Source organism: Mustela nigripes, chromosome 13 (assembly GCF_022355385.1).
Source record: "Mustela nigripes isolate SB6536 chromosome 13, MUSNIG.SB6536, whole genome shotgun sequence".
NCBI classification, from domain to species: Eukaryota; Metazoa; Chordata; class Mammalia; order Carnivora; family Mustelidae; genus Mustela; species Mustela nigripes.
Genome location: NC_081569.1, coordinates 29,860,172 through 29,985,613, shown reverse-complemented (window position 1 = coordinate 29,985,613; position 125,442 = coordinate 29,860,172). Strand labels below are relative to the sequence as shown.

The 125,442-nt window shown below is 54.5% G+C and overlaps 2 protein-coding genes across 3 annotated transcripts; one reads left to right on the top strand and one right to left on the bottom strand.

Annotated features, from left to right (window-relative positions):
• The first annotated feature begins 7,819 nt into the window (after positions 1 to 7,819).
• Positions 7,820 to 109,605, top strand: CCDC33 (coiled-coil domain containing 33). The gene is made up of 20 exons (XM_059372066.1): positions 7,820 to 8,129; positions 9,261 to 9,625; positions 29,448 to 29,611; positions 40,983 to 41,116; positions 45,318 to 45,427; positions 47,596 to 47,712; positions 50,837 to 50,928; positions 52,103 to 52,223; positions 58,131 to 58,260; positions 58,879 to 59,012; positions 60,067 to 60,138; positions 71,696 to 71,890; positions 104,948 to 105,119; positions 105,375 to 105,463; positions 105,640 to 105,771; positions 105,863 to 105,953; positions 106,889 to 107,055; positions 107,983 to 108,069; positions 108,385 to 108,486; positions 109,374 to 109,605. The coding sequence occupies exons 1-20, from the start codon at positions 7,820 to 7,822 to the stop codon at positions 109,479 to 109,481; spliced, it is 2,892 nt and encodes a 963-aa protein (XP_059228049.1). The 3' UTR covers positions 109,482 to 109,605.
• A 1,393-nt stretch (positions 109,606 to 110,998) lies between these two features.
• LOC132029130 (cholesterol side-chain cleavage enzyme, mitochondrial) lies at positions 110,999 to 123,015 on the bottom strand. 2 transcript variants are annotated; one of them, XM_059418500.1, is made up of 9 exons: positions 122,662 to 123,015; positions 119,384 to 119,539; positions 117,627 to 117,826; positions 116,604 to 116,807; positions 115,784 to 115,941; positions 112,887 to 113,053; positions 112,534 to 112,642; positions 111,845 to 112,042; positions 110,999 to 111,377 (listed from the first exon to the last, which is right to left on the bottom strand). In XM_059418500.1, exons 1-9 carry the CDS (start codon positions 122,928 to 122,930, stop codon positions 111,246 to 111,248), a joined length of 1,593 nt encoding a protein of 530 aa, XP_059274483.1. In that variant the 5' UTR covers positions 122,931 to 123,015; the 3' UTR covers positions 110,999 to 111,245. The 2 variants fall into 2 exon arrangements, with proteins under 2 accessions (XP_059274483.1, XP_059274484.1); XM_059418501.1 differs by having other exon boundaries at positions 112,534 to 112,612; positions 122,662 to 123,014.
• Between the last annotated feature and the right edge of the window lie 2,427 nt (positions 123,016 to 125,442).

Below are 125,442 nucleotides of genomic sequence, written 5' to 3'. Positions count from 1 at the left end.
CAGGGTCCCCAGCACCTGCTTTGGAAGGTGTTTGAGCTCCTCTTCCCAGAAAGCTCCCTCCTTCCCACTGGCTCTGGCCCTGCCCCTCCTCCCACCCCTCAGGCCTCCTTCCCCCACCCCAGGCCTCTACCGGTGCAGAATCAGAGAAGCCCACCCCACCCCCATCTCTCCAGCTCCGGCCCACAGCCAGGCTGGGCCCCACACAGCACACAGGATGGCTTGTCTCCAGAGGAGTCTCTCCACCTCCAGAAACCATTTGCCCGAAACTTGATCTCCCTGGCCCTCAGAGTCACCTCTAGTGAAGAAGCCTGCATAGGGCTTTGATGGCTGAGTTTCCCCAGCTGTGGCCCTGGATGGGCTCAGGAACCCCCTACCTCCTCTCATTTGTCACCATCCATCACCCCCGGAAGGCCATGGCCTGATGAATTGCTCCAAGCCAGAGGGGAACCACCGGCTAAGCTTTTAATAACCCGATCAGCCTCCCGCTGCTGCCCAGCTGGGCTGAGGGCCCTGACCACCAGAAGGGGGAACTTTGCCACACTTTCATGGGGCTTTGGGGCTTGAGTTTCAGGAACAATCCATTAAGGGGGGAGAGCCTTCTCCTCAATTCCTCATGGCCCAGTCTCTCTCCGGAAGAAGGCTGGGGTTCTGGGGGCCTGCTGTTCATCCCAAGCCCATGCCTTCGACCCCCTGAGGATGCAGGGACAGTGGGCCGATCTCCATCCATCCATCTGTCCATCCGGTGGAGGCGATCTCCATCCCTCCGTCAGCTGGAAGCAGGCTCAGGCTCACCATGCTCTCCCCTCCTCCTCCTTCTAGAGGAGGTTCCCCAGAGGAGTAAACAGCACTAGGGAAGGGAAGGAAGCACTAGGGAAGAAGATGGGAAGCCATAAAGATGGCAGAGCCCTAAATCCCCAGGCCATCAATGCCTGGGGAGGCCCCTTCCTCCACCTCCAAAAAGGAAGGTACAGTTAACAAAAGGGTGGGCAGCCTAAGGAACGCAAGTTTCAGGCTGTGAGATTGGTTCCCCGTGATGGTGAAGACCCCAGACAGAGGGCCCAGTGTGAGAAGAGATTTTTACACAGAAAGGGGTAAACTCACAACTCAAAGAGAGAATTCACCTTCGGCCCATTTTCAAGAACTCTACCGTCAAAGAACACCTGCATATATACGAAGGGAAGTGGGCATCTCCCAAGGCCATTGGTAATGCAAAACTTGGCAATGAGCCCAATATCCATGGCTCAGCTTTGCTAAGTCTCTATGATAAGGTACTTGCTCATGGCCTGGCATGGTAAAACCACCAAGACAGTGCCAGGTACAATAACCACAAATGCTAATTGCTAAGCAGTTCCTAAATCACAGTCCCATTCCATGTCACTTTAAACTAGGTGTGCACACGCACGTGTGCTCATACACACATGCGTGCATGTGTGTGTGTGTGTGTGTAAATAAGGTTAAAAATGAGTCGAGAAGACACATAGCAGATTGTTCATAGTGGTCACATTTGGGGGAGAAATGACTTTGTGCAAATGAAGGGGGACTTTCATTTGTTTGAAATGTATATTTAAAACCTATCTATCTGTCTGTCTGTTTATTTATTCAACTAGTAAATCAAAGGTAAACATGTTAAGGTTGTATTGAAAGCCTGTTGTGTACAGGCATCACTGAGCTGTGTGAAACAGATTCAGTCCCCAGCCTAGTACTGCACCATCCCCCTGGCCTCTCCTGAAGCTTACATACAGCCCTGAGACTAGGTATTGGCCAATGAGGTGGAAAAAGAAGTGTTGACTATAGCTTTTGAAAATAGATGTTCTTTAAAAGAGCGATGTTTTCTTTACTCCTTCCGCCTTCCAGATGTCTGAAATGAAGTTGCGATGGCAGGATATCAGGCAGCCATCTTGGATTATGAGGTAGAGATCACGAGTTAAATAGGACAGAGCAGTAAATTAGCTGCAAAGAGAAAGCCTGAGCTGAGGTCAGATCTTAGGCCAGAAGGAGATCTCAGAGACCCCTGCTCTACCCATATTCACCAACACATCTAGAGGAAACTGAGGCTCAGAGAAACGACATGATATGCCAGGGCAGTGACTGAGCTAGAAGTCTTGCCAGAGATCCTCCCTCTTCCTACCCTCTTTGTACACTCAGAGCTCACAGGTCCTTGCCCAGAAATCACCCTTTCCAGGGTTTGGACTCTGCTCCCTTCTGTGGTTAGGGACCCTGTCTCGGACCCAGTCCCCGGAGTTCGGCAAAGACCCCCAGAGTTGGTTAAGATGCACGCCTGAGACATACCTCTCAGCATTCTGTCTGATAAGAATACAGCAGAAGCTCTGCCCACTGGTGCCTACCGGTGGGTGTGTCTGCCACTATCTCCCATCTGGCTCCTTTTTCTCTTTCTTTGTCCTGTCCTTCTGCTGCCAGTCTGTCCCAGTCCATCAGTCTCTCTTGCCATCCCCGTTACTGTCTCTCTCTCTATCCCACCCTCACCCTGTCTGGCTCAGTCTGCCTGTCTCCCACCTTTCTGTCCCTCCTTCTACCTCTCTGTCTCTGCCTCACTCTCAGTCCATCCCTATGTCTCTCCCTCTCTCTACTCTGTCTTTCTGTTCCTCTCTCCTGCTCTTGGTTTTGTTTTTCTCTCTGTCTCTCTGAGCCTGACGGTGAAGCTGGTCTCTCCGCCTAAATGGCACATTTTCTCGGGCTTTCTTGGGTGCTTAAGTAGTGCTTCCCCTGCCCGCTCCTGTCTCTCCCTCCCCGCTTACCTGCCCCGTCTGGCTCCAGTGCAGAGAAGGACTGGTGCTGGTCTCTGCACCCCCCCAGAGTCTGCAGGGCCCCCAAGCAGGCCGGACGCCGGCTTGGGAGTTTGAGCCCTTGGAGCTGGTAGCACAGCTGAGCGACCATAGGAAGCAAAGGTCGGTGCTGCTGATGCTGTCAGAGACACTAGTGCCCTTTGCTTTCTGCTACCTCAGGAAATGTATCCCTTCTGAACCAGGCAGAGGGGCTGTCAGGCAAGCCCAGGGTTCATGGGTGCAGCCCCAGCTCCTGCCAGCTAGAGGACTGCAGCATGACCTGAGACTTGCAGGACAGTGCTCTGTGCCAAAGCCTGGAGCAGGAGGCCAGGAAGTGGAGGCTAAGCAGCCCAACGGTGCCAGAGACATGGAGATGGGATCCAAGTTACCACTCAGAAGGGAGAGTCTCAAGGTAGCCAGACCCCGGCCCTAACCCCCACTATCAGTGGGGGGAAAGAAACCGGACTTCTCATTTTGCCTTTACCGTTACTGAGTGACCACAAAGAGGCTCTTTCCTGCTCTCGGCCTGTCTTCCTATCTGTGCAATGGAGAGGGGCTGTCATGGCTCGCTTTACCAGTGCTAAGTCCAAGATTCTATCACCCCATAGGCTTCTGGTGCTGTGACTCGAAGGGAGTGGGCCTGGGACTGTTCCATTGTTGGGGGGGGGCAGGGGCAGGAGGAGAGAGGCTGCTGGAGGGAGGAGGCTGGCTACTGAAATCACAACACTGGCCTGCGAATCAGGAGGCCTGAGGTCCAGGTCCATCCCTTCTGTAGAAGGGGATAAATGTGCCAGCACTATTGGGAGGATCCAGGAACTCACAGATATCCCTGCTGGGAGGATTCAGCTCTGAGCAGAGACCAGGAATTCAAGCTGGGAGCTGGAGATGGCTCCCTGGGGATGGGGATGGGCCCACAGGTGTGAACAGAAGAGGCCAAGAGGAGCCACTGTGGGAAGCAGGAAGGGACCCTCTGGGATGGGCTAATTACAGGCCAGGCTCTTCTAGACAAAGCCAGCAGCCTCTGAGTCACCATTCTCCCCGGGAAGAAAGGAGACTGGAGGGCTTCACTAAGGTTTTTCATGCTGGGGCCCAGGAGGGAGCCCTGGAAGTCAGCGCTGCTGACTCCCACTCTCACCCACACCCTGGCCTTTCCTGACTCCTGCAGGAGCCAGGCCTCTGTCTGCAGTTTCACTCTTGAAAACCACAGAAGGTGGACTAGGGAGGCAACTAGGAGTAGAGGGAACGGGTCCTGGTCTGCTACCCCAGGCTCAGTGTTCCCATCTGTAAAATGGGAGCACTATCCAGCCCTGACCTGATAAAATTCACTGAGGTTTCCAGACTTTCTTTGTGGAACTAAGGCCAGGCCCAGAGGAGACTAAACATTAGGAACCACTACCTCCTGGGGCACCTGGGTGGCTAGGTTAAGTGTCCAACTCTTGATTTCAACTCAGGTCATGATCTCAGGGTTCATGGGATTGAGCCCCATGTCGGGCTCTGTGCTCAGTAGGAGTCTGCTTCTCTCCCTCTCCCTCTCTGCCCCTTTGCTCTCTCTCTCCCCTCTCTAAAATATATAAATGAATAAATCTTTTTTAAAAATCTTGATGAACAGGGCGCCTGGGTGGCTCAGTGGGTTAAGACGCTGCCTTCAGCTCAGGTCATGATCTCAGGGTTCTGGGATCGAGTCCCGCATCGGGCTCTCTGCTCAGCAGGGAGCCTGCTTCCTCCTCTCTCTCTGCCTGCCTCTCTGCCTGCTTGTGATCTCTCTCGGTCAGACAAATAAATAAAAAATCTTTAAAAAAAAAATCTTGATGAACAAATAACAAAAAAAGAACCCCTACCTCCTGCCGTGCCACTTACCCCTGTTTTCCCGGCAGGGCACCAGCCTGCCCCGTGAGGCACCAGGATGCATCCCTGAGTCCAAGCATGAGTCAGGAGCCCAAAATCCTCTTCTGTTCTCTCACATGGAATCTAGTTGAAGTAGTGAAAGCACCATTTCTTATTCTTTTCCATATAAGCAAAAGCTGGGTCGGGTTTGAACATCCACTCATTTAACCTTTCTTTCATTCATTCATTCCTTCAAGCACTCATTTATTTACTCAATAATGCTTTAGGTCCCCCAGGTACCTATCCCTTGCTTGGCTCTGGCCTGGACACACAGACATAATCCCTGAAGGAATACTCTGCCCAGCCTGGCAAGTCTTTATCTGAGACAGAAGGAGGAAGGTGCAGAGTGGGGCAGAGGAGGGAGTCCCAGACCTGGTTCCAGCAGGATGCATGGGGTCACAGCAGGTGTGGCTGGATGGTTGGGGCAGAGGGACAAGCACCTGCAAAGGCAGGGGAGGGGAGACAAGGCGGGCCTGGCCTGGGACAAAAGTAAGCCTCCCTGGGCATTAGACTAAGTGAAATAAGCCAGTCACCAAAGGTCAAATACTGTGTGACTCCACTTAGATGGGGAGCAATCAAATTCATAGAAACAGAAAGCAGAAGGCGGTTGCCAGGGGCTTGGGGCAGGGAGGAATGGGGAGCCGTTGTTTAATGGGTGTAGAGTTTCAGTTTCATAGGATGAGAAGAGTTCTGGAGACGGGCTGTGCAATAATGTGAATGTACTTCACATTTGCTGAATGGCACACCTAGAGATGATTAGGATGGTAAACTTTACATTATACCTCTTTTGCCATAATTGCAAAAGGTAGTTATACACACACATACCCCAAAAATGAGCCTTTCCCAGAGACTGAGTTGGGAAGGGGAGGCCAGACGTGGGAGGGATAGGAGACCCTTAAAACCATCCTGAGACCACCATGGTCACCCCAGACCTTTTATAGAAAGTGGGAGGGAGGGGAAGAAGAGAGGAAAGCAGGAAGAGGGAAGTGTGGCATGGCTCGGGGTAAATCAACTAGGAAGAGAACAGTTGTGTTCGTGGGATCTGCTCCAAGGGACTTGGGGCTGGGTACAATGCAGAGGTTGACCCCAGGGCAGAAGGGAGTGACTTCCGTCTTGTGACATCTCTGGGGGGGTCACTTCAAACATGAAAGGGAAGAGAGCTGCTTCAGTTGAATCACTGAAACTCCTTCGACCTTGTAGGGGAAAACCATAGCTTCTAGACCTAGATTGGTTGGTCAGGCCAATCATTGAGGCTAAGGTTTCCAGGTGGCCTCTCTTCCCCCAAATGACCAGACTCTGGGCTTTCTCCCTATGACTTACAGAGTTGCAGACTTCCAGAGCTGTAGGAAGACTTAGCACCCAACTCACACTTATGGTATAAAGGGGGCCACTGACACCCAGAGAGGGAAAGGGATCCACCCAAGTTCACGTGCAAGTCAGGAGACTAGAACTCTGGTCTTCTAAACCCTCGTTGCCTCAATTTCTCCTTGGGCAAATCTGAAGGAACTGGATTCTAATCATTGCAGAGAAGCCTACCACATGCATTGGGACTCTTGGTAGGGCTGGCCAATGTCATCTTTAGACTGGTTATCTTTTATTTGATGGAAATGATACATCCCGCAAAGGTGACTTCAAATGAAGTCTAGAGTGAAATCTATGCTAACGATACCTGTGGTTCTTGGACTCAGAACTGTACTTGTGCAGTTTCAGGATACAGAAGACCATGAGAGTATGAATTTCCATCTTTGATCCAGTCCCAGGACAAGTTTAGTACAGGAAAATGTAGTGATAGGTACAGATCTCAGCTCAGCTTACTTGCTAGTTGTGTGATATGAGATTCTCTCAGCCTCAGAGTCTTCATCTGTAAAATGGGAATGATTATATCTACATCACAGAGCCACATAGAGTGCCTGGTGTGCCATAGCTGCTCAATGAAGAGTATCGTAAATGATGATGATGATGATGATATTGGAGGTGAAGATGGTGGTGATGGTAGTGACGGTGTTGATGGTGATGACGATAGTGATGGTGATGGTGGTGGTGATAGTGATGGTCGTAATGATGGTGATAACAGTGGTAATGGTAGTGATGGTGATGATGGTGATGGAAATAGTAATGGTGGTGACAATGGTGATGGTGGTGATGGTGATGATGATAGCGATAGTGATGATGTTGATGGTGATGGTGATGATGGTGGTGATAGAGATGGTGGTGATGGTGATAATAGTGGTGGTGATGATGGTGATGTTGGTGGTGATGGTGTTGATGGTAATAGAGATAGTGATGGTGGTGATGGTAGTGCTGGTGGTAGTGGATGATATTGGTAGAAATAGTGGTGATGGTGATGGTGATGGTAGAGATGAAGAGTGAAGAGTGTTCAGAATTTCCCCTCTCCTGTTGGGTATCAGCAGGACCCAGGCTCAGGAAGGATGAATTCCAGTTTGACAACTCTTTAGTGTAAGAAGCTTTGGGCTCTCTATAAAGTGAAGCTGTGCCCGATATTGTGAGTTTTGATTACAAGGTCAGACTGGTTCCAGAGGCAGGTGCTAAGGCCATGCTCCCAGAGAACAAACACTGTCCCTCTTCCCTTGAGACTCCTCCCAATTCACCAATTCTTGGGAATGAATAGGCATATAGAGAAAGGCTCTCCCAGAAATGGAAAGTCCTGAGAACCTCATATCCTATGCTCTCCACACCAGTATTCCTCATCCCTGACCCTGCACGAGTTCTCTCGCAGAATCATCATCTTCTAATATATATTATAATTTACTTATTTCCTCTATTTTGTGTCTGTTTCTATCTGTCCCAATCTCCCTTCCCCAATAGAAGAGAAACTTCAGGAGGGCAGGAACCTTCATTTGTTTCACTGCTATATTAGAAATGCCTAAGATGGTGCCTGGCACACATTAGATGCTCAATAAATATTTGTTGAATGAACAAAGGCTAAAAGGGAGGGATCAATGTCAGCCTTTGTTCCCCCACGACCGATCCAGCTTCCTGGCTTGTTACCTGGTTTCTCCTCAAACAAACAGAAAGGGCTGGGGCATAACCCTGAGGAGCACCCAGTGTACAGGTTTTCAGACTGGGCTCAGGCTGGGGCTGTGGGAGGAAGGGGGCAGTGCTCAGCCTGGGGGTCAGTCCCCAGCAAGTTCATGGCCTTCAGGGGGCCTGAACCCTGGGTCCCTGCATCCCTGCAAAGCCAGAGGCTGAAGGCTGAGGAGAAGATACTGGATCTGGAATTTGAAGTCTTAAGTGTGGGGTTTAACGAGGAGGGCAGATATGCTCTGCGGCTGACAGCTGAGAACCCCCTGCAGGCTGGCTCTGGGGCTGGGGTACAGTTGCAGGTAAATGATGGGGATCCCCTCCCTACCTGCTCTGTTGTCACTGACATCATCGAGCAGCAGGATCCTGGCCAGAGCCTCACCCTCACCAGGAACAAGTTTGTCTTTACTTTGCCCAAAGGTACGAAGTACGGTGGTGGTTTCGGGGAGAGAAGGGTCCTATTAACTCTTGCCCCCACCAGTCAGGGACCCCAGGGAGGCTCAGGGAACCTGGGAGGGTCAGGGTCAGAACTTCAGATTGGATCCCAAAGTTCTGTCTGTGTGATCTTGGACAAATGCCGACACTCCATGAGCCCCTGCCTCCTTCAGTGTGGCAGGGGGACACTGATGCTGGTCACACAGGTTGGGTGAGGAGGAAATAAAAGGACAGATGAGGAGGAGCCTGGGTGGCTCAGTCATTAGGCATCTGCCTTCGGCTCAGGTCATGATCCCAGAGTCCTGGGATCGAGTTCCGCATCGGGTTCCCTGCTCAGCGAGAAACCGGCTTCTTCCTCTCCCACTCCTTCTGCTTGTGTTCTAGTTTTAGTATATGTGCTGCTGATGCGAACACTCCTGCTTATGTTCTCTATCTTGCTATGCCTCTGTCAAATAAAATCTTTTAAAAAAATAAAATAAAAGGACAGATGAGGAATGGCTTTGTAAATTTACAAGAGCTGAGTACCCAGCAGGTTTGGGGGAAGTCCTGCTGGATGTCACACTGAGTAACACTGGAGCCAGGGTCCTGAGTGCTCAGCCTCGAACACCACTAGACTGCAGGTATGGGGGTGGGCAGAGAGGTGGAGACCCGCATCCCGCCTTCAGTAGTTTCCAGATTAGGTACAGAGGTGGGCATCTCAAACAGAGAGCAGTTAAGTGGTCTGGAAGGAGTAGAAGATCCACACCTAGACTGCGAAGCCATGTAGGTGGGCTTCCTGGAGGAGGAAGGATGTGAGGGAACGGGGAAACCAAGTCCCAGGCCTTCAGGTGGCCAGTGATCAGGGACAGGTTGAACTCTTCCCTCCACGTAGGGGTACTCGGGACCATGTCGGTGGCTAAGAGCCCCGCCATCCCCGCATTGGCAGAAAGAAGGGTGAGAGGTAGGGCCCCGTGTCAAGGCATCATCTGGGATGAGAATGATGGGAAAGCTTAGCCAAGCCCACTCCCACTCAAAGGGCAGGTTTCCCCGAGGGCCCTGCCAGTCATTCCTACCCCCACCCGGGGCAGGCAGGGAGTCCCCAGACCCTGCCGCTGACCCCACACCTCCCCTCTCCAGGGTTCTGCAAGAACGACTGGCAGCACGACGCGCATCTTCGGGTAGAGGCGCTGCGGCTGGGCGGGGTCTCAGGACGCCCCGCCCAGAAGGTGGGCGAGGCCATCTTCCCGGTCTTCCCGCGCCCGGACCAACCCCGCATGAACCTGTGGGCGCGGGAGCACGAGGACCTGTACTGCTACCGCGGCAGCCTGGCCCTGCTGCGTGCCAGTGCTGACACCACAGCCCGCCACTGCGGGGGCCTGGCCTACAGCGTGGCTTTCCGAGAGCACCAGGGCCCTCAGCCTCCAGCCCCCAACTGCCCCCTGGGGACCGTCTCGCCAGAACCCATGTCACCCCTCCCAGAGCCCCAGCTGCCTGGGCTGCAGGTGGGTGTTCGTTGGGACCCACCTCAGGTTCTGGCCTCCCCTCCCCCAACCCCCTATTAGAAAACCCAGAGTCTCTGATAAGCCTGACTGTCCCCCAATCTTACTGAGCAGAGCCGCAGAACTTCTTAGGATGGCCTCATTCAGTTCTGGGGAAACTGCATCAGCCTTTGAGTGAGGGTGGAGGCAGGAAGTCTTAGTGTGAAGGGGATGACAGAAAAATGGGGCAAAGCCCACACAGAGAAGGGACACCACTGTGAGGGGTTCCTTTTGACCAGTGGATGAGTGTCCCCTGAGAGCCTTTAGTACCCAAGCTCAGTCTCATGTGTTGTTACTATGTTTTGAAGGAGGCCCGAAGTGACCACAAGACAGAAGTCTGTGTGCGTCCACGTCCACCTTCAAACCCCTCCAGCTCCCACCATGGCCAGGAGGGACTCAGCCCTGAACCGGGATCCTGGCAGCCTCAGACCCAAGTAAGAGAGTCCTGTCCTTGTCCAAGCCAAAGGAGGCTTTCCCAATGTGGTTGTCATCCTGCAGCCAGGCGGTGTGTCTGGTGAGCCTCTAAGCCAGCAGAGGTGAAACCTAGTAGAGCAAGCAGCAGCCCATTTCATGGGCAGTGAAACTGAGGATATGCCCCACGATGCTTGATTCCAATTAATACCAACGACATTTCCTGGGGGACTCTACACGGGTGCATGGGATCCAAAGCTAGGTCAGTCCCAGAGCTCACGGTGCCACCTAGCTGGAAGACAGTGGACACAGTGTGGCCACTGTATAGTCCTGTGAGGCCTGTGCTGGAAGGGGTGCTCTGGTGAGGGAGTGCATAGGCTACACTCCTCAGAAAAGCTGTCATTTGGGAGATGAGTCTTTCATTCATTCATTCACCCATTCAAGTGCTGACTCTGTCAGACCCTCTACTAGTTCCGGGCTCTGGGGAAGGTATTCCAGGAGGAGGGACCAGAATAAGCTGGCCGAGAAGAGGGAAAGGGTCTAGCTGGCAGCAGGAGTTGGAGCTGAGGTTGGAGCCGAAGGTGCCTGGCTTTTCCTGCAGCACCTCTCTCGGGTGGTGGGCAGTGCTGTGGTCTGGGGCTGCCATGGAGCCCAGGGTAGTGGGCTGATCGAGTTCAGGGAGGGCTGATGGGCTGGGGAAAGAGGAGGTGATCACGGTAAGATGGCAAAAGAGCAAGTTGGATATTCGATTCAGGAGGCAAGGGGGGAGAAAGTTCGGGAGAAAGAGACACCATGAGCTGTGGTTTGGACAGAGATCCGGCAGCACGTGCCTGGAGAACTGGAAGGAACCCAGCGGCCAGTTTCTCTTGCCGGGTCTCAGCCTGTTACAGGGACCACTTTGACCTCTGTTCATTCATTCATTCAATTCATTGGTTAGTCCATTAATAAATACTGGTAAAAAAAAAATGAACAAGTACTTCTGACACCTACTGTAGGCTGAGGGCTGAGAACACTGCTTGTGAGGGAGTTGGAGCATCCCTGGGTCCTTACGTGACATTCTCCTCTCTCAGACTCCAAGCTCCTTGACTTCGGGCCCCTGGCCCCTCTGTCCTAGTTTTTCATGGGGCTAGATACATACACCAGAGGCACAGAGCTCAGGGAGGAGTGGTCCCCTGCTCTCTGTGACCAGCCTGAGCCAGCCCCCCACCCCCACCCCACAGCCCGTTTGCTGGGGGTGGTGCGGCGGCGGCTGCAGAGAAGGGGGGCCTTGGGGTGGCAGAGCCATCCTCAGCAGCTCTAATTTCTGTTATTTAATGCCATCATCTCCCTGCCATTCTCCCTCTTAAAGTGTCAGATGTCTGCTTCCACCAAGACAAGAAAATGGCTTTCAAGGGAGAGGAAAATAGCTTCCCTCCTGGGGGGTCAGCAATCACAACCCTGAGGACAGGGCCAGGAAATTGGTGGGGGACAGACAATGCCGCGGGGTCCTTCAGAGGAAAGGGGCTGCCTTCTTTCAGCTCAGGTGAAGGAGGAAAGCAGGCACATTTCTGGAGCTGGGACTTGGAGGCTCAAAGACACAGTTAGAAGGATAGCAGCAAGACTGGGGTTGGAGCCACAGGCGGTCCTGCCTTCCTGTGGCCCGCTCCCTGGGGAAGTGGTTGTGGCCTAGAACCACGGGGATCCTTGAAACCCCCCTCCCTCCCTTCTTTGCAGATGGGGAAAATGGAACCCAGAAGGGAAGGTCTTCACCCAGTTCTCTTGGGCTCTCAACTGAAGAGGCGAGAAAGACAGTTGAAGGTGGGGGTAGGGTGGGTGATGAGAAGAGGCAGTGAGCCGGAAGGATGGAGAGAGGAGACTGCATTCACTGCATTCAGTTCAGGGCCAGGAATGGATTTCTGGGCTCAAGGTCACTTCCTCCAGGAAGCCTTCTCTGCATTGATTTTGTTCCTTCCAGAATATCTTCAGTCTTGTCTGCATCAGGCATTTCAACCATTGAATCTATTCAATTTACAACTTTATTTCAAACTCTCAAGTTGTTCTCCAACTTGTGTGTCAGTTTTTAAACCAGAACTGATCATGGTCATGGGATGAATGTGGAGTAAGGGGCAGAAGGCAGGGAATTAGGAATGAAATGATCAAGAGGGAGCCGGTAGCAGGGGGCGGGTCTCCAAGGGAGCGTTAGTGACTGACTTTGACTCTGAACCACCATGCTCCTCAGCCATGGCCCACAGGGTTCAGAGCCAAAAATGACACACGAAAGCTGGCCACAGCATTTCCACAATCCCGAGACTCTGCCGGGACCATCATTCCCCCCACACTCACATTATGTGGACAGTGAACACCTTCCCTTCTCCAGTCCTCAACTTTCCCCCTGTGTGCTGTGGGGCAAGGGCATAGCCCCTGCAAATATTTCCAGCGGGTACAGCCCAACTCCAGGTTAGAGATCACTCCCCAGTCCCCTGACCCAGGGATGGGAGACTGGGGCGCACAGGCAGGGGCTACAGTGGAGGAGTCTCCTCATGCATGGATCTCGGGGTCCTTAGTGACTCTCTTTGTGGGCAGAGTTCCACCAGACTCATCCTGTCCTCTGACACTCCCTCCTTATCTTCTTGCCAGGTTTAAGACCACATGGCTGTGCCACCCTAGTACCCCCAAGGCCTTCTTCCCCCAGAGTAAAAGGGAGTTTATCTGACCAGAATGAGGGTGGCCTGACCCGTGCTGGGCAGAGAGGGTCCTGGAAGGTGAGGGAGGCAGCAAAGGGGCAGGCCACAGTGTCAGGTCATGACTCCGGCTCAATTTTTTTTAATGGGGGCACAAGGCCTCCTGGGGGGTTGGAGGGCAGGGGAGACCACCACAGCCTTGGGCCTGAAGCCGCAGAGCCCTCAGGGGCCGCATCGCTCACTGGACCTCTCTAAGAGATCCTGAAGGTTTAAGGACAAATTCCCACAAACAGAGCTGTTCCAGAGAGAAATCTTGGGCTGGAAATTCCGAGTGATGAAATTTCTGGAAACATGAACTTAAAAATGCCTTGCTTATAGCTCTGGGAGCAGTCTTGGGGGCTCCTTCACTCTGCAAGCCAGCGAGCATCCTCCCACTGGAGCGGGAGCTGGGGAGGGGAAGGTGTGGGGGACTCCCTCCCCCCACTCCTGCCCTGCATTTACCTCTTCCAAACAATCACAGTTTTGTTTCATGGAAACGATTCTGTTCCCCAGGAGCCTTTTAAATGACGCTTTCAAGGGTCTTTTTTCGTATTCTTTCCATTTAAAACACCTTTTTTTTTTTTTTCCCTTTTTGCCCCGGAGGGGGAAAAAAGAGAAGAAAAAGCTAATAAAGCAATCACCAAATGCTGAGCACCTGGCTCCAAGCCTGTGGCTTCTGACTGTGGCTTTGGCATCAGCAGGCTGGGGCTTTCATTAAGGAGAAGTAGAGGGGAACGGAGCTGGCAGTGGCTGGCCCTGCCGGGTCCCCTCTGCCCTCTGTCCCCACACCTCTGGCTCTGGCTCTCTCCCTTTGTTCCCTCCCTCCCAGTCTCTTTCCACCTCTCCTTTCAGTTCTCCCCTCCCACACCCTCTCCGATCCCCAGGATCCCCACTGGGGCAGCACTCCCGGCCGGCACCCTCCCCGTCCTCAGCACCGGCTTTCTGCCTCCGGCCAGCGCACTTCACGTCTTCACTCTCCTCCCCTCTTTACTCTTTTAAATTCATCGTGCCTTTTATGGCTCACCATTGCAGACGCAGTTTCTATTGCCCTGGAGACTGGAATGGTTCAAGCCTAGAAAGGCTCACAATGTGGATTTAATTAACTTTACTGCCCCGTTCATCTCACGGCGGGGGTGGGGATCTGGCCTGCTGGGGGGACCTGGGCACCTCTTTGCTCCCAGTGTCCCTTCCTTTGCTCAAGCCTCTTCGTCTCAGTGTCAGACCTTTGGTGCCTCCCCCAGTCGGCTTCCCGAACCTCGAGAAAACTCCCCTTCTGCTACTCCCTCCCACTTCTCTGTTGGAGGAGGATGCTCAGGGCCCATTTCACAGGTGGGGAAACAGAGGTTCCAGAAAGCAGTGCTCCGGCAGCTACTAAGAGGTGGGAGGTGGGAAAGGTGAGAACAGGTTAGACCTGCTGGACCCCTCCCAGGCTATTGTCCCTAGTCCCTCCGTGCGGGGATCACCCTGTCGGGGATCGCCCTGTCGCCCCTCCTCCCTCCCTCCCTTCCGGAGCTCCATCAAATACTGGGGATTGGAGCAGGTCAGCTCCTCCTTGCAAATGAGGCAGTTTTATAGGCTTTAGAAAAACACTCCAATTGTTCCCTCAATTACCCTGAGCGGATTGAATATATTAATCTCTCTCTTAACTCGAGTGAGACTTGGCTGCTGCCCCTCCCCCAGCCACCAGCGCCCCTCTAGCGGCTCTTGGCTGGAGCGCTGGAGCGACTCCCAGCCCCTGGCCTTCCTGGCCCCGGGCAGGTCAGCCTGGGTCCAGGCAGCATGGTCTTGCTGCACACACGCATGCACACAAACACACACACACACCCAGGCGGACAGCTGCTTTATGTTTCTCTATCAATTTTCATTGATTTCCTCCTCTGTGGCTATTTGGAAGAGCCTTTTCCTTGAGTAAACTTGATGGGGGGCGGGAGGCGGGGGAGGGGGATTGCAGGCAGCTCCCCCTTCTGCTCCTGTGACAACTGCCTCCAGCTTAAACACACTGTGCCTCAGGCAGCTGAGCCCCCGTTAAAAGCTACCTGAGGTTTCCCTTTGTAGCTCGATTTTCTTTTATTTCAGGGGAACAAAGGCTCTGTCAAGGCGTTCCCAGAGAGCGCTGTCACCCACACGGGGAGGGGTGCAAACCTCGCCCGCCAGTGATGGAGAGCTGAGGCTGGCAGGAGAGGCAGGGTTGGCTGGAGCTGGCCCAGGGGCAAGGAAAGGACCAGCCCCCTCAGGAAGAGAAAGGCCATCAGCTAAATGTACCACAATCACCCTCCAGGCCGCCTGATGGCCCCTCTCCTTCTTCCGTGGCACTGAAAGACTGTGTCCGTATCCGCAGGGACCTTTGAAGGAGAGCTCAGAGCTCCCTGGACACGGGGGATAAGACCTGAAAATGCAGGGGTCCCATATTTATGTCTTTGTCAAGCCTGTCCCTCGGGCCCACCCAGTCTGATTTCCAAGTCCCCTCTGTATGCCTATGGAGTCCTACCCAGGTTCCGGAGCTCAGCAGAGTGGGGTGGAAGAAGTCTGGGGTTCAGGTAGCTGACAGTGAGAGGCAGGTGGGCTGGGGTCAGACAGACCTGGGTTCGGATCAGTCTCCGCCATCTGTTTGGCAGCTGTGTGGCCTTGTGTGGATTACATAACTTCCCTCGGCCTCCGTTTCCACATCTGTAAAATGGAGGAGAGCGCTCCCCATGTCCTCTGTGACTGGGAAGAGAAATGAGCTAGCTTACCGTTGGCCCTGCCTTGCAGGAAGTGTAAAATAAGTGATGTCTAGATCGGGCAAAACCGCTGGTTCGGGCCTCAGGCTCTGCATCTCGAAAATAGGGCTGCTCCTTCTTGCCTGGCTGGGCCTCCCATGGGAGGGGTGATGAGAACTTGTGAGCCCTCCACCCTGGGACCTGGAGAAGGCCAGCCCAGCCCCGGTGCTAGCCTTCCATTAACAGGCTGCCCTCCCCCGTCTCTGTCTTCCCTCACACTAGCCAGGGGCTACTGCTGACTCACACATCTTGGAGGCTGTGTGTGTGTGTGTGTGTGTGTGTGTGAGAGAGAGAGATGTGTCTGGTGAGGGGGAGATGAAACGGAAGGGGGTGCCTGCCTCTGATCTGTCCTTCCAGCTAGCCCAGGGGAGGGAATGGTGGTGGGCTTCTCATTTCCAGAAATTACCTTCCCAGTGAAGTAAGAAGGGAGGAGGGGCGGGAGGGTCTAGTTATCTGGCCTTTGATGGTCATCTTTTGCTTTTCTCCTTCACTCATACCCCTGGAAGGTGGATGTGTCCCCAGCAGACACTCCCGAACACAGACACCCTCACGGATATGTGAATGTACACAGACACGCCCCCCCCCCTCACATCCTGGACGCACAGAGACCCTCCCCATCACAAAGAGAGAGCCACAGCAACTCAGCGACGTTCACGCACTTTCACACCCAGAGCTGCACCTCCTTGGACTTTCCTGGCTTCATCTCTGTACAGAGCCCCCCAAGTGCAGCCTCTACCAGAGAAGAAAGAGTCTTGGGGACATGGCATATGCGATGTATGAGGTGAAATTAGAACTGTGTGTGAAACCAATCTTACAGGACTGATCTTTAATAAAACAGTGGATGGGAGAGGGCTGCGGGGAAGAACACTGACAGGACCCAGCCAGCCTGACCTGGGCCAGATCAGGGGTTGGCCTGTCAGGCCTGGTCCTCGTTCTGCAGGGGTCCTGGGCTCAGGAGCAGCTGAGGCCAGCAGGGATCAGCCCCTTCCACAGACAGATGGAGAGTGAGTGGGGCCTTCCCTCTTCCATGCGGATCTGACAGCCTGCCCTAGAGTTCCATAGTCCAGCCTCTCTGGGCCGGTGGTTCTCATCCATCCATCCGTCTGTCCATCCATCCGTCTGCCTGTTCATCCATTCCCCCAGCAGCAAACAAGGTAGCTGTATCCCCTCAGGCCTTGGGGGGCCACCAGGCTGGGTAAGGAGAGGCAATAGGAGGACAGTGGCTCTCCAAGATGACCGTGAGGGCTGCTGGGACCTGACGAGGAAATGGTGGCATGACTGCGTGCTACAAGGACTCGGTCTGCCATAGGAAAACCACTTCTGGCCAGGACTCAGAAGACCTTGGTCTAGGACCCTATATTTTAGTTGCAGTTTCTTAGTTTCTTAGTTGTAACTTGGAGTGAATCACTTGACCTCAAAGGGCCTCAAGTTCCTCACCTGTACCATGGGCAGAGCAGTGCCTACTGACGGTGAGGTGGTGAAGTCAGGTGAGGAAGAGGTTGGAAATTGTCTGCTTTATGAAGGCCCACTTCACAAATGTCAGGGGGACTCTGATCCCTGCCTCAAAGCATGGGTGGGATTCCGAGAGAGATTGGGCAGAATGGTTTTCGAGTGGAGAGGAAAAGGTGAGCAAAGGTGTGGCAGCAGGAACGTGGAGGACTGTGAGGGAACAGCAAACAGAGAGAACGGAAGAAATGGGGAGGGCATGTTTGTGGGATGGGGAGTTGCAGGGATACCAAGGGAACGGAGGGCCGGTGTGCCGGCTCCGTGGACCCCGAGCCCTCTGCCGTCACCTATTTGCCTGGGCTGCTCTGAGCCAGGCTGGTGAAGGGGGGACTCGTGACGTCCTCTGAAGTATCATAACGGTCTTGGGAGGGGACGGGTAGCTTTCATAATGTCCATTTTCTGGAGCAGGAAACTGAGCCCTTAAAGGAGATGAATGGCCTACCTAAGGCTTCCCATTGCATCAGTAGCAAAGCCAGGCTAGAATTCAGCCCCCCACCCCCATATTTGGGTTTCTCAGGCTCAGTAAGCAGCACAGTGGCAGGAATGACTTGCCGTGCATTCTTTGCCAGGGAGACTCCTACTTCAATGGGCTTTCTAGATGACATGTCAGGATCGAGGGGAAGCAGTTTGGGGGAACAGGTGTTTTCTGGTGGCCCCCATATGGCACCAAGTCCAGCCAAGACGGATTCCTGAGTCTTAAATTGACCCCAACCAGTCATTGTACACATGGTGCTGGGTGGTTTGGGAGCAGGACTGAGGATGGAGTTGGGGCTCTCAGTGGCTCAGAGTCCCCAGGCAACCCTTCCGGACCCACTGGAATTGATAGATGACACTAAGAAAAAAAGTGTTGCATAAACAGTCCCAGGACAGAATCCAGCCCTTTCCCAATCCCAGGGGGGAAAGAAAATTATAGACAACCGAGAAGGTGCAGGAGATAAACATGGGACTTTGGCCTCAGAGCCCAGTCTCTGCCCCATACTGGGTGTTCCTGATCAAGTCACTTTTCTGACCCTTTGCTTTCTCCTCTGTGAGGGGGTAATAATGCTGACTTTGCAGCGTGATTGTGAGGCTTAAATCGTCTGCTAGCCTGACTGTAATTTGGGAGCCTTTCCTGGAGGAGAGGAGATTCCAAAGACTTCCAGAATGGAGACAGAGGGGAAAGTGGATCCAACCTCGGAGGCAGGGGCATGCGGGATTCACACTCGCAGCCCTTTTGCCACTGCGAGGAGGTACATGCTTCCTCTACACAAGAACTGTGTGTGAAGCTCTGACTCTGTGCCAGGCCTGGCCTCTCAGAGCTCTCCAGGAGACAGGAGAGCATAGCGAGGCCACTATGGCCATTAGATGTTCGAGGGGAAGCCACTGGGCCCACCCTGGGGGAAAGACTGAAGACTTGTCCTTAAACCCCTGCTCTGCCGCCTTCCAGCACCAGGACTTAACCCCTCTGTGCCTTCTTTCTTCCTCTGTCATTTGGGAGATGGTAGGGCTCCCCTGACGGGATTGTTGACTTGAATATGCAGTAAATTGAAAGAGTATACTAAATGCCCACAGAACATTAGCTATGATCCTTGAGCCTGGTGAGTGGCGGCTTGCCAGATAAGGGCGGGAGGGCTGCATTCCAAGGGGGAAGGAACAGCTTAGGCGAAGGCCCAGAGGCTTGAGAGAGTCGTGCTTTCCTTTGGGAACTTGGGGGAGATAAAGGGTGGGAACAGGGCCCGTTGAGGGGCCAGCCATGGGGCACACCCAGGAGAGAGAGGGCTGAGTCTGCTCCCACCCCTCCCCCAGCAGGAAGCCTGCCCTTGAATCTGCTGGGAGGCGGTGGGGGCCTCGCAGAGAGGAGCAGAGGCCCTCTGGTGGGCATGGGGGTGGGGGGTGGAGAGATATTATTTTAATCTTCCTCTTAAAACATAATTGCTTTTTGTCGGCGGGTGTTCCGGGCGCCGCCTCCCCGAGAGATTGCTTTGCAGGCTCCTGTCCTCCAGGAGACAGGCAGGGCTGGGCCCGCCTGTGCCGCATTAATACGCTGCAAATGCGATTTCATGGCCTCAAATGAGATTAGGGCCAGAGGCTGTGCTCTCTGGTAGAGACGGTGGGCGGTGTGGGGGTGTGGGCGAGGGACCGGGCACTGAGCAGGGAATCAGAGAAGGGGGGGAATCAGGGATCCCAGGCCCACTAGGTCTGCATAAGCAGTTTCCTGTAACCAGAGCTCCTCATGCCAGCTGGCTCATCCCAGCAGCAGGGCAGGCCCCCCAGACTCCCTACAAGCTCATCCATAAGGGCCAGGGCTGTGGTTACAAACACACTGTGCAAACAGATGGCCTGGCTTTGAAGTTCGGCCTTTCTGCTCAATGCCCTGCCTCTGTGTTCTCATCTGTGAAATGGGAACTAGAGTAGTACCTACCTCATGAGTAGTTGTGACAACTGAGCGAATGTATGCCAAATGTGTGGAGGAGGGCCGGCCTCGTAACAAGTGCTTGTTAATTATTAGCTTTGAATATGAGGCTCACACACCAACCATTTGTGCCCTAGTAAGGGGAGAAAACCACTGAGAGCTTGGACCCTGGAGGAAGGGGGTTATCTAGGGGGCAGGCACCATTATCCTAGGCTAAAGTGGGGGCTTCTGAGGACCACAGGGAGGAGGAAGGCATCTGATGTTAATGTCATCCCTCATTCATCCAGTGAGCACACACCTGGCACCAGCTTCATGTCAGGAAACAGCCTGGGCCCGGAGGAGGGACCACCAGGCATAATCTCTGTCCTCAGAGGAGAGAGACCCTCTCCCAGAAAAGAATAGCAGGTATGAGCCTGGGCACAGAGAGGCCTATGGGCTATGGATCCAATGCCCCTGAGTGGGGATGGCAGCAGAAGCAGGTTTCAGGGAAGATTCGCTGGATGTTGTTCCATTTGTGTCTTGAAGAAGCTTCATGAATTATTCAGGCTGGCAGAGGGAGGAGGACAGTCCAGGCAGATGGAACCGCATATGTGAGGACCAGGAAGCTGGAGAGCTCAGAGCCCATTCAGGAGACCATAGGCTTACGATATGGTTGGAGCATGGGTGTGAGGCAGGGATCGGCTGCCACAAGACTGGAGAGGCCTGGACGAGCAGACCTGGAGGCCTTCAGGGGTCTTGTGGGAGAATCTGAATCTCTCCTGGGAGCAGTGGGGCCCTCCTGAAGTGTTTACGGAGGCAGAGGTGGGACTCAGTCAGATTTGTGGGTTGGAAGAGCTGGGCTGAGGGGTGAGCCTCCTGCTTCCCAAGCCTGAGTGAACCCTGAGTGGACCCCCCACCCCGTCTTGGCAGATCTGGCTTCTGCGCTCTCTGAAGGAAGGGAACGGCTGGTGGCCTTCATTGCTTACCCCTTTATTTAGTTCTTTGTTAACGAGTTATTGATTTTTTTCCAAAGAAAAATGCCCCAAAGCCACGTTGCATCTTTAGCAAAGTGATTCATGATGGGAGGATGGGCCCTGGACGGCCCCCCACGAGAACTCTGGTTACCGACGCTGAGAGGCTTCCTTCAACAAGGCAGTCAATAAACATGCCTGCTGAGCCGGGAAGGAGGACAGCACACCCCTGACAAGCACCCCAAGCCCCCTGTTGTGAAGCTGGGGCCACAGAGGCTCAGGTCAGCACACTCTGGAGTGCTTGTGGAGGAGGCCAGGTTCAGCACCACCTGCCCTGTGCTGGACACCTGCCCCGACAAGGTGGGTTAGCCTCTGCTTGGCAGGTGGGGAGTTGCAGCCCTGATGGGCCCAGGGACTTGCCCAGACGCCCTCTGCAAGGCAGAGCTGAGCCCAGGGCAAGGGGAGGCAGCCTGTGTGTTTACTGTAAGAAAAGGAGGGGCCGTCCTGAAGTCAGCCCTCCTTCAGCCAACCAGCGAGCCCCTGTTGTATACACCACTCTGGCTGAGGGGACAGGCCGGGCGCTTGGGGAATAGAGACTCTGGAAGAGAGCTGCCTTGCTTCCTCTCTTCCTCAGGCTTATGACCTGTGAAGGGCGAACTCTGCAAAGAGGACCGTTCAGAGCAGGGGATGAAGGGAGTCAGGAAGGCTTCCTGGAGGAAGTGTCTGTTTTTTTCTTTTTTTTTTTTCAAGATTTTATTTGACAGATGGAGATCACAAATAGGCAGAGAAGCAGGCAGAGAAAAAAGGAAACAGGCTCCCCACTGAGCAGAGAGCCCGATGTGGGGCTCAATCCCAGGACCCTGGGATCATGACCTGAGCTAAAGGCAGAGGCTTTAACCCACTGAGCCACCCAGGTGTCCCTGGAGGAAGTGTCTTGAGCCGGACCCTAAGGACAAATTGAAACGAGGGAGGAGAGCAGGAGCCGTTTCTGGTGTGGGGGCTGCCTGGAGAAAGGCGTGGCTGTGGGAACAGGCCTGGCAGCGGGGCACAGAGTGAGTCTGCAGAAGTGGGAAGACTGGGCCTGGAATACTGGAGGAGCGGGGGAGGTGGGATGGAAAGGCTAGAGCACTGGCAGAGGTGTGCACACAGACAGTGTTTGCTTCTCTGGCCCGGGTGTGCTGGGGAGAAGCTGCCAGGTCCCAGTTTGCTCAGCAAGGAAAAGGAGGAGCATTTTTGGAGCACCCCGCTGAGACTCAGTGCCAGTGCAGTACCCTCATTGCCTCTTTCAGTCCTCATAGCAGCGCCAATTTCCCCACTGTATAAGGAGGGATGCCAGAGCTCAGAGAGGGTTAGTATGTTGAACCAAGGTCACACAGCTATAAGCTGCTGTTTGCTACAAAATCATGCTCCGTTTCCCATCATCCTTTGCCTTTGCCCAAAGCCCAATACATTGGCCTGAACAAAATACAGAGAGAGTGGTGCGGGGTGGGGAGGAGTGGAGGAGGGGAAGAGTAGCAGGATGGAGGTGTCAGGGGTGTGTAGAGCCATTGAGGGGAGCAGGACCCCTCCTTCCCCAAGAGCCAGCCTCAGATCCAGCCCAGCCCTCCACAGCTGTGCGCTCCCTAAATGGCTGTATTTAACCACCCCGGCCTGGCCACGAGGCTGCTCCAAGTGTTCTCTCCCGGGGAGGCAGGGATGGTTACCTATTAGCTATGAGATCACCCATTACTCCTCACACTGGAAACTTTCTGAGTCTTCAAAGCATGGCACTGGCCCCTAGGCATTGGGGGAGCAGGCTCATTGCCCTTGGCTCGGGGAGGCAGGGCTCCCCTTACCAGGGAAGGGCGATGAGGCAAGAGGAGGAGTTGGGCAGGCAGGGAGAGAGGTTGGGGGGGCGGTCACAGTGTGGTCAAGTAGCAAAGCCGCACGCAGTCCCGGGCTGATGGCTGTCTCACTGGCCAGGAGGAAGCAGTTCTGGGGGGAAGGTTCCTGTGGCACGGGAGTGAGTGTCCCAGGGGTCCCTGGCCCAGGGAACTGGGCAGCCCTCGAGTGAGGTGGTAGGAAGCCCTTCTGGTGGCTGCTGAGTGCACGGGGCTCATAGCACTCGGGAGCCAGACCTCCTGGAACCAGTATCCAGTTGCATTATTTCCTTCCTAGGCAGGAAGGCCAATAGGCTGGGGCTCCAGGGGCATAAAGCTCAGATGCCTTCTAGGGCAGCTGGAGGGGAACCCAGAGCTGAGTCCAGGCCAGGCAGCCTCAGGGGCCACGGTGAGGCAGGGAAGGGGCAGAATTTGAGGAGCCCTCTTGAAGCTCTGAGAGTCACAGAACCTCCTTAAACTTGGCTCCGGAATTTCCCCACTGGCCTCTGAACTGGAGCACGAATGGTTCACATAGGCCCTGGGGCAGCACTGGTCCCCTCCCCAATCTGCTGCTGCAGCCTTGGAAACTAACAGGAAGGAGGAGGCACCCCAGGGTGGCTGGGGAACCATCACCAAGACATTCCCCATACGTGGTGCGCCTGACTACTGGTGACATTACCGGCCTAGGAGACAGAGCACCACCCTCGGCAGGCCTGGGAGGGAGAAAACTGGGAGCGGGACTCCCCGCTTTCATCCCCAGCCATCTGGATGACCTTAGCTGATCTTTACAATTCCAATCATAGGTGAGGCCTCAGTTTTTCTGTCTCTAAATTGGGGAGAGCCACATGCTCCCTGCCTTTCTCTAGACTAGAGGTGGATGGGGAAGGAGCAGGCCTCCGCAAAGCCATAAGCTCCTGCCTCTTGCTGCCATGGTAGGCCAGTGCTTGGTCCCCACACCCAGGAAAATGGGAAGAACCTTCAATATGGGGTCCAAAACAGCTGGCAGAAGAATGAGGCAGGCCACAGGAGTCTGACACCTCTCAAGCCCACCCAGTACCCCAAATCTCATATTTGCTAGCCCAGGCTTCCTGACCACCCTTCCAGGCCCAGTTCATACCTAGCCTCTCTTTGGAGCAGACCTCACCCCAGGCCAAGGGCCAATCATTCCTTATTCTGCCCTCTGACTACGCAGAAAAGCACTTAGAACCATGTCTGGCACATAGTAAGTGCTCATTAAAAAGAACTGCTATCTTTGTAATGATTTCTTATGGAGCCCAGAATTGGATTAGTCATAATATTGGGTCCATACCCCAGAACCATTGGTGGTCCTCTTTAGTCATTTGTAATTTATTTTTGATAATATAATGAACACCCGTTAACCAAGAGACATTATAATAGCCTATCTACTTATTCCCCATTCTCTCTGCCCTCTTTCCACCCAGTCTCCAAGGGGAAACCATTGTCTCAAACTTAGCGTTTATTAATAAACAAATGTGAGACTGCAGGCACCCAGAGAGGCAGGATGGCTGCAGATTCTTCAAGAGAAATAGTTGTTATTAACCAAATTGTAACTTCCTGTGAGTCGGGTCTAGGTCGCCGCAGCGGGGCTGGGCTTACAGAGCCGCTGGGGAATCTTGGTTGATGAGCTGTTCGGGGTACCTAGAGCAGGGACGGAGAGGACTGAGTATGCCAGAGAGCAGGCAGGACCCAGCTCCAGAGACAGGGAGTAGGGCTTCTGAGCCTTCACCCTATGACTCCTGGACTCTACCTGTGTGACTTCTGCCCTCCCTATGATGTCACACAGTGTTCCCCAGGTGACCCCGCTGGGCTTTTCCAGGTCTGGACAGAGAGACTCACCCCTGTCTTTACCTTCTTGGGGGTACCAAGGGCCAGTTGTTCAAGCTGTTGACCCCTATGCAGCTGGTCATGGCTCCGAGCCCTGAGGACAAGTCCACGAGAAGAATGTCTTGCTACTGAGAAAACTCCAGGCTGCCTCTACCTGCCCATCCCCCTCCCCACCCATTTCCCCTGTCAAGATCCCAGCGCTGGTGTGTGGCACCCCAGACACAACACTGACGCTCCACACTGTTTGCCAAGCCCCAAAGGCTCCAACGTGCTCAGGCCGGCTTTCTGGGCAGACCCGATGCCTAAGCGCCCACCAATATCAGGTACTGGTCCCCAAGATTGTTAAACAAGGCCAAACACTCCTGCCCCCCGAGAGGATGGGACGGAAAAAGAAAAAGGTGAGGCCTAGGGGCATGGGTCATGCACCTGCATGAGCTCATCTCTCCTTCAAAGTCCCTTGTTTTATTTGTTTCTATGTCATGACAAAAGCTCCCCTTCTCTGGGTCCCAGTTTTCCCAGCTGCTAAAAGGAGAGCGAAGTGGTCTCTGGGGTGCTTGAAGGTTCCAGACACGCTATACTCTTAGGCCATGTGGGAGCAGAAATTTGGCATGCTTGCTACCCTATCTGGTTCTTTCTGCCTGGGTTAGCCACGACCCAGAGAAAAATGTAGCTTGAACTGCATATTGTACCTCCCCCCACCTCCCCAGAGCCTGGAAAGGAGTTTTTGCTGTTTTCATAAAGGCTCAGAGACCCCACTGAGATGGCTCACCATCCCCCTCCCAGATCTTCTAGGAGACTCCCAGGCCACTGCCCTTGGGACTGCCAAAGCTCCACTGGCCTACGCCCCTCCAGCCCTGGCCTGACCCTTGTCCGTGGTGATCGCTGCTGTATCCCCAGCACTCAGCACAGCCCCGACACATTATAGGTGCTTAATAAATAGCTAGGACCCTGCCAGGAGGGGATTACAATCTCAGAGCAGTGAAATGCAAACAGTTCCAAAAATTAAATAAATTAATCTTTGAGAAAATTGCAGACCGTTCACTATGAGGCTTCCCTTACCCTCTGCTAACTGGCAAGCCTGAACCTCTGCTGTCGACTGTGCCAAGTACCAACAGGGACGGTAGAACAACCTAAGACCCAAGCAACCAGGCACTTGCTAACGTGGGAACAGTTTCTTTGCAGTTAGACTCCCACCAAGTAGCTACCGGCGCCTCCGTCTGTGGTTTCTACTTTTATCATACTTGACTTTGGTGTCTTTGGTTCCTGGTGTTCTCTGCCCACAGCGGGCTCTTCCCCCTTTCAGCTGCTTTATGGAATGTCACACACTCAGGACCAGGCCCCCCCTAGCCTGGCCTAGAGGCCCTAAGCCGCCAGCTGGTCCGGAAGCTCATTCCTACCTTCCCACTCAAGATGGATTTGGGGATCCACGGGGCATGCATGGAAGCCCTGAGAAGGAGACACATTTATTTTGTTTCATTCATAACTTTGCAGAACAGTTTTAATGACCGAGTAGAATCCCCTAGAATCATAGTTCATAGTGTATTTATATACGGGAGTATGTATCCATATTTCTCCTTTGGTGAATCTTCTGTGCCTCTGTGGTGACACTTGGAGGTTTCAGCGTTCTCTGTGTGTTAATAATATTCATTCTTCTATATATATGGTGAATGTTTTCTCTTGTTTATCTTTTCTTTGTATTGTGGTATATTGGGGATTATTATAGAAGTTGGTATGGATATTTAAATGCAATCAAAGTGACCAATTCTTTCCTTTATGAGTTGGGACTTGTGTGTAATCCTTGGAAAAGCCTCTTCTCCTCCAACTACCTCAACTCCTATGGCTAGTCCTGACACATATTGGCTACCCAGCTCGTGAGCCCAAGGGCATGCACCTTGTGGCCTGTAGAAAGCTTGGCACACCCAGTGAACACTATTGATGCAGAGCAGAGACTGCACAAAGTGGAGAGACGGATTGCAGCCCCCTTCCAGCTCTGCCTGCTAGCTAAGCCCAGTGCCCAGATACAAAGGCTTTGGTCTCCCCAAGCCTGTTTCCCCATCTAGGAAAGGGACCCGCCATAGCCATCGTGACTCCCATGCAAGTTTAAATGCTGACACTAGAAGGAACATGAAGGACCATTTTTTAACTCAAAACCTTTATGATACAGCTGGGAAACTGAAGAGGCGGTTGGGGGCATTAGTTCTGAAGCAGGCACATCTCTGAGGGAAGCCTACAGATTCCCATCCAGACGTAGGAAGGCAGAAAGGAGAGGCAGACAGCTTGGCCCACGGCCCCCGCTCCAGGCCTCCCCCTGGCCCTGGGCCCAGTCTGCCCAGCGGGCACAAGCCTGCAGGCCTCACCAGGAGGCTCCAGGCTGGCAGCTGGCCTCATGCCCAGAACTGAAGCCTGAGCTTTCTTTGTCAACCCCCCAGGAAGCTTTATTTCCCAGAAGGCTGTCCCACAAGGTGAGGCATGGGGGGTGGGTAGGGGATAGAGAGGGGGCCCAATTCACCAGCCTGGTCTGCAGAATCACTCGGTGGGCTCTGGGGCCAGGGAGTCTGTGAGAGCCTGGGAACAGCTGCCGAAGCTGGGGACAAGCCCTGAACCCCCAAAGCAAAAAGGGGCACAGGGCTACCATCTTAGGCTGCTCCTGGGAATTGGGTGATTGGGAAGACATGAGTCACCTCTCCTGACCTCCCCCCAGGAACCTGAGGCCTGAGACAGGCGGGACTAGATTACAACCATCCCAGGTAGCTCCACTGACCAGGCGGGAAAATGAAAACCCACAGGGAGTTAGGGCAGAGCTCGCCTCATAGCTCAACACCCCAGGCCGCTGGTCTTGCGCCTATACCACTAAACCAGGAGAATAAACCTGCAGGAGAGTGGAGTGGGCTATGGGGGCGAGAAGTGAGCGACTCTGACCTGTGAGGGGAGGAGTGGCTCTGTGCCTGCTTCCCCCTCCTCCCCTCTCCCCCTCCATCCCATGCAGTAGGGGTTCCTTCTGAGCACTGTTCTCCCTCCCCTGCTCCCACCCTGGCCTGGCAGGGGAACAGGGGAGAGGGGGAGGGGTAACTTGCTGCACCTCTGCAGATGGTGACAGGTCCCACTAAGTCCTGGGGAGGGGGCACTCCTCAGTTGGGGTGGGGGGTCTCTCTGTAGGGCTGGCACTTCTGGGGCTGGGAGGTGGGGTTCTCACCTCCTAATTAGTCATCTTGTTAGGCAAGGACCACAGCATGTACTGAGAAGGCCTTTCTGAGAATGTCAGATCTGTGGGAAGTGAGGGAGCAGGCCACGGGGATGGACACGCAGGGGAATAAGGAATGGCCCAGGCAAAGGCTTGGTGCCAGAGCCAGCCTGGGGCGTGCAAGAAACCGAAGACGGCCGCATGGCTGGAGCCTGTGGGCAAGGGGCCCAGGCCGTTGTGAAGCTCTGAATGCAATAGGAAGCTACTGTTCTGAGCAGAGGAGAGACCTGGTATGACTGAAATCTGGGAAGGCTCACTCTGGCTGCTGTGTGAGAGGGACAGGGCGGAAGCAAGGCCAGAAAGGAAGCGAGAAAGCCAGCAGGAGTGCAGAAATCCGGTGTCGTGCACCTGAGTGCTTCAAGTGGGAATGGGGAGAAGGGGTCAGATTCCAGACTCAGTTTGAAGGGGGGCCTGTCAGGACATGCTGCCAGATTGGAGGGGCACAGGGCTCATATAATGTTCATCCCGCCGCCAACATGAGACCTGAGAGAGTGACAGCTGGCAAAGTCTTCAGGTCCTTCCCTCCCCCTCTGCCCAGAGGCTTCTTGGAGCCAGGAGCCACTGTGCCCAGATCTCCCAGGTTCAAGGTGGGAGCAGACTGTGTGGGGATTCTGAGCCAGCCCTCAGGGAGCAGGCAGGATCCTGACCAGCTGCTCCAAGTCCACAGCATCCCATTGGAGAACTGACTCTCTGGCTTCAAGTCTCATGGTGGTGAGGGGCAGAGCTGGTTTAAACCCAGCTCTCCTGACCCTCGGTTCACATCAGACCTGAGCCAGGGCATCTAGCCTGCTGGGGTTGCCGCCAGCACCAAAACTTGCCCCCAGAACCAGGACCTTACTTGTCTCCTGGTCTCTGCCTCCTCTCGGTGTCACAGGACATTGTTCTCGGCCTCCATGGACACTTCCTACTTTGAGGACCTGCCCTGGAATTCAGCTTCTGAGAGGATGAACTTTCTAGATAAAAGGGCTCTCAGTCACCCTTCAGGGCCCCTTCTCCAAGCTGAGGATGTCCATTGCTTCCCTCATCGGGCCAGGAGGGCCCCTCTGTGGCCCGTCACATGAGCAGGAGGGACAAAGACGTGGGGAGCCTCCTGCCAGCGGAGACCTAGCAAGGGTAAATCTGGGTCATCTGTGTCAAGTCCAGGCCCTCGGAGTGAGAGTCAGCCGGTCAGTGCAGAAGAAGACCAGCCCCAGACCCAGTAGGCACATACCCACACCCTCCCCAACCACGGCGTTCACTCGCAAACTGTGGGTTCTGCCACTCTCCCTGACTCCTCCTGCCTCCAGAATCAAAATGAGCCTGCTCTGAGCTGTGGGAAGCCCCCTTCCCGCTTTGTAGCCTTCCTCCAGGTTCCAGCCTGTCTTTCCAGCCATGCACGCCTTCCCAACACTTTAAAGGCCTCCCCTTCCCAGCTGGTTCCCTGACTTCCCCAGAGCGGCTGCTTCTGTCTCCTCTTGGCAGCTCTCAATAGCATGGTCTTTTGGGCCCTAAATCCCCAAGCTGTTGAGCTGTTGAGCTCCTGCCCGTGTGTCTGCTTGGGGCCAGCAGCCTAGAGGTCCCATGTGCAGGCAGGTGCCTCTCCACCTTCCTGGTCTGCAGGGTTCTCTGGGTGGAAGACAGAGGGGGCATTTGGGACAGCCACCTTCATCTCTTTTCATTAAGGCATTGGGTGACTTCATGGATATGGATAAGCTGTGTAAAGGGCTGTGCATGGGAAGGACCTGAGGGGACAGGTAGACTGGGCTGAGGTTTACAGAGATGGGACAGGTGGACTGGGCTGAGGTTTACAGAGACGGAAGAAAGCAAGCAGGACTTAGGAATGAGAGGCAAAAACCTGCAAAAACCTGCAGAAAGCAAAGACTCTGGGGTGAGACTGAACTTGAGAGGTGAGGGCCTGTCTTCCTCTGTAGGAAGTGACACAGGGCTGGGGTGGACATGGGGATGGGACAGAGGCAGGGAGGAAATGGGACCAGAGACGAGTGCCCTGTAATTTTAAACTGGATGGGGGGAGGACAGAGGGAAAGGCACTTGGAGGGAAGCTGTGAGGGACTGAAGTTCATAGGGAGGCAGCAAGGACAGGTGACCTCCCCAGAGGAGGCCACTCAGCCCTGGTTCTCTCCACAGGTCGCCGAGAGCCCAGAGGAGCCCCAGAACACAGGGCAGAGTGTGGAATCTGTCACCAGCCACCTGTCTCCCTCTAATAAGGAGACCATTGTGGTCACTCTCCATGGGGCCACCAACTTGCCCACCTGCAAGGATGGCTCTGAGCCGTGGCCTTATGTCATGGTGTAAGTAGAGCTGGGCACAGGGGCTGGGGCTGCCGTTGGGCTGGGAGCAGATAGCCGTTGGGGTGTGAGCAGCCAATGGCTGTGAGCTGGACTGTGGTACCCAGAGGGGAAAGTCAAGTGTGAATCACACAGGGGCTGTAGGCCATGTACACGGTAGGCCTGACCTCTTCCCTGCTGCGAGGGAAGCCGCTCACCAGAGCTGGGGAAGGAAGGAAGAGCCACTCCTTGATCCCACAGCCATCGGGGCAGGGCTTGGCCTCAGTTTGACCTTAGGGAGGTAGGGCCTCCGGATATAGAGGCCAGGGCTGGACTCTGAGCGGGGTGATGGTGTCCTGGGGTAGGTCACTCATGATAATCCTCGTCCTCGGCCCCTACCATTTCCTGGGTCATTTCTATCCCGAGGGAATCCCCAGTTCTGGTCCTTTAATGCACCCCATACCCGCCGCCAGCCAGCTGCAGGCACACACTTCTCAAGGCCTGGTGCTTGAGTGAGGCTGGCTCTGCCGTGTCTCGTGTCTGCTGCCCACCTTATGGACGTCACTCCTCCCAGAAGGGTATCAAGTAGCAACACAGTGTCCAGCCAGCCAGCCTTCGGTAGGGATGCTGGATGTGCCTTCTATCTTGACGACAAAGCACTGTGCGGTAAACCCTCCCACAAGCTCACCATCCCTGAGCCCTTCTGTAAACTGGGAGCCACCAGCACCACCCCCCAAGCTACTCTACACCTCCCCTCCTCTATGAATTCCAGCAGTCACTCGCCCACATTTCCTCTGGGGAGAGTGCCTGCCCCTCCCCCAACACCTGCTGAAAATCCCACCTTCAAATTCTTGAAGGCTCTTCCTCCTCCAGGCAGACACCAGAGTTGAGCTCTGGTGACTTAAGTGGCATAAGGTGCGGGGCTGAGACACGGAGACAAACAGCCGGTCACTAGCCGACAGCCCCGGCACCCCCACATGGTTGAAAGGTTAGGTGGTGGGAGGTTAGGTGGTGTGCTGAAACCAACAGGTGGACCACTTGCTTGTCTCAAAATCCCCATTTCCACCCAGCCAGCTCCTCAGCCCTCCCCTCCCCCAGCTCCATTTCCGTGGTGAGGAGGGACAGGTGGCAGAGAGTGGGCTTGGCAGGGAGCTCGCCTTCTCCCCTCAGCTATTTCCATAAACCAATTATCGCCGATCATCTCGGGAGATTGAGGCCCTGCCTATCACCAAGCCAGCCGGGGCGGCAGGGCGGGGAGCGGGGCGCCGTGGGGCTCGGCGGGCAGGCTCCGCGACCTGCGCCGGCACCCGGTTGCCATGGGAACACGCGGCGGGAGCCGAGCCGGCCCGAGCCTAGGCGAGGGGTGTGGGGGCGGCGGGGGAGAGCGCATGGCTGCACCCATCTCTCCCCTGGGGGAGGGGGCAGTTTGCAGAGCCCAACCCAGCCCACAGCCCTAGCATGAGCGCGTTCCTGGGCTCCAGGAGGCTGAGCTGCCACCAGCCCCGGGGGTGCTAATGAGATGCAAATGACAGCAGAAGGGAGGGCTTCTGAGAATGCAGGCCCAGCTGTCAGGGACCTTGAAAGGGGCTTTCACGGGGAGCCCAGGCCCCAGGCAGGAACCCCAGAGGGAGGACCCAGACCCCGAGAAGCCGGGGGAGAATCTGACTGTCCCCTGGATGTCTGATTCCACAAGCCCCATAACAAAGCAGACCACTGGCTCCATAAACCGGTCCCACCCATGCTTTTTATCATGATGAATATTGCAGTGCATGAGGTGTATCTAATATAGATTAATATTATTAATCTTTCATCTTCTTTCAAAACCCTTTTTCTCATCTTTCTCTTGTGTGTATTTCTGGTTCCCTCACTTGGTGTCCCGCCTGAGCTTCCCCTTCTCTGCCCTCCCCGGGGGTCTCACCTGCAGGGGTTCCTGTCCCAACCTCGGTCCCTTCCCCCTGGGCCTGCTGCACCCCAGCAGGCAGACCTCCAGGGGCAGTGGGTGGGGTAGGAGTGAAAGCCTCGGCCTGAGAGGACCCCAGAGCCATTTACTCATTCAGCCCATGAGTGGGGGATCTGAAGAGAGTTCGGGTCTAACAATGGGGACTCCCCAGCTGGGGACCAAGTCACTTCCCTCCTGCGCAGGCTCCAGCCTCAAGCCCAGCTAGTAATAGGGTGCACCTCTAGTTGTGACTGTCCCAGACCAAGAAGTCCTTGTGGCTCATCTTGTGGTTCTATCTCTTTCAAGCAGGGCCTTTGCCCTGCTTCCGCTCTGACCCCACTATTCCACTAAAACCTTTTTCTCTAAGGCGACGACCATGTCTCACCCTATGTCCACTGGGCGTCTCATCTTTAGTGATGCTGGCCTCTCCCTGGTTTCAACCCTAGGTCACTCCTCTTCCTCTGTATGCTCTGTGGGATCTCATCCTCCTCCTGGTGTGGGTGATCACATTCTCCCCCCCACCCCCACCCAGCCCCCTCCACTCCATCCCTGTCTAGTCAGTGTATTTCCTATCTCTGAAATCTGGCGGCTCCTCTCTGCCAGTTCCCTGACTTTAGGCTACTGCACTGTTTTCTTCTTAGCACATCCAATCTTGCCCCCCTCTTCAAACTCCAAGTGTTCTCACTGCTCCCAGGGTAAAGAGGATTCCAGGCCCAGCATGGTTGGGTCCTTGCCCGCCCCTCCCTTTCTGGGCTTCAGCCATAACGGGTGTGTCTCTGTTCTCTGAGCAAACCCTGTTCCTTCCCACCCTAGGCCTTTCACTCCCTCCCCCAGAACATTCTCCTTTCCCCTCCCCTCTTTGGATCCCAGCTCAGTCACTTCCTCCAGGAAGCCCTCCCTGTTCTCCCAGACCAAGCCAGAGTTTCCCCGCATTCCGTGTTTCCCTGGGACTGCCTGCTTCTTCAGGCCGCAGAGGCAGATCCACATGTTCGATGTGCTTTTATGGGATCTCTGGCATATTCTTTCTTAGTGTCCACCCCCATGGTGCCCATCTAGTTCCACAAGTGACCACCAGGTCTGTTTTGCCCCCCATGATACCCCCACTATTTAATAAATTACCTGGGGCACAGGAAGCCGTCAGCAAAAAATTGTTGAATGAATCTGGCCCCGTTTCTAGCTTGCTCTGTTACTTTGGGAAAGTTACTTCTCCCCTCAGTGTTCCAGTACCTCACCTGGGAACCCGCCTGGAAGGGCCATGGAGATGGCAGAGTGGGGGGTCGGGGCGACGCTGACAGGTGTAAACCATGACGCGGAGTGAGCATTATCTTCAACACCACAGTGGGCGTGTGAGATCAATCAGAAGAAAACCATGGGGTGCTGGAGAGAAGCCAGGATGGGGTCAGGATAACCCAGAATCCGGCCCACCCCTGATTGCCTGTGTGACCTTGGGCCAGTCCCTGCCTTTCTCTGAGTCTCTGTCTTCCCATGGCCAGCATGTTGGTTCTGGTCTCCGTGCTGCCTCCGGCTTGCCAGGCTGGTTTGTGCTCTGGCCTGGGAATCAGTTTCAGTGCCTTAGAGACAACAAGAGCCCCAGCTGTACATGCAAGACAGACTCCACACCCAGGTCTCCTGGGCCAGCGCCCAGGTCCAGGTCACCCCTGGCCAATCTGGGCCTGAGCAGTGCCCAGCACCTGCCTCCCAGCCTGGCACAGAGAGGCCTGCCAATCAGAGCACAGCAGGGACCAGGAAGGCAGTGGCCCTGACAGACAGGGGGTGCCCCAGCAGGCTGGGTGTGGGGACAGGGCCAGCCAGGAGACAGTCTGTGGGGTTCTGACCCTTGGCCAAAGGATTGGTGACTGGACTGCTCATTGGCAGCCGCTTCTCTGACTGCCTGCTGCTCAGAGCTAAGGAACAGGGCCTGAGCCAGGACCAGGAGGGGAAGTACTGCTTCCTCATGTGCCTGGGGGAGGCTTGGCCCACCGCAGTAGGCAGGGCAGAGCACAGATCAGCCACACTCAAGAGGATCTTTGGTTTTCTTGCATCAGCCTCTCCCTGGCCCCTGATTGAGACTGACCTCGATCACACAGTGAGCCCTGACTCTGGTCTGACTGAGCCCTAATCACGCACTGAGCCCCTACCCTGGTCCCACACTGAGCTCTGCCCCTGACAACTAATTGAATGAAGAAAAGTATTGAAAAGTAGGACCATTGCATAAGGTCTTGGTCCGAGAAGGTTAAAGAAGGACACGTTTACTGAGTGCCTATCATGTACCTGGCAAGTATGCTAGGAGTGCCTGCGTGTGTATATGTGTGTGTGTTTCATAATTTCATCTTAGCCCTTTGAGCTAGGTAAAATATGGTCTCCATTTTACAAGGGAGGTGACTAAGGGCTCAGTGAGTTTCTGTGACCTATCCAACATCACAGAGCTAGAGAGTCCCCAAGCCAGGATCCAGGATTCCAAAATCTAAAAGCTTTTTCAACCTCACTCCCTGACTTGATCTTCATGCTGTTGGTCGCCCCTTTTAGAAGGGGACCGTTGGCATTGGGGTCTGAACCCAGACTTCCGAGAAGATCCAGGGGTCCGTCTGAAGACACCACCCCACCCCCTCGCCCTAGGATCTGGATTGCCCACATCTCCCCTGGTCTGGCTGTGGGCCTTGACCAAAGGCTCCAGAGGGCAGGGATTTGGGCCGAGTGAGCAGAGGCCTGGCATGACTCACAAATGCCCTGGGAGCTTGTCTCAGCAGCCAGAGGGTGGAGCTCAGCAAACACAGCACTAATACACAGTGCCAGGGATCACGGGACAGTCCCAGGAATAATGCAGCCCTCATTTGCTGACGGCAGCCCAAGCCGAGCTCTCACAGAGCTCAGTTCTCCTTACTCTGCCTCCATACAGTCACCCTAGCAGGCAGGTTGCTCAAGCCCATGTGATGGCCAAAGAGGCCAAGACCCAGGGGTGTACAGGGACTTGTCTGAGGTCATGAGGCTGGCCAGTGAGAGTGGAGCAGCTGAAGGAAATTGCCTCCATTGGGCCACCGAGAGCTCACGCGGTTGGAAACCAATGTTATTCCCTCCCAGCAGGATGCTTGGGGGAAAAAAACACAGCCTGGGGAGAAGGCCCAGGAGAGGCCTGAGAATCTGATCTCCCCTCCAGGAACCCCGGCCTATGGTGTGGTCTGTCCTGTCCACACCTGCTCTAAATTATGTCAACTCCTGGAGGCTCAGGGTCTCAGAATTTTTGTTCGGTGAGAATGTATCCCAGAGCTGTAAACACAGCTAGTGTTCGTGGTTAAAATGGGGGTTTCCTGAGAAACCCCCAGCCAGACTTCAGCCACAAGGATCCTTCCAGATGTTCCCTTCTCACCACCGTGCAGGGCCCCTGCACACTTGAATCACTTCTACCGACCCCCAAACCCTGAGCTCTTCCCCGGAGGCCCTGGGATCCTGGAGAGCAGCCAAAGGGGGCAGGGCTTACCAAGAGAAGTGAGTTTTAATGGGAAGATTTCAAGCACTGAGGCAGACCGGTGGGGACCCTCCTGGTTTCCTCACCGCTTTATGCACAAGCTGTCTCATCTGCTTATTTCTGAGCATGGACACAGCTGCTGACGGGACCCCTCCTTCTGCCCCAGACATCACAAGTGGCCAGGAGGTTGGGTCCTCCCTCTGGGCTCAGTCTGGCTTCTGTCCCCCTCGCCTCCCACACAGGCTCCCAGGTCAGGTGTTACAGGGTCCAGCATCCATCCAAGAGGGTGGCAGGCCACAGGGCGGGGGGGGGGGGCTGGGGCTCGGGTTCTGATTCGGCTCCTCCTGCCCTTATGCTATTCCCCTTTCTGTCACCTCCCCTCCCTGACACACGCTGATCTTCTGTCAGAGGGAGGGGTGCCAGAGGTGACAAAGTTGGTTCCTTCAGGCCCGAGGAGCCAGCTCCACAGATGCTGAAAGCAGCTGGGTGTGGGAGACACACGGGGGCATAGGGCTCCTTTAGGAAAGCGCCCCACCCCCACCCCAGGCTCACTGTCCCTCCAGAATCTGTGAGGTGAGGAACACCATTACAGGGAGGAGCTGAGCTCAGAGATGTTTAAAGGATGAGCCCACAGAGTCAGTAGGCAGTATGGCTGGGATTTGAACTCAGGCATGTGAGCCTGAGCACTAAACCATTCTCTCTGGCCTTCATTGTGATGCTCAGGAGGCAATGGGGTTTTATCCCTGGGGAGGGCAGGTGGGGACAGATCTGCTGCTGGCCCCTGTTGTCCCACATCTCCCTTTCGCATCACTCTGGGGCCTGTGGGAAGGACCGGGAACAGGCTAGAGTACTCCGGGGGTGTTGGAGAAACAGGGCCTGCGGCCAGCCTGCGACTGCGATTGGGGGCCCTTATGATGGTCAGTGTCAGCAGGGCAACCAGTCCCTGGATCTGGCCCCGGACCCCTAGGGCCTTGGGGGAGCCCAGTCTCTGCAGCTGGGCTGTGCTTCCTTCCCTTTGAGGACATACTCTTGGGCTAGAACTTGAGATCTGAACCCTCCTCCCAGCCCAGAGCTGCTCGTGGGGCCATGCTGAAGAGCTACCTGGGTATAGAACAGGGTTTCAACAGTTTGGGCAGGGGGCTGGCCTCGCAGAGCCGGAGAGGAGGAGCTGCCTCCGCCTCTGTGTGAGTCTCCAGTTTTCTGCCACCCCTTCCTTCATTCAACAAACATTAGCTGGGTCCCACTGTTCCCGGAGGGGAACCGGAAACAGCTCCACAGTAACAAGCCCCTGCTCCTAAGCACTCATCATCACAGTCCAGTGTGTGTGCGTCAGGGGTCGCTAAACAGATAATACTCACTCATCCTTTGCCCACATCTCCTGGGCAGAAGACAGCTAAGCAGGCTCCAGACCCCAGCACTTGGGCATCAGGACCCCTTGGGGAAGGCTGGTCTTAGGAAGAGGGCAGGAGGCAGGGGTCTACATCAGAAAGAAACAAGAATCAGGGTGAGTCGGGTCATTTTCCTGAGGCGGGGAAATTCGCCTGTATGTCTGCCCACATTTCTCCTGCTTGAAGACTGCATCCATGAGAATGGTGACACTGGGAAGATGATGGTGTTCCGAGAGACCCATCACGAAGGATCTCAAGTCATGGAGAGAAGGGCCTCCCAGGCAGGGCTGTTTCCCCCAGGCCTGTACTCAACCAAGGGACTACCTGTCATTCCAACTCTTAGGGTGAGGGTAGGGCCTGACAGCTGGACCCTTTCCCCTTTGCCTAAGAAGATGGTTCTCGGAGCCTTTCAGCAAGCTAAGCCACAGCATGGACCACAGCGGGACGCTCCGAAGACTGGCAGATCGAATTTGACCATGCACCACCTCCCTTCTCCGCTGAGAAAAAAAGGCTTCTCTGGAAAACAAGGAAATCCTTTCTAGGAGAAGACCGAGGGTATGACAATACCCAGCAGAACGGGGCTTGAGTCTGGCTTCTCACTCATCACAAAATTCTGTGGGCTGAGATCATCCCCTGGGTCGTGTGGAAGGAGTCTACCTGCGCTGCTGCCTCCCTGAGCGGGGGTAGGGGTACATGTTCACCTCAAGGGGCTCCCCTGAGAGCAGGGGGATTATTTCACATGAACTATGGGTAGGGAGGTGGGGGGCAGCGTCCCGGCTTTGTAGGAAAAAGTTTCCCTCTGCCGGAGTGCTCATCTCAGAGTTCCTAGGAATGCCTTGTTTCTGAGTTTCAGATTGGGGTGGGGGCAGTCCCCCCTCCCTGCAGGAGGTGCAGTTGGGGCAGCCATGCCCACGTGGATGGGGAGTTGGCTGGCCTCCAGCGCTCCAGGTTCGGTTACTCCTTCCATCAAGGCCCACCTGTAGTGGTGTGGCACCATCAGCAATTAGTGATGGTTCATTAGAGTCCAATTAATAAATGAAACGCAGGATGAGAGCCATGGCTTTGCTAAGAAAAACAGCCTTTCTCATGCCTGAAGTGGCAGCCTCCCAAGAGCTCAGAACCCACAGGAATCAGCTGCCCTAGGGGTGGGGGGAGGGGCGCCCTCAGAGTGGGGGCCCCGGATGTTGTTGGGCTGTGGTCCTGTGGTCCGGTAAAGGGGGAGGACGAGAGAGGGCAGCTTCAGACCCAGCCTCCCTGCCTAGGATCTTAGCTCCTCTTTTGTGGATCCCTGGCTATAACTTCTGGCCCAGCAATCCCCAGGAAGCTTGGCCAAGGCCAGAGGTATGAGGGCAGGGTTTTGCCCTCCTTCCTGTCTGGCCTCAGAGGACAATGCACATAGGTGTGGAGAGAAACGCGCTAGAGAAGGAACGAGGTCAGAGAGGACCACAGACCTCCCCAGGGAAGGCTGGGTGTCTCTACACATGTGTGCATACGTGAGCACACATGCTTGTGCTGGGGGAGGGGAAGCAGAGGAGAGGCAGGGACCGTGGCAACATGGATCCCACTCCTAGATGTGTGTGCTCTAGAGGGCATTTCAGAGGCTGGGTGGTGGCTGGGAGAGCGGCTCAGGAGCTTGCCCTCACCCTCCCTGGCCCTGCCCCTCGCTTCACCACCTGCTCACCTTCCCGACAGCTGAGGCCCCAGGAGCCCATGCCCTTCCCTGTGTTACAGCCACAGAGAAGGAGAGCAAAATCCATCTTCTTCCTTCCCACTCACAGATGTGCCTAGGCCTCACCCCCAGCCCCTGCTTGAGTGGGAGCCCCGGAGCCTCCTGGTTGCTTTGCCAAACATCCACCATACCCCTCTGGTGTGCTGCGGGGTGGGCCTGGCAGAGAGGGGTTTCCTTTTCCTGGCAGCTTGGGACCCAGGATGGCTACACGGTGCCTCTGAACCCAACCCCAGCTCCATCCTGGTATGACTGCTCCCCCCATGGCTGGATTAAGTCTGAACCTCAGGAAAGCAGGCAGCACCCTGCAGCTCCTCTGGGGCAGGGTGGGGGGCGGGGGTAGGAGAGAGGACCCTGCTGTTACAGCTGAGCTTTGTGGGGGCAGGTCCCTAAGATGCCCCATGGACTCCGAAACTGCCCTGGGAGACCTCACCCCATCGGGGGCTGGAGGTCCTAGAACCCAGCCACCCACGTGCCCAGCTGGGAGGGCAGAGTGGGGACTAGGAGCAAGGAGTGAGCTGGCCCCCTTCACCCATCTAGATTTCCAGTTTCTAGAATAGCATCAAGGCCTGAAGGAGCCAGCTGTGCCAGGAAAAGCCATTACCCTGACAGCCTCCCTCCACCTGCTAAAAGCCTCCCTCCTTCCCCAGGGGTCTCACCCCTCCTGAGTTATTTCGCTTCCACTCACCTAGCACTGACAGACCTCTCTGGTGCACGCAGAGGGAAGGGAGGAAAGGGAGGACAGAGATATTTGATGCTTGCTTAACCCCTTCTAGGCCTGAACAGAGTCAGCACCAGCAGGCTCCCTTGGCCTTGTCCATCGCCTGTCCCCATCTCATTCCACCTGGAGTCCCTCCTACCAGGAGCTTGTGAGAAGGGGAGGGGACAAGGGGCTGAAGACCTCTCAGGAGGGTGGAGGACAGGCTGGCAAGTACAGGTCCTGGGTGCCAACCTGTGGTCTTGACACTGCACTGCGTGTGACTCAGGTCCCCTGCTCACCCCTGTGTCTGTCCTTTCTGGGTGTTGGCAAGTCCCCAGGGACACACAGGCTCACATGCCCCCGCAGGATCAGGTTGGGTGTTTGCGGCATAGAGGACTGACTTCGTCCTGATGCAGAGTGCGAGACCAAGGGTGGCAGGAGGAAGGGGCTCCCATTGCAGCCCTGAATGAGCAGAGGTCACCACGTCGGAAGGGAGGGAGCTCCAATTACCTTCCAGCCTCAATGGCTTCTTCTCTCCAGCCTGGCAGCCTCCCATATACCCCTCAGCCAGAGGGGGCCCCTTTTGCAGGGGTGGGGAGGCAATGTGTCTGGGAGGCCCGCCCCTCTGCATCTCAGCCCTCCTTCAGCGCTCACCGGGCCCTGCCAGGCTGCCCTGGGTCAGCAAACTTTGAGAAACACCCAGCTTATTTTCCCCAGAAGGGCATAACATGGACTGAGGCCTCCTGTGTGCTGGCAGCTTAACACGGTTTATTCCCAGTCCTTAACAACAGCCCTGAGAGGGAGGCCTACCTACAGAGCATGACACTGAGGCTCAGAGAGGGTAGGTGGCCTGGTCACCAGGTAGCTGCGGCCTCAGACAGTTGTGTGTGACTCTGAAGCCGGTACTCTCTCCAGGACTCCACACCCTTGTCACAACGGCCAGAGACCACACCCCCTCACCAAGGTGTCTCCAGTTGTGAGACCGGAGTCTCACAAGAATGCTTGTTCAGGGGAGTCCTATAGACAAGTGGGGAGCAAAGATCCAGGCTGGTATGTCACTTAGGTCCAGAGGACAGAGGGAGCCATGAGGAAGGACCTGGGGAGTGGGGGGAGCCAGAAGCCTTCCTGGAGGAGAGTAGGATGGACTGGGAAAACCACGGGCTGGTTTAGCTACCACGTGGGGCACATCGGCTCAGAGCTGCTGGGCCAACTCGCCTGCCCCACACTCCCTTTGGGGGCCTCCGGGGGCGGTTCTGAGGCTGGTGAGGACACCATCTGTGCTTCTGCCTGGAGAACCAGTGGCAGCACCTCCCCCTCCCTAGTACGTGCTGTGGCTCCCCTGCTCCGGGCTCTGGGATGATTTCTCAGCCATGATTGCTGCAGTTAATGTAGCTGCACCATTTACAGCCCCAACATAATAACATCCTCAACAGAAGAAAGATTAACTCTCTCGCTGAACTGGTTGATAGCTTGGGAACTGAGGGACATGGAACTCAGACACCTGTGGGATGCACTGGGTGACAGAGGGCCCAAGCTCCCACCTCACCATGGACAACTGGGCCCTGAACCACCCTTCACCGCCCCCTGCCCTGTCCCATGCCCAGCTCCTCGCGTCCAGCCCAGGGCCCTGTGCACAGTGGGTGCTGCTGAAGGCGGTAGCTGGCATGTGCTCTATTGAAAAGGTTCAGAGCCCGGGAAGCTGCGCTGAGCCTCAGGAATCTGGGCCAGCAGCTTAGGGAAATGAAGGTCAAAGGAGAAGCCAGCCAGGCAGGCACCACACAGCTGCCCAGCCCAGAAACTTCCTCCCACCGGACAGAGCCTAGAGAAGAGTCAGGATGGGGAGTCTGCACACAGGCGCCTGCTGGGGAGCCCTGGCCAGGCAGGGGACAGGAAGTCAGACAGGCAAGGCGTCTCTCCTTGCTCCCATCCCCACTCCTGGCCTCTGGTGCCTGAGTCCACAGGAAGGCCTCAGCGGTGGTAAGCAAGACAGTGTGGTCACCCAGGCCATCCGCGCATCTGAGGAGAGAGGCCCGGTGTCCCCTGGGCCTGGGATGACCAGAGTGTGTCTGCCTAGGAGGGAGCTCTTTACTCTTTGTCCTCCCTTTGCTCAGATTTATGGACAGTTGTTCAGCAGGCAGGACACCCTTCCTCTGACTCAGCCTGCTTCTCCCCTCCCCAGGAAAACCACATCAGAGGACATGAAGAACCAGAATGCTAAGGCAGTCACATCTGTGACCTCCAAGCCCACCACAGCCCCCATCTGGGGGGACACAGTCAAAGTGGAGCTCCAAGCTGAGGATGCAGGGCGAGAAGGTGAGGCGGGTGGGGGGGGGGGGGGGGGGGGGGGGGGGGGGGGGGGGGGGGGGGGCGGGCTGGTGTGAGGCAGAGGCTGGCCTCTCAGTTCAGCTGGAAGCCACCCAAACACCACCTTGGGCTCAGTTAAAAGCACTTTAAAGAAAAAAAATTATAATACTGTCATGCCTCAGCTCCTCAGTCTGCTCGAAAAATGAGTTGTTCCACATAAATGAATTTTCCAGACAATGAAAGCTTATCTTTTTATGGCCACTGTTATCATTTTCATGGTTGTTATTATTGCCGTCTCCCACTGAAACAGCACATTACAGCTTCCTGGCACATCCCCATGCATTGCTCATTGGAATTACACCTCTTGGGAGAAGCGATGCTGCTCCCATTGCTTAGATGGGAACACTGAGGTTCAAGGAACTGAAATAACCAGCTCAAGCTCATGTGGTCCATAAGTGGAGGACCTAGGATCAGCATACATGTCCCCACTGCAGCTTCAGGGCTCTAACTGCTTCCCTAGACTGGCTCCTTATCCTGCCATCTCCCCCAGCACTGCCCACTGTCAGATAGCAGCATTCCTGTGCTTCCTGAGAACCATGGTGCGCTCTTGTAGAAACTGCCAACTAGTTCTTGCTCCTCTGGCCCTGGAAGCCTTTCCAGTCCCTGACTTTTAGCAAATTCTAACACTGTAGGTAATTTAAGTTTTTCAAGGCAGGGCTCATACCAGAATCTCCAGGTACAGGCGTTCAAATGTATGGGTGTGCACTCGTGGTTTCTGCTCTTGGGCGAGAGCTCAGGCTGGGCACACAGGAGTACTGACAGGCAGGTGCCAGGACAGCACTGGGGATCGGCATTGGGCTTAGTCTGCACAGACCCACACATGCCCACAATATCTCTGCTCAGGCTCTCCTCTAGCTGGTGGTCCTTCCCTCAGAGGACTGGCTTTACTTCTCCCCTAGAAATCTCACTGGGGCCTTAGAACTCTTGTCTGCCTCAGGAAGAACAGAAAGCCAGCTGCTAAAGATGGGAGAAGAGGAGAGAAGCAAAGTGGGAGGAGGCACATCAATAAAAGGGGAAGAGGCTACTTCTGGGTCAAGCCAGAGAATATTTTTCTGCCTATAAAGGGATAGGTGGGGCTGCTGGGTGAACTAAGAATATGTAGGAGAGGAGGAAAAATTGACCTAGGATTTCATGCACATGTATGTGTGTGCCTGTGTGTGCATGTGTTTGTGAATGCCTGCCTGCTGGCCCGTGTGTATGTGTGAATGTGCTTTGTGTGACTATGTGCTTGTCACTGTGCCATAGGCTTGCATGTCTGTGTGTCGTGTGTGTTGTGTGTGTGTGTGTGTATGCATGTGTGTGTGTTGCAACAGTGTGTTGTGTCTGTGCCTAGATTTATCTGGGAGGTGGTGTTTGCTTAGAAGTATGTGTGTGTATAGTCGGTGTATATATGTGTGTTAGAGGTTGTGGTGAGTGGATCTGGGATCCCGTCCCACCTTGAGCTCTGCACATTTGGGGTGACTGTAGGAAAGGACATGATGAGTCAATGGCCTTAGCACCCATCTGTGCAGCAGAGAGGGGACAGGACTCGTTGCAGAAAGAACAAGAGGGTAGGGAAGGCCTACTGGATAGACAGGGAACGTTGGCAGACACCTCTTTGCAGATTGAAGTCGCTGGATGCTCCTTGAAACCTGGTTGGAACCGGTTGCTGTGGTGATGTCTGTGATGGGGGTGGGGAAGATGGGGGCCAAGCCAAGAGGTGGTGGGGAGGGAACGAGGTAGCTCAAGGAGGTGTTAATGAAAAGCAAAGGAGAGTTGCAGACCCATGTCAGGGCCAAAGCAAGCGGGTGGCAGAAATGGCTTGTTGGCCACACAAAGGGAGCCGTGGGAGGCTGGAGGGGCACAGTGCCCAGAGAAGAAGCTGATGAAGCGTGTTTGTAGCATAGAGACAGGAACAGAGAGGGATGGCTGTCCATTCCCCCCAATTATAGCTCATCTGCTGGCTGCCCACACAGAGCTCCGAAGATTGGGGTAGGGGGAAAAAATGCAAGACATTCACCTCTTCTTTCAGCCTCAGCAAATTCCAACCAGATTTGGGGACTCAGGACCTATAGGTAGTGGCCATGAGGGGTTACAGCTTCCGTAGCTACTGTTGAAGCTCTGGGTGGGAGCACTGGAATCCTCCAGCTGAGTTTTTTCAGTTCTGCTCAGGGCTGGGTGAGTACATGGAGCACTACAGATGGTTAATGAGGAGGAAAATAGTGACAGCTACAAGGAGCACTTGCTTAGAATTTCATAGCTTGAAAAACACATTTCCCTCCCTACAACAATAGTAGGAGGGACAAGGTTTTTCCTTTTTAAAATATTGACATTTTGCAGAGCAGGTAAATGAAGCTCAGAGAGGTTAAGTGACTGACTAAAGGTCACTGAGCAAGTTGGTGTGTTAGTACTAGGTTTGCTCACTTCAAATCCTTTGTCTTACTTGACTTCTTTCAAGGCAACCTCAAGTCTTTTGGGTACCCATTTTGCTTTCTTTCCTTTTAACACAGATCCCATATGGCCAGCACTTGAGGGACTTTGGCAAGTGTCTTTCTGTATCCAGGGTAGCTGTGTGGAAGAGGAAGAAAGGAAGAGTAATTAGCAAATGCTCTTCCTCCTCCTTCTCTTCCACACATTAATCCATATGACCCACCAAGGGGCACCTGGGTGGCTCAGTTGGTTAAGCGAATGCCTTCAGCTAGGGTCATGATCTCAGGGTCCTGGGATCAAGCCCCACATCAGGCTCCCTGCTCAGTGGGGTGCCTGCTATTCCCTCTTCTTCTGCTTGTGCTTTCTCTGTCTCCCAAATGAATAAAATATTTTTTTTTTAAAGGAAATGATCCATCCAGCCCCAAGTGCTGAGCTGTCCTTGGTGCTGATATGTCCTTTTCTCAGGAAAGAGGCAAAGGGCAAGGGTCTGCTCTGGTCTCCATCAGCTACACCTGTCCTTTCCATCCTGCCTTGCCCGTTTTTCTCTAAATATTTTAGATCCTTCCTTCCTCCATCTCTCTCATTCTCTCTCCCCTGCCTCTTCCTCAAACCACAGACTTCCAGAGTGGAAAGATGTTTCCAGGATCAAAAACCCAGTCTCCCATCAAACATTTACTATCTCTGTGATGGTGATCAAGTTATTTACCACTCTCCACTCCACTAATCACACTATAAAAACAGAGATGGTGATTCCTTCTTGAGGGGTTGTGGTGGGGATTTGTTGGAATAGTGACTCAAGAACACCCATCCCTGTATCTGGTATACAGCAGGTGCTCATTAAGCGGCATTGCATGTTTATTTCCAGGTCATTGGCATTCCCCTCAGAGGTCATCCTGAAGTTCATGCATTTTATAACAAAATGTAGTCTCTTTGGAGGGAGTTTTCTAAGTGGTGCATTGTTCTTAGTGTTAGACTAGTTTTCATTTCCTTGGAGTAGACTTTTGTTGGTATTTTTACTGAGAGATTTCTTGAGCAGATCTTGTTTCCTTAATGAGACTCAGTTTCCCCATTTACAACATGTGGGAGGTAAGTCCTCCCCTTCCTGCCTCAGGAGCTGGTGAAAGCGTCTGTGACTAAGGGAACCAGCTCCTAGGAAAGGGTATGATTCCTGCTTCTGTGCATGTCTCTGCCATCATATGTGTGTCTTTTTTTAATATTTTATTTATTTATTTGACAGAGAGACAGTGAGAGAGGGAATACAAGCAGGGGGAGTGGGAGAGAGAGAAGCAGGTTTCCCACCAAGCAGGGAGCCCAATGTAGGGCTTGATCCCAGGACCCTGGGACCATTACCCAAGCCGAAGGCAGATGCTTAATGACTGAGCCACCCAGATGCCCTCATATGTGTGTCTCTTGATATGGGGGTTCCATGCCAGGTGTGTCCATCTCTGAGTTGGGAGTTTCTGGACCACAGGACAGAATTGCATCTTCGGTTTCTAACAGCACCTAGGATGGAGACTTGCCCTGGGCCAGGGCTCAAATGGTACTTGTGAATGTGTGTGTGTTTTGTGTGTGTGTGTTTTGTGTGTGGGGGGGGGGTGACTCACATGTGTACATGTGCATGTTGGTTCCTCAGCAGGGCCCCTGCTCCCTGCTCTGGGCAACATCTCACCTCCTCCACACTGGGAGGGATGCTGGTCAGCTAAGCCTTGTTTTGAGCTTGTGCTCCTTTTTCTCTATTAAGATGTGATCCTCAAGGTGATGGACAATAAAAATAAAGAGGAGCTGTTGTCCTACCAAATCCCCATCAAGTACCTGCGTGCCTTCCACCCCTACCATTTTGAGCTGGTGAAGGTAAGTCAGGGCCCTGAGTCCCTGTGGGCCTGGGATAGGTAAGGGGACCCACCTTGATCCCCCTTGCTGTACCCTCAGAGCCTCCCACGCTCACCCTGCAATATGACAAGTCTTGGAACATATGGAGCTCAGGAAACCCAGCTTCTGGCAGGTAGATAAGAATGGTTTCAATGAGAATTTGGAATTCTCTGAATACATCTCTGTAAAACAGCCCAACAGCTTAGAACATCTACTTCATTAAATGAATATACCAATTAAAGATACATTCTGGTTTCATGTATGTTTAAAGTGGGACTAGATCTGGGACGCTTGGGTGGCTCAGTCATTAAGTGTCTATCTTCGGCTCAGGTCATGATTCTGGGGTCCTGGGATAGAGCCCCGCATGGGGCTCCCTCCTCGGCAGGAAGCCTGCTTCTCCCTCTCCCCCCCCCCCCCCCGCTTGTGTTCCCTCTCTTGCTGTATCTCTCTCTGTCAAATGAATAATTAAAATGTTTTTTTTTTTTTAAAAGTGGGACTGGGGCACCTGGGTGGCTCAGTGGGTTAAAGCCTCTGCCTTCGGCTCAGGTCATGATCCCAGGGTCCTGGGATCGAGCCCCATATTGGGCTCTCTGCTCAGCGGGGAGCCTGCTTCTTCCTCTCTCTCTGCCTGCATCTCTGCCTACCTGTGATCTCTGTCTGTCAAATAAATAAACAAAATCTTTAAAAAAAAAAGGGGGGGGGGACTAGGGGCCCCTGTGTGGCTCAGTGGGCTAAGCCTCTGCCTTCAGCTCAGGTCCTGGGATCGAGCCCCGCATCGAGCTCTCTGCTCAGCAAGGAGCCTGCTTTCCCCTCTCTCTCTGCCTTCCTCTCTGCCTACTTGTGATCTCTTTCTGTCAAATAAATAAATAAAATCTTTTAAAAAAAAAAGTGAGACTAGATCTAAAAATCAAAGAAATACAGTATTTACAGAATTCCTACTATGTCCCCAGTCCTGGGCCAGACACCATCTCTAATCCTCAAGGCGAATTACATTTTGCATACATAGGACTGGGACCCAGAAAGAGGAATCCTGTCAACCTGGGTGACAGAGCAGATGAGTAGCACATTGGAGGGTGAGCCCTGGTCACCTCTCTCCCAGGTCATTTCTTTCTGCGCTGCCACATAGTGTGTTGGCTGGTATAAGGTCCAGAAGATTTGGGGCAGGTGGAAGAGAAAGTGCCCCCTGGAGGGCACCCCTTTAGTAGGCAAGTGGGCAGGAGCCTGGAGTGGGGAGCCTCAGGTATCCCAGTCCATGGCTTGAACTTCCCAGGACGGCTCCCCCACCCGTTCCCTCTCCGCAGTGCTGACTGGTGGAAGGGAGAACTCACTCACTCATGGCTCAATACTTAGTACCTACTATGTGCCTGGCACTGGACCAAGATGAACAGAGCATTACTTTCCCTCAGTGTGCACTCCAGGCCCCTCTTGTGGTTTGGAGTAAAGAACAATGTGATGCAAGATTGCCTAGGTTCCTATCCCTGGTCTGCCTCTTGCTAACTGTATATCCATAGGAAGCTGCTTAACCCCCTAGGCCTCCCCATTCCTCACCGGCAAAATAGACACTGAGCATGCACTTGAACAATCAGTAGCAACTATGGGCCTAAGGACCCTGACAAAGCACCTGCCAGTGTTGGGGGCTGAGTTTGGGTTAGTTCCCCTCCTTTCTTCCCATCAAGCCCTGCACTGCTCTTCTTTCCAAACACCTTCTCGACCATGACCTAAGGATCTTTACCTTCTTAAGCCCCTTCCCTAAGCCTGGAGGAGGTACCTGGGGCAAGCAGGGACAGGAAGGGCCAGAGAGAGGAGTGACTCGCCTGGAAGGCTTCACACTTCAGCTATGACTCTGCGATCATCACCCAGGCCTTCTGGCTCTCTGGCCACTTACAACCCAGGCCCTGTTATCACATCTCCACAAAGAGAGCAGGCAGGCCGTGGTCCTTATGAGGGCGATGAAATATTCAAATAGAAAAGGGAAGATTTATTATATTGATCTTGGAAAGGCTCGCAGGGACCATGAGCTTTAATTATCAGCTCGGAGCCCCGGTGGAGCAATACCAAGTGATTGTCTGCAAAGGGCTGGATTTATGGCTGGGGGCTGCCCCTTAGTCACTCTCCTCCTGCTGTGTCTTCTTCCCTCACCCTGACCCCAGCCGGCCCAGTCTGGAAAAGCTGAGGGAGCCGCTGACAAAACCCACCTGTACACCACCATTGTTCGGAAGGGGAGCTTCTTCCCCCGCTACATCGGCAACAACCACACAGCTCTGGAGGTATGGGGACTGGGGTCCCGGTTTGGGAGGGCAAGTTTTGAGCAGTCCCCAGGCCCTGCCCTTCACCACCTCTGACCGACTTGACTTTGTGAGTCAGGGAGGGGAGTCTGGGGAAGAAAGCAACAGGGCCTTTCCAGGATAGCCCACGTACTTTGCTAAGAACAAGCTCTGGGATCTCAGGGATGATGGGGAGAGGGATGGAGATGAAAATGATGTCTAATGTTTCCCAACATTTCCAGGTCCCCAGTCCTGCCCTAACCTGGCCACCACTTGCTCTGCTTCACACACTGCAGGCAGGATGGAGAACAGGAGGCTTCCAAAGCTTGATGTCTGCCTGAATCTCACTGGATGGGGGGGGGGGGGGGAGGAAAAGTTGTTCCTCTCCTAGTCTGTTCCTCTTGAAGTAGTGACCCCTGAGCTAGGGCTTACAATCCCCCAAATTTTAGGGCCTCTCCCCGCTTCTTGGAGTCCTATCTCTGAAGAGGTTTGGCCGGCCTTCTAATTAGGCATTCATTCACCCATTCAACAGCTATTTACATAGCCTCCTCCAGGCCTGGCCCAGCTTGGACCTAACTTCCACACACACCATCCCCAAACTTCTACCCCAACCTCAGCCTTCTAGCCGTTTCAGAAGGATGGGCCGTGCTCCAGAAATATGCCCAGGAACCTGCCCCCTCTCCCTTTCCCCCATGGCCTTCAAACTGCCAGGAATGACAGATTCAAATGCAGCATTGGCCTGAATGGGATGGGGAGGGCATGGGTCACCAAGAAGGCCCAAACTCTGGGCTTCCCCTGCCTCAGCCCGGCTGATCTGATCCACCCCGCAGCACTATAAGAACTGCTCTGGACTCCCATTTCACAGCTGGGGACACCAGGACCCAAGAAGAAAGAGTCTGGGATGCAAGTCCAGAGGTCCTGACCCTCACCTCTCCTTCCCCATTGGATGCCTCCCTTTGGTCCATTCTCCCTCCCTTTTACATCACGCCCTTTCCTGAGACCTGCCAGCAATACACACACATACACACACATTCATGTATACACACACACATGCACGTATACACAAACACACAAAGAACTAGGAAGAATGGCCACAGCTTGGCCAGGCCACGCCCCACAGTGAGAAGGTCATACCCTTAAGACCCAGCAGAACCCCGGCCTTCAGGGGTCTCCGATGATCTGCCCCATGCCTACCCCAGCCCCAGACTTACCTGGTGGGGTCTCCAGCAGTGCTCCCACTCCCTGTCCCCAGCACAGATGCCCCCCACTTTTGGTCCAGAGAGCAGACTGGAGAGCACAGTGGGCAGAGAAATTGCTTCCGTCACTCACCAGCTGTCATGAGCTGGTGTGCTGCGGCAGCTGTCTCATTCACACCTGACCATGCAGCACGGACCAGGTGTAAATTAGCCATCACCCCTCAACCTCTCAGAGACCTGCTTTCAGTCCCTAAACCTGTTGGTGTCCCTGTGAGCATGAGGGCCTGACACCTCCGCAGCGGACTGCCTCCGCCCAGACTCCTGTCCCCACCCAAAGTTTGAATCACCTTCACCAGATCCTGTCCTTTGAATCTGGGGCAGGGAGTCAGTCTCCAGGGGCCCCCGTTAGTGCTGAATGGCCCTAAGCACTATTATTTGAAGGCCGTACAGTCCACCAGCTAAGATGGGTCCTGGCAGAGGGGCCCAGGAGGGAGTGCTCAGGGAGGAGGAAAGAGAGAAGAGCCAGAGGAAGCCCCAGCTCCCAGGCACTGTCCTCCCATTGCAGGTCAGAACTAGGAAAACCGGAGACAGTATGGTCCCACCCTTCAGTGTACGAGCTGGGATCCAAAGGTCCAGAGTGGATCAGGGACTGGCCACGGTGACAGAGTGACCCAGTTGTTGCAAGGAGTCCTTTGGCTGTGTTCACAGCCCCTTCTCTTTCTATTTTTCCTCCCTGGAGCACCCCATAGTTAGGATCCCCCATCTACCCTCCAAGGACAGCTCAAGCCCAGCCTCTCCCTGAGGCCCCTGCCTGGCCCCTCTTCCCCCACTCCCAGGCATCAGAGGTTCTGTCTCTTTCTCTGGCTCCGAAGCAGACTCAGCATCTCCCCTGTCCTCCACTCTTCTCCTCCATCAGTGGAGCTCATTTCTCCCCAAAACACAAACTGAGCTCCTACTCTGTGCCAGGGACATTTGTTAACAGCTGGGGAAACAGCAGTGAACAAGGCAGACATGGTCCCCACGCCTGTGGAGCCTGGATTCTACTCAGATAGATAGAACATGAACAAGAAAGAAATGAGAATGAACACAGGCCATGATGAATGCTGTGGAAGAGGCAATCCAGGGGCTAGAGAATGGGGTGGGCTGCTTTTAGTAAGAGTGGTCACAGAAGGCCTGCCAGAGGTGGTGACATTTAAGTCCTGAAGGAAAAGAAGGAGCCCACCGCCACTGAGTCACTGGGGGTGGGGAAGTTGAATCTAGGCAGAGGGATCATCATGTGCAAAGGCCCTGAGGCAGAAACAAATCAGCATGTTGAAGGGGTGAGACAAAAGAGGCTGGAACAAAGGAGGAGTTGGGGATTGATAGAAATGTGGGCCAACGGCAGACAGGCCAAAACATGCAGGCTTTGGCCATGATGGTAAGAATGACAGAATTCACTCTAATGGCAGTGGGAGTATGGTCATTCCTGGTCTCAAGCAGGGGAATGACATAGTTCAAATCATTTTTACAACAGCAGTTTTTGCCATCATGTATCAAATTGCCTGGGAAAGGGATGGGTTGGGTGAAGAATAGAGGCCAGTGATGGGGGTCAAAGAAGTAAAAGGAGCCACAGGAATCACAGCTGGGGGAGTTAGGGTGAGGGCAGAGGGGTAAGTGTGAGCCCATTCTGTGGGTAAGGGGCGAGAGCCAGGAGCCAGATCAGGAGTCTCTTGGGTTGGCAGTGGTGTGTGGGAACAGAATCTGTGTCTTCTCCCCCTGCCTTCCCAATGCCTAGCCCAGAGCCTGAAGGAGGGCAGCAGAGAATGAAACAAGTGAGACAGATGGAGGCAGGGATGAGCTCATTATTGGGGCAAAAGATGGCAGCTGGGTTGGCCTTGTCCCCAAGAGGGCCCCAAATTACCCAAGGTTCACCTGCCTCTTCTCTTCCCCAGGTCTTCCTCCGGGGAGTCAACGAGCCCCTGGTCAACAACCCACACCCCATGGTGGTCATTGCCAGGGTGGTTCCGAACTACAGTGATTTTAAGTGAGTGGGGCCCAGGTGGGTGAGGGCAAGGGGAGGGCAAGGAGGGCAGAGGACAGAGGAGGCAAAAGGCTGTCATTGTCACCACAGATCATGATCCCAAGAGCCCTAGAAACCTATCCTCCATAAGGCCTTTCAAACCTTTCAAACCTGAGGTCCCAGGAGGCTGCCCACGGTCCATGGAAAGGGATGCCTCAGAAGTCTCTCGAGAGCAGGCTGCAGAGGAGCCAGCAGCTGGAGGAGGAGAGCAGTCCTCAGCTCCTCCAGACCTGCCTCCCCATCCCATACCCACCACATCCCAGTCCCCCCTCCTGTTCTAGTGCAAGGCCAAGTCTCCAGCCAGTGGTTGTCCCCAAAGAAGGCCGCCTGTGGGTTAGCTCACATGACCTCATGATTGTTAACCTTGCCCACCAGTCCCCTTCCTTACCCTCCCGAGGGTCTCCGGGGCCCCACGTGAAGCTCATGACCCTCCTCCCCAGATGACCTTTGGGGTTGGGTGGTTTTGCAGTCCTCAGACAGATGCCCTTCTTGAGGGTAGTTTGGTCACTGGAGGTCACACAGCACTGTCCTCTGTGACAGCACCAACTCCTGGGGGTCAGCTGTCTGCTCTGTCACTTCCGCTGACTCTGATGGCCCGACGGGACTCCACTACACACCATCTGTTGAGTTCCGATGACCTGGGAACACTCCTTGCTTGTTGAGGGAATGAAGCTGATTGATTCACTCACTCCTGGCCCTCCTAAACGCTCAGCACATGCGCCACATGCTCACAGCCTCCTGCCCCCCCAATCCTGCACTTACAGCTTCTGTGCCCCACCAAGCCTAAACCAGAACTGCCACCGCGGAGTGGGTCATTCTGGCAAGGACTTCCAAAGGCGAGGCTTTTTAAAGATGGGGGTCGCTGGGGCATTCAGGTGTGGCCCAGGCCACAGTGAGTGATGGGGAAGGGAGCCTGGGAGCTGCAGCCCATATCCTGACGTGGTTGAACTTTCCCAAGGCTTGGGCCAGTGATCCACCCCCTGTCCCAGTATCCAGGCCCCGGCCCCCTCGTCCTCTCTCACATCAGTCCACAGTCCATCTTCGTGGGAGCCCTTGGCTGCTGAGCTGGGGCACAGAGCCCAGAGCCCTGGACACCTGTTACACTCGTGGGTTGACCCATGTCTCCTTGCCTCCCCAGGGTCCATCAGGTAAAGCAGGACCCAGCGTTCGTAGGGCTGCCCATCACCCGACTCTCCTTCCCTGTCTCATCTGTGATGTACTTTGATGTTCCTCGGGTCAGCCAGAACGGGTGCCCTCAGGTATGGCTCCTTCCCCCACACACCCTGTCACTGGGCTCGTACCTCTAGTGTCTCACCCACGGGTTGATTCACTCCCTCAGTCCCTGGATTGTTAAGGAATTTACTGAACTGGCTACTACCCAGAGCCAAGCCTCTCTGTGCTATGGAGGAGCTGCCCTCGGGGCGCTCCTGGTCTAGTGAAGATGGGTATCCCACACATGAAAAACCCAGACATCAACACAATATAATGTGTAATAACAAAGCCAGTGGGACGGTCAAAGCTGGAAATATCAGAGGAGACAAGACACAGAAGGACAAATATGGTCTGAAGCCACTTAGATGAGGTTCCTAGAGTAAGCAAATTCATAGAGCCAGAAAGGAGAATGGTGGTTGCCAGGGACTGGGGGAAGGGGACAGCAAGGTGTTCTTGTTTAATAGGTACAGACTTTCCTGTTTAGGTTGATGAGAAAGTTCCAGAAATAGTGGTGATGGTTATACAACATAGTGAATGTACTTAATGCCACTGAATTGTGTGTCTAAAGATGGTTAAAATGGGACAGTTCATGTTGTGTATATTTTACCACAATAAAAACATTTTTTTAAATTTGAGACAAGAGAGATATGAAGTCTGGGGAATTAGGGTGGGTATCCACACATAAGACTCTTGGGTTTTTAACAGAGGACGGATGGTTCAGGGCGACAGAAAACAAGATCACAGGAGCAGAGATAGGATGCACAGGACATTGAAGATGTTGGGGTGGGGTGTGCAGACTGTGGCTGGGTGCCAGGGAATGGCCAGATCAGTCCTTTCCCATCATGTCTACTTCAGCTGGAGCTTGCCCCACATGATGGTCCCAACATTCCTAGAGGCCTTGAAGAAGACAGGGGTGCCTGGGAAGTCCTTCCTGTTATCTGCCCACCACTGTTCATGTCTGGCATGGCAAATACAGAATGAGGCACCCCTTTGAGTCCCCAGCCTTCATTTAAAGGCAAGGGCATTTGAAGGCTCAGACACAGACAAGAGTGATGGTGGCAAGGAGGGGTGGGACAAGGGGGGGACCCTGGGGACAGAGGCTTCAAACCCAAACCAATCCTTGGCCTGATTTCCCCAGAGTCATCTCACACATGGCCCTGCATTTGCCCAGAAAATTATGAACCAATCAGCAGGTGGTCCCAAGGGGCAGGAGGCGCTGGCTGCCTTAATGAGGAAGCCCCCTCCCTATCCCGGCTGTCTCTGGCTGTCTTTGCTGCCGAACCAGTCTTGGTAGTGGAGCTGCCCCTAGCTACAGAGACTTGCCTCCAGTGCCTCCTGCATGGGTGAGACTCAAGGCCCACGGTCCAGTGACGGCAGACATTTGTTGACGTTCACTAGACAACATGGCAATTGGGCCAGGATGAGAACTCCTGGAAGTGAGGGACAGGGGCGGGTTTCTGTGGTACAAGATAGGAGTGGGCGGAACTCTACCCGAAAGGATACCAGTCACGGGCTGACATTACTCCCTCCCGCCCCTTCCACACTTCGGGGTCCTCACCTGAGTTGAGGGGTGGCGGTGTCTGGAGTCGCCGTGGTTTCCCACTAGCTGCCCACTCCCGGCCCCCCCCCGCCCCATGGCAAAGCACTGCGGCCGGGGATTTGAGGGCCTGATCCACCTGGGTTTGACCCCTGCTCTGTGACTTAGTAGCTACGTGACCTTTGGCAGCCTTCTCAATTTCTGCAGCTCCAGATTCCTACCTTTACTGGGCTGTTAGGAGGCCCTGAAGGGCTCAGCTGGGTACAGCGTCCAAGCCCAGGGCGGAGGTTCAGGGGGCTCGTCCCTTTAAGAGCTGCCCCTCCCCTACTGTCGGATGCCCCCTGAAGCCAGCCTCACCACTGCCCTTGTTATATTTGGCTACAAGTAACCCCGTGGACTTAAGCTCTAAAGATGCCTTGTTACTTGTTACGCTTGGCGAAAGGTCCCCCGCATAGATGCTGCCAGAATCGGTTAATGCACCATCTCAACAACGTCCTCAGGATTCAGGATCTCTCCAGCACCACTGAATTGCCATCTTCAGTTGACTAACAGCTCATGGAGGCAAAACGTTCGCGGCACCCTCATCCAGACAGGACCAGGACCCGAGAGAGCGAGCCTCCCCTTCTCACCCCTGCCTTTTCTGAAGCGCTGGAAACCTCCCACCCCAGCCCCTCCACAGACCTCCCCTCTAGTCTCATTGGCCAGAATTGGATCACATGCCCTGCTCTCAGCCAATCACTGGGGAGGGGCGTGGCATCACCTGTGGTGGCACCCGGACCAAAGCGGGTTCTGTTGGTTAGAGACAGACAGACAGAAATTGTTGAAGGGCATAGTGTCTGCGTCACCCCTCTGGGAACTGCTGATGATGGCAAAACTGGCCAGTGAAGGGATAGTTGGGCCCATGGGCCCGAAATAGGGTGGGACTTAGGAATTACTCGTACCCTGCATCCCGCACATTTGTGGGGGGGCCACTGCCCATTAGGCTGCTCCTGTTGGCCTGCCCTCCTTATAGAACTGAGGCAGAGCTCCCGGCTGATGAAACAGAAGCAGAGAAGTTGTCTGTGCCCACCGTCGTCTCCCCTGTCTCAGCCCCCTCGGCCAGTCGGTCCCCAGGCTGTCGCGGGACCCCTTTCCATCCCGCAGACCTTGCCCTCGTGCTGGCCTCGTCTCTTATGGACCACCGCAGCACCTCCACTCAGGCATCTCCAGCTCAGCCTGTGAGAAGCAGCCACGGCAAGCCTGGCCCAGCTCTAGACCCCTCCCCTGGACCCTGGACAGGTTGAAGCCCTCCCTGGCAGCTGGGGACACAAGGCCTCATCCCCTCCTCCTGGCTCACGGCCCCCAACCCCCACAGGGTTTCTGCAGGTTCTCTGGATGCCCAGCTGTGCTCCACACGCATGCTGTCCTCTCTGGGCTGCCAGCCTTCCCCTCTGCTGCACTCAGCCTGGAATGGTCCTCCTCCCACAGATCCTCCCTTCCCCCAGTCAAGGGTCGTTGCTTTCTTCTCTGACACCCCAGCACCCACAACCCACAACTTGCTTAGACCTCCGCATGGATCATAGGAGTGTGTGTCCTATCACCTGGGAAGATGGTGAGCTCGAGAGGGAACAAGGTCTGACTCTAGCTCCCCCAAAGACCCAACAGCACCCCTGAGGTGTAGAGCATGAACAACCCCAGTCAGCATCAGCTGAGTTCAGTTGAACTTTGGTCTTGAAGGCAAGGCATCCATTTTCTCCTTCAGCCTGCACAATAGCCCCCAAGGCATAGAGCAGAAGATATTTCCCAGTGGACAGTGACATCTCAGGTTCCAGCAGGGGAAGGGACTTGCCAGAGGTCATGCAGCAAGTTTGAGGCAAACCTGGGCCCAGGGTCCGTGTATCCTAGCTCCCTTGAGGCCCCCAGCATCAGCTGCTGGCAGCTACCCTTCCCAGGATGGGTGGAGCAGGTAGTGTTAGGTAGGGGTGTGGGTGTGGTGGGCCCAGGGGAAATGGAAGGAGGACCCATGGGCCCATGTAATGAAACCTCTGCTCCTAGGGAAGGCAGGGCTGCCTCAGTGGCCAGGGGTTAATGGCTTTGCTGAAGATCACAGCTGAAGGTTAATCACATTCCTTAATTCCACAGCCTGCAGTGGCCTTTCCCATTAGCCTCTGTGGTCAATGGCTTCCCCGCCCCACACCCTGCCCCCAACCCTCCCCCCACACGCATGCCACCAACACCTTCACCAGGGCCCTGGCGTCAGACTCCAGAGGTGGTTTAAACTTGATTCCTTCCCCCTCCCCCACCCACTTAGGTTTTCACCCACAAGAGAGTGTGACCCTCTCTCCCCAGCTGTAGGTCTGAAGGGGTCTCTCTTGGAGGACTCATCCTGGGAAACCATTCAGGGAAAGACCTATCCTTCCTGAGCAGTCAGGCACTATTTCTTGTTCTGTAGACTCCATTTAGACACATTAATAGGCCCCAGAGAGGACAGCCAGCATCCATTAAATGCCCTCCCCCCCCCCCCCCCCCCCCCCCCCCCCGGGGGGCCCCCCCCGTCCAGGGTGGGAGCAAGGCCTGGGGGCAGCAAGGGACTGAGTCACAGGTCCTCCTTGAGTGCCTCAGGGCCTGGCAGTGGTCCAGGCAATGGGAAGCCTCCTCTGGCACTCAGTGGGGTGGCTCTGGGATGGGCATGGTTTGGGGATCAATCCTGAAAGACCATTTCCAAGCCCCACAGAACCTGGAGGCAGCCTCTCTAGCCTGACCTGGGGCCAAGTGGCTGTCCCTGAGCGACCTCCAGAGCCCGTTCTCAGGAACAGTCCCATCATCCCAGTCCCTATCCCTGTGTTCAGGACCCCCTGGCCCCCAAAGTGACTGCACCCCATGTCCCCCGGGAGCAGGGGCCGAAGTGGACACAGCTGAGCCTCAGGCGGGGCCTCAGAGAACCAGAGCAGACACATTAGTGTGACATGCATCAGAGCCCTGCCACTGCTGGTGGGGGTGGGTAGACCCACACTGATATTTCGAGATCTGGCATCAATAGCTCCTGGAGCCAGCGGAGCATTTGTGCTGACCTTTCTGAGCAATGACTGGTTCCCGCAGGGGAGCGGGAGGTGGGAGCTGATGCTGCTGTTGCTGACAGCTCCTGGCTGGGGACAGAGGCCAGGCTGCCCCTGGAAGAGTCTGCCCCGGTGACCCCAGTCCCTCCCTGTGTTGGGACCAACCGTGCAGGGCTGCTGGCCGACACCATTATGGTCCATTCCCCACTCCCCACCTTCTTTCCAGCCTTTGCAGCTGCTCGACCTCCTCCACCTGCAGTCTCTCCTTATTCCATGGCAAGGATGGTCCTTGCCATGCTTGGAGCCCCCTCCACTGTTGTCCTGGGTGATTTTCCCAGCCAGAAGGCCCCCCCCCTCCCCTTCGCCCTGCCAAATCTTACTTCAGAGCCTTCCTTGGGTCCTGCTTCCTGCGAGACGGCTTTGGTGGCCATCCTTGGGAATGTCTCCTGGAGCCCCTTATTCAGGGACTCTGGTCAGTACTGTAGTGCCTTAAAATGTATATCATTTTTGGTTTTTTAAAGAGTTTATTTACTTATTTGTCAAACAGAGAGAGAGTGCACAAGCAGGGGGAGCGGCAGGCAGAGGCAGAGGGAAAAGCAGGCTCCCCATTGACCAAGGAGCCCAATGTGGACTCAATGCCAGGACTCTGGAATCATAACCTGAGCTGAAGACAGACACTTAACCGACAGAGCCACTTAGGCGCCCCAAAGTGCACGTCCTTTAATTCAGCATTTCCACTTTGGGTCCTTGGGAATTAATCTGAGATTCAGAAATCCACATCAAACAATATTCAATACAGAACTATTCTAGGAAAACATAGGAAGGGAGAAACCAGAGCTCCTGGACATGACAAAAAAAAAAAAAAAAACCCTGCAGCTACAAAGATCACGGATACCGAGCGTTATTTGCGACTCTGGATATACTTAGGTTTTCACAGTAAATGAAAAACATAGGATGTTAGGATCACAATTATCTACAAAGTAGGCTTAGCAAAAAACTAGAAAGAAACACGCTGTCCTAGGATAGTTGTCTTTAGTGTAGGAATTTGGTGTGTTTGGTGGATGTTTGTGTTTGGTTTTGTTTTAAGAAGGCTCCACACCCAGCCCAACTTGGGACTTGAACTTATGACCCTGAGAACAAGACCCAGACAGAGATCAAGAACCAGATGTTTAACTGACTAAGCCACCAGGCACCCCTAGGTTTTTCTTTTTAAGCGTTCTACTTTTCTGTTTTTCACAATTCATTTATTACACGCATGTTGCTTTTTAACAATTGGGACAAACATTTGTGACATGTGTAGACACACAGAGGGCCATGTCTTGACATCCCTTCATTGGGGAGAAGCGATGGCCCCACTGTCTACTTCCACTATCTCCTTTCAGCTGTCCAAGCCAGCGGGACCCCCAGAGCTGCCTTTATGGAACCAATCCTTCCTCTTCCAAGGCCGAGACGGAGCCACCAACTTCTCAGAAGACACAGCCCTGGTGCTGGAGTACTACTCCTCTGCTTCCAGTGAGTGTCCCTTGGGTGCGGTGCGAGGGCAGCCGTGCCTCAGGACACATGTGCCAAGGGTGCTCAGACCACCTGCCTCTGCCCTCTGCGGGGGTGGGTGAAGGGGACCCGGTTCCAGTGCATGCGGGCAGGTGGAGGAGCTCCTGGCTGGCTTCCTTGTCCTTGTTCCTTGGCACGGGCCAGCACACATTGGTCTTATTCCCATATTAGACCCGTGCCTTACCCCATCCCCACGGATCTGTCAGTGAGGAGGGAGGGACAGATTACCCCAGGGCTCACAGCATAAAGGGGAAACCGGATTCAGAGACCCACTGATCTATGTAGAGTCTGAGTTCCACATGGAGAGAGTAAAGAGCCCCCAAGGCCAGAGACAGGGGAGATCCGTATACACACCCAGAAGCACAGAATATGTGGAGAGTTGGTCTTGAATTCACAGAGCCATGTTCAGAGAAGGAGAGTTGTGCAGGGCAAGGCCAGGAGGCAGGAACAGAGGGGCATGAGATGACTGGATGTTGGGTACTGAAGGACTGGGGTGCCTGCCGGGGCCGCCGACACTGGGATCCTAGGGGTCTCGGGTGGGGGCTTTGGTGGGAGTCCCAGCTGGTCCTACCCCTACAGTGAAAGGCAGTGAGCCATGGACCCTCAGCAAGCCCTTGGGCGTCTCCGTGTTGCCGCTAAAGAGCTGTTTGTACCGCAAGATGCTGGCAGGGAAGGGTGTGAATGGGCTGCGTGTGGAGAAGCTTCCCATCACCGTGAGTGCCCCGCCCTGACCAGAGCCCATGCCAGGTGGCCCACTCCTGCCCCAGCCCACCCTGTTCCATCTTGCCCCTCTGACGCCAGTGACTGGCTTCTCCAGTAGCTTCCACCCCCACCCACAGGGGCCCCACCACGGAAGCCACCCGCAGTCAGGTATAAGGCGCTCCCCTCAGCTCCTGCCCTGAGCAGTGTGAGGAGAAACAGGGAGGCCCCTTGGGACGGTGGCAAGAGCTCTGGCCTTTAACCAGAGAGATTTGGGTTTAAATCCTTACTTGCCCTAGTTCTTACTGCGCAACTAGGCAAGTTTCTTAGACTTTCTGAACCTTGGAGTGCCCATCTTTAATATGAGAACAACATGCCTGTATAGGGTCTGTGTGACAAGAGAGCCAAGAGCCCAGTCTCTCTAGCCTGACTATGTGGGTCCAAATGCTGGTTCCACCCCTTACCAGATTACATGACCATGGGAAAATTAAAGTCCTGGTGCCTCAGTTTCCTTGTCTGATAAATGGGGTCATAGTAATGGAATTTTTCTCATAGGGTTGATGTGAGACCTTTTTTTTTTTGAGGAAGTACATGTAAAATACTTAGAAAAGAATATATATTATATATAATAATGTATTATATATTATATGTAATATATAATAATGTATTAAATCTTACTGAGACTATATATATGTGTATATATATATATATGTGTGTGTGTATTATATATATATATATATATATATATATATATGATAAATACATCATTTATTTCTATGCCAACTTTATCTCTGGCCATCATGTTGTAATAGACCTCAGTCAATGGGAGTTCCCCCAGTCCTCCAGGAAGCAGGTCTGGAAATGCCAGTCAGGTCTTCAGTTGGAGTTGAGGAGGGAAGTTCAAGGCAGGGAGGGTGAGCAGAGGCGGGGGACCAGCTCCTGCCTCCCTCTCAATCCCCAGGCAGAGGCCCCAGCAGGCCCCTTCTTGGGGAATCTGGAATAGTGGGCAGATCAGAGGCAGAAGCTGCGCTGGCCAGCATAGGCTGACTATTCCTCTCTCCTCCCCAGGACACCAAGCTGAAAACCATCAATGGTGAGGCCCCCACAGTGGATATCTCCTTCCAGCTGCTCTCCTCTGAGGTAAGGCTGCCTGGCAGTCACGTGCCAGGTCCCATAGCCCTGCAGTGGGTTCCACCCTCCTTCACAATTGCTGGCGTCATTCAGGGGCTGGGGCCAGGGGCTTCTGGAGGAGGGGACTGCTGCTTTGGATAGAAATGTCTGAGGGTGATTTGAGGCTTCAGTAAACGAGACAGAGAGCTGAGATTAGGAAGAGGAGAGTTGAAAGCAGAGGGCCACCCAGACCTGGGAGTCAGCCTCTAACCCAACCCAAGCCAAGCCTGGCTCATTTGGATCAAGGTTCTCCGACGGTGAACTAGGATTTCAGCTTCTGTTGTTGTGAACCAAACTACTACAAACCTAGAAGCTTAAAATGATGCCCATTTATGGGCTTGTACTTCTGAGGGTAGACAGTCTTACATGGCACGGCTCAAATTGAGATGCCGGCAAGGTCACGCTCCTTTCTTGAGGTTCTGGGGAAGAGTGTGCTCCCAGGCTCATTTAGGGGGTTTTCAGAATCCAGTTCCCTGCAGTCGTGGGACCAAGGTGTCTTGTTTCCTTGCTGACTGCCAGCCAAGGGTCCCCTCAGCTGCTAAAGGTAACCTACATTTTTTCTCACAATGGCCCCCTCCATCTCTCAGCCAGCAGGCAGGTCAAATCTCCCCGACACTTCAAAACTCTCTTTCTCCTTTGTCAGCAGCCAGAGAAAACCCTCTGCATTAAAGGGGCTCATGTGATTAGGAGAGGCCCACTCTGAGAATGTCCCCAACTCAAGGTCAGCCATGCCGTGTAACATAATCACAGGGGTCACAGCTCATCATAGGCATGGGTCCTGGGGATTAGGGTGTGGAATCTTGGGCGCCCATTTTTGGACTCCTGCCTCCTACAGCTGGGTTGATCCAAGTGGAAAGATACCCCTGGCTCTGAGCCCTGCCAGACGGATGGGATCTCTTCCTCTAGCGAGCCCTCCCTGGACTCTGAGTCCCGGTTGAACCCCGGTCATTTGGCTCCAGTGCACCTGGCCTGTGCCTTCTGGAATTCTTCCCTTCTTTGGTCTGTGGTGCTAAGACAGGCACAAAGCCGGGATGTGGGCAGTTCAGGACCATGAACGAAGGAACTACAGGCAGGCATTCGACGTCTGGGTCAGTCCTCTCCCACCGGCTTCCCATAACAGGAAAAATTGCCACCAGTGCTGGGGTAATACTTGGCCCTGTGACCTGACCCATGGAGAACACAGAGAATTATATGGTGTGGGGTAAGAAGCATGTATCTGGGAACGTAGCCACTTGAAACTGTGTCTGTGTCCCCATAAGGGGACCGAGGCCCCATAAGGCCTCCGGTGAGTACCTGGGACCTCCCATCAGCACTTCTGCTTGTGGAATATTCTGCATTGTCTTCTGATTCCTGCTGAAAGAGAGTTTGTTAGAGACAGCCTCACACCCACCCGCACTCCCACCACCACCACCACCACACCAGGTGTAGGACCAAGAAGGTACCGAGAGGCGAGGACACAGAAGCAGCCCCAAGAAAGAAGCAGGGTCCTTGGAGAAAAAGTCACCCATTTCCCAGACTGGATCTTACACCTCCACAGCTTCTTTTCAGTATCTAGAGTCTGTCAGTGGCCACTGCCTGGCCCTTCCTCACCTCCCCCTGCCTCCTGTCCCTTCACGGGGACACATGTGTCCTGAGGATGGAAAGGAGCATCAAGTGCCCCTGGTCAGGCCACTGGGGGACCCAGCAGGCAACAGGCAGGTGGACAGGACACTTCCCCGGTTGCCCAGGGGCTAGGCACAAAGGTCTCAGTGATGAATTATTCACCGGAGCTGTGCTAAGTGCAGAATTAATCCCTTTCCTTCCAGCTGGCGGCCTCACTAAATTATCCCTCCAAGTCATGCGGGAAAACGCTGCCGAATTCATTTAGCGGCTGAGTGTTTTGATCTGGGCCTTGTGATTTTAGCTTCCCCTTCCCCCAGCCCCCCTTCCCCTGAAGGCGGGTAAAAAAAAAAAAAAAAAAAAAAAAAAAAAAAAACTTTCGTTAATGGATTTCCGAGAAGAAAGGAAAAGAAAGGGATCAAGATTGGGTGTGTACCAGGAAAAATAGTACTAGAGGAAATTCAGATTCTGCAGCCAAACATTCAACACACAGTTCCACGCACGCACGCTGTCTCACACCAGCGCGTGCGAGTACCGCCACGCAGATGGTCCCGTATGCACAGACAAGCACACGCGGACACACACACACACACACACACACACACACACACCTTTTCATGGGCACACACACAATCCACAGACACATGCTCACACACACACACGTGCAAACAGACGGTTTCACACCTGCACTGGCATACACAGAAACTCCAGCTCTTTGTGGCTAAACCATTCCTTGGTGACACTATTTGTGAATTGGCTGAGAACTGACTCACTTTGATTCCAGGATCTTGAACTCCAGTTTGGGGTGGGCTCGGCATAGGTTCTTGCGACCAGGGCACCCAGCCGTTCGTTCATTCTTTTATGCCACATATATGTGATGAGGACTCGGGTGATTTTGGCCACTCTTGTGGATTGCAATGAGGAGAGGGAGGGGCCAGCAGCATGGAGCCCATCTGCCTTGAATTCACCCTCATCAGGCTTGGACAGGGCTCCCGCCTCTCATCTGAGCCCTTTTGGCACCCTCCTTTCTACAGGGTAGTGGGAGCGTGTTGAGGGTGGAAAAACAGGAGAATGCCTGGCAGCCAGAGTGCAGAGGGCCCGTCCCCAGCTCTAGCACTCCCCACCACCCTCACTGTCACAACGCCGCTGTCCCTCTGTGCCAGTGCAAACATTGGGCACCTGCTATGTAGCAGATACTGTCCCAGTTTTAGGGATCTTACACATCCTCATAAAGCTTATGTTCTTAGAGGGCAGGGACCGTGGCCCAGGCAGTGAGCAAGTCAGTTCATTAGCAGACAGCAGCTCCTGTAAGAGGCCTGACAAAACCCAGTGACAGCAAACACCTGGCAGGGTCTGAATTCCTTTCCTCTTATGGTTCCACCTAAGACATCATCTACAAGTTCATGGTGGAAGGTACCTGGCCTTCATGTCTGCATTCCAGCCTGGAGGACCAGTGCCATCGCTTCTTCCATTTTTAAATCAAACACGGCTGGAAGCTTGCTGGGCCAGCGCCGGAAACCTGGGATCTTAGAGCCCCATGGACACTCTGGCTGTTGGGGGGGGTGGGTGGGGAGGGCGGGGAGGGCTTGGATAACGGGTCTCTCGGGGCCCCCCATCCATGTAAGTGACAATCCCTTAAGAGCAATTCCTTGCCCGTGGTCCGAGGTACTACTAAAAGATGATGCTTCAGGAGAAATAAATACGCATGCTCTATTTGGGTACCTCCCTCCTGAGGACACATTCTCTTTCTCCTGAGCCTCCACAAGACAGACAGATTATCCCAATTCATTGAGGTTTGGGTGAACATCATCTCTCTACACCCTCTGCTTCCACATCACCCATTCCCAGAGTTCTGAGAACAAGAACATCGTGGAATTTCCAAATAGGCTGAGACCACAGAGGTGTCTCTCAACTGCCCACCCAGGACAGGATTGTCCTTAACAACATCCACCACAGGTGGTCTTACTTGCTGTGCCCTGACAGGAAGCTCACTACCACAAGATGCCCCCTGTCCCGTGGCTCCATGGCCACAACAGATAGAAGTGCCCGCCTCACCCTGAGCCCACTGTCTCTGTGCCCCCAGCCTCCTGGATCCACCATCTGGGGCTGCAGGGCGACCCTGGCAAGCCTCCTGTGCTAGTTGTGGGGACACTGGCAGGTGGCAGCCATGCAACATGTTGGCAGGCCTACTAGCCAGCAAAGCCTGCAGTTTCTGTGAATGGCAGGATGGAGTGGTCTCCTGGTTTGGGATACAGTGCTTAAAGCAAGTTCTGCTGGTGATGGGTTAAGTTTTATCCCTCTGGTGGGACTTCTCGACAAGCACCTGCTGCTCACAGTGATCTGCTTTAAGCTAGAGCTGTGTGTGTAGGTGAGCATGTGACTGACTACACATGGATTCACAAAAACTAAAAAAATGGACACCTGCCCATAGGCGGCCAACTTCCCTTTATTGTGCATACAGAGGGCGTTGGCCTTGAGGGGGTCTGTTCAGCTCTAAAAATCCATAAGCCTATGGCTGCTCCACATATACATGTACAAATAACCCTATCTCTCCTCCATTCTCCCTCTGATGTTGGCCTCTGCTCTTTGAAGAGTATGATCTGGTCCCCCAGGAGTCTATGCTTCTCCAGGCTAAGCAGTCTGCCTCTTTTAATGAACTGGTGTCAAGATCCTGCCGCATCCTGGGTGCCCTCCAGCTTGCAGGCAACCTCTTTGAAGTGAGGCTCACACTGAGCAGGTTTCCCAGGCTGACCCTTGTGGACTGAAGCCCCTCGTTCACATGATAGGTGCTCACAGCGCCAGTCCCTGCCTCCTCGCATGGAAACGTGTCTCTCGCAAGGTGGGACGAGTCTATGCAGTCATCTGGGTGTTTGGCGACAGCGTGCCTTCTCAGGCTGGGATTTGGAATCCAGAGTCTTACCCGGGCCGAGCACCAGGGCACCAGGCAGAGATGGGGGCTGCCTCCTCCTCAGCCCACAACCATGAGTGATGCTGGCAGGACTTGAAACCTGTGGGTCTCCTTGGATTTTGGCACAGGATGGGTGCCTTTGAGGAGAGAAGGAGGTGGCACCCACTGTCACCCACTGAGGGAAGGGGCGGCTCCCACAGTCCTGTCCGAACCTCCCCCTTCCCTGTTCTCAAAGGAAGAGGCGGGGCGGGTCTGCAATGCTGTGCCAAGGCCTGCCCTAGTGTTTTATTCAAATCAGTTACAAAGCTCTCTGGAGACCAGACCAAAGTGGGGACAAGTGGCTGTTTAACAAAGGGGGGAGGGGAAGGCAGGCAATAGGCAGAATCATGCTGGATTTGATGAATTTTTATACATTTCTTTGAAAGCTACATATGAAGGTCCTGGGCTGGTCCTCAGAGAAGCCCCAGCACAAACCTGTGTCCATTTCCTCACCAAGCACAGCTGCCCGGAACGCCCAGCGTTCAGGACAGCACCAGAGCCTCCTTGGCTGGTCCTGCCCTCCGGAGGGTTCTGTCCCCACCCCCAAGACTCCAGCTCTGAGAATGACCACAAGGACAATGATGGATCCAGGGGGAAAAGACCCTTTCCCCTCCCACAACCTCACAACACCCTGCCTTTCTTCCCTTCCACCCCACGGCCCCTACACGAACAGTGTGCATCCTCAGGTCTGGGCTTGAATCCTGGATCTTCCACTGATCTTAGCCTCCCTGAGTCCTCCCCTTCATCATCCACAGAAAGGAGCTGTGATCTTTACCAGCCAGGAATGTAGTGAAAATGGAATGAAGGAGCCTGTGTGAGTGCCCAGCCCAGTGTAGTTGCTGACAAACGTGCTGAACTCATCAGACATGAGGACAGGGCTCCTGGGGGAGGGGAACAATGGAGACTTGCTAATCCATCACTCAGCACCCGCCCCTCGTGACAGCCGCTCCACCAGACTCACATCCATAAGGACATCAGGAGGCCTTGTCAAGAGCTGAAGACAAACATCACCAGCCCCACATTCGGTCTCATAGCAATTTTTCAGGGAATGAAGAAACGGAGAAGAGACAGACAATCATCTCTCGAGGTCAGATTTGCTGAAGTGTCCCCAGTGGACCCTGCCTTGAGCTGTGGAGGAGAAGTGAAGACCTGCTTCCTGCCCTATGAGTGGGCAGGGCTGGACCAAGAGCCATACCGCAGGCTCATTCCAGATGCGTCACCCACCGCAGGCCTCTGCTGCCTTGAGAATGTGAGCCTGTGACTCCCAGCCAGAGATGGAAATGTTTTGAGTCAGGATACAGAGATGGCTAAGGAAGATGGAAGTCTTGGCCCACCCCTGGTCTGTTCTGCTATTCTGTGAGCCCAATGCATGACTGCGGGATTGAAGAAGCAGGACGGGAGAAAACAGGGCAAAACGTCTAGACAAAATTATTCAGAGAGTGGGGGCTGCTCTTGGGTTTTCCCCATCTCAAAGTCACACTACCATAGCCTAGACCTCTCTTTGGCCAAACCAGATGCATCCCAGCTCCACCCAAGGTCATTCAGGCATGAAGTCATTAGCCTTTCTTTGGATCCCTAACCTGTGCCAAACAGTAAAGCACCCTGACAGATCATTACCACCCATCTTGCTAAGTTCTGGCTGAAGTGCATTGAGCATACAAAGGTCAGGGGAAGAGTCACAGAGAAGAATAGCGTAAACTCTGCCTCAAAGCATGGCTTAAAAATTGGCAAAGCAAGAGTGATTCAAGCAGAAGGAATCACAGGTGCAAAGGCATGGAGGCATGATGGTATCTGAAGCATGTGGGACATATGGAGGCTGTTGTGGGCAATGAGACTGGAGACTGAGCCTACACCATGGAGGGCCTGTACACCAGGATGCAGAGTTTAGACTTTACTGGTGTTTCACAGTGATTCAAAGCTAAGGAAAGTCTTTGGGCAGCAGTAAGATGTGATCTGATCTTTATGCTGGAAAGCTTTCTTAAGAGGTAAATGGGGGTACCCAATAGGAGGGATGAAATGCAGAAAGCCCAGATTCCAAACTAACAATAGTGAGCCCACAGACTGTCCAGGTTGCTGTGGGCAGGGCTCTATTTAATACTCAAGTCCTTGCTAGAATTGTTAAATATCCTTATCACTGGCACCCCTCCCCCGATCCTGCAACTTGCTTTTAGATTAACCCTCTGAAAACCATTTTCTGGAGAATGAATTATGGCCCCAATGAGGATTAACACTCAGACCCTTCTTTGCTGGCAGAGACTCAGAGCTTCAAACCTCACTGCAGCTGCAAGACCGTGCAGGATGCCATAATGAGGCTTGTGATATGCATGGGATGCAGCAAGCCCTCTTGGAGGGTCCCGTTTTCCAAGCCTCGCCTTCAGCTGAAGAGATAAGAACCTACAACTGGGGCCACAGGAAATGACAAAGCAGTAACTGATCAGGGAGCTGCTGCACAGGGCTCATTATGGTGCTTGCCAGCGGGAGAGACACCCTTATCAGGGAGAAAATTGCATCAGGCCTCCTGAATTACTAGCGATTGGAAGCAGATTTCTTGGGACGCACTTTGTTAGATACCTAATGAGCGGGATACAGGCGGGCAGAGCCCAAGGCCGGCGGGGCGGGGGACAAATGTCTTTGTTAAACAGAATTTGTCAGTTTCCGCTTCAGGTTCCCTGGGGAGGGTTCAGGGCCAGCTAATTGAATTAAGAGAATGTGCGCTCCAGCGAGAAGGCTCAGGGCGGGGCGAGAGGCAGGCTGGCCGGAAGGCGGGCGCTTTCAGCACCAAGGACAGCAGCTGCATCCTGGCTCGTCCGTAATTGCCAGGGCAGGCTGGAACTGTTGCATTTTGCATGATCAGGGATCTAGGGGATGGAGTGGGTAGAAGGGAGGCAGAAGATGTTAGGGGAGGAGGAGGAAACAGGTGACCCAAGAAGCCTCGAGCCTGTGATGCTATTGGCCTGGTCTGTCTCAACAGACCCTCCTCTGCTGGCAACAGCCAGAGCTGAGAGGCATGAGGAAGGGGAGTCTTCTCTCCACCATGACACTCACGTGGTATGGGGCAGCTGCAGCAGCACAAGGAGTGGTGGGCTGCGCAGCGAGTCTGAGCCAGTACATGGCTGTGCATTGCTTTGAGCTTTCAAAGTAGGTCTCCAATTACAGCCTTAATAAAGCAGGACATGCTGTAGCCATGGAACCAGAATGAGGGGCCACTTATCAGCCCCAAGCTGCCTCAGCCAGCAGGGCGAGGCCTGCCAAATAGAAAAGCAAACAACTAGGCATGTGGGGTGGGCTAGCAGCCTCCAACCCCACCTGGAAGAAGAAGAGAGCTAGGTAAGCCTGGGCTTAAATAGGGAGGAGTTAGTCCCCAAGGCCCTACCCTCTCCTCATCCTCATTTTAGCATTATCCCCCTCTGCCATCCTCCACCCTGACCGCCCACCATTTTGAGCAGCCTGGCGCCTTCCTGTAGCCCCAGACAAGCTCCTTTCCCATGAGAAGCAAGGACAAGAGGGACAATTGCCTCCCTACAATGTGAGCAGACTAAAGCTGAGCAGTCTGAGTAGGCAGTGTTAAGGAGAAATGAGGCACTGTGTAGGGTATTGGGAACCTCCTGGTGCCACTTACCTCATATGACAAGAGCCACTGCCTCCGAACACTGTTCTTCCCTTTGGGGCTTCTATCATTTGGGAATCTAAAGATTATTCTATAAAAGTCACCCACTCACTTGCCCCAGCTCCCAGACCAAGATGGATCCTGGCAAAGTTGATTAGAGCAGATTAGAATCGTGGTCAGGAGTCCTGCAAGGATGGGTGTGGGAGGTGGAGGCTACTAGCATGAAGCAGCTGTGGGATAAAATACAGGCCGGGCCAGCCATGGAGAGGGCAGAGCAGAGTAGATCCTCTCAGTCTGGCAGGAGCCGCAGGAAGAGCACCTATGGATCAGAAGGGGCAGAAGAGTTGACATCCACAAACACCCTATCTTTCCTTCCCTCCTCCTGAGAACATCCTCCCCCACAGCCTGCCTACCAGAGACTGACAAGGTGAAGTCTCTGGTCTGGACTGAGGGGTCAGTGTCATTTTAATCTTATCTTTGTGATGAAAAATTAATTATAATAAATTTCAGAATCCACATAAAAGTACCTGATGAGTGGATGTGAGGGTGAGCTGGCTGCAACGTCTGTCACCCCAGTGATCACCAGGATTGGTTCAGCTGACCTGGCTGGCTAGGCAGGTGTCCCCTTCCTCCCTCACCGCTCCACATGCATCCCTCCCAAAGCTGTGCTCTCTAGATGGAGGAAGACTGTTCTTCTAACAAGGGTGTATAGTAGCTGCCCTGCTCAGCTAGAACTTCCCAATAAGCTCTCAGGGTTCAGTCATAGAGGAACGTAGGCTAGCCAAGCTTCCAAGACTCCAGACACCTCTAAATGAGGCATCACATGTGACAGTCTGTCTGTTTTTTGGGAAAAAAAATATTTTAAGTAGCTGATAAGTGCCCAGCTCTGATCAGGGGTCCAGTACATGTCAGCTCTGGGTCACTGAGTTTACCAGCTGGTGCTTGGTCCACACAGGGTAGATGTGAGGGAGACAGGCAATGGGGGAAGGGACTCTTTTTGCAGTGTGTCTCTGCTTTCAGAGCTGATGGGGCACCTCTGGAGATCTCTCCCTTGATTTCATTACTTCCACTTCCTCCCCTAACTGGATTAGATGGCAGTCTATGAAATCCAGGGCAGTGAGATTGGCTTTCTGCCTGGAAATGAGGAGAGATGACACTACAGGTCCTGAATCAGCATCTCACCCCAGTCCCAGGGGCCAGCTGGTCAATGGGGAGATCATCTTTGCCCTGATCTTATTCTGTCCTGTATCCATCTACCCACACATCTGAAAGTACAGAGACAACAAAACAACCCCAAAGCACCTGATTCAGACAGTGAATATACAGAATACACAGGTGCTGGGGTGTTCAGTGAGGAGACTCACAATGACTCTCGTCCTCCCTAAACCATAGCCACTGGGAGAGGCAGGTGAGAGAGATAGCCAGGCCTAAATCCCAGGGACAAAACAGGCTCAGGAGTTTTGGTTATGAACTACAGTAAGTGCCCAGATCAGCTGCAAGATCACCCAATGCTTCACTCTTCTCATTCCAAAAATCTTCATATATTGCTTTCTCTTTGGAATTATCTGTTCTTGCACCCATCTGACAGGGTAGGTGGGAGGTGAGGCCCAGACTGGACTGGATTCTTCTGTCCTTGCATGACTATTACTCACTCTACTGACACATGTCTGAAAAGACTTAATGTTAATGAATTTCTGCATGCCAATTTTTTTTTTATTTACTTCTTTTATTAGAGAGAGAGCGAGCGAGCAGGGGGATGAGGGAAAGAGGGAAAGGGAGAGAATATCAAGCAGACTCCCTACCTAGCCTGGAGCCCAACGCGGGGCTCAATCTCACAACCCTGAGATCATGACCTGAGCCAAAACCAAAAGTCCGACGCTTAACTGACTGAGCCTCCTATTACCCCTAGGAACTTCTGCAGACAAAATTTTATCATGAAAAGGGAATAAAGGAATCATTATGGGAAGGAGCCAAGTGGTAAAGTGAAGGGTCCTTATCCTGATTCATCCGGTTCGTATGTGTGGGTTTTTATAGAAAGAGTGTCACTTTAAGGGAGGCCCACCCGTGCGTGTTCTTCCTCTGTTTGTTCAGGGTCAGACATTCAGGCACCTCTAACCCCGAGCATATCCTGTGCTGGTTGGCACTGTGCCCATTGTTCTATTTACTTCTAGCACAGATGGTGGCATGTTTATCCGCTACGTGGCCAAGACAGAATTCCAGCAACTGATGTAGGGGAGAAGCGGGTCATCCTGGAGGTCCCTACAGCCTTTGAATAACATACACGTGTTAGGGCTAACCATGGGTTTCCAAGAGAGTTTTAAACTAATCTCTCCTCTGAGGGAGCATCACACATGTCCCTAAGCCCAGGAAACATAAAGTTTGGGCAGAAAAAAGAAATGGCAAATGAGCTTAGGATTAGAGAACAGTGTGAGAACAGAGAGAGTCAGCTGCTGGGCTGGAAGATCCCAGAAAAGCTTTTGAGCAAGTGTGGGTGGGGGAAATGGAGATTTCCTGGAGATGCCGGTATCTGAGTGAGGTTGAGCTCTGGATCGGCAGAGGTGAGAGCTGCAGTCATGCTAAGGGGAGAATGGAAGAGGAAAAAGAACCTGGAAGGACAGGGAGGAGGCCCAGCAGAGCAGAGAGAGAGGAGACTGTTTAGTAGGTGCTAGGTGGGAGACTAAGGGCAGATGTGAAATGGAAAAGAAATCTTCCCAGCAAAGGGTGTCAGAGGAGAATGGCGATGTTCAAGGATGATGTTCCTGCACCAAATGTGAGAGTCCTGGATGGCACGGTTGGGTTATTCCTGCGACAAATAGTTACCGAGCACATACAATGAGGCAGACACTGGGGATAAACAGTCTCTGCTGACACGTCACTTACATTCTAGTGTGGGGATGAGAGAGAAGCACACAATAAACAAGCAAAAATCAGTTTTTTCAAGTTTAGCTTTCTGGTAGAGTTAAGTACTATGAACAGTAAAAAGGGATAATGTGATGAGAGCATATATTAGAGGAGAGGTGACTTTAGAGAGGGTGGGCCTCTCTCCTGAAGGCCAGGGCACCTCTGGGAAGAATATATCTGGGCAGAAATCTGAATGATGAGAAGAGGACAGCCATGAAAAGACCCATGAGTCTATCTGGGGAGAGAGCACAGCAGAGGGAAAGGCCCTGAGGCAGGAGAGGTTCGTTAGTAGAAGGAATGCCAAGGTCAGTGTGGTAAGGCCCCAGGGAACAAGGGGGCAGGTGGAAGACAGGGGCCAGGCATGTTGGGCCTCCTGAGCTATGAAGAGGAGAGGCTTGGGAGTTGGGGGGACATCTAGAAAGGACATTTGTGGTAGAAAGACACAGAAATTTCTTCGCACCTTCTCTTCCCAGAAGCCGGAAGACTTCTTGACTCCAAATAGCAGCCAGGTTCTGCCCATCCTGGACCCCAAGATCTTAGATGAGAAGCTGGGTACCATCCGTGAGTCCTGGTCCAAGTCCACGGTGAGCTCTAGTATGGACTCCAACCCATCTACCTCTCAGGAAACGGAGATAGAGCCTCAGGTGCCCAAGATGTCCCGTGAAATGGTGAGTGTCTCCACCCAGGGCTGGGAGGGCCAGAGCAGCGAAAAAGGTCACAGGGGAAGGGCTTTGATTGTCACCTGGTTCACTCCTTTAGTGGCAAGGAGACCTCCCTTCAGGAACCCTCTGTATGTGACTTACCCCCAAGCTAACCTGGTGGAAGGTGTGGATTCTTCATTTTACAGAGTTTCTTCACCCTTTGAATGGAACTCCCACACAATTTCCTTCCAAGGAAACCCTTGGAACACTTGTAAGACAGGGGTCCATTGACTTAGGCAGGGATCAGCCCAAAACTTTCTCAGGAGCATGTCCTCCAGGTAAGGGGATGCCCTTCTAAGTCATTAGTTCTAACTTCTCAAAGAGGAGATTGGGGCTCAAAGAAAAGAGGTCACCATCTCTGGTCACAGGGTCTGCGTCCTGGTCATGAAATTTGCAGTTGATCAGATGCTGGGAAAGGGTTGGTGAAGTTGGCCAAGGTGGTGGCTTACTTTGATGAGGGGTCAGTGCTGAATCCTCGTCCCTTAATGCAGAGAGGTACAGAGCAGGCCACCAAAAGACAGTCCAGTCAAAGTCCTCCCTTGGGCTACCATGGGTCGATTCATGTATGTCTTCCTCCCTTCCTCTGCAGCGGATCCCATGGGGAACGCTGATCAGAAAGATCCTGAGGAAAGGCCCCAGCCAAGGCCACCGTCCCCTGGGAAAGCCCTGGGACTCCCCCTCTCAGGACCTGCCCCTCTCCACAGACAGCCTCCCCATCTTCCCCTGGCACTTCTGCACCTTTCTGGAACATGTCCCATCTGATGATTAGGAAGGGTTGCTTTTCTGCAGGGCGTGCCCAGATGCTCCCACAGGGACTGCCCCTGCCCACCCTGGCACAGGAGCCAGAACAACCATGGGCCACCTTCTGACACTCCCTTCTCTCACCTCTGCCCCTTGGGAAAGTAGCACTCAGGGCTCACCTGCCAGCTTGGCTCTCAACCGGGTTGAAAATAAATATGGAGACCTTGTCTTTAGAGACTTTGGCAGCATGAATAGTGCCTGCGGTAAGTCTCTGTCTTCTCTTCAGGATTCAAATATGAGATGACACTGGCCTGCTCAGGGGAGCCAAGAGCAGGAACTGTTCTTGAGCAAGAGGCCAAGTAACGGGGCACCTGGGTGGCTCAGTGGGTTAAAGCCTCTGCCTTCGGCTCGGGTCATGATCCCAGGGTCCTGGGATCGAGCCCCACATCGGGCTCTCTGCTCCGTGGAGAGCCTGCTTCCTCCTCTCTGTCTGCCTGCCTCTCTGCCTACTTGTGATCTCTCTCTGTCAAATAAATAAAGAAAATGTTAAAAAAAAAAAAAAAAAAAGAGGCCAAGTAACCATTGTGAGTCACGGAGGGGAGAATAAGAAAAAAGTCGCCACAGGGCACTAAGACAAGATTCTGGAAGGTTGTGAGTGTGTACAAGGAAGCTTGGGACTCCCCTATACCCACAGGCTATCAGGCAGCTGTGAGTTGGGCACATGTGTGCAGGGAAGCATGCCCTTCTGGAAATCTCCCAGCACTCCCTCTACCCTCCCCCTTGCTGGGCACCTGGCAAGATGGTGGTAAATACTGGGCCATGGGGCTGGACAGCAAGGCCATCAGAAAGAACCTTAGAGGGCGTCTAGTCCAATCTCTTAATTTGATGAAGGATGGCAATGAGGAGGTCTTGAGGTGGGGTGACTCTGCCCAAGGCCTCCTGATGTCACTGTCCCATGTTGCCTTGCTCATAACCAGATGAAAATAGGCAGCTGCAGAGGACTGTATGCCCATCCCTGCACTGTTCAGCCAGCCTGACACCACTGGGTCCCTCAGACGGCCGTGCCGTATTCAGTACACCGGGCCTGCCCTTCTCCCTCGCCCATCACAGCCTGTGTCAGACCCAGCCTGTCCCCTCCTGGTGCCTGACTCTTGGTTCCACTCCGTTTTCCCTCCCAACCCTGCCTTCAGTCCTCCAACCCATCATTTGTCCCTTCCTTCCTCCCTCCCTCTCTCTCTCTCTCTGTGTGTGTGTGTCTCTCCCCCCCCCCCCTTGGCTCAGATTTACCATCTGGCTTTTCCCACTTCTGATCCTGTGCCCTAGTTTGGTCCTGGAGACCCAGCCCCCAGCTCCTACCCGCTTGCCAGAGCCTACAAGGAGCGGGGCAGGACCCAGACACCCACATGGCCAGCAATCCCCGTCCCAAGCAAGAGAACGTGGGTGGGTATCAACAATGGGCAGCTCCGTGAAATCACAGGTAGCTGTGTAGCAATGGGTCACTGTTCCATAGCAACCACACAAAATTACATAGCAATCGACAAGCTCACGCAAACAGGAGACAAAGTGACAAGCACTAGAATGCTGCCAGGGAGCAGCAGACTGTAGTTACAGAACAATAGAGGAGTCTAGCCACACACGCTCTCTCCCAGCACTGGACGATAGGACACGCAAACACAGACCATGGGCGTGAGCACACGTATAGTGTGCAAGCCACAGACAGAGTCACAGAACAAGAGAAAAGACTTGAGCAGCCCTGGAACACATCTGGGTGGCAGTGGCTCCAGGCACCATCACAGTGGTGGCTGGAGGATGGCTGGAGGTGGCTGGGAGGCTGGAGGGAAGTGGCAGTGGACCCCCGGTGACATGACAGTGGTTGAGTGGCGAGCCAGCGATGACCTGCCTCCCTTCTCTCTCTGCCTGTGTGTTCAGGCTGTCAGCCTCTCAGCAGCTCTGGATTCCTGGAGTGTGTCTGTCTAGGGGCATGGTCCCCAGAGCCCAAGAAACAATTTTGCTTCTGAGTCCCTCCAGAGCCTAGTCTGGCTTAAGAGGAAATGGAACAATTTCTGGAGGAAGGAGCACCTTGGGAAGGGAAAAGGGAGTAGAGGGGACGCGGGGTCTGTGCCCTCTCTGCCTAGAGGCCGCAGAGGCTCCCCACTGCCCCAGGGCCTGCCAGTCTCAGCCCCATAGCCCCAACGAGCCCCAGCAGGCTCCCTTCCCCTAGTGTACCCTTGGGTCCACCTTCACACCCAGCAAACCCATGCCTTTCCGATGCCACTTTTTTTTTTTTTTAAGATTTTATTTATTTATTTGACAGAGATCACAAGCAGGCAGAGAGGCAGACAGAAAGAGAGGAGGAAGCAGGCGCGCCGCTGAGCAGAGAGCCCGATGCGGGGCTCGATCCCAGGACTCTGGGATCATGACCTGAGCCAAAGGCAGAGGCTTTAACCCACGGAGCCACCCAGGCGCCCCTCCGATGCCACTTTGTCCAAAGCTCCTGTCCTTTAGTGGGTTCCCTGAGACCGGGGTCCCACGCTGCACCGGGGTCAGGTGCAGGACTTGGCAGGGCTTGGCAGGGCTGGAGGAAGCCTCCACTTCCCTTCTGAACAGGCCAGGAAGGCATTTTTGGAAGACGTGGGCTTTTGAGTGTGAAGAGTGCAACGTTAAGAGTCCTCTTGATCTTAGTAACTCCCGAACATTAAACAACTTGTAAGCATTGCCCTTCACCCCCAGACCCCACCCTTTACCCAAGCCCACCTCACGCTGAGCCAGGCAACTTCAAGAGTAGGGAAGATGAGGGGCTGGTTCCATTCACAGAGAACTTATAAGCCACCTGCCCTGGGCCAGGATTCCACACCACCCCCCAACCCCGCCTCCTCCCTGGCAGCACCCAGCAAGCTTAGCAATTCCTCCAGCCTGCAGAAAACCAGAACCCCACCCCCACCCCGGCCAGGTGCCCAGTGCTGTGTCCAGCTGTGCAGAGGGAAGGGTGGAGGAGGAAGAGACCAAGGCCCTGGGCCCTGGAGGTTCTCAGCCGGCAGGAGCAAGTCACACTCCAGGAAGCAACAGAGCGACACAGAGCGGCACGCAGGAAATATTTGGCAAGGGATAAATGGCAAAAGGGCATGGCCCAGACCATTTATCTTCTTAAGTGTCACGCTCACCCTGTGTTGCTGGGAACACCTAGTGAGCCGTCAGTAGAGAGAGAGGAGCAAGGCAGGCTTCCTGGAGGAGGCAGAAGTACTGTTCAAGACTTGTGCATTCCGTGTTGCTTGTAGTGCAGAAATTCTAGAACGGGATCTTCATCCTCTTTTCTCTGGCTCCCTCCCTCCATTCACCACTCCTTGTTTTTCCTCTCTCTCTCTCTCTCTCCCTCTCTTTCTCTCTCCCCCTCCCCTCTGTCTCTCTCTCTCCCCACCCCCCATGTCTGCCTCTCCCTGCTTCTGCCTTTCTTTGGTTGTCTCAATTTCTTTCTGAGTCTCTGGCTTTCATTCTCTCTCTGACTCCCTCCCTCCCTTTTTCCCTCCTATGCTCAGAGGAGATTTGTGGCAGACCAGAGGCCCTCATACCAGCAGATGAATAATTGACAAGGGTTGTTTAAAGATTCAGTGGAGTTTTTCCAACCTCCCCACACTGGAATAACTCATTTCTTTCATTCTCTCTTTGAAAGCCTTTTTCCCCCCATCCATCTCTCCCCTTCCTTGCGCCCACACGCCCACACGCCGCCCCCCCCGCCCCCCCCTCCAGCACAGCTTTCCTCTCTCTCCCTTTCTTATGTCTGCCGGACCCTAGAATGATCCCTTCATCCTCATTCCTTTAACTCCACCTCCCCCTCACACTACCCCATTTAACCTCTCCTAAGGGTGGTGGGTTGAATTCAGCTCCTCCAGACGCTGTTTCCCCAAGAAAGAGGGCCGCATTTCATGGGCAAGGAAGAGAAGGAAGGCCCGAGGCACTGATCCCTCTCAGATCGCACAGCAGCAAGGTGGAGTTGGGACCACCAGAGGGCAGGCCTCCCAGCCCAGGGACCCCCCCCCCCCCCACCCTCACCCCCCAGTCAGGTGGAGAGGGACTGGCGGGTCTGTTTCACCTTCCCAGGATGGCTCTGAGCACGTAACACAGGAGAGCTGCTTACCCTGCTCTAACAGCCCCGTAGGGCCAGATGGAACTGAGGAGGGGCCTTCATAAATTCACGGGGGATGGATGGTGTTGCAGAGATTCCTGGGAGCATGGTCATGCTTCCCTGCCTGGAGTGGCCCAAAGGTGCCCAGCCACCCCTGTTTGCCCACGACCGAGGGGTCCCCGAGCCATAGGACTTGCAGTGGTAAACCCCAGACAGACTCAGGAGAACCAGGAGGAGGGTCTCCCTGCATGGCATGGGCCCTCCCCTCCCCAGCCCTGATCCCTTGGTGGTTGCCACACCCTCAGCCACCCGGCACACACCCTCACACACACCCTCTTCTCACCTAACCCTGCTCCACACTGTCCCCTGCTCTCACAGAGCTCTCACCACCTCCCTGTAGTGACCTTGAACTCCCTTCCCCTTTTTGGGCCCCAGTTCCCTCCTCTGTCAGCTGAGGAAGTTGGAGCAGATATCCTGGAGTCCCACGGGCTTCTGGGTTGTGACCAGAGCCTTGGTCCTGCCCTCAGGCCCCTGCCCAGGATGAGGTCCAAGGCCGGGGAAGTTGAGCAGCTCCGGGCAGGCCTTGCTCCCCAGGCACCACCTGGTGGCAGGTGATGGGTCCTGCCAGTGGATTCCTGCTTGTGACAATGACCACATCGGTGACTTGCAGGAATGGCTATCTGGGGTGATGGGGTCCCAAAGTCCAGGACCCTGGGGTTGGCCCCCAGGAGCCACAGGGACACTGACTCCAACCTGGGAGAGAGATCCCCACCAGGGGGCCCTGATACTTGGGACCACAAGGAGCAGAGAAAACAGGAAAATCAGAGTGAGACAGGGAGAGAGAATGTATAGCCATCTGGAACTTACCTCAAGAGCCTCCAACCAAAAGCACCTGACTCGGTGTCCTGTCTCAGCCTTCCCATACAAACCACCAGACACATTCCAGAAACATGTCACCTTATTCCTCTCAGTACAGCCCCTCACCATCTGTAGTCCCCAGCTCCACTGCCCAGCGCCCGCAGCCCTCCTGTTTGCCAGGTCTGCCTTCTGTCTTCTGTCTCATCACCTCTGCAAGCCCCCCTGTCCTTCCATCTGGCCAGAGGCCCAAGAAGGGACATATGCTCATCACATAAGCACACACTCCCCCACACCAGCCCTCCCCAGCTCATCCCCTGAACTCCTGCAGCCTCCCAGCTCTGAGCCCAGGAGCTGGCACTAGGGGGAGGGGCGATCCTAAACACAGATCTTGGAGTATGTCCCTGTCACAGCTAGCTGCCGGACTCAGCTGAGCCCCTCAACAGCTCCCAACTCTGTCCTTCTCTTATTCCACCAGTTCTTACGCATACGGAGAGAGAGAAAGAGGGCAAGCTCACAAGTGTTTGAGGAGGGGAGGGAGGGGAGAAAGGTAGGAAAGAAGCAATAAGGAGACCCTCATCAGGTGCCCTGTTCTCCAAACCCCCCACGACCCTTCCTCCCCTTCTCTCATGAAGCCCTAGCAGACTTCGGTCTCCACCACTCAAGAGCTGTGTGACCTTGCAAAAGTCATGCCACCTCTCTGGGCCTGTCTCCTCATTGTTAAGTGGAGGGAATGCTCTCCCCTGTGCCCCTCCTAAGGCCACAAGGAGGATTAACAAGAGCAGATGGCCCTGTGCTGGAAACCTAAGGGCTGTCCACACCGTGTGCGAGGCTTAGGACTGGTCACAGAGCTCATGGGCCCTTCGAGATGGAGGGGGAAGCAGGGGTGGGGGGAAGCACGAGCCCTACAGACCTCGGCCCTCTGACCCTTTCTCCCGATGGGCGGTTCCCAGACCCCTGGCCCACTCCTCTCCCTCCTTGCCCCCGCCCTCTGAGTCTCTGGTGGGCCATTCTCCTCCCCCATCCATCACCTGGGACTAAAGAGATTAATAAACAAGACTCATAACTCAGCGGCTGGGATGCAGCAGATATTTACGGCTCCGTTTCAATTTGCAGAGAGATTAAGTGTTTGTCGATTTATTGTCTCTTGGTGTGTGTGAGCGCTGAACAAGGCCCCCCACAGGCCAGCCGCCCTCCCCCACTCCACATACTCACACACTTGAGGGCGTACCACCCCCCCCCCCCCCCCCCCCCCCCCCCCCCCGCCCCCGGGGGCGCGCCCCCCCCCCCCCCCCCCCGCCGCCTGGTGTCTGGAGCAGGCAGGGAGCCCGGTGCTGCCCAGCTCTGGAAAGCCACTGGCTCTGGAAAGCCACTGGAGTGGACTTGTCTTCCTGATCAACTTGACCAGAGAGGCAAGTGACCTTGGCCCCAGGAGCGGGCTCCCAGGCCCATAGAACAGGGTTATTAGACAAGATGGGGGGGTACCATCCTTAGACGATTCAGAGGGTCCTTCCTGGCCTTCCTCCATACTCATTTCTCCCCATGGGACAAGGGTCCATGGGGCTGGGTAAGTGTGCCCTGGAACTCACGGTCCACAATTCTAGATCACTTTCCAACACCCCAGAATTCCCTGCTCAGATGGTCCTGAACCTGCTCTTGAGAACCATGCAGGCCACCCCAGAGTGGAGTACTTTCAGGGAGAAGCCTGGCTAGGCACAGGGGGTGGGAGGGATGGTGGTGCAGGGGGTGGGAGAGAGGGTGACACATGCTGAGAGCCTCTTCTCTTATACCCCTGTCGCAGGCCCCACAGATATTAGGGATCGGATCTGGAAGGGGAGGCACATGTCCATCTGAAGAGAAAGACTCCCAGCCCAGCTGGGGAGGAGTCTGCAGGGGCCAAGGGACTGAGACTGGGGAGACTGGTGGGAAAGGGGCACCAGCCCCAGGGCTGCCCCAAGTAGGAGAGTGCTTGAGGAGCCAAGAAGCGGAGCACAGTGCCCCCCCAACCCCATGTTGACTTTGTAGTCTGGCAGAGGCATTCATTGATTCATTCGCTCAGCCAGCTTTCTGCGCATGGTCCATGTGCCACACCCTGTTACCTCGCCCTGCAGAGCCCTCTCAGCTGTGCAGGTGATAGAGAGTCGAGTCCCGTCTCCACCACTCAAGAATCGTTTGACCTCGAGTAAATCACTCCACCTCTCTGGGCCTGTCTCTACCACTGAGTGGAGGGAATACTGTCCCTGTACCTGAATACTGAGGCTTTGGAGAGGATTAACAAGAGAGTGGATGGCAGTGCTGAGGAAGCCGAGGGTGCCTCTCCCCTTTGCAGAAAACATATTAATAGTCGGGGTGTTCATGGACCCTTCGAGTTGGGGAAAGGGCAGGGAAGGGGGGAGCAGCATAGCTCACCCAGGCCTCCCCCTCCGACCCTTCTCCAGAGGCACATCCCCAAGCTCAGTGACAGTGACAAAAAGGTAACTCCCTACAAAAGTCCCTGTCCTGAGGAAGCCCCAGTTCAGGAGGAAAAACACATCGGGGATCCGTGCAGGAGGGTGACCAGAACTGTGGTGCAGTCTGCTCAAGGGATTGTGGGGGCACAGGGAAGGGCATACCTAACCCTAACCCCTATCCCACCCTGCCCCAGATTTCAGCCATCAGTAGTTGTTGCCATGAAAGCCGTGACAGATCTTGGATTTGTTGGTAGAAAAGAAGTATAGGTTAGTGAACTTGTTCCTGTAAGAGGAATCTGTTGAGTTGAGATTACTTGTGTGTGTGTGTATGTGTGTGTGTCCTCGTCTGCCTCCATACCTCTCTCCCAGGTGGGACAATGTTGGCCTGGAGTCTCACCAAGAGACATTGTGGGGGGTCCTCAAGCTACTCTCTTCCTTCCAGGCTAGTCCTCAAGATAGCACCTCAGTTTCTTTTTCTGTAAAATGGGGAAAATGTATTCCAGCAGTAAGAGATGAGGAAGTCTTAGGGTGTGGAGGTGAGAACTTGAAGGAATAGATGGGACAGAGGGTTGGCCAAATCTGGGTCTGCCCCCAAGCACCTAAAGATTGGGCTGAGGAGGAATGTGGCCAGTGAGGGGCCCACTGGAGCAGAGCCCCACCCCCACCCCCGAGAGGAGCAAGAAAATTAACAGCCAGGTCTGGTTCTGACTCTGCCTCTGACCTGAGTAGTTGGCCCGCCTGTACCCCTCCACTCTCTGGGCCCCAGCCTCCCCTCTCTGCAATGAGGGGCCTGGTCTTGATGATTTCTTCTTTTATCTGGCAAACAAAGCAGATGTAGGTAGGGTGACCTCTGGCTCAGCTCCATAGGGAGTCAGCTGGCACCGTGCTCTATCACTGCCCCTCTCAGCTCCCAATTAAGCACTGGGTAGGTGGGGCAGGGACACAGCTCTCTCAGTAAATAAAGCCCAGATCCTGAGGCCATAAATTGCTGAGGGCTTAAAGCATCTACTGGTGAGGGTGAGAGGGACTACAGAACCGGGTGACAGCTGGGAAGTGGGGCCCATTCCTTCTACAGACTGCCAAGCTTAGCCCCCCTTTTGATAATACCAATTATATCCACCCATCCTTGGTGAGCTCTTACTTTGCTCCCAGAACTTTCATCATCATCTCATTACCTCCTTGCACTAACCTGATGAAGGACAGACAGTAATCATCCCACTTTATGGTTAGAGAAAGTGCGGGAAACTCCGTAGCCCTTCCAGGACCCTAGGGCAAGACTGAGGGAGAACATTCATTGGTCCAGCACAGGTCTGGGGTCTGAGGGCCCCTGTTCCTGCTCCCGCAGCTGCCTTGGCCGGGCCTCATGACTCAGAAGTCAACAGCCTGCTGAGCTCAACTCACCGCGCTCCCAGTCCATCTGTCTGGGTGGGAGGGCTGCCTCAGTTTGCTGGTAAAACACCAAAACAGAGCTCTGGGGCTGCAGGTCTCCTCCCCAGGCCCACCCCAAACCTTTGAGAGTATAGGCAGAGAGGTCCTAAGCACCATATGTCTGAACTCCACATAACTGAAAAGTCATAAATTAAGCCACAGCTAACAAACTATTAATTACGTTCTATTCTTCCTTCCTTATTAACCACCTCCAAGAATTCCCCAATTCCGCATTGGATCCTGGCAACATGGGGGAGAGCAGCTCCCAGCCCCTGCCCCTATACCCCCATATCCTAGGAGACGTCCCCTTTACCTCTAACTGGGCTGTTTCCATCCCATATCCTAAGGTCCCAGTGACCATGTGAGACCTTTCACGCAGCCCTCAGGAAGACAGGCCCTGGGATAAGAGGGAACTCCAGAGTCCCAGGTTGCAGGGCTGTGGTCTGGAAGGGTGCTTGGGCTCTGGCTGGGCGCAGCTCCTTGGCCCTACCAAGTCCTCAGCCCGTGGGGAAGGTGGCAGCTCTGGGATGGCAAGAGCAGGACCCTCTAACACGCCGGGCCCAAGACAGGGGCCCCGCTTGTCCAAGGCTAAGGGCAGAACAGCCCCTCCCCCAGAGCAGTGACTCTATTAGGCTCCTGAGCTCTGATTAAATGCTTTTCAGTACAATCCAATTTCCTCCTGACGTGAACTAGAAAAGCCCAGTCTGTGCACGCGCGTGCGCGTGCACACACACACACACACACACACACACTACATTTGGTGTTAAATATCCAATCAGCTCCAAAGATAATAGAGAAGGGCCAGTTCACTCTCAGTTTAATCAGATAAAATGCCCATTCATCGGCTCCTGCCAGCGGCAGTGGAGGTCCCCTCCTCCAGCCCACCAGGACTGAGTGGAGGGGGCCCGCGGGAGGGGCTGCAGGAGAGGGGCCCGGGCCAGAGTGGAGGGGGAACCGTGGGGAGGAGAACCGGGCTGAGTAGGTGGGCTGTGCCTTTAAATCTTCAAGGAGGGGGGACAGCAGTGCCCACTGGGGACTAATTATCCTTCCGGCCTTTAGCCAGCTCTTACTCAAACAGACAAAAGGGGGGCTGGGGCAGCCCCAGTGGCGTTAGCCTTTGCAGCAGGTTTTTCACTCTCAGATATGCAAATCCACCACGGCAGGGTGGACCCTAGGGATGGCTGAATAGTGGTCTGGGGATCCGGGAGGGCCTGCAAGGGCAATGGCCTGGCGGCTGGACCCCCACTCCCAGAGGATGGTTTTGGAAGACTAGAGGCATCTCACTCTCTCTCCTCTGGCTGCGTGGGGAGCTTCACAGTGGGAGAGAGCCTTATGGAGGCCAAGAAGAAGGTCCTTCCCGCTCCTTGGGTGGGAGGCTCCCTCAGCAAGCTGACTCAGCAACCAGGAGCTAACAGCTCAGATGGGGCCGTCCTGCGCTCTTGGCCCCCTCCAGTCTAGGACATAGCCAGCAGGTAACCTATCCAAAGCAAAAATCTAGGTGTTGCCCTTCCCCAAAACCTGTCTGTTGCTCTCTCACCTGCAGCATGAGTCCCTCAGCCTGGTGGCCCCCCTGACCTCTGAAGCCTGTACCCCCACCCAGAATATTCTACCCACGCCTAACCCTGATGGTATCTGCTCACAGTTTCAAACCTTGGCTCCTCTCCTCTGCCTGCCTTATGTCCCCTCCCGCACCCCCACTCTAGGTTCCTGGCACACATGGATGCTCAGTACACGTGTCCAAGAAATGCATAAAGTGCCCCTTCCCAGGTAACCACATAACCCAGGGAGAGGCGGGGTCTGGATCAGAGATGGGAAGTTTGCTTTCCACTCATCTCCCAGCCAGCAAGGAGCTCAGTTTTTCCACCTGGGAAATGGGATGGTGTAGGCTGGCTGCCAAAATCCCGGTGGTGCCTGGAGAGGGCTCTCTGAGTGGTGAAGGGCCTTCGGCGTCTTATCATTTGCAGCAAGGTGAAAGAGGATAGTGTAAGGGAGAGAGCAGTTAACAGAGGCCAGATTCCATCTATCTCAGTCCCTCCAAGACCATCTTCCAGACAACCTCCCTTGGGGAGTCCATTCCCACTCTGTATGGGTCTCTGTCCTATCTCTCCAAGTCCTCTGCCCAGTTGAGAATTTCACTGCCATCTCGGCAAGAGGGTCCTGGGGCCTTGGCCTTAAAACTGGGAGGGGAGCTTCAAAACTCTGGGAGGCAGGTCCTGAGGCAGGAGTAAGGAAGGATGGGCTTTAGTGCGTAAGGTCTGGCTAATCAGGATTAGATCCTGAGGCTGAAGCCTGGGCCTGAAGTGGGCAGGGGCACAGGCATCCCAGGAGATTGAGTTGGTGGTGGGGGAACCCCCAGGCAATGGGACAGCCCCCTCCCCTCATGGCTGCCTGTGTTGTGAATGTCTGGGCCCGGGAGGATTCATGACCAGCCAGGTGAGAAGTATTTGTGAGGGACCAACAGCCATGAGGCTCCGTCTCCAAAGGCAAAGGGTACACAGGGGTTTCCAGAAGCACTGCCCAAGAGTCTGAAAGCAAAGACACGCTGCGAAGCCTGGCAGAAATGGAGTATAGTTTCTAGCAACTCAGGACCGGGGAGAATGTGCTTGCCTAGGCTGGAGGCAGGAGGGACAAACCAGCCAGAAAAGGTCCCCAGCCAGTGAGGATGAGGGGTGAGGAGAGGACATAACAGCCCCTTAGAACAATCTAGATGGGATTGGAGAGACAAAGACAAAGTAGGTGTTCCCCCAGGGAAAGGGACCTACACATGTTCAAACCCCAGGCACCTTCAAAGAATGCCCAGCCATGCCCTCCTCCCCTCCAGAACACCTCTGGGAGTCTGCTCCGTCTAGCTCATGAGACAGCACATTTGGAGCAGAAGACCCTCTCTTTCCACTGACTGTCCCAATGCTGGCTTTCCAGGGACTAAGGTGACCGCTGAGAAAGAGGGAGCTCCAACTCCCCAGTCCCTCGCTCCACTCAAGATTGTCTCAGGCTCCTTGGATCCCTCCCCAGGGATCCCCTTGGATCCCCAGGTGTCCCCAGAGCCTGGGGCTCCTTCCCCCACAGAGACCTGATTGGTGGCCCCCAGAACCTCTCCTCTTCCCTGCCAGAAACCCAGCTCTGGGGCCTGAGGAGGGGACAAAGAATGAGAAGCAGGGGGCACGCCCACCTCCACAGAAACAATGAAAGGGGTGGGGGTTGAAAATAGATTAGAACACCTGGAGAATACAAAAACCTAAAGAAACAGTCCTCTGTCCTGCATTCCTAATCCCCTCCAGCTGAAGACAGCCAAGAACACACCTATAACCAAACGGAGTTGGGTTTATTGCTTCCCTGTGGCCAAGGGGTGGGGGTGGTAGGAGACAGCCGGCAGGGTGTGCTGGGAAGGACAGAAGGGATTCAGCTCAAGTCACGTGGTTTGGGGAAGGTTCAAGGACACAGGGTTTGGCTCTGGTGGGATGCTCTCAGGAGGGGAGCTAATTCTCATCCAGAAGGCCGGAGAGACAGAACGGGACTAACGGGACTAAAACCGTCCTTGGTGAAGAAGCAGCAGGCACTCAGTTTGGCCAGGGAAGGCTGCTGTCTGGTCATTTCTGTGGTTTGTTCATGTTTTATCTGTGTTCAGACAGGACCACAGGGCAGCCTTGTTGTGGTCTTGCTCCCTTCTGGTCAGAAAGTGGCTTTCTGTGAGTTACGCCTGGATGATCTCCATCTGCTGAGCGACCGACTCTTGATCTCAGCTCCAGTCTTGATCTCAGGGTCGTGAGTTCAGGCCCCACATTGGGCTCCATGCTGGGTATAGGACAGACTTAATTTTAAAAAATGAAGAAGAAGAAAGGTGCTTTATCTGATGCTGTGGAGTGATGTCCAGGACAGCTCCTGGCCCCTGGGGCTGCTTTGCTTTCCCTCGGGAGCTGCTGGCAGGGTGAGTGTGGAGAGAGGGAACAGGCGTGTGTTATCCACACACCAGCGTCAGGCACTGTGCTAGACCCTAGACAGACTCTGCCCTCCTAACCTTCACCCCAGCCCTCTCCCCACTGTACAGCTGATAAAACTGAGGCTCAGAGAGGCAAAGCTCTCTCCAGCAACAGCCCTAACAGGGAAAACTGGAAGGTAACTCCATCTCCCTGGGTCAGAAGTTTTCACACCCTTGGCCTGGAGGCTGAGCTCCGCCAGCTCTGCAGGACACAGGACTCTAACTTGTGCCTCTCCACCGACGCATCCCAGCGGGGCATCTCTTGCTGCCCAGGCTCAGCCCAGCTGTCACAGGCCGGCCACGGTGTCAGCAGCCACCCGGCTGGTCCCCTGCGCCTAGAGGTGTGAGGGGTAATGAGGCCCCATAATTAAGGTTCCTGGCGACGCAGCCTGGAGATTTATAGACAGGCTTTGTCAATAAGCGTGCTCTGGCTGCGGAGCCAGGGAGACATCGATAAGTGCTCGTTACGGCTTCTCCCCCTCCCTGCCCCGCCCCCCCCCCCCCCCCCCTCCCGGGCCTGTCAGGCCGCCTGTTCGCAGCGCCTATGTACACAGGCTTCGCTCAATTAATTTGCACTTGTTGGCACCATCTGTTCTTTTCCTGTGTCCTTATCAGGCATGTGTGGGTCCTGCACCCTTCTCAGCTGTGCTCCAGAGCAGGGACGAGGCACCTGCCCTCAGACTGGGGCTCCTCAGGGTGGGGCACTGTCTCCCCCCTCAGGCTAGGACTCCTGAGGTTGTGGCCAAGGCTTCCTCTTCCTTCATCTTCCTTGTACACCCCTTTCTCCTCACCCGGGGGAGCTATGCTCGGGCTGAGACCCTGGGAGAATGCCTGCAAGCTTGATCCCCCTGGGCAGGACTTTGAACTCCAGAGAAAGCCCCCAGACCCCAGTCAAGCCATCTCCGGGCAGGCTGGCTGCCCCTCGGGCCTGAGAGCCAAGGGCTCTGGTTCTGGTCCCGGCTTTGGCTCCTAGAGCTTGAGGTTGGGAAGGTGCCTATTCCGAGAACAGTGGCATCACTGAGTCACAGGGTTGGAGGAGGCTCTTGAGTAGGGTGGGTCTGGAGGTCTAGACTTGGGCAGTCCCCAGAGCAGGGTTGGCATGGCCTGTGGCCCCAGGATGCCAGGCAGATGGCCCACCTGGACAACTGAGAAAAGGCAGCATCCTAACAATGCCTGCCCTTGGCCATCTCCTTGTCCCAAGGCTCTTGGCAGCCGGCATCCCAACCCTGCTCCTCTCAGAGCTACCCTAGCCTCCAGAGGGTCTCAGCACCTTCCAGCTCTGCTGGACTGTGCCTCCAGTCCTTGGCACTGATTTTCCAGATGGCCTGGCTTTCCCAACCCTGGGGGGTTGATTGTCAAGCTGGCTGTGCCGTGTCAAGCTGGCTGTGTTGCTGTGTCAAGCCGTGCTGTGGGGTGCTGCACAACCTCTCGCCATTACTGGCCTCTGGGGGCCACACGCTGGGCATGTTCGCAAGGAAACCAGGCCTTATCCTGGGAGTTATCTTTGGAAATTCATAGTCAGTGTCTAGCTCCAGCCCAGCCCACCTCCGTTGACCATAACCTGCTCCACGACTGGGCCCTAGCCTGGCCTTCAATGCTTCTGCAGCCACACCAGCTTCATCTCCCATCACCCGTCTTTGCTGTCTGTCTACACTTCCCCCAGGTGCCAGGCTGCTTCTAACCGTCATGACTTTGCCCCTGCCAGAGGCACCATCTGGTACCCAAATGGGGCTACTAGAGAGTGTGTGTGTTGCCTGGAGGGCCCCCAGCACCCTTGGCCTGGGTTGGGGGAAAGGTGACCCTCACGGTCCCCCATAAATGGAGGTGCCCCCCATTGCTCTGGCTGCCCACCCATAGAGTCATGGAAGCCTCAGGCAGACGGGAGACTCATTAGGACCACACGCAGCACGCTACTGGGGAGGCACCCAAGGTGGGGATTTACCCAGCTCCCTGCCCACCACCCCCAGTCGGCCCCTGCCCTGGGCCCATCCCAGGAACCCAGGAGGCCTCTACCACAGATGGCTCCAAGTATCCTGCCCGGGCCCCCGTGGGGGGTGGGGAGGCAGTGACTGGGATTTGCCAGGGCTGGTGGGAGTGGTGGGGATTGGGCTCAGGCCTGCCAAAGTGTTTCAGGCTCGCTGGCAGCGTCTCTGCCAGAAAATGGTCTTAGAAATGGGGACTCAGGCTCGCCAGGCACATGCTGGGCCTCCAGGTACCGGCATCTCAGGCCACACACGGCCCACGTGCAGGGACCCAGAACCCTGGGTGCCCATCCTTGGCTGGAGCAGAGGCTCACAGCTAGGCTGGGTGCAGAGAAATCCAACAGTATCGCAGAAACGTTATGGACCATCTCAGTCCTGGTGTCTTCTCCCCTCCCATGTACCAGCTCTCTTCGAGAAAGAACTGTGTTCAGAACAGCCTCGAAATGTAGGCACCAGGCCTAGACTCTCCACGTGTTGGGGGGAGCACTGTGGCCAATGGGGACCGATGGCTGTGTGCCCTGCCCTGAGTTCTCAGCAGCCTTAGTGAGGTAGCAGAAAGGCCAGTTGCGGACAGGAGGGCCAGCCAGGGGCTCTGAGCAGGGAGTGAAGAGTGTGGACTCATGAACCAGCTTCTCCTGCTGAGGCAAGTGCCCTGCCCCTTCCTGCCTCACTCTCCTCCCCTGTAGAATGGGCTCAGTGGCGGCTGCCTCGTTGAATTACGGGAGGCATGAATTTAGATGGATCTGTGTAACATATCTAGAACAGCGCCTGCCCAAGGCCAGCTCTTGTGTCACTAGCTGACTGATGCAGGCTCTAGAAAGTCAGAAAAGGAAGCCCTCATTCCTTCTAGCGGATGAGAGTGAGAAAAGCTTTTGTCTGGAGGTGGCTCTGAAGAAAGATCTGCAGAGACAGGGTGAGGGCGCCCCTGTTCTGTCCATGGCGGAACTGCACCGCCTCTGCTCTTCACCCCCACCCGGAGCTGGGATCACAATGGACCTTGACTGCCAAGTGGGATGAACAAAACCACCCTCTAATGCACCACCAGGAGCCTCTGTGCTCCCCTCTTCCTGCTTCCCACCCAATCTAAGGCCTGCCCTGCTTCCTGGACCCCATGGAAGGTGGTCCCCCACCCCACAAAGAGCCCCAATCTTGACATAGCAGCTGTCTGCTGTGTCTCACTATGGGGGGGGGCCTCCTTATCACCCATTTTATAGAAGTGTAGATCAGGCAGGTCCCCATGGGATTTCAAGGGGCAGACTCAACCCTTCCAGAATGGTATCCCCTCCCTCTCAGCACCCCCAGTCCACTGATAGACCCCCAGAGGGGTCTGGGGGCCCCTCCTGCCTCCCACCAGAGCAGGGCTGGAAGACGCCCATGTCTGGGTCCTGGCTGAGCACGGCCAATGCTTCCACGTGGTACATTATTGATGGTGCTTCTAATTGTGCGTTTCCCAAAGTCTACAGGCCTTTGATGAAAAATTCATGGCACGCCCGAGGATGGGAGCAGATTCAATCGATTGGCAGCTCAGCGGGTGCAGGAGCGCTGGGCCCCTCTCAGTGAGGGGGTAGCTGTGCAGGCAGGTGGGGAGGGGGCATCCGTGTGGCACCGCCTTGATTGCTGGCTTCGGGCCCCAGGTCTTGGGATGGGAGGGGCATGTCTGGCAGAATACAATAGCCTCTCTCCCTGGGGCAAGATCAGGGAAGCATAGGCAAGCGTAGGCACCCATCGGGGATGTCATCTGGGTGGCTGGAGCCATCCAGAGAGGATGGCCAATCGCCATCATGAGCCTCGTTTTCATTTTGGAGGACGATCGACCCTCAAGAGCCCTCAGGAGTCACACAGAGGTGGGAGTGACATTCCCAGAGCCATTCATGCCCTGGGTACTCTGCTTGGAGCTTTACACCCACAAGCTCTTCAAACTTCCCACAGCTCTAGGACACAGGGGAGGTCAGGCTTTCCATCTTACAGACCATGAAACTGGCTCAGAGAGGTTCGGGACCGCCCTGACCAACATCACACAGATAATGAGGAGCCGAGTGGTGACTGGAACCCGGCACTGATGGGAACCTGGCACTCGGGGCCCCCTGTCTTTCTCCTGCTCCTGGCTGGCTCTGGTCTGAGCCGCAAAGCAGCTCAGGGCTTATCATGTCTGATTCTCCTGCCCTGTCCCTATTATATAGAGGAAGACACCCCATCAAGAACAAAGATCTCTCCAGGATCTCCGAGTGAATTAAGTGAAAATGGAGGCCTGCCCGTGAGAAGAGTAAGGGCCCCCCGTGCCACTAACCGAAACCAGAGGCCCCCCACACATGCAGAGTCCTGAGCTAACACCCAGCAGCCAGAGCTAGGGGGCTCCTTAGACCAGGGTGGAAACTTGGAAACAGGTCAAGCTGTCTGTTCTGGACTGTTCAATCAGGGGTGATGATTGTGCCACTGGTGAGGCCCCAGAAAACCCTGGCATTCACTCATCTGTTCATTAAGGAGGTGAAGAGAGCCCCAGGTCTGTGCAGGCACTTAGCCGGGTGTAGCGGGGGTGCCTATCAGGAAGGGCTTTGGGGCTAGGCTGGCCTGAGACAGACAGTCTGGACCCAATACAGTGGGGAAAAGCCAGCCAGGCCCCTCCACGCCCTCAGAGGGGGTCTCTGCACCCCGGGCCAAGGGTGGCTAAGACAGATGGCTGCCTTAGTGACCAGGGCCGTTTCTAGGTGGCGGGCTACTCTGTTTGGGTTTGTTTTCCCTTTGCTTCCCAGTGAGTTCCTTTTAAAAACATCCACCCATGTCTCCACTGAACTAAAGGGAAAGGAATTTGTCCAGACCATCAGGAAAGCAGAGATGAGAAGGCCCCGGGGGGCAGGCGTGGGGCCCTAGGCTCTGCTGTCCAGCTGCGAGAGGAGCCCAGCCTGGGTTGTGGAGGGGAGATTGCTGAGGGGGTGGGGCTGGAGGAGCAGAGAGAGGGGAGACAGACAAGGGGGAAGAAGGGGGAGACAGAGGTGTAGCTACAGGGTGGGCTGGGGCAGAGGGTTGCTGACATGGGGGCTGGGGGAGACAGAAGGCCAGAGCCCTTGGGGCCTTGCCCTTTCCTGGGTTCCCAGCCCCCCAGCCCGCCCAGGCCTTGCCATCTCCTTGCAGTTCTGTGGCCAAGGAATGAGCCTAGCCTGACGCCAGGCTCCCCACCCAGATGCTCCCCACCCTGGAACAAAGGGAAAGTGGCCCCTCGAGTCTGTCTGCTCCAGCTCAGGGCTGGGCTCAGTCACCAGGCAGGGACTTGTTGTAGCAACGGTCCCAAGGGACCTATCCCAGGGAACAGGACAACCAGCAAGAAAGATGGGGGAGCCAGAGTCCCCATCCCCTCCAGTCCCCAAGGCTGCCCCAGGCCCACCAGAGGGCTGCTCTGTAAGTCTGCCTTCATACCCACAGGTTCCGGGAGGAGGGGTTGGCTCACCTCGCAGGCAGGTGTGCTGGGGTGTGTTGTCTGGCAACCGGCAGAAGCGATCCCGGAAGATCTGGCCCGCAGGCAATGGCCCCCACAGGCCCATGGCCACAGGAATCTTCCACAGGGCACACAGCCTCAGCCCCGACCACCTGAGCCCACACCCAGGAACCCAGAAAGGGAAGAGAGGAGAGCCTTAAGGTGGCCATTGTCTTCTGCGAACCCAGGCCCTGGCTCTGGCCTCTTTGAGGACAAGCCCGACATCCTAGAAAGTGCCTGGGCCTGGGCTAGCTCAGGTCAGTCAGGCAGAGAAGTCTTGTGGGTTGGGCACAGCTTAAGAGGGCTGTGAAGGAATATGGGTGAGGGAGATAGCGGCATGGGAGAGGAAGTGGATAAGCCCCTGGCCAGGGGCCCTGGGTCAGTGACAACACCTTCTCATTTGGACCCCAGTCACCAAAGCATTTGTTCGTCCTCTATGGCAAGAAGTGGTGGCAACCACCCCCTCAGCTGGGACCATCACCCCAGCTTGCAGATGAGAAGGCCCAGAGTGGGCAAGGGCCTTGTGGGCAGCTGTGGGCAGAGGCTGGATTAGAACCCAGGATCCTAGACTGTAGCCAGGACTCGCCCCCGCCGCACCCACAAGGGACGTTCAAGGGCAGCAAAGCTCTAACCAGAGAGGATTATGGCAAGAGGTGACCGGTGGGGTCAGAGGTTCTTTATGGAAGAATAAGCAGAGGCCAGAATCGGGGTCTAGCCCCTCACCAGCCCCCTGAGCACCTGTCCCTGTACTTCCTTGGGCTGGAAGCAAGGGCCAGCCCCACGCTGAGTCCAGGAGAGGCAGGACTCTGAGCCATAGACCAGAGGAGGAGTGATCCTTGGCTGGCCATGGTGTGGTACAGGCGGTCTTCTTGGAGGAGGGCCCAGGATAGAACCTTGAAGGTGGGGCAGGCTTCTGGGAAGCTTGGGAGCTGGGGAATGGGAATAGAAAGACTGAGCATCCTCCCAGAAGCCCCTCCCCCAGGCCAGCCCCACCCCCACCCTCATTGTCTGGACCCAGCCCAATTAGCCCCCCTGGCTCCTGTGGGGGCCAATTAGGCTGGGGCTGGGGTCAGCACTGGCCAAGGCTTCGCCACCCCTCCCCACCCCTCCGAGCTTCACTATGCTAAGCACAAAAGGCACCGGCTCTGAGGCAACAGAAAGGAAAATAAAGAACAGAAGGAAGAGAAAATGCACTCCTTTTGTTTCTTTGCTGTAACCTTGAGCTGAACAAAGAAGCGACTGCCTCCCCCTTAGGAACCTGTTTTAAACAGTGATTTGCACAGAGTTGCTTGTGGTTTGGAGATTCAGCCGAGATTCAAGGGGAATGGGGAGCAGGGATCTGGGGTGAGCTGGGCACTGGCTCTAGGACCTTCTGTAGCTCTGGACTGCCCTCGATCCAGAGGCAAAGCTCCCCCCCACCACCCCCGCCTCAACCTCCTGAGTGGTAGCAGGTGAAGTGGTCCTCCTGACTCCCACAGGCGACCCCCCACCCTGCACCCCTGCACCATCGAACCTTGCCTTCTGCCAAGCCCCACCCACCCATCTGGTGCAGCCTGGAGTCCAGCCCAGAGTCCAGCCCCTCCCACTTGGCCATGACCTTGCTGCCTGACCTCGGGTGGGCCAGCCCCAGCCTCATATGCTCTCCAGCCAGTGGGGCTCTCAGACCTCCCTGACCTTCCCTCTGGTGGTGATGAGGTTCCAGAAAGAATGAGGGAAAGGAAGAGCCTGTTCTGGTGGCCACAGGGTTCTGTAGTCACACTGCTGTCTCACTTGTCCCACACCTACTCTGCTGAGTGGCCAGTGGCCAAAGTCTGAGAGGTCATAGATTTAGAGGCATGACCCTGGGTGTACTTGTGCGTGAGGGGCTATTTGGTCAGCATGAGCCTGAGCTCTGGGAGAGAGCCATCCTCTTTCAGCAGGTGCTTAAAAAAAAACCCTCTCCCCCAACCCTTCAGGCCTTGCCTTCTGGCCGCAGCCCCCTGGAACTGGGCCCTTGCTCAGAGCTCTGATCTCGGGGAACTGGGAAAGGCCAGCAACAATCCACACAGGCTGAGTGTATCCATTTTCTTTTAAAGAAATGAGGTTAATTCCCATTAAAGGTACTGGGTAGGTAAGATTGGCCAAAGTGGCCTCTCACTTCCTGAGGGGACCTGTAGGAGCTCTGTCCATCAGAGGACGGCAGATCTGGCTGGAGCAGTGTCCTTGGCCACCAGTCCTTGGGGACCTGCCTGGCCCTCCTTCCCCATCTTGCGGCAGCCACCAGAGTCTACAGAGAGGAGGGGAGGCCCTTCTGTGCTGCCAGGGTCCCCCAGGACCAAGAGGGAGAGCGTGTTGCTGGTCTCTGGTAGGAAGAGGAATCCCAGTCTAGTGGAAGAGGATCAGGAACGGCTTCTTGGCAGAGGTCACAAGGCTTTAGAGACGGAGAGTGGCCCAGGAAGGCTGGCCCATGATCAGAGTGGCCATGGCCAATTCCTGAAGGGAGTCTAATTTTGCTGGGACAGATGGCCTTAAAATTCAGACCTGGCAGTTTATCACAAGGGCATGTGGGAGCCATTGAAGGGCTCCAGAGGCGGGAGAGAAGCTGCCATTTACCTATTGTCACATGCCAAACCACCCCAAACATCGTGACTTAAAATGATCATTTTTCTTGTATTGTTCTCTCTCTGTTCTTTGCATCAGGAGCCAGGCCGAGGCATGGTAGAGAGGGCTGGTCTCCATCCATGCGCCTGGGTCTTCAGCTGGCATGGAAGGGCAGGGACTGGAGCCTTGGGGCGGGCTGGGGGGTAGCGGGGAGGGGACGGGGTTTGGAAGAGGCTCCGCCCACAGCAGCAGCTGGGGCTTCCTTACAGCGTGGGGGCCTCAGGACGTTCTTCCCTGAGGGGACAACAAATGTCCCCGGAGGGAGGAGCAACTGCAAGAAGTCCCAGAACTTCACAGTGCTGCCTTTGGGGTTCTCTAAGACCCATCCAGTTACAAGGGGAGGGTGTGGACGGCACCTCTCACTGACAGGAGGAACACAGCACTTTTAGCCTCTTTCATCTACTGGGAAGGTTGTGTTTTGAGGAAACACAAAGAAAACCCAAAGAAGCAGAGAACTAGGAGGCCTGCCTGTAGGAGGAGCTCAGACCAGTTCACCAGGAGCAATCGGAAGGGGAATGCCACCAAGAGGTGCCCCTTCTGAGCAGAGGAAATCCCATGGGTGGGAATAGAAGCATGACATTATTGGTTGGTTTCATCATTGGCAGAGGGGTGTCCTGAGGGGGTAATACTGGCCCCTCTCAGGCCACTACAGAGGTGCAGCGACATCAGGAAATGGGCCTTGCCAGGTGAGGAGTGGGTATTGGGAATCTTTCTCTCTCCGACTCAGAAAAGCAGCCCGGGTGGGCCCTAAGAGCACCTCACACGCTTGAAGGTGATCAGACGGGCCTGGGTGATGTGTACAACTCCCTTCGCCCAGTAGACAAGTAGCCCCAGTCCCTGGCTAAAGGAGAGGGTCAAGGGCAGAGTGGCATCTTACCCAGTCCCCTGGAAGGCCGTAGCTCCAATTCCCCACCCCAGGCTTGGCTCTCCAAGCCTGTAGGATGGCCCTTCAATGGTGTTCAGCAAGACCCAAGTCAGACTGAAGCACAGGCCCTATGGGTGGGGCAACCTCGAAAAACCACCCAGCCTTGCCCCCTGTGGGTCTCAGTTTCTTCTTCAGGAAGTAGGAGTGAAAATGCCTCTGCTGAAGGCTCATTGTTTAAATCAGAGGAAAAGTATGGAAAGGGCCTGCCCACTGGTAGGCATTCAACAGATAGAGCTCTGGTTATTAAGCTCCATGACCTCCACAGGCCCTGACTGGGCCTAATGTCCTTAACGTGGCTTCTGAGGTAGATAGAAGCATCCTGTCTGATTTGCAAAGATTTAGTTGGTGCGTGTGTGTGTGTGCATGTGTGTGTTTGGTACAGTTTCTAAACCTCATCCAGGTCCAGTGAGATTTGGGATTTGCTGTGTTACCTTGAGCAAGTCACTGTACTTCCTGGCCCCCATGGGTGATTTTTGGCAGAGGTCACCCATCAGAACCTCAGAATGGGAGTTCACAGACAGCTGTAGGAAGATGGGCAGGACCTTTTGGAGGAAGGACAAGTGTGCAGTAAGACCACACCCTGTGCTTCTCTCCCACCCCTACCTCCTCCTCCCCCCATTCCCCTGCCCAGAGAGCTCTGGGGCCTGCTCCCACCAGCCTTACTCCTGATACAGACAGAAGGCAGAGCATCTGTGGGCGGCGGCTGCCCTCTGCCGGCTACAAAGGCAAACCACAAGACAGGAGCCTGGGCCTGCCTGCAACGGGTCCCTGGGGCCTGGCGACCCAGAGGTGAGATGGCTGCCCAGGGAAGAGCAAAGCGGGGAAGGGTGGGTGCCAGGCCCAGCAAACCCACCGCCTTGGTTCAGGCTCACCCCCCACCCTCTGCACGCATCCTACCCACTGCAGAGTCCTACCACCCACACTGCCTCTGATCCAACACCTGTCTATACTGCCCCCCCCAACCTCCGGCTTCTTCCTTCCCCTTGGAGAGTGAAGCCCCTCCCTGCTCCCCACCCCCACTCCTCACCCCCCCATTCCACCCCACCCCCACCGGCTACAGCCGTTTCCCCCAATACAACACCCTCCCATCTCCTCATTCTCCCAAAACTCCTTTCTCTGTCCAACCCCTCACCTCTCCCCATCTCTCTGTCCCTTCTCAACCTCACTGTCCCCATCACCCAGTTCTGGCATTGGAGCACTGGCCAGGGGAACCAGGGGTCACCTCCTCAAGGCCACACCCAGAGGCTCCCTCTGCAGATCAGAAGCTGTTGAGCCTTCTTACTTTTTTTTTTTTTTAAGATTTTATTTATTCATTTGACAGAGAGAGAGAGATCACAAGTTGGCAGAGAGGCAGGCAGAGAGAGAGAGAGAAGCAGGCTCCTCACTGAGCAGGGAGCCCGATGCAGGGCTGGATCCCAGGACCCTGAGGTCATGACCTGAGCCGAAGGCAGAGGCTTAACCTACTGAGATTTTTTAAAAAATTTATTTGAGGGACGCCTGGGTGGCTCAGTTGGTTGAGCAGCTGCCTTCGGCTCAGGTCATGATCCCAGCGTCCTGGGATTGAGTCCCACATCGGGCTCCTTGCTCCACGGGGAGTCTGCTTCTCCCTCTGACTCTGCCTTCCACTCTGTCTGCCTGTGCTCGATCTCCTTCTGAAAAATAAATAAAATCTTTAAAAAAAAAAATTTATTTGACAGAGAGAGAGCCCTAGTAGGCAGAGCCGTAGGCAGAGGGAGAGGGGAAGCAGACTCCCTGCTGAGCAGAGAGCCCAATGTGGGGCTCAATCCCAGGACCCTGAGATCATGTCCTGAGCCGAAGGCAGAGGCTTAACTGACCAAGCCATTCAGGCACCCTCCCCCTTATCATCTTTTTTCGAAAACCTTGTAAATTGTGAAATGCAACCCACGTGGGTCACACTTAATGTTAAAAAAACAAAAAAAAAACAAAATAAAATTCTTAGAAAGCGAATGCCCCTGCTACCACTAGCCGGGTCAGAGACTAGAACATTGCTGGCACCAGAAGCCCCTCATACCCCTCCTCCCCTAGACATGACCACATCGGTGGTGGCTCATTGTCTGGCTTTGCTGCTTTATCCTGTCACCGCCTAAGTGTGCCTCCCCGGGCCCTGCGTCCTAACAGCTCGACCTCTCTCTAAAGGGCATCACAGCATGTATGTGTGTCTATCTGCCTGTGGTTCTCTTGTGGCCCTTTGAGTGTGAGCTGCATCTGGAAGGTTGCTCCAGGCTGTGGCTCCTCTTTTTCGGGACTGTGTGCTGTTCCCGTGTCCCTCAGCTCTGTCCCAGAGGGCCTCAGTGGCTCACCACGGCTTGAACGCTCTGAGGAGGTGATTTTTACGCTGTACCCAGGTCTCTAGGTTATTTGCAGTCAGCAAGCGAAGAGTCCTTCCTTACCCAACATACTGTGACCCAAAGAGCCTCCTCTCTGAAGCTCCCTGGCCTTGGCTTTGCCAACTGCTCCTGCCCCTCTGTCCCCCACCTTTCAGGCACGTGCCCTGAACTTGAACCTGAGCACCCCCCTCCCCTCTCACCTTCATCCTGGAGCCCCCTTCCTCATTCTACACTTAGCTAACTCTGGAAAATCTCCTTCCAAGGCCTCCCTTAGACCTCCATGGGCTGCTCTCCCCACCCAGTCTCCAACCAAGATGCTCCCCAAGTTTGACCACCATCAACTGCCTGTGACTACCCCTCTCACCCCACATGCCTCACGCTTCCCCAAGCCAGCACCTCCTCTCCCCCACTGGGGGCATGAGTCTCTTCACTGTCCCCCAAGGCAGCAGATGATGACTTCTCCCCTTCCACCTTTTCTTCCTCCTCCCCTTCCACCCCTTCTTCCTCCTCCCCCTCCACCCCTTCTTCCTCCTCCCTCCTGCAGCTCTGCCCTCATCTCTGTGCCCAACTGCCTCTGCTAGCTCAGGTCCCATCCCTTGTTGCCTGGCTCACAGCACCTGGCCTGCATGCTCCTGGGAAACCAGGGGGTATTTCTCACACACGCATGTGCGCGAGCACACACACACCCCTGCCTTGCAGTTTATGCCCTTCAGTGACCTTCCAGGACAAGTCCAAACCCCTGAGATGAACCTTCAAGATCCTCTTCTGTTCGCCTTGCCCCCTCTCCAGCCACACCCCTACACTCTCCTCCCTGTCCCCTGCTTGTCAGAAATCCCCCTGCTCTGTTCCTCATTGCACACTCACCTCCCTGCCTTTGTCACAGTGTCTCCCCTGCCCAGAGAACCCCCACCCCTACCCCCAGGTAACACCTACCCATCCATCCTCAAGAGTCAGCTGGGATTATTACCTCCTCCAGGAAGCCTTCCCGGGCCCCCAGCCTGGGTTAAGAGCCTCCTCTGAGCTCCCCTGTGTCACAGGCACTTCCTGCCATCTCCTCTGTGTAGATGGGAAACCACGGCAGCAGGGAGGGACAGTGGGGGCTCCTCTGTGCTCCTCTGCCCCAGTGTGGAACAGACATGGCGCACAGCGGAGCTCAGCAAGTGTTGGCTGCCTCTGTGTTTATCAAGCTGTCACTTTCTAACTGCGTCTCTGTGACTTTGGGCATTTAGACAATGAGGATCTAGAAGCATTTTTGGTCAACATAGTTGTTCGGGGCTCCAGATGTATTGAACACCTCCACTTGGGTGAGATAACCTCGGGTTCCCCTGTAAGAACTTCTTGAGGGGGAGGGGTGCCGTAAGCTTTCCCTCTTCGGGCTCTTGGGAAAGATCACCACTCTTTCTTTTTAATTAATGATAAGGAGCTTGAGGAGGGGCTGGGCCTCAGTTTCTCAGATAATCACACCTCCTGTGCCTGGTCCCCAGCACTATTGTAGGAATGATTTTTTTTAAAGCACTTAGAAGGTGGGACGGGGACGGAACTTAGTGTCAACCTCTGTGCCAGGCCCCAGCCCCCCTCACACCCACTCATCCCCTGTGTTCCCTTGTGTTCGGGCTATTTTCATGCTCCTGAGATGAAGACCCTGAGGCTTAGAGCGCACTGCCACTCTCACAGGCGGGGCAGAGGGACTGTTTGACTCTGGGGTGACCTGATGCTTCTCACCTCCACAGACTTTGAGAGCCAGGGTCCTGTGAGGGATCAGGGGGGGGGGTACAGTGGGCACTCAGGAGAGTCGGTGTCCCCAGAAGAGGTGATAGCCCAGAGAGGACACAGGGAAGAGGCTGGCATCCTGTCCACCACCTCCAGAACAGGCTGGGAACTGGGCAGGAAGGAGGGAGGAGGCAGAGAGGCAGAATTCCGATGGGAATCTGGGGCATGATGTCCTGCGTGTTCTCAAGGCTGGGCTGTGACGCAGAGCATGACCCTGAGTGGAGAGCCTCACCCAGGCTGTGGGGAGAGGTCAAGGCAACCAGTCCGCAGGCCACAGCTCCCCAGCCCAGCCTCCCTGCCCAAGGTCACTGCTCAGCTGTGTAAGCTGAGGAGGGAGGGTAGGTTGATGGGCACACACCCCTCTGTGTCCCCTGGATGGGGACACTAGCCAGGGCAGAGACTGAGGGAGGTGAGCCAGGATCCTCCCTCCTCCAGGGGAGACCTCACCCCCAGACAGCAGCCAGGCGCCGGTGGTCTATAGAGCTAATCTGCAAGGGGCAAAGTCCCAAAGGACTCATAGCTCTCCCTCCAGAAGGGGCCACCTGGCTGAGGCTGGGACACCCCACTTCACCAGCAGTCATGTTCTCTCTCTACCTCTTTATCCCTTGCTGTGAGACTCAGCTCTTTCCATGTGTTGAAGGGGGCTAGAAAGAGAGCCTCGTTCACCCCCAGGACCCCAGGACTATTCAGAGTTCAAGAACAATGGGATCTTAGAGAGAGTGGGGCCCTGGATGAGAGGAGGGGAGCCGTCCCCTGCTCCAGCCCCACTCCCTCCACACCCATGTGCGAACGTGCACACACGCATGCACCTCCCCACACACACGCACCATGGACTGTAAAAGAGCCAAGGTCAGGTGTGGGAATGAAGGTTCTCGGCACAGTGCTCAGCATGGGTGCAGGTGTGAAGGGGGATATGAGACGGTGTGCTGGAGGGGCAGGGTGGCTCTCATGCCTGTGGGAGCCTTGTCGCCAGGCCTCTGAGTCGACACAGAGCTGGGAGGAAGCTGGTGCAAACCTCAGGAGCTCACTTGGAACCACGGTCGGCCGGTGGTGAAGATCTCAGCCCTCTGCCCCACCTCCCCACCCCAAAACACAGACTGCTGTGCCCAGGGCTTGGGTGCCCAGCAGAGCACTTCCCTGCCCGGGGTCCTGCCCCCCTCCCCCTCCCTTAGGCAGGGTGCATCAGAAGCTGAGGAGTCAGCACTGGGATCAGGCAGGCGCATTTGAATCTGCAGTCTTTGCACCGTCCTGGGCCAGCTGTTGTGGGGGGACAGTGAGAGGAGACCATATGCCCACCTCTCCTGATGCAGGGAGACCTGGGCACATCTGGCTCTGTGTACGGCAGATAGGGGAACCCTTTTTTCTACCTCCAACCTGAGACAGCCTTGACCTCGGGGATAAAGGGCAGACTGTGGCCTTGGGACATCAGGTAGACCCTGGCTACTCCCTGATCAGTGCTACTCAAATTCTATAGATCAGTTGAGCTCCAAATCGAGTAGGAATCATTCTTTCTTCGTCTCTCTGGATTAAGCCCCAGCCTTCCTCAGTCAAGGAGGTGTAAGGAGCACAGTTTTGCAAGTAGAATTGGGTTCCAGTGCTAGATCCACATTTACAAGCCAGCTGACCTTGGACACGCCCCCGAAGCCATCAGAGTCCCACAGGATCTTCCTAGGCTTCGTATGGGTCCCTGACAAGGATCAGTGGGCATGCCTGCTGGTCCTCAGAGCGCCCTGCCCAGGGCAGAGCAGACTCTGCCAGGCCCTCCACGAGAGGACTGGAAAGGACCTCATAGCAGGAAGAGGCTGCCATGAGGGCCTGGGAGCAGCCCTCCACCCCCACCCCAGGAGCACCCAAAACTCAGGGCTGAGAAGAACCCAGCATTATTGAGAGTTGGCAGGGTCCCCGGAGGAGAGCCATGGTGTGGAGGCTTCGGGGACTTAAACAGACTTGAGACAGAATTCATTTATTTTTTAATTCATCAAATATTTTTAACTCTTATGTGACGCACACATGTTCAGACGAATGCACAAAACGTAACTGTGTTTGTTGCAGTGATGTGTGTCAGCCCCATGTGTTTCACAGGTCAAGACATGCGGCATCGTGGGCACCCCAAAACTCCCCCACACCTCCCAGTCACTCCCCACAGGTCCCCGCATAGAACTCACACCCTGACTTAACTCCAGTGCTTCAGTTTGCCTGGTTTTTTTGTTTTGCTTTGTTTTTTAAAGATTATACTCATTATCTCAGAAAGAGAGAGAGCATGTGTGCAAGAGAGAGCAGGAGCAGGGGTGGGAAAGACAAAGAGAGAGAAAGAGGGAGAAGCAGACTCCCCTTGGAGCAGGGATCCAATGGGGGGGGCGCTCAATCCGAGGACCCTAGGATCAGGCCTGAGCCAAAGGCAGACGCTTAACCAACAGGTGCCCCACGTTTGCCAGTTTTGAGCCAAATCTCTATGGAATCATAGGAGAAGTACTTTGTGTCCAACTTTTCTCTTGCTTGAAGTTATTGTGTAAGAGCTTCCTCTCTGTGGTTTCATGTCAATGGCACTCATTAATTTTTACTGCTGCCTACATCCCGTTATATACATATGTCTCCGTTCGACTGTGATGGGCATACGTGTGATTTCCGTTTGGGATTAATACAAATAATGCTGCTGGGAATGTTCCCACACCTGCTTCTTGATGCGTGGATTGCCCGTGTTGGTGCTGGATACACACCCAGGCATGTAAACTGTAGGATTGTTGGCTACATTCAACCTGAATAGTGTCCAGGAGGCAGGGGTGATGGTGGCCCTTTAGGTTCCCCCAGCAGTGAAGAAGAGTTCCACATGTTCCACACTCTCACCCACATTTGACACAGTTGGGATTGTTTTGTTCTGTTTTTGTCATTGCAGTGGGTGTATAGTAGTATCTCACTGTGGCTTTAAATGACTAATGAGTATGGGCATCAATTCACATGCTTATTGACTTATTCTGTTGGCGCCTGTTCAAATCTCTTGTCCATCATGCTCTTCAGTGGTCTTTTTCTTGCTTCTTCATAGGAGTTATTTTTGTATCTGAATATGAGCCTATTGTCCATCGTGCGTGTTGTAAATATCTCCTACTGGTCTTGCCCAATCACTCCCTTAATAATGTGTTTTCATGAATAGAGGTTCTTAAGTTAAATGGACCACATTTATCAATCCTTTCCATTTTGGCTTGTGCTTTTTTGTGTCCTGTTGTTCAAAAGCTTTCCCTCCCCGAAGTTCTTAATGATAGTCTTATTTTTGCCTTTTAGAAGCTTTACTGTTTTACCTTTTACACTTAGATCTCCATCTATCTGGAATTTATTGTTGTTTATGATATGTGATGGCAGTCGACTCTTCCCTTTCCCAAATAGATATCAAACAGACAAAGCACAATTTACTACAATCGCAGTCTTATCCCAACAGTCCTTGAATGCCATCCTTGTCATGAACTAAGAGTCCATATACACATGGGTCTATTTCAAGGCTCTCTATTCTGCTTCTTTGGCCTGCTTATCAATCTTTGTACTGATATTACCCTGTCTTAATTACTGTAACTTTATCATAAGTCTTGATAACTGATAAAGTCAGTCTTCCCAACTGTTCCTCTTCAAAAATATTTTAGCTATACTTGCCTCTTTTATTTCTCACCCATTTATGAATCAGTGTGTCTATTTCTAAACACACACACACATACACACGAGTTATGATTTTGATTGTAAGTGCATTAAATCTATAAATCAATTTTGGGAAGAACTAATTCTTTAAATATTGCGTCTTTCAATCCATGAACATGGTATGTCCCTTAATGTATTTAGATTAAAATTATTTTATATTAGATGAATAATATATGGATATATTCTTATTAGAAATATAAAATCAGGGCACCTGGGTGGCTCAGTCAGTTAAGTGCCCAACTCTTGGTTTCAGCTCAGGTCATGATCTCAGGGTCTTGAGATCAAGTCCCTTGTTGGATTCCACACTGAGTGTGAAGTGTGCTTAAGATTCTCTCTCTCCCTCTCCCTCTGCCCCTCCACACCCCCCCTAAATTTGTACACTCTCTCCCTCTCTTTCTAAAGTATGTAATTTTGTATATTATATTAAAAATATACATAAAATATGCTTTTCCCTTCCCAAACAGAGCAATAGCCAATATTCTTATATACCTGCTTGCATGCCCATGCATGAGCATGTGCACACACACACATTTTGGATGGGATCATATCAATGTGCTGCATGCTTTTTTAAAATGTAACAATATTGTGCAGACATCTTTCTGCCTATAGCAAGAGACCAAGTGTAATCCCAGCAGAAGTCTATGGACTGAATGCACTGAGCTTCCTGGAACACTACTCTCACGTGTGTGTGCTCCTCTAGGAGATTTACTCCTACAAGCAAAGAAACCCATTCTGAGGCTGCTGTAATTATACAGAGCTAACATAATCAAAGCTGGAACGGGGCTGGGGAAGAGGAAGAGGGGCGAATTTTCTTTTCCAAAATAACACGTGCTTCCTCTTGGCAGTCTCCTGGGCCTCCCACACCCGTGTTAGGCTCGTGGCTGCCATGGATGGAATCTACACGGCCCAGCAGAGGGGTGGCCACCGAGGCAACCCTGTGCTTCGCCTGTCAGAAGGATCTGAGGCTCAGAAAGCTGGAAGGGCCTGTCTGGGCTCAGTGAGTCAGTGGTCACACTAGGCTTCTGACCAAGGCCTGACTGCAAGGCCGTGTGTGTGTGTGTGTGTGTGTGTGTGTGTGTGTGTGTGTGTATGTTTGCAGTCTCTAGGCCAAGTCTCTTAGTTAATGGTGCTGCCCGAGGACACCAGATGGGTAGATCTAGAGACGCCAAAGGCTGGAACCCAACTGGGGCAGATGCTGGAGAGATGGACCCCACACTGGCACCTATTAGAGGGAGTCTGGCCAGAAGGCTAGACAGTGGCAGGTGACAAGTGTTGTCTGATGAGTCCCTGCTGTCTGGAAACCCTTCTCCAACCAGCCAGTGGCCCCATGCAGCAGGTTGGAGCCAGTGGCCTAAAGCCAGGCCATATCCCCAGTCAGCAGGGGGCCCAGGTGGGAGTTGGGGGTCAGTGCTCTGCTTCCTGGAAACTTGGGGGCCTGGCTCAGGCGAGGAGCCCCCCCACTCCCACATGCCAGGCCTCCAAAGCCTCCGGAGGGACACCGATCACCAGGGCTTAGCAAACTGCCTGCCTCATTTCCCTTCTCCCACCTCCTCCCCGCTAGCAGCCCTCCTGGCCTCCCATTTTGGGTGCCTCTTTTATATTTATATTTAAGAAATTCCCTTTTTAAAACTTTTTATAGATAACAGTAGGAACCTTCTTATTAAAAAACAAATGCCATTCAGGTAACCCATTCATCTCCTACGCATACAGGACAGACATGAATTTTTTTTTACCAAACTGAGATTACACCGATCTCCCTTTTCAGGAAGCTCCTCCTACCATTTCTCAACACACTGTGCAGTTCCTGTGTCGGGGGCATCTGGAGGGATTGCACAATGCTTAAGAACCCAGACTCCAGCGCCAGATGGCCTGAGTCTCAGACCCTCTCTCTGCCACTCATTAGTTTTGTGACTGAGTGGGTTACACGCCTCTCTGGGCCTTGGTTTCCCCATCAGTGCAGTGGGGACGCTGGGTGTGGGGACTCAGTGAGGGAGGGCCTAACCTGAACACACTCAGCACTCAGTGTGCTCCAGATATGACGGCAGTTCTTACTTCTAACCAGAGCTCAGCAGCCTGGTTGCATCTCATACCCTAGATTTTGTAGCTGAATCCCAACCCTGACCTCGAGTCTTTATCTGGGTCTCCTGGGCCTGCCCCATGTCTCTTCCTGTCCCCCAGGTTGGTAGCAGTGTTGGGGCCTGGACTCAACCCCCAAGCAGCATTCCCGGGGAGTTCTAAAGGTTCTTCTTTGTGCTCTCAGTCACATGAGTAAGGACAGGGATTAGAGAAAAGGAAGAAGGAGAAGTCAGAGAAGTGGCTCGGAGTTAGCCAGGGCCTGGAACCCTGGCCCTGGGTCCTTTTGAGTCTCTGCCACTCAGGGGCTCCCTCACCGGGGGGTGCGAGCCCCAGGTCCTTCCTCGTTGGCATCACAAGGAGAGACACGGGCCTTGGGAGAGACCATTGGCATGACTGCTCTCCTGTGGCCAGGACGGGCGGAGGCCAAGTCATAACCACACCCTAAGGAGTTCCTAAGACTCAAGGGCACAGCGTGGGGTTCGCTGAATTCCAAGAGGGGTGCAGACATGGAGTGGGGGCCCCAGTGGGGCTGGGGACCTGCTCCTGAGCTCTAGCACCCACAGGAGTTGAACAACTACCGGAGGGCCATGCAGAAGATGGCAGAGGACATCCTGTCACTGCGGAAACACGCCAGCATGCTGGAGGCCGAGAACCGCATGCTGAGGAGCCAGCTGACCCAGGAGGGAGGAGAGGAGGAGCCAGACAACGGCAACAAAGCCCAGAAGCTGGATGAGGGTATATGGGTCCCTGAGAGCATCCGGGTACCTACCTGAGCCCAGGCTCTGGATTGAACGCCAGGGTGGTGGGGAGATTTTCCAGCTATGCCTGCTCCTGGACACCAGTGGGGGTCTTCTCCGGGATGGGGAGTGGAGATTCCAGTCCTGTCTAGAGTCCCAGGACTGAGTGAAGCCTGCCCCCGGCCCCCCGCTCTGCTGAGCTGGGAGATGCCTCCTCCCTGAGCCGGTCCTCCCCCCACCGCGCCCCCAACAGTGTCCATGAAGCAGAAACTGCTGCTGAGTGAGTTGGAGCTGAAGAAACTGAGGGACAGAGTGCAGCATTTGCAGAATGAGCTGATTCGAGTGAGCTGGGGCTGGGGGGCAGGGGAGAGGGCAGGGGGAGAAGAGGGGAAGGGAACCGGGGGGTGTCCAGAGATGTGTCTGGGAGCAGAAAGGAGAGAGGCTTGGAGGGAAGGCGGCATGGCAATGGAAGACTCAGCAGAGGGGTCTTCCCTCCCCCTCCCCTCCCCCACCATCAGAAGAATGATCGAGAGAAGGAGCTGCTCCTCCTGCACCAGGCTCAGCAGCCACAGGCGGTGCTGCTGAAGCGGTACCAGGACAAGTTGCAGAAGACGAAGGCGCTGGAGGAGACCGTGCGGCACCAGGAGAAGGCAGGTGCCACGGGGGACTGGGCGCCTGGGGCCAGCCCCCAATGGCAAGACACCCCCCAGGCCAGCCCAGCCGTTGTGCTCTGCCCTCCAGGTGATCGAGAAGATGGAGCGGGTACTGGAGGACCAGCTGCGGGACAGGAAGGAGCCCCTGCTCAACAGACTGCCGGGAAAGCCCACCATGGGTGAGTCTGCTCCCCAGCTTGTCCCAGCCCTGGGAGCATGGCCTTCCAGAAAAATCAGCTTCAGGAACAGAACTGGGGCCAAGGATGCTATCCCCCTACTGAAGCAGGCAGTGTGGGGCTCCCAAAGTTCCCCTGGGCTCCCTTCTCCTGCCAAGAAACCCCTTGTGACATGTGGGGACAGTGTGTGAGCCAGGCTAGAAAGATAGCAGGTCCTGCTCAGACCCACAGACGGGAATGAGCAGAAAGCCCCAACGAAGAGGGGCTGCCCGACCCCTTCCCAGTACTTCCTCATCTTCCCATGTCTTCAAAGAGTCTGCTTCTACCAAACAAGCAGCACTTGTTTTTTTCCCTCCACTGACATTAGCCCAAGCCATCTAGAATGGACAGACTGAGGTGGCTTTGATGAGGGGGGTGTACCAGGTCCTGCGGTGCCAGGCCAGCCTAGGCAGAGGATTTCCCTGAGCCATCTATGAGCCCCACCGGGAACCCCCATGTGCCCAGCCCTGTGGCAGCCTTCACTGCAAGGGGTGCACTTCTGAAGGCCTTAGGAAAACTGTGCGAGCTGGGGCTGCCTTGCAGGAACCCCGAGGTCATCCCAGAGAGGGATGAGAGAAGGGAAGACAGAAGACAGCCTAGTGAGGGCAAAGGCCCAGGGAGTGACAATGGCAGGAGGGGCGAGGGGAGGAGAGAGCTGAAGAGTTAAAACTGACCCTGGATCAACGGAGGAGAGTGGTTATGGAGAACACAGGGGTCAGATCCTAAGGAGCCTAGAATGATGGCCTGAGGTGCAGGGATCTGGCAGCAGGAAGCCATTGAAGGCTTAGGAGCAGAGGAGGGGCAGAATGGAGCAAAGCGCTGGGGCAGATCAGGCAGATCAGGCCAGGGACAGGGGGCAGGAATGCCTGTCTCACGAACAGCTGTGGCCACGTCTGCAGCCTTCCCTGCGCTCTCTGCCTCTGGCCTTCCCCCGGGGCCAACGGGAGAGAACCTGCCTGTGGACCTGTACTCAGTCCTGCTGGCGGAAAACGCCAGGCTGCGGGCAGAGCTGGAGAAGAACCGCCACCAGTCGGCCCCCATCATTCTGCAGCAGCAGGCACTGCCGGTAAGAGCCGCCCACCCAGGCCTGCCTGGACAGGCCGCTGGGTGCTCAGCAATCACGCGCAGCACAAGCCAAGTTGAAGACCACAGTCAGGAGCTAGGCTTCCCAGGGTCTCCAGTGTGCTTGGAGACTCGCTGAGTGCCAGCACTCAGGCCTGCCTCTTTCCTCCTGGGGAACACGCATGGGTCTGAAAGCTCCACCTTTGCCCTTCTCTTGCGGCCTGAGAGAAAGCAAGCCCCTAATGGCCCCTGACCTTTGATCCCTGACCCCTTTGCCACCTGGCTAACCTGCACTTGGACTCCACACCAGCCTCTCTGAGCCTTGGAGAGCACTTTTCCCCCATCCCAGGTGGACCCCAGGGAGTTGGGAGCAGGAGGAGACCTGGCAGAGAGACTGCAAGAGACAGATGGCCCAGGCCACTCCAAGGGCACAGAGGCCCTGCCCGCACAGGTGGGTGCCCCAGCCCCGTTCCACCTACAAGGCCACTGCAGGCATCCCTGCTTTACGCAAACCCAAAGACAAGACATTTGGAATTACAGAAGAGGGGTGGGCAGGGGACAGCGGAGGGCATATCTCTTCATCCCAGGACTTATAGGAGGTGAGTTCTGTTTGAAAGCACCCCTGACGCGGGGATATCTGGGTAAAGAGCAGGGACAGGGGAGCCCTCACTTTACAAAAAGACCAAGATTCCTTTCTGTGCGCTGATGCTGCCTAGTAAGTGGGGGAGTAAGTGGGAAGAACAGTGGTGACCTGCCACCTCGGGTCTACTTCAGGAATGAGGGTTTGGCCCCGGGTCTGAGGCTTTGCTTCGGGGACCTGAGCTGGAAACTCAGACCTGGTTGGTCTCTGCCTCAACAACTCCCGGCCTCCTGAGCCTACATGGCTGCAGTCCCCATGGCGGACTGGTGTAAGCTTCTACTTTGCCCACAGGATCTCCTTGCCAGCACCTCCGACAAGTTCAACCTTCTGGCCAAGCTAGAACGAGCTCAGAGCCGGATCCTATCCCTGGAAAGTCAGGTAGATGACCCAGGCAGGTGTTAGTCAGGCTGGGTGGGCTCACCACTCAGCAGACCTTGACCAGAGTCAGGGTCCAAGTGTGACCAGAGTTGTGGCTCAGTGTGTGCCCAGGGTCAGGGCTCAGTATGTTGTTGGAACCTCAGGGAGGGTCCATCTGGGCCTTAATCAGACAGTCACGTGGCCCTCCCCACCCACCCCTGGCCTGACGTCTCCGGAAGGTAGCAAGCCCACACGGTCTGGGCTCTGGTTGTCCTGTTTGCAGGGATGGGCCTTGCTTCCCAGCAGGTCCCCATCTGTCCCTCTCCGTGTCTGCAGTTAGAGGACTCAGCCCGACGCTGGGGACGCGAGAAGCAGGACTTGGCCATACGGCTGCAGGAGCAAGAGTACGGCTTGAACTCTGTCATCACTGACCTGCCCGTGAGTGATCTCTCTGGACAAGCTCCGTGGGGTGCAGGCAGCGTGGCTGGCAGTGGCTACCCTCGACCCCAAGTTCCTGGGCCCTGAGAAGAACCGTCCGGGGGGACCTGCTCCCCACTGGAAGTCAGAAGACCTGCGCTCAGTGTCTGCCCTATTACCATCAGGAGCCCTGGCCTGGTCTCCATACCCCACTTGCCCAAGGGGAATAGAAAGCTCCCCCCACCCGAGACTACCCGCTTCCCAAGGGTGGGGGTGAGTCAAAAGGACATGGCCGTGGATGAAGGGCTGCCCCCACAGGCCTTTCTGGAAGGCTCTGGTGCTGGCTATGCTTTAGCACTGGGTTTGCTCCCAGGCAGAATCGCTGTGGCCCCACCACACTCCAGGGCCGCAGAGGCTGTCCCGTGAGCACAACTTCTCAGTCCCCATGGTGCTGCCCACCTGCCGGGGATGGGGGGATGGCCCCCGGGAGAAGTGCTGCTGGCTTCTTCTGCACAAATAGCTCTGTTCACAGATGCCCTTCCCCCCAAGACCCCAGCCCCATCTCAGCCCCAGACCCCCGAGCCTCCCAGAGCAACCCGATGGCTCCCGGTTCCTGAGCCCACAGGGTTCTGCTCCTTCCCAGACCCCAGGAAAGGCCTGACGAGGATGGGGAGGGGGGCGTCAGGGAACACAGGGCTGCCTTTGCAAACTCTCCAGCTGAGACCTAGGGAGTCTTGGAGAAACTGGGTGGGCCTGCTGCAGTTAAACAGGTTTGGAACCCATAGTGAAGGCATGACCCAGTGTGTTTGGATCCTGTGAGGCCTGGCTTGCCAGGCAAGGTGAACTCTGACGGGTCCCCTCACTGGGGGCAGGAACGTACTCGCCTCCCTTTGCTTTGCATACCACAGAACTCCTTGGCCCATGACAAGGACCACAGGCGACCCTTGAAGCTGGATCCCCTGATGCCCGGCTTGGAGACTAAGCTCAACAAGCCCTCAAACTCGGAGAAGACCTGAGTCTTAGCAGACCTGAGTAGTTGGAGCAGGGCCCCCTCTCTGCGTGCTGGGGAGTCTCATTGCAACCCCCAGAGGACTGGATTAAATGCCATAGGTCAGTGAACATTCACCTCTTTCCTGGAGTAGGGCAGCTGAGGGGGCTACCTTGATCCTGCCAGACCCCACTCTGAACCCGGGCCCTCCACCACAGCCCTATAGCCTCCTGCCTATCCCAGAAGCGACCATTTTAGGAGAGCCAACAGATTTATCTGTTTCTTGGGAATGGAAAGACTTAAAGCCTTCCTGTGGCAATCAATTACATATTAGTGTGAAATACCCCCCATTAACTGGGCTAGGCTAAGCTAGCAATGTTATGTCCAAATACAGCCAGGGACAGGAAGGCAGATGGGGCCTCGGGAAGGAGCCCTCCACTAAGAGTCAAGAAGCCTAAATTCCAGCTACAAGCATGCTGTGTGACCTTGAGTGACCCAAGCAACTTCTCTGGGCTTCCATTTTCCCATCTATCTCATGCAGAGCTTGCCTTCTTTGATGCTAAGGCCCTTTCCCTCCTCTAACATTTCTGAGTCAAAGACAACTCAGGCCCAGAGAAGAGAAAGGAAGCAGGAAGCAAAGAGAAAGCCAGTAAGAAAGGACTGCATGGTAGGGAAAAGAAGAAAGGCTCTGAGAGTGGACTCAGAGCCTGCAGATGCTCATAGAAGAGACCAAGGCCACAGGGCCACTGTCCTGAGCAAGGTTAACTTCCCCCATCTGCCTGCAGGACTTAGACCTGGCTAGCGGAAGGCCAGGAGGGATCAGGCACTGGGTGAGGTCAGGAAGTTACGAAACTCAGACAGGGTTAAGAGGACCGAAATTGGGACCAGTGCCCGACAGTCCAAATAACGAACCAGACTTAGCCACAGTCTTCTCGCCTACTGCCCAGAGCTTGGATAAGTGGGCATGTCTCCTTAGAACAGGAAGCTGAGGCCTTGAGAAGCCCAGAGAAAGGTCAGGTGGGGCAAAGAAAGCATGCTGGCCTCTTATTCTCTAGGTCAGCCGCCTCCTACCAGACCCTCACTCACTCACTCAGCCTTAGCCTCCCCCAGAACTCTAGCTGGGCCTTGGCAGGAAGTCTCAGAACCCCACAGGGAACTCCCACCCAAGGTCCAGCCAATCAGAGCCTCACTCTTGCTAGGTGACCCTGCCTAGAAGCCAGGTCGGCCCACACCTCTCAGGCCACCCTATGCCTTCAACAGAAACAAGGTCCTTTGTCCCTCTGCCTATGGCTCTGGTAGCCCCCGCACGGTGGCAACAGCCCACCGCCGGCCTGCCCTGCCTCACCTCTACCCCAGGCAACATGGAGATCGACCCTACTGGCTCCTGAGCTGCTGTAGGGGGCAGGAGTCCCAGCAGAGAGGGCTTCAAGCGCAGCTGCCTCAGGCTTTCCTCATTCGTTCTCAGACCCCACCATTGACGCAGGCCAGGGAGAATCCCCACTGGAGTGATGGAAACCCAGGGGTTCAGATAGAAATGAAAACACATCACGTAGTTCAGCCGTTTATTGCCTTCCTGGGGCAGGTGAAGAGGGGGAAGAGGCGGCAGGATAGAGGGGTGTCCTGGCTGAGCTGGGGCAGCTGACCCCTGAGTACGGACTCTCTCTTCTCAGAGCTGGTCCAAAAGGAGCAGGGGAGGGGGACTGACACCCACCTAGGGTGCCACCCCCTCGGGCCTCCCTCCAGCACCCCTGCTGGCTTGGTGGGTGGCAGAGGCGGAGTCCACCCTCTCTAATCACACCGGGGGTGGATCCTGGCTGAAGGGCCTGAAGGTGAAGAAGATGGGCTGGTCGGGCATCAGGATGAGGTTGAACGTGGTGCCCACATCACAGAGATGTTGCATTTCAACTCGGAAGTTCTCCAGAATCTGAGAAAGAGGTGGTAGGCTTAGGGGAGAGATGCGAAGGGGCTCTCTCCCCTCTGGGGCCAGGCTCATTCACCTGTAGGTGTTGCCTGTCGAGTGGGACTTGAGGAGCTCTGAGGGCAGGCTCCTGCTTACCTGGCCCAGTGCGTGAAATACACCCTGGGTGCTTCGTCCCCTTGATTTGCCTTAGCTTTGACAAAACCTCGTCCCACCACACATCCACACTGTCACCACTTGGAGGGAATAGATGGCCAGGGGACACCCCTGGGTAATAAGCAGATTAGCCCAAAAGAGGAGGCAATAGTAGATTAGCCCAAAATTGTGGGGGAGGAGGAGCGTTAAGTCAGGGACACTGATGTCCCCAGCCCTGTGCTCCCTGGGCTCCGGGCAGAAGTGGGAGTAGGAGGGTCAGTGCCTTCCTTCAGGCCACAGTCAGCCCAGGCTGCCCCGATGTCCCCGACTGGACTCACATGGATGAGGAAGAGGGTCATCTCGAGCTCAGCGATCCGCCGGCCCACGCACTGTCGCACACCCCAGCCAAAGCCCAGGTTCCGGAAGTGGATGAGGTTCTTGTCTTTACCCAGCCATCGAGTTGGGTCAAACTTGCTCGGATTGAAGAAGAAAGTGGGGTCCTGTCCCATGGCATAGGTGGACACCTGCACCAACGTCTGGGGACAAGATGGGCAGAGGACTGGGTGTATAGGCCTCACAGCCTGGAGCATAACTCAGCTTCTGCTCCCACCCTGACCCAGGCTGTCCAGCATCCCGGCACAAGACGCTGCCTGCTGTGTGACATTGAAAAAGGCCCCAGCCCTCCCTGAGCCTCACCCATCCAGTGGGCCTGACTGGAAGACTCAAGGCCAGGGATGGCCCCAGGGATTGTTCTGTCCTTTGCTGAGCCCCAGAGGGCTCCCAAGACCCAGACAGCCCATGGGGTAACCTAGACGTGGGCAACCTTCCAGAGATGGTCACCCACTATGCCCAGTACCCCTGCCCTTGGTTCACACTTGGACTGCTGCTGCCAAGGACACCAGCCGCCAGCTCCAGGAAGAAAGAGGGGACAGAAACCCCAATCACCACCATCTGTGTGCGACTGCAGTCCACCCCCAGCCGCCTCTGTCTGACTGGCAGAGCCGGCAGCCCACCTGGCTGCCCTTACCTTGGCAGGAATCATGTAATTCCGAAGAACCAAATCATTTTCAAGATACCGCTGCAGGGTCACAGAGATGGGGTGGATCCTGCCAGAAGAAACATTCAGGGCTGATGCCCTGAAGCCCGGACACCCCGCATGGCGGACACCCCGCATGGCGTCTCAGCCCCAGCCACCGCACCCCGGGGGGGATTCTGGAGACAGGATCCCTACCCTTATTTCCCCCCCCCCCCCCTCCCCCCCGTCCCCCCCCCCCCCCCCGCACCCGCCCGACCTCTTGCTGCCTGCCACCAATCCCCTCCCTTGTGCTCTGCCCAGGGATCTGGGGGATGAGGAGGGCAGGCAGGGAGGGGCGAGCTTACCTCAGTGTCTCCTTGATGCTAGCTTTGAGGAGTGGGACCAGCTGCAGCATCGCGCTCACATCTCCCTGGGCCTGGCGCCGGGCGGCCAGGACCTCCTCCCGCAGCATCTCCTGCACCCTCAAACTGCGTGCCATCTCATAGAGGTGCCACTGCAGAGTCATGGATGTCTGGTGGGGGGCGGGGGTAGGGGTGGGGGGTGGAAGAGAAGGGGGACTTGTCACTCTTGGAACATTTAAACCTATGCTCAACTTTCATTTCCAAGCATCTCTGCCCACCCTCCTCCTCCTTGTATCCAGAGACCACCATCCACAAAAGCAAAACAAAATTCTAAAGGAGAAGGTTGAAAAAAGCCTTTCTCACCCCCCAGAGCAGAAATGTCTGGGCAGCGCTTGTCCCTGTCCTCGTCACCAGAGCCCACCTGTTTCCCCAGCCCGTGGAGTCAGCCATACAGCCAATGTCTTCTTCCAGAGGACCCCGGAGGGCTTTGGAAGCTAAATCCTACTTCTGTAAGGGTTGTCATCCCAAATGATGGCCATTCCACCCCTCTCCCACTAGACCGTCCCCTAAATCTTGGCCTTTGGCTATGGGAGCATAAAATAAAGTGAGGCCCAAAGATACTGAAAGCAGAAGTGCCCGACCTTTCTCCCATCGGTGTTGCAGTTAGCATGGGCTTATCCCAAGACGAATCAGCTCAGCTGGGCATTAGGCAGAGGCAGTGACCATTAGCCCTACGCTGGAGGTATGAGGGTCACCGGTCAAGCTCCACAGCTGCAGACTCTTCAGTGGTAGGACCTTAGGTGGAAGCCGTCCTCCCTCTTACGGCCAGGACATGTCATTACTAGGGATCTTATTTTTGTCCAAGAGGTTTGGACACTCTCCTCCTTCCCTCTAGCAGGCGCACTCGGGGAAAAAATGCCAGGAGGTCACCTCTCGGCTTAAAACCCTTACATGGCCCCAGAAGCAAGTGCCTGACCCACAGGACCCCCCAACACCTGCCCACCACTCCCAGCCCCACTGCTCCCCACTCTCTGACATGCCCCTCCCGCTCTAGCTGCACAGAGCTACACGCAGCTCCCAAAGCCCAGAAGTCATCCTCCTGCCATTTCCTCTTTCTAGAATTCCCCTCCCCAAACCAGGAAGCAAGGATGTACTACTCTGTCTTTAAGACTTGGAGCAAACCTGTGTATTTGTCTCATTATCTCCAGGTCTGACACACGAGTGGCTACTCAGGGAGATACTTGTTTAATAAAGTAGTAAAAAGTTCCTGGCTATGTAACCTTGACTAAGTGACTTGAGCTTTCTGTGCCTCAGTTTCCTCATCTAACACTGAGGGGTAATAGTAACACATCTACCAGTGCCATCTGGGAATACTCAATGAGTTAATATGTATGAAAAACTTAGACCCCTGCCTGCCATATAGGACAGGCTTCATAAATGCTACCCAAGGACTCCTGCTTTGGTGCAGGCGAGCAGTTTGGAAGAGGTCTTCTACATTACTGACCATGTTTAAAATACACTCAAAGGCTCATCCGCAGCCTGTCCCATAGACCCAAAGTCCTGTGTTAGAGCACAACACAAAGATGACACCTGGACCAGAAAGTTACTACCACGGGGGATTTGACACCTGCTTCTCCCTGGTCCAGAAACTCTCCTGCTCCTCTCTCTTCCTTGGCACTTGCCCGGCTATTGGGCCGTACAGCATGGTGACGTAGTCCCTTGGGCGCAGGCTGCCTCCTTGTCACAGGATGGGTCATGTCCCCACCAAGCTCCTAGGTTGAAGTCCTAACCCCCATCCCCAGTACCTCACAATGGGACTGTATCAGGAGATAGGGCCCTTTGCAGAGCGAAGGTAAAATGAGGTCCTGGGGGGGGCGTTGTCCCTAATTAATAGGACTGGGATGCTTCTAAGAAGAAGAGATTAGGCCACAGGCAGGCACACAGACATGTGAAGACACAGGGAGAAGACAGCTATCCACGAGCCACGGAGAGGCCCCAGAAGAAACCCGCCCCGCCACAGGGATCTGGGCTTCTAGCTCCAGAACTGCGAGAGAATAAAGTTCTGATTTAGGTCAGGTCATGATCTCAGGGTCCTGGGATCAAGCCCCACATCGGGCTCTCTGCTTCCTCCTCTCTCTCTCTCTCTCTGCCTGCCTCTCTGCCTACTTGTGATCTCGCTCTATCAAATAAATAAAATCTTTAAAGTTGTTTTTTAATTCTGTTATGGCAGCGCCAGCACTGATAGCCCCTTCCTCTCTGAGCCATATGGGACCTTTGAGGTCTCTCATATTCATCTTTATAGTCTCAGTGCCCGAATCCCAACTAATAACTAATAAACACTAAATAGTTAACCCTCACTCTCACAGCAGATGGTATTGGGAGAAGGGAGGGACACAAGGCCAGACATTTTGTCATTCCAGAAGTTTCTGGGGTATCATCCTGCCTGTGGAAAAGACCCAAGGGAGGCACCACAGAGAATGCCTTCAGGCGCTGGGGGTGCCAAGGGGGACTGAGATCTGGAGTGGGGAGGACGGGAGACAACGAGAGCCTAGGGCAAATTCCACTGGCTCCCAGCTCTTCGGAGGGCCTGCCTGCCTTCCTGAATCCAATGCTCTGTGTTCTCCACCTGTGATTGGAGGGCTTCTCCCTTCTCACTGTGTGACCCCATGCACAGCCCCACCACCTCCACCTAGATGCTCCCTTCTCACAAGCAAAGAGAAAATGGTGGATCAGCCTCAAGGCGAGCTCCATGGGTGTTGGATGTGACCCCAGCCTTCTAGGAGATCAATATTTAAGAAATGCAGCCAGGAAAGGGAGACCCACCCCAGGCGATGGAGTGGACTGGCAGGGAAGGGGCCCAGGGCCCAAGAAGGGACAGGATGTGCTGAGGGTCACCTCACCGTGTCCACACCCCCGGCCAACATCTCTGTGATATTGGCCTTGACGTCCTCAAAGAGCAGCTTGTTATTTTTTAGGAGGCGGTGGAGGATACCCGGGTAATTGTTGACGTCTCTCTTCTGCCTCAGGTCCCAGTAGAAGTTCTGGGTGTAGATCTCGGCTGTGCAGGATGGGAAAAGAAATGAGCTCTGTGCGGGTGGGAGGGAAAGTGGGAGGCGGTACCGAGGGCTGAGGGTTCGGGGACCCAGCTTTCCAGCGGCCCCTTTGCTGAGCACACACACTCTGTTAAAACCTTCGTCACCATCTAATACCTGATCCTAGCTCTCGGCGGTAAGTGATGCCATTCCCATTTTACAGATAAGGAAACAGAAGTCCAAAAGGGTAGTGACTTGCCCAAGGTCATGCATGGGGTGTCAGGGGCAGTGTGGATTTGACTCCAGGTCTGGCCTCAGCACCACACCCCAGTCGACCTATTTTACCCTGCCTTACAGATCTCTCCCACCAAAGTCCTAAGCTGTCACCAAGCACAGCTGTGTCTGAAGCACTGGTCCTTAACCCTCTGGGGATCCTGGGCTCCTCTCGAAGAAAAGAGTAATGGTTCTGATCCTCTTTCTCCAGAAAAATCGAACCATCTCCAATAGCCAGGCTTTAGCCCTCCATGGCCAGGGTTCCAGAACCTCCCTGCCTCCCGTGTCTACCCACCAAAGGACAGGGGCTTCTTACCTCTCTCTCTCCCCAGTCCCAGGCCTGGGTTTCCCACCCTCCAAGGTGGACAGAGCTCTCCTGACTCCCAGACCTGGCTACCCAAGATGCAGTCTTCACCTTTATTGAAAATCACATCCCAGGCAGCCACATGGTCTCTCCAGGTCTTGGTCTTGAATAGACGGAACAGTTCCGGGGGAAAGGTGAGCATGGGCACGCTGGTATGGAACATCTGGTAGACAGCATCGATGAACCGCTGGGCCTCAGGGTCCACTCTCTCCTCCAGCATCCCCAGGCGCTCCCCAAACATGACGTTGGTGATGGCTGTAGAGGGGAGCAGAAGGGCCCCTTCTGAGGGCTGCAGCTCCCAGGAACCTCACCACCACCCCCGCCAACACACAGGATTTCCCGTGCCCAACCTCAGGCTCTTTCATCAAGAAACTGAAGCCTGAGTCCCCAAAGGCTGAAATTGCAAGGCTGGCGACCACTCGGGTCCTTGAGAGGGGCACGTGGAAGAGGTGTGGTGGGAAGCAGAGTCTCCAGCAGAGCTGGGAAAGGGCACGGGAGGGGCTGAAATGGCTCCCCCTACTCCTCCCCCAGCACCCTGAGCACCCTCTGGGCTTTCCTCCTAGGAAGACACAGATTTCTCATCCATAATTGACCGAACTGGCTATTTCCTGAAACAGGTCAGACAGGAGACTCGGGAACACAGCCCTGGTAATAAGCCATTCACAGCCCAGAAGACACCTAGCGCCTACTGGGTCAGGAATTTGAATGTTGATTTCGTATCAAACTCTGGACATCCCAAATCTGCAGTGACCCCATGATCCCCATCAAGCCATGAGGCCTTCACCCACACTGTTCCCTCTGCCCATACTCTCTGACCTCCTTACCCTATCTGTAAAACTCCTACACATCCTCAAATACCAAATACCAAAAATTCAGATTAACCACCCAACCCTCTCTTCCCCTCCCAGAACCCGAAGGTCAATGTCCCAGGAGAGAGAGAGGTAGAAGATGGATCCAGCAGCTCATCCCAGAAGCCAACGCCAATACTTCTTCAGGATCCATACTGGGTCTTCAGGTAGGAGGATGGGTTCTCCCACCCACAGGACCACTGCCAGGTAGACAAAAGCCCCTTACACTCAAAGGCGAAGCGAAACAGATCGTCACTGATGTCCCCTGAGAACTTTCCGGAGCCCTGCTGCTTGATGCGCCGGTGTAGGACTTTGACAAAGTCCTGAGACACTGGATCCAGCAGTGGAATGAAGTTCTTTATGGCCTCTGGGGCCATCACCTCCTGGTTCAGGACCAGCCGGTCTTTCTTCCAAGCTCCTGACTTCCTGAGAAAACACAGGCCCTCAGGCCCTGACTGTCACAGACCCCACGCCTGGCAAACACAGAGAGGGCTGACTCGGCTGAGCCACAGCTCAGAGCCCGCACTCACTTCTACCCACAATGCCCTGGGCCTCCCATCTCCCAGCTGTTGCCTGGCCTGGGGGAGGGGATAGGGAGAAAGAGGGCGAAGGAAACAAATCCCCCATCCCTCCTCCACTCCCTCTGAGGCTGCTGTGGCCAGGAGGTCCTATTCTTAACACCTCTAAGTAACTTGCAAATCCTCCACTGTTTGCCTCCCAGCAGGCTTGCCTTCCCTTCCTCTGGACTGAGGCTCAGCTCCTACCATTCCAGCGCCCCTCTAGGTCACTGTCTCACCTGCCATTGCAGAGACACAACTGACCGATCTCTCCTTCTACACCCCCCACAACGTGTCCCATTACTGACACTGGTGGGGGACCTCAGGTGCCCTGAAGTGGGTTAGTGAGAAACTTCAGCTTAAACGGCCCACACTCGAAAATAGATCTGTGCAAAGCCCTCTTTGTAGTTTTAGGGCTTTGCTTGTTTGTAAGGATGTTTTTACAAACCCACCAGGCAACACGGAAACTAGAACTTAACAGTAGCTTAGATGTGCCACCTGTAGCGACAGTACCTTAGAGGACCTGAGGCTCCTCCCACCTGCTGTCTCCCTGGCCCAGGGGACCGCCAGCCTGACTCCCTTGCTTGCTTTTGAATATGATTTTATCCGTCTTAAATAGTATACTTGTTTTCAGCTTCTTAAAAAGGCTGTCATGATTTGCTTTTTCCACTGATTTTATATTTTTAAGTATCATCTGGATCGCTGCTGGTCACTGAGTCCATTCACTGTGACTAGTGTGGGCCCCTGCACTCATTCATGCTCACTCCCGTTGGGCATTTAGCTGGCTTCCTGGGCTTGGCTGTGGGAACAGCACTGCCGCAAACATTCTAGCTCTCGTTCCGGTTCCGTTCCCGGTTCCGTTCCCGGGAGGTCTATCCCTGAGCAGAGACTGCTGTCTGGTCGGGAGGGGAATATCCAAGTGCCGGAGGGAGTGTCCAACCATTTTCTGAAACAACGGCACCAGCCTTCACCACCACTAGCAAGCTACAAGAGCTCTTGTCTCTCTGTATCCTCAGCAACACCTGACATGCACATTTTAAATTTTTTTGAGCAATTTGGGGGAATGTGGTATCGGTTACTCTTAAATACACGGACTTGTCTGTGTTTCTCATTGCCCCTGTAGACTCACGGTGACGGGGCCTTGCCCTACTTGTCACTGTACCCCGGAGCCTGGCACATCGTTGGTGCTCAATAAGATGGGACTTAATGAGTGAGCCAATCAGTGAGAACTTTTCTGGGGCTTTATTTACTCATTACAATCTTCAACCTGAGCACTTCCCTGAAGGCTGGAGGTGTAGTTCCCCGGCAGCTGTTTATGGAGACAGGAAGATGCCAGGAATTTGCCTAGAGGCCACAGCCAGAAAGGGCAAGGCAAGCGTGTCCCTGTCATCTCCCGCCAGCCCCTGGGAGATGGCCCAAGACTCACTTCAACAGGACTCCGAGAGGTCTCTGGTGATACTGGTGATAGGCTACCCAGGGCGGGATGCAAAATCGTTCTGGTGTGGGACCCTCACATTTAAAGAGGAGGGCCACATCTTCAGGGTCGATGATATAAACCGATTCCACGCTGCCCAGCTTCTCCCTGGAGGAACGGATGAGAAGAGCTATAGCAGATTCCAGGAAAGCCAAGCAGGCCCTGGGCAGGAATGGTATAAGTGACAGGACAAATGGTCCTGAGAGTGGATCCTCCTTCCACAGCCTCCTTGCTGTGTGACCTGAGGCAAATCGCTCACCTTCTCTGAGCCCCACTATCCTTTTCTATAAAATAGGGATACGGGGTTGCTGAAGGACCAGATGATAAAGTCTGTGCATGGGACCCTGCAAGGGCATTCTCCAAGTTCCAGCATTTGCTCCTCATCCCAGTAGCTGTTGTCCTACCAGGCCATGTCCCCAGGACCAGCACCCCCTACCCCTACCCCCCTGCCCCCAAGGACCATCAAGTCCTTCTTTCCATGCTTCTCTTCCTATGTGTCCACACCCTCAGCACCCTCCCCCATCACACCCACTGCAGAGCTCAGAAACAACGTGGTCACTCGCCCCTGGAGTGGCTCAGTGTAGACGGCTTGTTTGGCAGTCCACACACCGGGCCAGCCAATCCCTTCTAGGCTCTAGGATGGAAATGCTGGGAAAGGCCACCCTGCCTCTCCTTGGATTCCAATAAGCCAATTTGCCTCTCTTCAACAAAACCACAGTAAAGCCTCGGGCCTCGAGGACAGATATATGTCACAAAGCACTTTGTAGATGGTCTCTGTGGAAACGGCAGAAAAGTCCACTTCTCGTGGGCTTCTGCCTTTTGCGTAAGAAAGTTAATTCAAGATACACTATAAGGCAAAATGTAAAAACATACAGGTATAAGCCAAGTTCTCTCGACTCCCCCTCCCTCAAAGGGAGGGAGGGAGGAAGGAGGGAGAAAGAGAGGAAAGAAGGGGAGAGGAGAGGGGAGGAGAGGGGAGGGGAGGGGAGGAGGGAGAGGGAGAGTGCTCTTTAACCACTGACCCATTAAGCCCCATCCTCCCTTCCCAAGTCCCCTGGGGCCTCGTCCATGGCCTCCCAGAAGATTGCCTCAGTGTTTTTCCAAGTGTCCTAACACCACCATCTCCATCCCCCACCCCCCCAGCTCAGCAAAATCCTTGAACAGCTATTATTACTACCAATTCCAACTCTGGGAATCTAGCCCAAGGCAGTGATCTGATGTGTGCGATGGATAAACAAGTTGTCAAATAGCAAAATATCCCAGAGCAGGCTAGATGTCCACTTTACAAGGCTGGCTTCAATCAGAGGGCTTATCCACACTATGGACTACTGTGCTGCCTTTTTAAAATCATATTAAAGGGTGCCTGGGTGGCTCAGTGGGTTAAAGCCTCAGCCTTCGGCTCAGGTCAGGATCCCAGGGTCCTGGGATCGAGGCCCGCATCGGACTCTCTGCTCAGCTGGGAGCCTGCTTCCTCCTCTCTCTCTGCCTGCTTCTCTGCCTACTTGTGATCTCTGTCTGTTGTATAAATAAATAAAAAGCTTTAAAATAAATAAATAAATAAATAAATAAATAAAAATAAAGTCATATTAAAGAGCAAAAAGAGGAAAGAAGTCATCTAGATGTCCTTGTGGGACCCCGCCAAACAGCATACCTCGTATATTCACATTCTCTATGCTACATAAATATTATCAACATCGAGATTCCATCTGACTGCAATTTCCATTTGCACTTGCCCATATTTTTTCTGAATTGCTTAATCACATGTATTCAGAAGTTTATAATTTCTGAGCCATGAACACTGACACCGAACTAGGAGTCAGACCGTTATGGCTCCGAAAGTAGCCCTGGCTTTGCCCTGATGAGCTGTGTGACCTTGGCAAGACCCCTCTCCTTCCCGGCCTCAGTTTCTCCATCTGTAAAATGTGAATAGTGAACATCAAATTCAAGGACGTGACAAGAGGCTCAGACGATAGTGACTCAGAAAACAGAAAGGGGCTTGATCAAAGAAGCCTTGTTCCTACCAGAGGGAGAGGAAGCAGGGGAAGAGGAGGAGGAAAGAAGGAAGAGGAAGAAAGGAGAAGAAAGCAGGGGATAACAGACCATCTCCTGGAAGTGAGAAGCCACCTTCTTCCAAACCTGGCACTCAGCCCGGGAGCTCCCTGCCTCCAACCAGCTGTAGGAAAGACACTTCAGATTTCTAAAGGGCTTGTGTGCGGTGTGTGTGGGGGGGGAAGAATGACCAGCTGGACCCTTAGAAAACATGCCTGCCCTCCCACCCCAAGCCCACCAACAAGCCAGCCAACATAGCCCATCAGTGCCCTTTCCCCACCTTGACCCTTTCACTTAAAGGAAAACGCACTGCCCCTCCTGGTGTCCCCTCCCTGCCCCCAGCTGACACCTCCACCATCCCTTACCCCTTAAGTGTCCCCTCAGAACAGAACCCAGGTATGGCTTGAAGCTTAAGCACCTGAGACCTCCCGCCCTCAGACCCCTGCCCCATTCAGAGGCTAAATGACCTTTCCGTGTCCTTCCTCCTGGCAGAAACCAAGGCAGATGCTTGGAAAGTTGGAGCTCTAGCCAGGCTGAGTGGAGGGGACAAAATCAGCTGTTCCAGATCTGCCTGGGGCTGAGAAGGGAGGCCAGCATCCCAGCTGGACAGGGATCTAGCTGGGCGACAGGGGGAAGAATGCCCACCCCTCCGGGCCTCAGTGGCCTCTGACAGTGGGGGTGACAACTTTACCTTCCAAGGTGTCTTGAAGATAATGGCTGTAGGAAGGCAGTGAACTGAGCCTCCCCCACCTCCCCCCAGGTAAGCTTCAGAGGGTGTAGGACCTGAGCAGCAGTGAGGCCTCGGGGCTGGGAACAGAACTCACTCTCTGGGAAGCCTTCTTCCTTCTGCTACCGTCCTTGGGCATGAGAGAAATCAAGTCAGCGGTAGATAAGAGCAGGGGCACCTGGGTGGCACAGTCAGCTAAGTGTCTGACTCTTGATTTTGGCTCAGGTCGTGATCTCAGGGTCGTGAGATCGAGCCCCGTGTCGTGCTCCATGCTGGGCAGGGAGCCTGCTTAGAATTCTCCAACTCTGCCCCTACCCACCCTCTTTAAAAAAAAAAAAAAAAAGTAGACAAGAGGCTGGAATGGAGGGCCAAACCTTTGGGGAAGGGGAGTCCAGCAAGGCTTCCCAGGCCCCTCCAACTCCCTATCCCACCAGCCCCACACTGCCAGGCTTACCTATAAATGGGGCCATACTTCTGGAAGTTCTGGACCTGGTGGTAGTGGATTTTCTGTGAGCCCATCTCCCTCCAGAAATTGTACAGATTTAGCCAGCCATTGTTTCCAGGGGTGGGGATCTCATTGAAGGGGCGAGGAATCTGAGTGGAGATACTGGCCCCCTCCCCAGTGGGCATCCTGGGATGCCCCGGACCCTCCCGCATGGTGCACAGGACCGGCGGGCAGCCTTTGACCAGGACTGAGCGAAGAGGAAGCCCCTTGGCCAGCATGCCGTCCCCCACAGCGGCTGCAACACTTGCTTGCACCACAGCAGGACTGCTGGGGTGACTCAGGCCCCGGGTCCCCAAGGTCCAGCTTATAAGCACCAGCTCAAGGCTAAGTGAGCTGACAAAGCCTCCCTCCTTCTCCTATTGGCTCCAGCCCACACACAGCCCCTCCCAGACTTGGTGTGCCAAGGCTCCGACTGGGATTTCTGCCACCAGAGAGACTTCCCAAAGCACAAGGAGACACCCCCCTAATCTGTGTCCTTACTGTCAGCCCCAGCAGGCCCCTGAAGTGGTCAGTTTTGGGGTCTGTTATCAAAGGAGCGAGACTGATACAAATTGAAAGTAAGGCAAAACTTTATTTTTATGCCAGGCATCAGAAGTCAGACTGACCAGCCAGGGCCACCTCCGAAGAGGGTGACCTGGTCCCGATTTCACAGGCTGGTTTTATAGGGCATAACCGCAGACCCCAAGTTACGTGGCTTCTATTGTATTCCAGGAGGCATTTACTCCCGGAATCAACACCCAGAACAAAACCAGGAACTACTGGTTTATTCGTTATGTAGCTTCTATTGTATTCCGGGAGGCATTTACTCCCGGAATCAACATCCAGAACAATACCAGGAACTACTGGGGCATTTATTCCGGAATGAAATCTTTAGATCTAAACAACAATATGGCTATCCAGGTAATATGGAGTCGCTCTGGCTAAGCAGGCCCTAATAGTTAAACAGGTTTTAACATTAAATCGGCCCTAACAGTCAGGTTTGTGCCTTTCCTCTGCTGGGGCCTCCTGCTTCCGCCTACAGTGGGACCCAGCTGCTGGCAGACATCCCTGAGGTTGGGCAGACAACCTGGGGTTAGGGGTGCTTATGAGGGACCCAGAAGGAGGTGAGAGCCACCATGCAGCTCTTGGGCAGCCCTTTCTTATAAAAGATGATAGATACGTAGATATGTAGATATAGAGACTGATTATTATAAACTATTTTTAAACAGTTCCCCTATTTTTTAAAAATTTAAATTCAATTAACATGTAATGTATTATTGGTTTCAGAGGTCTAGTGATTCATCAGTCTTGCATAACACCTAGTGCTCATTATATCACGTGTCCTCCTTAATGTCCACACCTGGTTACCCCCACCCCCCCTTAATGTCCACATCCAGTTATCCAGCAACCCTCAGTTTGAGAGTTTCAGAGTTTCTTAAGGTTTGTCTCCTGCTCTGGTTTCCTCTTGTTTTATTTTTTCCTCTCTTCCCCTATGATCCTGTTTTGGTTCTAAATTCCACACATCATTTAGATCATATGATAATTGTCTTTCTCTGATTGACTTATTTCACTTAGCATAATACCCTCTAATTTCATCCACGTCATTGTAAATGGTAAGATTTCACTTTTTGATGGCTGAGTAATATTCCATTGTATATATGAACCACATCTTCTTTATTCATTCACCTGTCAGTGGACATCTGGGCTCTTCCCATAGTTTGGCTATTGTGGACATTGCTGCTATGAACATTGGGGTGCACCTGTCCCTTCAGATCACTACATTTGTTTCTTTGGGGTAAATACTCAACAGTGCAATTGCTAGGGCATAGGGTCAGTTCTCCAATTTTTAAAGTTCTACTTTTTCTGCTTGGAAAAACAAAAACAAAAACACAAAGCCTGTATTTTCTGAAAATGTTATAAGTGGCAAGTATTGTTATCATTATTTTTTAAAATACTACTATTAAGAAATAAACTAAATTACAGTCAAGGTTGCTCATTGTAGAACACTAAGGAAAAGGAACAAAAAAAATCAAAATCTCCCAAGCCTCTAACATTGAGTGAAAGAACCCAGCAGAAGGGCAGGTGCTGTGGGACTCCGCCCCCAGTGAAGTGGGAGAATTGGGGAAATGAGCGTGTGGTGTTAGACGCCCTCTTGGGGTGCAGGGGCTCGTTAGGTGTCCGACTCTTGACTTCAGCTCAGGTCATAATCTCAGGGTCCTGGGCTGGAGGCCCGTGTTGAGCCCAGTGGGGTGCTTTCTCTTTGCCCCTCCCCCCAACACACGTGCGCTCTCTCTCAAATAAATAAATAAATCTTTTTTGTTTTTAAATCTCCTCCATGTCTTTAAAAAAAAATGAAAGAAAATTATTGTTTCTCTTGTGCGGTAATGACCAGGGCAGGGCTGAGAGAACTTGCTGGAGTGCTGGAAAAGCTCTCTGTCTTGATCTGTGTATTTACATATGTAAAAATTCACCTGACCTATACATTTGTAATATTTGCATTTTTTGGAATATAAGTTACTGCAATAAAAATGTAAAAAAACACAAACAAACAAAACAAACCCTTTCTAACAGACTCTTTCACCTATAAAAAAACAATGGGCCTTTCCAAAGAGGACACAGCCTCACCAGGTAGGCATTAAACCCAGCCCAAGCTCAGGGGTCACTCCCTCTCCCTAAGGTAAGGGGGAAGGAGAAGGAAGTCCCCTGGGAAAAGGGAAAGCAAATAGTCACTAGGAGCAGGGCACGCCCCCC

Excerpts from the sequence above, each read along its gene's own strand:
- CCDC33 (XM_059372066.1), top strand. The coding sequence starts at position 7,820 with ATGGCCTTCAGGGGGCCTGAACCCTGGGTCCCTGCATCCCTGCAAAGC. Across the intron at positions 41,117-45,317 it reads TGAGGATGCAGGGCGAGAAG|ATGTGATCCTCAAGGTGATG; the intron begins GTGAGGCGGGTG and ends TTCTCTATTAAG. Across the intron at positions 105,954-106,888 it reads GCCGGGAAAGCCCACCATGG|CCTTCCCTGCGCTCTCTGCC; the intron begins GTGAGTCTGCTC and ends CCACGTCTGCAG.
- LOC132029130 (XM_059418500.1), bottom strand. The coding sequence starts at position 122,930 with ATGCTGGCCAAGGGGCTTCCTCTTCGCTCAGTCCTGGTCAAAGGCTGC. Across the intron at positions 116,808-117,626 it reads GTTTCGCTTCGCCTTTGAGT|CCATCACCAACGTCATGTTT; the intron begins GTAAGGGGCTTT and ends TCCCCTCTACAG. Across the intron at positions 111,378-111,844 it reads TGACCCTCTTCCTCATCCAT|ATTCTGGAGAACTTCCGAGT; the intron begins GTGAGTCCAGTC and ends CCTCTTTCTCAG.